The sequence below is a fragment of the Mus musculus genome, chromosome 6, assembly GCF_000001635.26.
Source record: "Mus musculus strain C57BL/6J chromosome 6, GRCm38.p6 C57BL/6J".
NCBI classification, from domain to species: Eukaryota; Metazoa; Chordata; class Mammalia; order Rodentia; family Muridae; genus Mus; species Mus musculus.
The window spans coordinates 100,213,811-100,357,989 of record NC_000072.6 but is presented as its reverse complement, the minus strand read 5'-3'; the positions used below and the strand labels follow the sequence as shown (position 1 = coordinate 100,357,989).

The window sequence follows — 144,179 nt, the reverse complement described above, 5'->3', positions numbered from 1 at the left end:
CTGACTGTCCTGGAACTCATCAGGCTGGCCTCAAACTCAGAGATCTGCCTCCCAAGTGCTGGGATTAAAGGCATTTGTCACCACTGCCTGGTGGAACTCATGTCTTAATGATTAGCTTCTGTAATGTTTGTGTTTAAAAGCAAGTACTGGCATTGCAAGATCGCTCAATATGCTTGCCACCAGTGCTAATATTCAATCCTCAGGACCCATGTAATGGAAAGAGAGAACTGACTCTTGCAAGTTGTCCTCTGACTTCCACTTGTATGATATGACATGCACTCATGCACACACACACACACACACACACACACACACACACGAATCCCTTTAAATGTTAATAAAGTTACGATTGTGATAGAGTGTGGATACAGACCTGGACATGATGTTTGACAACATTTCCATGGCACCCAGAGTCAAACACATGATGCTGAAGGCCCACTATTCAAAGTTGTTCCCAGCTACTGAGTTCCTTCACTGACTCCCTGTCTTAGCTAGGGTTTCTCTTGCTGTTATAAAACACCGTGACCAAAAACAACTTGCAAAGGAAAGGGTTTATTTCATTTACAACTTCAGTTCATCATCCAGAGAAGTCAGGTCAGGATTTCAAGGCAGGAACCTGGAGGCAGGAACTGGTGCAGAGGCCATGGAGGAGTGCTGCTTACTGGGTTGTCCCTCATGGCTTGCTCAGTTTACTTTCTTATAGCACCCAGGGGGTGGCACTGTGCACTGTGTGCTGGGCCCTCCCACATCAATCATCAATCAATCAAAAAAAAAAAAAAAAATCCACCACAGGCTTGCCCACAAGGCGTTCCGGTAGGAACATTTTTTTTTCTCTCAATTGAGGTTCCTCTTTCAAAATGACTCTAGCTTGTGTCAAGTTGACATAAAACCAGCACAGCTTCCAAAGCCAAAGCAAATCCTCTTCAAAGCTCCGAAACCCATGCTGCATTCCCGAAGGTTTAAATTTAGATTTAAGGATCCATGGGACTTACGGTTCTGCTTCTGTGACCTTGTCTGGCTTGCATCTTTCATTTGGAGGACTTTCCGGTTTACAGGTCAGCCTTGGCAATTAGCTTGGCAGCCCTTTCCTCTGTACTGACCCTAGGAGCTCTCTGATCATTCCTGAGCCTAATCCTAGGTAAAGGTTGTTTGCTGAGGACAAAGTCCACGTGGTTCAACTTTGTTTAAAGAGGAGCAGGGCTGGGGATGTGGCTCAGGTAGAGTGCCTACCTAGCACGCACGAGGGCCTGTGCTCCACCTCGGCACTGCAGAAAGCTACAGTGAGGTGGTACATGCCTGGGCTCCGAGCTCTTGGGAGGTGAAGTCAGGAGGATCAGAAGTTGAAGTTTCTGTAATAGAATATTGGTCTTCATCTTGGCCCTTTTCAAATTAAGGGGGGGGGGGTAAGAACCAATTACTTCTATGTAGCAGATTCCATTGGACCCTAATGGAGTGTTATGACAAAGGCCCCTAAGCTGTAACTACTGAAATATTCCTCTTGCAGTCTGGATTCTGTATTTAATCACTTTACCACCCCTCCCAAAATAAAAGCAAAATCCCACCTTTAACATGGGAGAGTTAGCTAACAGTCACAGGTTCCAGTTATATGGAACCTTAGTTGGAAAGAATTCATTGATATTTTCAGCCAGCAAGAACAGCCCCCACCTCAACCCCACCCCACCCACCTGCTCCACCCCTCCCACCAAAAGATTGGGAAACGTTCAACTTTACTCACAAAAGCCTTCCCTAGAGGAGTCATTCTCGTTAGATTTTAATTAGAAAATTTCTAGGCGGCATGTCATTCATTATTTACAAACACTCGGAGCTAAAGGAAGAGAGCACACAGGAGATTACGGTGTCTGTAGAGCAAAGGTTTGCCCCGAGTCAAGTTCTCTGGAATCTTACAAGGCACGTTCCCCTGAAAGTCCGTAGTGTGAACTGGGTGTGGCACAAGCCTGCAGTCCCAGCACTGAGGAGGCTGAGGCAAGGAGACCTTGAGGACAGCTGGGCTACACAGTGAGTCCCGGTCTGGAAAAATGAAGGGTTAAGAGCATCCCTGAGGGAAAGAGTGCTTGCCTCCTGTGCGTAAGGCCCTAGGTTCAATCCTAGCCCTGCAGAAGATAAAATAAAATTCTAAATTCCCCAAATGTAAAAGTAGGTGTACAGCCTAGAAAATAAAGCTGAGTGATAGACTTTTTTTTTTTTTTAAATCACCTATACTTTCCTCTGTGCTTTGGAAAGAGAGATGGTATTGAGAGAAATTTGACTTTAAAGTAAAATGTTGCTATGACATTTGACTATGAAAATAAAGAGACCAGTGGAGCCTGGTCAGGCTATTTGGTGCAACTAGTACATATTTCTTATCCTTGTAAAATTTCCCATCAGTCTTCTTTAAAGTAATTGATTTTATGAGCGAGAGCAACAGAGAGAACGAGAGAGCTAGAGACAGAGAGACAGAGACAGACAGAGACAGAGCATGCCATAGTGAGCATGTGGAGGTCAGAGGTCAACTTCAAGAGCCAGCTCTCTTTCTACTTTGTTTTGAGTCAGAATCTCTCTTGTTGTTTCTGTCATGCTGTATACTTCAGGCTAACTAGCTCTCAGACTTCTAGAAGATTCTCCCGAATCTATCTCCCAACTCATAAGAGTGCCAGGATTACAGATATCCACCACCACACCCAGCTTCTCATGTGGGTCCTAGAGATGAAACTCCTATTGTCAGTTTTGGCCACAAGCACCTGTCCTTGCTGAGCCATCTTCCCAGCCCCATCATTGTACGCATCCGAGTGTGTGTGTTTGTGTGGATAAGTGTGATTGTGTATGCTTATATGTGTGTGTATGTATGTATGTGTGTATGTATGTATGTATGTATGTATTTGATCTGTGTGTGTTTGTGTATGTGTGTTGTATGTTGCTAGCGGATAAATTTAAATTTAAGGCCTTATGCAGGAGGTTTGGCAAGCACTATACCACTGAAGTATATTCTCAGTCACTTAGTTTTACTTTGAAATGGGGTCTCACCAGGTTGTTGAGGCTGGCTTTGAACTTGCAGTTCTCCTGCATCAGTCCCAGAATAGCTAGATGGCAAGGCCTGTGCCACCCTCTAGGCACAGCTCCATGTCAAAGGCAGCCTGATAGCAGGTTTTCCTCTTGCTTCTTAGGAACCAGTCTTTGTGCTGTTAGAGCTTTCGACTGATTAGATGAGACCTGCTCACATTTGGGAGGGCACTCCCTTATAGTCAACTGTTCCTCTCATCCAAATACACCCATATGGAAACCTCAGAATAACAGTTGATCAAATATCTGAGCATCATGGACCAGCCAACTTGATGCATAAAATGAGCCATCGTACAAGGGTATGGAACTGTGAGCCTAGGACCTAATCTTTACACAAGAATAGTGATAGACATATCCACTCTAAAGAGACAAATATGGCTGCAATGCTGGTGGCAGCCCCCGTCACTCAGGTCCACGCCTAGCAATGGGATCGAAGAATCACCAGCTGCCTTCTCCTGCCTTGTAGCTGCAAGCCTCATTCTTAAGTCTTCCAGGGACTTCAATGCTCCACTCAGCTCTTTCCGCACATCACTTGTCTGCTTCAAAAGAGCAGAAGCAGAGTCTGTTATCTGCAACTTAGATCACTTGGAGGCTGAGACAGGAGGGCTCCAAGGTCCAGGCAGCCTGGGCTGCAGAGTGAGACCATATCTCATTTGAGAACCAGAGATGAAGTTCAGATAGGAAAACCTGCCTTTGCATGTGCAAGGCCCTAGGTCTCAACCCAGTTCAGTGGGTCCCTGGGTTCCAATCCAGTAACGCAGGTCTCTGGGTTCTAGCCTAGTAGTGTTGGGCGGAAGTGGGAAGAGAGTAGGACCCTACTTTTCTAGTTTTCCTCCTTGACATAGGAGCCAGGCTTATGTCTAATGGGAACTTCAACTGGGATGGCAGCAATGATGTGCGACCTCACACAGACAGAAATCACAGTACTCTAATATCCACTTTTGTCTATCAGGTCACTGCTGAAAGAAAGCCTTTGTATTTGTGAGGAAGCAAACAGCCCTGTGGAAAGGCTCCTGCCAACAGCCAGCCCTAACAGAAACACACTTTCTTAGGGTGGCCCTCTTGCCCAGGCTAACTTCTTCTTGAGTGTCACCCTATGAAAAACCTCAGCCAGACCCTGGCTGAACTGATCCTAAATTCTTTACTAACGGAAAACAAACAAACAATACTCACACACACACACACACACACACACACACACAGAGAGAGAGAGAGAGAGAGAGAGAGAGAGAGAGAGATGCTGACCAGGCAACACTCTGAAAACAGAGCAGCACCCCAGGGAAATCTACTAACCTTGCCCACACTCATGTGACTGTTGCATAAAACCGGGAGGTGAGGGTATTCGCTGCCAGTGAGAACTGTAATTATGCCAGGGACCAGCTCCGGTATTCATGGACTGTCCCTGCCTTCCATTTTCCCTGGCCCCTCTCTGCCCTAATTCTTCATGACCCTCTGAAGCTTCCAGTCATGAAGAACAGAGTTTCCCAGACTTGCCCTGGCTCCTGGGGTGCTTCTCCAGGCCCCAGCTCTAAGCCACTTTTTTCAAAAGCATCACAAGTCAATAGACAGCAGACCCAGGCTCCCCCAAGACCCTCAGCATCCACTCTCTACTGTCTCCGAGGCAGGAGGAGGCAAGGATTCCCCTGAAAGAATCAAGCAGTAAAATATTTTATGTCACTTTGCAACTTCTGTACTCAATATGAAAAGCCTCGTAGATGAAACATGAAGGAGTGTGGCCATATGCCAGGAAGGTCTTGTATATGAAAACACATGGGTTAGCTGGACTTGGACCATGGGTATGAATATGAGCCCCCATACTGGGTGTTGCCTGGTCATAGAAGTGGGGTCTGTAAGAGACTGGGGATTCATAAGAATATTCCCTCCAGAAATGACTAAGGCTCTAACAGAGTCTGAGCCTGATTTTGCTCTTCAGCCTTCTGCTGTCTTAGTCCGGATTTCTATTGCCTCGACAAAACACCATGACCAAAAGACAAGTTGGGTAGGAAAGGGTTCATTCACTTTCTTGCCCACATTGCTGTTCATTATTGAAGGAAGTCAGGACAGGAACTTTAACAGGTCAGGACCCTGAATGCTGGAGCTGATGAAGAGGCTCTAAACGGGTGCTGCTTGCTTGCTGGCTAGATCACCATAGCTTGCTCAGCCTGTTTTCTTACAGAACCCAGGACCACCAGCCCACAATGGGCTGGGCCCTCCCCGGTCAATCACTAATGAAGAAAACGCCTTACAGCTGGATCTTATGGAGGCATGTTCTCAACTGAGGTTCTCTCATCTCAGATAATTCTAACTTATATCAAGTTGACACAAGACTAGCCAGCACAGGCTCTGTGAGGAAATAGAAATTCAGCCATTTCCAGACACATCTTAATCTTGAACTTCCCAGTTCTCAGAACCATGAAAGAATGAACTTCTGTTCAGTATAAAATCACCCAATCTCTCAGGCAGCCTGTGATAGCACACACGTGAATTAGGTAGCTGGTAGATGAGGTGCTGGGCTAGAGTTTGCTAAATTCTAACCTGGAAGATTTCCTCACCCCTGTTTTGTTCTTTACAGTACAGAGAGAGACAGAGACAGAGACAGACAGAGACAGACAGAGAGAGACACAGAGACAGAGAAAGAAAGACAGACAGAGAGAGACAGAGAGAGAGAGAGAGAGAGAGAGAGAGAGAAACAGCAAATGGCAGATGGCTATCGGCTAGAACGTTCCCATGTCGTAAGTGCTAAACCTTCTCTCATGTTTTCAGAGAGTGAAAACGTGAGTAGGAGAACAACATCTCCTGAAACAGGGGAAGCAATAAGAATGCTTAACCCAGGTACAGAAAGTTCTGACAAGGTATGAAGACAGCCCAAAATAGCCTTGAACTCTCTATACAGCAGAGAATGGCTTGAATCGCAGGGACCCCTGTTTCTAGCTCCTAAGTGTCAGATTGCAGATGGGCCTCACTGTGTGGTGCTGGGGATGGAGTCCACACTCATTCTAGGCAAGCACTCTACCAGTGAGCCTACCCCAGCTCTAAAAGTCAGACACTACTAACCACAGCACACTGCCCACTGCAGCAGGTCTAACATTCTTCACCATCTCCACACTGAGGTGCCTGTTCACCTTGGTCATGGCAAGACGAGAAGAAGAGTCTGAAGAGGAGTCAGACTCGCTTCTTTTATAACTCTACACTCTCAAGAAAACTTACACCAAGACCAGCTTTAGTCTTTTCTTCTGTGATGTGGGAAGCCACATGTGCCGTTGCAGAGTGGCGCTGACTACTGCTGGCCACCACACATAAGTTTGGACAAACAACCAATGTGTACATATGCAGTAAAGTTTTTTGCAAAGACACTGCCTGGCCCAGGCATGATAATGAGGCTTTGGGAGTATAACCAATCAGATGTGAGACATGCAAATGAGGTATGATAATAAGGCTCTGTGAGGTACAGAGAGAGAGAGTAGCCAATCAGATAAGGAACATGCAAATGAGGCTTAGTGCATAACCAATCCGGGTGTGAGACACGCCTCTCCTAGGCCTATATAAGCAGCACCAGTTCTGGGCTCGGGGTCTCTTCACCTCTGCAATCAAGCTCTCCCAATAAACGTGTGCAGAAGGATCCTGTTGCAACATCGTTCTTGCTGGTCGAGTCTGAAGCGCGCAAGACTGTGAGGCACCCTCCATGACCTAGCCACCATCCGTCAATGCCACTCCGACAATCACATTTCCTCACGTGGGATATGGTGTCAAGCTACACATAACCCACAGCATGAAGGCTCTTCTTTATCTCCGGGTTCTAGAAACAACAGCAGTGGAGAGAACCTTCAGGAAGAGTGATTTCAAATCCAAGGAAAATGTCCTGACTCAGTCTTGCCACACAATGCAAGGCAGTGGCAGTTCTTGAAGCATTCTGTAATGACCTACACCTGGGAATTCTCAGCTAAGCAGTGCAGAACAAGGTTCTCAATGGCTGGATTTATGAGTTCAAAATACGCTACCGGGATATAGATCTCTAAGATACTATCACTGGTAGCTTTTACCAAATGTACTTACTTATTCCCTACCCCCACCCCAATCCTCCAGAGCATCCTTGGGAACTAACCTCCCACGAAGGGCCCCTAGGAACACATAGAGGTTAAAACACTCGCCATGCAGGCGTGAGGATCTGAGTTCAGCTGCCAGGTCTGGCAGGATGCAGCTATAATCCCAGTGCCAGAGAAGCAAAGACAGGAAGACCCCAGAGGCTTGTCAGCCAACCAGTCTCGATGATTTGACAAGCATCGAGTTTAGTAAGAGACCTTGCTTCAAGACATGATGGGAAGAGTGATAGGAGCCACGTGACATGGGCCTCTGACTTCCTTGTATGCAGACACAGTTGGGTGCACCTGTATATACATGCCTGCACACACACACACATACAGTACACATGCATGTATGCACACACAGACATGGAAAACAGAATCGTTAGGAAATGGAATGAGGACCCTAGCTTCTAATTTTATGTGTGGATTTATGTGGGTGTGGGTATAGGTCATGAAACTAGAAAGGCCATAGAAGGGGAAATTAGGTTTTAAAGAAGGGAGAGAGGGAGAAAAGGAAGAAAGGAAAGAAAGAGGGAAGAAAGGGAAGGAGGGAGGGAGGGAGAAAGGGAGGCAAAGAAAGAAGGAAGAAGAGAGGGAGGGAAGAGAAAAGGAGGGAGGGAGGGAGGGAAGGAATGATGATCAGCCCCTTTCTAGGGATTCCCTCTAGGTGTGAACCAACAGTTCAAGGTGTGTCCTGTGTGAATTCAACCTGAGCATCTCATACAAATGCCAAGAGGAACAGACAGCCTCCCCCCATCCCACCCCATCCCACCCTGGAATTGTTTTCTGTCTGCAAAACTTGGCAAGGATGTCTAAGACATCCTTGTGTCTCTGATACCTTTTCTTCGTTGTTATCTTTTTCTTTGTGAGGTAGGGTCTCATGTAGCCCAAGTTGGCTTAAATTTTGTTGGTAGCCAAGGATGACCTTGAACTCCTGATCCTCCTCCTCTTAGCTCCCAAAAGCTGGGATTACCGATGTGGATCTGTACCTGGCTTATGCCGTGCTGGGACTGTACCCAGGGCTTTGTGCAAGCCAGACAGGCATCCTTCCAACTGAGCCACATGCCAGCCCTCCTTTCTTTCTTTTCTTTTTTTTTTTTTTAAGATTTATTTATTATTGTAAATAAGTAAGAAGACTGTAGCTGTCTTCAGATGCACCAGAAGAGGGCGTCAGATCTCATTATGGATGGTTGAGAGCCACCATGTGGTTGCTGGGATTTGAACTCAGGACCTTCGGAAGAGTAGTCTGTGCTCTTAACCACTGAGCCATGTCTCCAGCCCCCTCCTTTCTTCTTTACTTTGTTGTTGTTGTTGTTTTTTTCCTACTCCTAATCTGTTTATTGAGGACATAAAGATAGATAGGTAGGTAGATAGGTAGGTAGGTAGGTAGGTAGGTAGATAGATGGATAGATAGATAGATAGATAGATAGATAGATAGATAGAGTCAGAGATAGAGATCGAGTTTTATACAACATATTTTGATCATATATAACACTATCCCACCTCCAACTCCACCTAGACCCCTCACCATGTTTCCCTCCCCCTTTAAAATAATAATCCATTAAGTCTAGTTAGTGTTCTCCGATTGTGGGTGTAGGGCCATCCACTGGAACTTGGACACCCTGCCAGTGACCATATCCCCAGAGAAAAAGCTCTCCTCCTCCCCCATCAATTGCCAATAACTCCTCAGCTAACGGGCCTCCGGGAGCATCTCCCATCCATTCTAGTACGCTGACTGGCTTGATCTTGTGTAAGTCATATGCAGGTAACCACGGCTGCTGCGAGTTACTCGAGAGCACGACAGCCTCCTCAGAAGACAGCCCCTCCCGGTGCTCCTTCCCAGAGTCTGGTTCTGACATTCTTCTGTCCCTCTTCCTCGGTGCTCTCAGAGCCTTGCAGGAAGGTCAACGGAGACGTCCCCACTTAGGACTGAATGGCTTGGTTCTGCTTTTGTTATTAGTTTGTTTTTGCTTTGAGACCGTCTCACTGTACAACACAGGCCAGCCTCTGAGTCCTGATGCTTCTGCCCCTGCCTAAGAGCTGAGCTAAGGTTCTAGGAATGCTCCGCCACAGCTGGCTCTCTTTTTCTTTTTCCCTTCCTCTTTCTTCCCATCCTCCTCTTCCCCTTCCCCTGTGTGTGTGTGTGTGTGTGTGTGTGTGTGTGTGTGTGATACAGACACACACACATGCATGTACACACTCAGGTACCCACGCACACACATGCGTTTTTCAAGATGTGTCTTATGTGAATTCAACCCGGAGCATTTCAGACAAGTGTCATTGGTCAAGAGCAGACAGCCCACATCCTTGTATAAGTGTATATCCTACACGTGTGTGTGCTTGTGTGTGTGCCCACGCTCATATTGTGTTTTATCACCACGTATTCTGTTTTATCACCCTCCACCTTATCTTATTCCTTTGAGATAGTCTTTCGCTGATCCTGGAGCAATAACAAGCCCTAATGACCCTCCTGTCTCCATCCCACACAGTGTTGGGTTTACAGGCAGACAAAGCTATGTCTGGCTTTTTATGTGGGTGCTGTGATCCAAATCCAGGTCTTCCTTTACCCAACAAGCACTCTCCAACCTCACCACCTTGCCAGCCTCCTCCCCCCATTTCTAATAGAAAAAAAAACGCCTCTCCCTCCCACGGAAGCAAGTGTGGCTTGAGTTCTCAGACTGTCTATGCTATAGTTAAGTACACAAACTCGGGACAGTACTCAAAAGGTCAGTGCTCTGAGCCTTGGATTCCAAGTGTCCAGCTCCCCTAGTCCTTGAGACAGACACTTTGGAGGCATTCTGATTGTGAACCGGGGCAAGAGCTCCTAACCACACTGGGGACCATGAACACAGGAAGACTGATGTCCAACAGTGGGGGCCAATGCAGTGTTTAGCAGGAACGGGGGTGGCTGATGGTTGATGCTCGCTTGCTGAGCAGCTGTTGGGAGGAGCCGCCAATAACACTCTTTATGCCTGGTGCCTTCTGCCGTGGTGACAGATCTGTCTCCTGCACAATTAGTCAAGATTTTCTACTGGCTTCAGTTATTAAATGCCCCCTGCCCTGCACTTGGAATTACACAGCAGGTTGGGGGCATCTTGTTAGCTATCCACGATACACTTTAGTCACCTTGGGACCTTTCCAGAAACCAGAGCCCATGGTGAGTTTCCCTCTCCATTCTTCCTCTTGCCTATGAAGAACTGAGTGAAGTGATGCTGGCGGGGACCCGGGCTCACAGCTGACCTGCCCCTCTCTGTTTGGCTACGTACTTGGCTGGTAAATTCGAATGAACTTTCCAGTAATAGAAGATGGCCTACAAATTCTCTCCTGATCTAGTTCAGAAAATAATGACGACAGAATTGTCATCTAAAATAAAGCCAAGAGAGGCGAGAGATGGCTCGGTGGTTAAGAACACTGGGTTGCTCTTCCAGAGAACCCATGATTCCGTTCCTAGCACTCAAATGGTGGCTCAAAACCATCCAACTTTATCCTGTTCCAGGGGATTTCATTCTGTCTTTTGTCGTTTACTGGCACTCGGCACAGAAGTGATACACAGACATGCATGCAGACAAACAAAACACTCATCCACATACGATAAAAAAGTAAAGCTAAGGAAATGGTCCTGGGTCTATACCACTGAGGTACTATGGAAGAGGTGAGACTCAGAGGTAGGAAGAACTGAGGTTGACTTCTGAAGTAGTTACTTGCTATGTGTTGTGAGTGAATGATTGAACTGTCCTGGGTCTCCGTTTTTTTTATTATTGTGAATAAAGCAATTTGTCATGTGTGGGGTTTTTTTTGTTGTTCGGTCAGTTGGTTTTTACCCAGATTGATTCCATCTTTAGGTAACGGTATGCCTCCAGTCATAGCAATGTTCATGGTCACACACACACACACACCCAACACACACACACACACACAGTCCCTTCTACAAGCTTGGGCCTGGCCAATCAAGCTGGATTTGGGAACCTGCCTGGTCCTCCCTTGAGAAGGTACACACTCATCTAGAATAGCACTCCTGTTTTTCTTCTGCTGAACTGAAATGACAGCAGCCTGAAGTTCAGAACGGCCGGGGCCTTCCCATCCTGTTCAATGCCTTTCCCTGAGTAAAGCTAGCACCCAGAGGAGCCTGGCTCTGACAAGTGGCAGGAGAACCTGCAGCAGCAGCCTTTGTCTCAAAAGTGAGGATCTCCTCTCACTTCCTTATATTATCTTTTATTTCTGGAAGTTCTCTCTGTGTATGGGTATAGTGCTGTGTGTGTATGCATATATGGATGTTGGATGTATATGTTTGCGGGTGTTCATTTGCATCTGAGACCAGAGATTGGTGTCAGGCATCTTCCTCTCTTACTCTTCACCTTAATTTTCAAAATATTAATTGGGGGTGGAGGTGGGGAGTCAGGTTGAGATAAGGCTTTTCTGTGTAGTCCTTGCTGTCCTGGGACTCACTATGTAGAGCAGGCTGACCTTAAACTTATGGATATCCACCTGCCTCTCCCTCTCCCACCCAAGTGCTGGGACTAAAGGTGTGAGCTTTCTGGCCTGGATGTTTTATTTGTTTTATTATCATTAACTGTGTGTCTGTGTGCCTGTGTGGGGGTTGTGCACGTGAACGCAAGTGCTCATGGAGACTAGCGACATCGGATCCCCTGGAGTCGCAGTTAGAGATGGATATAAAACACTTGACCGACATGCTAGGAACTGAGCTCAGGTCCTCTGCAAGAACTCAGATCTTCAAGAGCAGTGCATGCTCTTATCCACGGAGCCAACGCATCAGCCCATCGGACTTAGAGCTCACTAATTCCACAACACTGGCTATCCAGCAACCCCAAGGATTCAGACTCTCTGTCTCCCCAGTTCTAGGATTAAAGCCATGTGCCCCATGCCCAGCTCTTTACACGGGTGCTCTGATTCAAACTCGGGGTCTTTATACTTACACAGCAAGCACTTTACGAGGTGAGTCATCTCTTTGGCCTTGTCTCTGGCTGTCCTACTTGATTCTTCAGCCTTAGGGTGGCTTTTGATCATGTCCTGTTCTGCATAGCTATTTGTGTCCTTGTCTGGTCTTTCTAAGGACACATGAAGTCGAGTTGTCTTATGATCTATGTCTGAGAATTGCGATATGAAGTCTGAGCAGGACTGTTTCCGTTGGGGCTGGTCTTTGCATGTTCTTATTAATGATACCTTTGTATCCCTTGTTACCTTCAGTTGTATGCCGCTGAACCATTTGAAGTCTAGGGTTGATGGTCATTTCTCCAAAGAGGGCAAATGCCTGCTTTCTCCTGGTGCCTTGGAGCCACTTAAGCCAAGTCAAGGCTGCGGTGGGCTGTACCACCTGATCCCAAAGCCTGGCTTTAAATCAAGTATGCAAAAGCTCCCTTCACTCTTGGTCCAGTGTTTCTCTAAGAGCTTTGGGATCCTGTTATCAGAGGAGGGTAGAATGAGACAGCCCCTTTGATGTTCACCTCCCTTCTCCCCCAGAGCCATCAAAACACATTCACGCTGCAGAATTCAGCCAATGTCCTTAGTTCCAATGTAACCGTACACTATTTGTTTGCAACATAGTCCCTCCCTCCTCTCTTGAAGCTTTCTGGGTACCCATCTGGCTTTTCTATTTCACAAGATTCTCCTTCCTCTTCCAGAGTCTTGGCTTTATCTCCAGGTTCTCAGCACCACCGTGGGCTGCCTGATGAAGGGTTTTTGTTGTTGTTCTTTTTATTTATTTATTTTTTCATAAATGGCATTGAGAGTCATTCAGTTCTGACATCTTTGTTGAATGTAGCAACTCATTGCAGGACCCCATGTGTGTTTACGGACAAAGCCTTTGTAAATTTTAATAACATAATCCACCACAGAAGACCAAAGTTTGAGGGAAGGAAAAAGAAAAAGCAAGAAAGCAAGCAAACAGACAAAAGCAGGGAGCTGGAGTTATAGTTCAGTTGGTAAAGTGTTTGCTTATAAGCACGATGACCCCAATTTGGTCTTCAGCACCCACATAAAAAGCTGGGTATGGTATCACAAGGCTTATAGTCCCAGTAATGAAGAAAAGACACTGGGGTTCCATGACCAGCTAGCTTAGCCTAAGGCAAGCCCCAGTTCCCAGTGATAGAGCCTTATAGAACAAATTGGGTGTGTCCTGAGGAAGGAGACACACATGCATGCATGCACATACACACACACACAGAGAGAGAGAAGTATAAAAGAGGGAACAGTGTTAGATATGCAGGGAACGGGGTCAGCAAACAGTTTCTGCCCTTAAAGAGCTCCTTAGCTTGAGTAACCCACCCTAGTCATTCTAACCTCATGCATGAAACGACGCTGGACCCACCTTCCTCTGGAAGATGGTATGGGATGAAAGAGGCCCAGTTACCTCTGGGTCTGAATCATCATGTCATTATCATGATTAACAATTTTAAGGTCCCACCTTCTCTCCAAGGGTTTCACCAGCTTTTGCTATCGTGTGGTGGCTCGTCCTCAAACCCATCCTGAAGTCTCCATCCCTGGAAGCTTAGCTTCATGAAGCAACCATGTGGGTTCATTATCCCTAAATGCCCTAGTGAAAACATACCTGAGCCCCGGACTCCTGGGTAGTGAGGACTGTTTAATGAGGTGGCTGCTGGAATCCAGGCCTGCTGAATATGGCTGTGCAGCTACCCAAGACAGGCTGCGATACAGTTTTACAGCCTCTGTCTGTATGAATCATCTTCTCTGTAGACAGGAAAGGCAAAAGCAATGAGCCTCCCGCACAGTACCCACGGGGCTTCCGTGCCTTTGGCTCAGTGGGTCAAGTTTTACCTCTTCGTTTGGTAAATGAGGAAACAAAGATTCAGAGATGCGGCATGAAACCTTGAGGACCATATAACTCTTGATAGCAAGCCAGGGAAGTGTCCATACCCTTTGTCCCTTGTAACCTGCTGTGTGTGTGACATACTGAGGCTGGGGGGTGGGGGTGGGGGTTGTAAAAATGTGTATTAAAATGCCTCATATTTTCCATGGGTTCTTTAAAATGCCTACTCCTGTGGCGGTTAACCTCACCAGTCAACTTGATTGGCTGTGAAATCAACGAAGAGACACACACAGAGCCAAGAGGTAGTGGCTCACGCCTTTAACCCAGCACCTGGGAGGCAGAGGAGGGGGATCCCTAAGTTTGAGGATAGCTTGGTCTATAGAGTAAGTCCCAGGAATGCCAGGGCTACACAGTAAAACCCTGTGTTGAGGGGATGGGGGGTGGGAGGGAGAGAGAGACAGAGACAGAGGGTGGATCTGTGAACTGTTTCCAGGGAGGAGGAACTAAATGGGGGAGATCCTCCTATGGAGTGGGCAGCTCCTTGCAGTGGCCACCCCAATAGAAAGAAGTTCACAAAAAGGTAGCACGGCATGCCTGCCCACCTCTGCTCCTTGCTGATAAGCGCATCTGTCCCGTTGCTGCTACCGCCATCCTTTGCTAACGTGGTTACCCAGCTTCTTCTGGTTCCAACACTGTCTGAAGACCAGAGGCTTTTCCCAGAGGCTTAGATTGGTATTTGGGTATCCAACCTTGAAGACTAAGCATCCGCAAGAGTTCTCTCGGTCTTTCCAGTAGGCAGAGAGCCACTGTTGGACTATGGAAGGCCAAGCTAATAAATCTCTTTCTATAATACAAATTATATTCATCCTATTGGTTGTACCCTCAAGTGAGTCCTAACACAACCTCCAAAAGGTGGAGGGGAGCCAAGCATGGGAGTGCATGCTTATAGTGCTGCCTTTTGGGGAAGCTGAGGCAGGAGGTGCTCGAGTTTGAGACTAGCCTAAGTGACTTAGTAAGCCCTCTTAATCTCAACAAACAAAGCAATAAGAAAAGCCCAAACAGCAAATGGTAATTCCCCTTTACTTGGATGTGGGCTATACTTAATAACTTGTTTAAAGTAAATGGCATGTGAAGAAATGGCTTATTTTTAATTACAAATATATCTGTCTGTGAGTCTTTGCTTGTGTTTGTCAGTTCCCATGGAGGACAGAAGTATTCAATCCCCCTGGAAATGGAGTTACAGGAAGTTGTGAGCTGCCTAGTGTGGGTGTTGGGAACAGAACTCAGGTCCCCTGTCAAAGCAGTATGTGCTCTTACACACTGAGCCAGCTCCCAGCCCTTCAGCCTAGGCCACACAGTGGTGTGTTGCCCTGTGAAGTCTCTCAACCAATACTGGGTAATTTTATACAAGGAATAAAAGCTCTGGGCTTCTAAACCCAAGACATAAAAACTCAAAGCTAGCTGGAGCCCGGCAAATGACACAAGTGACAGAGCCAGGCTGAGATGTCTTCCCCTCCTTAGTGCACATCCAACACATGTGATGATAAATAGAAGGTGACCTCCACCTCAGGGTCAAGGAGACAAAAGAACAGATGGAGACCCTGGGAATAAGGTGCACACGATCCATCTGAAGGCCTCCCTCCAGCTGGGGTGTCCCCTGGATGTGTCCCCTGGCAGGGCTCATGCCTGGAATCTGCTCTAATGGGGCTGCTCCAGGACTCCCCGTGTTAAAGAATTTCAACCCTATGCTGTCAGATCTGACTTTCCAAAAAGCCAGAGAGCTGAACTTGTATGGGAAAGCCTTGGCTTTTAAATTTTTAGCAAAAAGAAAAAGAAAAACAGACAATTAGGTAGACAGACAGACAGACAGGTAAAAGGGTGGGGATAGGATCTCTCTTTGTAGCTCTGATCACTTGGAGTTCACTATGCAGATCAGACTGGCCTTGAACTCACAAAGATCTGCCTGCCTCAGCCTCTCAAGTGCTGGGATTAAAGGCATGCGTGCACGTGTTTTAAGGGTAGAGACTAGGCAGTAATTATATATGTCCTGAACTGGGAGGGAGACCCTGGCAGCTCACTGGCTTTTTTTACTCTGTTGTTAGCTAAAATAGGACAAAACCAAACAGGAAAAGAAAAGAGGAAGGAAGGGGGAGGAGGAGGCTCCTTGACTGCTTGCATCTCCATAGTCACCAAGGTAGAAGACAGACAGATGGTTTCAACAGGAGGAGGAAAAAAGGGGTTCTCGGTGGCTAAATGGCCCAAGGTGCGGAACCACCAACTGGGAGCCTCTCAGAACTCCCATTTCGCCATGGGCCACTCAGCCAGTCAACTTTTTTATTTTATTTTTTCTAAGCACCTTGGAGACCTTCTCCATCTTTGTTCAGCTGTAATCTTTCTTAATTAGATAATTGAAATAATCACCCAATTAAGCTGGTTCCCCTCACCCTCCTCCTTACCAAGTCCTTGCTGGCTCCAGCTGGCTCCCTCCTTTCCGCTGACTCCTTCTTTGCTTCATGCGGGGCCTGAAACGGGTCTCAAGCTGTTCGCTTTCCTCCTTTGCATTTGCCATTTCAGTTCAGAGGCACTACAACTGAATCGCAGTTCTGGTCATGTCAAAACAGACTCCACAGGCAACAGAGAGCCAGAGCTGCAGCTGGCACAGCCACCGTGCTGCTGAGGAGGTTCCAATCTCGGGGATTCCAATCCCAGGTCTGGTATTTACCAGCTGGCGGATCCAGCTTAGGCCATTTGATCTGTCAGCAAGCATCTGAACTTTTGGGGGGCTACAGTTTCCTCATCTGAGAAACAGGGATCAAACCAGGACCTGCCTCCAGACTGCTGAGATAATGCAAGTAAGGCTTTTTGCTTGTGTGTGTTATAGTACAATAAGGAGTTAGAAAGATGGGAGGGGGAGATGGCTCAGCAGTTAAGAGCACTGACTGCTCTTCTGAAGGTCCTGAGTTCAAATCCCAGCAACCACATAGTGGTTCACAACCATCCATAATGGGATCCAATGCCCTCTTCTGGTGTGTCTGAAGACAGCTACAGTGTACTTAGATATAATAATAAATCTTTGGGCCGGAGCGAGGGAGGCTGACCAGAGTGAGCAGAGGTCCTGAATTCAATTCCCAGCAACCACATGATGGCTCACCCACCTGTACAGCTACAGTGTACTCTTTTTTTGCTTGTTTTTGTTTTTTGTTTTCGAGACAAGGTTTCTCTTGTAGCCCTGGCTGTCCTGGAACTCACTTTGTAGACCAGGCTGGCCTAGAACTCAGAAATTTGCCTGCCTCTGCCTCCCAAGTGCTGGGATTAAAGGCATGCGCCACCATGCCCGGCTTACAGTGTACTCATATACAATAAATAAATAAATCTTTAAAAAAAAAAAAGGAGTTAGAAAGAGAACAAGGAGGGAAAGGAGGAAGAAGGAAGGGAGGGAGAAGAGAGGAAGGAGGTTGTGGGGAGGGGAGAGGGAGAGAGAGAGAGAGAGAGAGAGAGAGGGAGGGAGGGAGGGAGGAAGGAAGGAAGGAAGGAAGGAAGGAAGGAAGGAAGGAAGGAACGAACGAAGGAACGAAGGAACGAAGGAAGGAAGGGCCTTGAATTTGTAATCTCCTTGCCTCCTCCACCTTCTGAGGGCTGAGATTGTAGGTATACACTACCACATCTGGTGCTGGGGATCCACCCAGAACTTAGTTCATATAGAGCAAGCACTCAACAGACTGAGCTACATACCCAGCACTAGCTTAGATATAGATGGAAAGATTAGATAGATAGATAGATAGATAGATAGATAGATAGATAGATAGATAATAGATGAATAGATAGATAGATGGATAGATAGATAGCTAATAGATGAATAGGTAAATAGATAGATAGATAGATAGATAGATAGATAGATAGAAAGATAGATGGATAGATAGATAGATAGATAGATAGATAGATAGATAGATAGATAGATAATAGATGAATAGATAGATCTTACTAGGCTTACCTGGAACTTGTGATCCTCCTACCTCATTTTCCCAAGCCCCGGGATCACAGATCTATGCCACCTGGCCCAAAATGACATATTTATTTGTTGTGCCAGTGAAAGAAAATAAAGGAGAGAGAGAAGTTACAGAGATATACGAGATGTGAGTGGTTCCGGCCATTCATCAGCCAGTCACAGTGCATGTGTGGAGTCTCTCTGCTACTTTAGTGTCTCAATCCCACCCTCCAGGTTTACTCTAAACAGGTGTAAGACTAAACCCACATCAGAGACTTAAAGGTAACGAGCTTTCCTTTGGATGGATTCTTGTCAATGAAATTTTAAGTCAGTATTGATTCCATGCTGGCCAGAATGCAAGGTCCACGTAGAAGCCCTGAGTGGGTCCCGGTGTCTGGGGATTTACTGGGGGTATGTGGTTACAGGTGCAGAACTGTTCTCTAAAAGGTGCATCAAAACCACTCTCAAGAGATGAGACTAAAACATTTGAGCCAATTGTGCTGGTGTGAACCTGTAATCCCCCTATTTGAGATGTGGAAGCAGGAGGATCAGAAATTCAAACTCACCCTTGGCTATGTAGCCAGTAGGAGGCCAGCCTGGGCTGTAAGGAGACCCTATTTCAGATAGAAACAAACCATTGAAAACAGGAGTGTAAGTGAGGTATTATGGGCATATTACCTATGGAGACAAACGAGAAAAGTCTAGCATCCCCAGGATTACAGAACAAAAAGCAGCTGTAGACAGAGAGGTGGTAACACACGACACGGTTTGCAACTCTCCCTATCCAGATGGTCTGACTCTAGCTGGAGTCTAAAAAGAACACAGAGAACATTCCAGACAAACTGGTTTCCTACACACGTCATACTCCCTAGTTCTGCCTCTGGGCCTTAGGACACTCAAGCCAACATCCATTGTTCTCCCTTGGGATCCCCATCTTTCGGTATCCATGTATGCAGGTGTAGGGCTGATTGTTGAAATCAGTAGGGGATGCTGGGTGGTGGTGGTACACTACTTTTGTTCCAGCACTCAGGAAGCAAAGGCAGGCAGATGTCTGTGAGTGTGAGGCCAGCTTGGACTACAGAGTGAGTACCAGGACAGACAGGGCTACACCGAGAAACCCTGACTCAAACAAACAAACAAATAAAAAACAAAAAAGAAAGGAAGGAAGAAAAAACCCAGCAGGGTGATGGCATGTGACTTCAAACCTAGGCCATCGAGTGACCTTCAGCTTTGTTCATACTGCACTTGCTTGGATTGCTCAGACAGATGACAGGTGCCTCGTTTGAAGACCCTTGGCTACCCTGTAACAGCAGTCTAAGTCATCTAAGAAACAGCCTCCTCTGGTCTTCAGACCAACACAGCTCAGCCCACAACCTGAGCCCCAAGCTCCTGAGATGCCCAGAGCCACAACCTGACCAGGCCAACTGCAGATTCCTGCCCCCACGCAATGGAAGCAAGTCATGTTTACCTTTGTTTGAAATGACTGAGTATTGAAGTGGTTTGGTGGACTGCAATAGTTAATACACAGGCCCTCCTGGCTACAAGGCTGACTCTCTTCTTCTGGAATTCTGGAACCCTCCAGGCTCAAGTTATTTCCCTTCTTCTCCAGTACTCCCCAGCCCACAGGGATCCTTTTCCGCTCAGATACATTCCTCAGTCTCTCTGTCATTGGTATGGACCAAAGGTAAGACAAACAGATCAGGAAGGAATGGATGTCTGTGTGTCTTTACGCACAGGTGACCAAGCATGAGACTATATGAAGGTGCTTCGGATAATGGGGCTTGGAACTGGGCAAGCCCAAAACAGTTCTAGAACAAATGGTAATGTTACCAGAGTCACTGGAGTTTGTGCCCGGACTCTGGCAGCCCTAAAAAGCTAGGTTAGGCCACCCAGCCTCGATTAAACAAAGTTTTAATGAAAAGCAGAGAAAGGAGGATTTAGTCAATGTTGTCACATTGGGAAGGACAAATAAATCAAATGATATACAGACCCACTCCCTCCCCCACTCCCATCATTAGGGTCTTCATATGAGGCTTCGTCCTAAATAGAAGGCAGGAGTTACACATAGCTAAGCAGACCTGGTCAGGGTGTGGTCTTGCCCATCAGTGACCCATCCTACAAGGTGGTCTAAGAAGCTGTTAGAACCATATGAAATCTCTTCCCATAGACTGACATCAGTATTTCCCTTCTCCCAGCAGGATGTTCCTGGGGAAAGTGTCAATAAATTGATGCTCATTGCTTCAACAGTCAACGGAAAGGACGCTCTCTTGGAGCGTTTTCCTTCCTGGTAGGATGCTCTGCTAGGATGCTCTTCCTGCTAGGATGGCTAAAGTGGTAGTTATCTGCCTCTAAGAGGAGCTGATACCTCCCTAGAGAGGTAGCAAGAGGGAAGAGACTCGTAGCATTATTTATCTGGCGTTTGGATATGTAAAGAAATAAAACTTAGCTGAGCAGTGGTGGTGCACCCTTTTAATCCCAGCACTTGGGAGGCAGAGACAGGCAGATTTGTGAGTTTGAGGCCAGCCTGGTCTACAGAGTGAGTTCCAGGACAGCCAGGGCTATACAGAGAACTTCTCTCTTAGAAAAAAACCAAAAAAAAAAAAAAAAAAAAAAAAGAAGGAGGAAGAGGAGGAGGAGGGGAGAAAGAAATAAGAAAAAGAAAGGAAGGAAGGAAGGAAGGAGAGAGCTTCTCTGCTCTGTAGAGGAGAGGGGAATACATTTTCCTGCCAGCCTAACCTCAAGTCTCTGAGATCGTAGTTCAGTCACTATATGGTTGAGAAAAGAGAGAAACACAGTTCTGAGTCCTACCTCCCCATCCTGACTCCCCAACATGTCTCCACCCCTCAAGATAGCCTTGAATGGGCTTGTAGGGATGGTGCTCATACGGGGTGGGGTTGGGGGGAGGAGACTAGGAAGTAGAAGAAGAATCCGGACCCTTCAGGTCTCTCCTCTAACAATGCGGGTGTGAGCCTCTTCCTACAGGGGGGACCCCTAAGGGCTACTTGGCTGGCATTTCTTTCTGCAGCTCTGTTGGGAGCTGAAGCTTATGTGTAACAGGTGTGGGGTTATGCTCTGCACACAGGCTTCCAATTAGAGGCTGAGCTCTGGCCAATCCTTTCCAGCCAAGATGAGCGAGCCCCTGGGACTGAGCGCATGAGTCAGAGGACGACAGAGCCTTCATCTAAGTCGCTTACAGGCATTCGTGGGGCTGCTGCACACCCTGGCCAACAACCAGATTCCAAGTTCCTTGCCCCTGGCCTCGCATTCCTTGCCTGAGGCCGCCTGCTGGTTCTCACCACTGGCCAGAGCTCCTTGGCACCTGCCTGGCCCCACCCCCCAGTCCAGGAGAAATTCTGGGTATCCCGTGTGCCGCGTGAGGCCGTACAGCACCAGCAAACTTCACAGACTCCTTTACTCACAATCGCTCCACTGCCTGTGCACCAAGGCACAGGGCCCAAGGGGTCAGGGCGCCTACTTCAGAGGCCAGGTCTCCCAGAAGCGTCAGCTTCCTCACACTTTCGGAGGTGGGGCGATCCACTTCCCCTGATCCTTCTCCCATAGTTTTCTGGATGATTCTAGAGCTCCGTTCTCTAGAATTTGAACTTGGCCTTGGTATTTTTTTTTCTTTTTACCATCCTCGCAGTATAGTGTGAGCCTGTTTAGTGGATCTCAGCCATCGACATGCACACGTGAAGATGAGGACATTCTGTGTACATACGTGTGCAGCCATACATCATAACTAACACACACATATTTGCAAATGACAAAAAAAAAAAACCCTCAGTAATAAAATCTAGCCTCTTTCACCCTCATAGGGTAGCCTGGAGGGATTTGGAACCCCAGAAAAGGCTGTGTTTGAAGACTAATAGGGCCCGGAAACTCCCAGCCCAGGCGGCTCTGAGGACAGAGGGAAGGATGTTCCCCGGGGCTTGAGTGGCTGATTAGGAACACCTCCTGAGAGCTTTCCTTCTGACTCGGCGAGAGGGAAATGAGCAGTTGAGAAATACCTTTCCCCCTCCCATAAAGCCTGGCTTTCAAGGGCCTTGTCCCTGGCAGAGGTCAAGAAAGGCAGCTTGGCGACTTTCACGCCAATCAATGGCCTCTTTATTCTCAGCTCTTTCTCTTTCACTGGGACAAAGAGCCTCCTGGCTCAGCCCTCCAGCTAGGAAGTGAGAAGGAAGCACAATTGAAAGTGGACTGCCAAAGCACCCCGACAAAGCTCGGGTGACAGGGGATCCTCTAGAAGTCGGAAGATGAAACCCCCTCGGGTGCGGAGCAGGGGTGGGTAGGGATGAGCAGCGAGACCCCACGGTTGCAGCGACACGTTTCAACACCCGTAAACTCTACCTAAACGGCCTCGCACCAAGCCAGGTTCAAGTTACCTACAGGGCTTTTGTTTTGCTGAGTGGCTTATGCAAATGTGGTACTAGTCTGGCTGCCCAGAGGCGAGCAGAGACAGCTACTGGCTTCACCCACCCCCATCCCAGCCTCCTAGGAAGCTCCTGGGTTCCTTCTGCTTCCTGCAGCCCTGTGTGCAACATTACCTCGGATAGGCTCAGCTAGGTTGCTGGGTAGCAACAGGGTATTCATTGCCACATAGCTGTTTTCTTTAAACAAAACACTGTCAATTTATTTCCTCCCTCCCACACTTTATTTGTAGCATATCCTTCTGAGCTATCACATTCAAAGCCAGCCACAGGTTCATGGTCTTGCCTTTGGGGGTGGGGAGGGGGTTGTCATCCATTTTTTTGGTCACATGGGTTTTTCCATTTTTTTTCTTTAACATTTTGGCTAAAAGTAATGCATTTTTCACTCTGAAAATAGACATTGGAAAGTGCAAAGTTTTTAGAAAGTTGCCACCAATATTTTCCCACTAACACTCCTTGGTCTTTCTCCCACTGAGAACATGATGAGTGCACTGGAAATGTAGCTCAGCTGGGAGAGTGCTTGTCTAACATACACAGGGCCCTCGGTTCCAGCTCCAGCACAGCTCTTTGAGTTGTGCTTTGAATAGGAATGACCCTCATAGACTCAGGAGTCTGACTGCTTGGTCCATAGGGAGTGGTACTATTAGGAGATGTGGCCTTGTTGGAGCAAGTGTGTCACTGTAAAGGCAGGCTTTGCTGTCTCCTATGCTCAAGCATCACCCATTGTGGTACATGATCTCCTGCTGCCTGCAGACCAAGACGTAGAACTCTCAGCTCCTCCAGCACCACATCTGCCTGCACGCTGCCATGCTTCCCACCATGATGACGGACTGAACCTCTGAACCGGTAAGCCAGTCCCAATGAAATGTTTTCCTTTATAAGAGTTGCAGTGGTCATGGTGCCTTTTCGCAACAATAAAACAGCTTACTTGTTGTTTCAGAGGTCTAGCTCCTTATCATCTTGGCAGGGAGCATGTCAGGACCGCGGCAGCAGGTAAACATAGTGCTGGAGAAGTAGCTAAGAGCTACATCCTGGTCTATAGGCCTAGAGCGAGGCTAAGCCCGGCTTGGGCTTTTGACACCTTAAAGCCCACCTCCAGTGACATACTTCTTCCAACAAGGACGAACCTCCTAATTCTTCTGGAGCCTGTGGGGGCCATTCATACTCAAATCACCACAATACACGAGACTTTGTCTCAAACACACACACAAACCATCACCACTACCACCACAAACATTTCTCAACATCATCTATGTGAAAGGGCCCGTGCTTATATTTGCTCCTTTTGTTCTTCTCTTCCGTGCATAAACGTCGGTAAGAGTTGAGTCTGGTTCTAGAGTTTGTCCAGAAAAGCCCTGGAGACAACTAGCCACACACCACATACACCACAACTCTAGAATAGGACAGATGCCAGCTGTCTGAGAAAGTACTGGGAGAAGGCAGAGGCCTCCTTCTGCCAAGGCTGAACTGTCCCACGTGACCTGACAAGGCAGAGGTATGGTGCAAACTGAAGAGCACAGGAAAACAGGTCGTGAAGAGGATCATCTCAGAGCCCTTAGAAAATTCCACCAGACCCCTCCCCTCCTGGAAGAGACAAATCAGAAAGCAGTAGGCCAGAAGGGAGAGGCTGAGTAAGCCCCTACTACCTCATTCCCTAAAGACCAATCAGTTTAAAGGGCGCACTGTTCCACCAATCACATTGTGCCTAGTTGCTGGCGCTCTATTCCACCCTTGGAAACCATATAAAAACTTGCCTATCGAGCAGCCAGGGGTCGCTGCTTCTCCCTCGGGTCTGGGACAACCCCAGTGCACTGGAACAATAAATTCATCTTGCTTTTTGCATCAATTTCCACCTCCTTGTAGTTCACTCAGGGAGTCCCCGGTAAGCTAAGGCTCACAAGAGACTTACAGTAGGAAAGGGAAGTGCATTGTGAGTTTAGAAAGCAAGGTCACTACAGCTACTGCGAGTGACTGGGACAGGGCACCCTGCACTCAAACTGCTGTCCTGCATGGATTCAATGTGAGCTACCATCCACCAGTTAATGAGATTTTAAAGCAGGAAATTATAGGGAACAGAGAACTCCCAGCTCTCCATGCCTTCGCTCCCCACACTTTCGCTCCTCTCTTCAGTTCAAATGCGAATGTCTGTTTATCTCTTCTGTGTGTTCATTTTTTGCTCATTATCTTTGATCATAAACCTAAGTATCTCAAGTGCACGCATTTGTGTGTGCACTTGCACATATATGTGCTACCAGGCATTGACTCTAGAGTCTCTCAAAAGCTAGGCAAGCACTCTACCACTAAGCTCTATGCCAGTCCCAAATCTACATGTCTTAAAATGACCTCTCTGTACTCCATTTTCTAGTCAACTAAGTGGGGTCAATAATCAAGTCTACCTCTCATCCACAGGCACTCAGAACTGATCGCTTCTTGTCCAGCTTGAGCACTGCAGAATGTTTAGTCACGCCACCCTTGGCCTCCTCCACCTGCTGGACGCCAGAGCATCTCCAGCCTGCTTCCCTCCCCGTTGCCCCTTTTCCCTGGTCCTGGGACCCCCCACCCCCACCCCTCCCCGCCTCCAGCTACCAAGATCCTGTGCCTAAGAATTTCAAATGTACACCCCTCCCAAGCAAAAGGTTTTCACCCTAAACTCCTTAACTTTATCTTCTACCCCTAATATCCAGGTGTTTCCTCAGAACCTGCATCCAGAAAAGCTCCAAAACCATCACCATCAGGTGCCCCAGCCTAGCCTCACAGACTGCTTCAACTGGGCCTACACACTCCTACCCTGATGGTCCTACAACCTGGACAGCGGCGGCGAAACAACCAGTTCTTCCCTGACTTGGCTACCACTCCAGCTCTTTGCCCACACCCAGTCATGGCTGCCCTAATGTCAGCAGGAGGTAGTCATAGCCGGTTACATTGCTACTTAGTCATTTATTATCAACAAAAGGCTGCAGACCTCAAACTAGGGCCTGAGGTGTGTATTTTACATATTAAAGCAGAGGTGGCCTCCAGGTTCTCCCAGCACCCCTCTGTCCCTACCTGGCATACCCTGCCCCCAACCCTGAACTTTCCAGCCTAGGGACTGGGCTGCCCTTCCCCACAGAAGTTCTTTCCTATATAATTTAGACACTCTGCTATCTCCACACCCTTCTTCCCTTTCTCATTCTCTTCTCTCTCTCCTCCTTCCCCTCCTCTCCCCTCCTCTCCCCTCCCCCTCCCTTTCCCTCTCCCTCTCCCAGAAAGCTCTTTCTTGCTTTCTCTCTTCCTCTCCCCTCTTTCTCTCTTCCCATGATGACTTCCCTGGACCCTCAGTCCTTTGGGGACCCACCCGAGAGCAGCTTCCCACTAAACCTGCACACACACACACACACACACATACACACACACACACACACACACACACACACACACACACACACAAAATCTGGCTTGAATTGGCTCATTTCACCAATGGAGAAATAACTTAGGAATACCTCCACTGCCCACAGTTATAAAGAAATTCCTGACGCTGTGGGACTGGGCTCAGGCTGGGCTCATGCCTCCATTTGTTTAGTTATTTCATTATTCCTTTTAATCACCTGGGTCCTGCCTGCTTAAAGTGCCCTGATTTAAAAGGCCTTTTTAAAAATTATTTATTTATTTTAGGAGAGGTGCCTTTCTCCGAAGGTACAAATGTCAGAAATAAAACTTAACAGGTACTGGCATTTACGAGTAGCTTTTGAAATGGAGAATGCTGCAGAAATGTAAATCCCTCCCCTCTTCCAAGAGCACAAGATTGTGTCTTTTCCTGGAGGTTTTCACAATCATTAACTCCTTGGCCACCAACCAAGTGTCTGGCTGCACTGAAACCGAATTCTGACCGGTCTGCTCCGTGTTCTGCTGCCGGATAGAAGGGAAGAGACCACTGTGAACAGGAAGCCTGGGGAGGCAGATAAACAGGGTGCTACACTACCTAGTTGCTAGACGGATTTGGACAGTGGGAAAAGGTGTGGGGGCTGGGAGTGTGTTGTTGGAAGCTACTGTTACCAGACCACGGTGGGTGGGGAAGGGCTTCGACACTCACCTGAGTCCCGGTCTCCTCTAGACAGAAAGGTACCGGTAGCTACAGGTCACCCTTGTGCTGGGTCTTCCTACCACCAGCAGCATCAGAAAACACCCAGGTCGGCAGGTGTATACTGAGATCTCTTCCCTGATCTTTTCCCAGGGTTCTCAGGGGTCGGGACTGAAGTTGGTTCTTCCCATTACTTTTGCTGTGTTTCCCTCCCCCTCCCCCCCAGCCCCCTGGCTTTGCCTAAAGCTGTATGTGTGCTTGACCACTAGAAACCCAATCCCTCGTGGTCACTGAGGTGAGGCCAGCTAGTGGTGCTTCATGTTCCCTCTGTAAGGCTGAAGGCCATGCCTCGAGCCTCTAGCTACAACTCTTTGTAATCCCATGGCCGGGGCCTTTTGCTGTCATAAGGAGACAAGCAGCTCTCTGGTGCTGGCAGTTCTGGGCTCGTTTGGGACGGAAGGGCTGGACTGGCAGACCCCGAAGCTCACATCTCCGAGCCCTGAGAGCTAGAGGTCTATCGTTCTGAGCCTCAGCTGCCAAAGGCTTATATCTCTAGGTACTAAGATTGGAGGCTTATTGGTCTTGGCTTAAACCACCAGTATCTCTAGAACTGGTAGTGATTATAATCCTTGCCTTTCAGAAGTGGCAGCAAGGGCCTGAGGTGTCATGGCTTTCAAATGGGCCTTGGGTGTTGGGACCTTCATCTCCTACAGTGTCTAGACCATTGGTCCTTGGTAACAATAGGATCCCTGGTATCAGGTTTATGGTCTATGAGATGTTGGCCTGTACGGCTTAGCATGACCCTGGGACTCATAGAGTACCATGGGTTCTCATCTCTGACTTCACAGAAGCCTGCCTTTCCCCAGCCTTAGCTCTCTGCTCTCTTTTGCCTCTACCTCCATTACCCCTCACTCCCTCTGTCTCCTCTGCTTCTTGTTTGTACCCTAGATGTTCTCTAGACCCCTCCCCTTGTCCCCTGCTGTAGCCAGGGCCCCTGTGGCCACTCCACCAGCTTTTACCATCTTATGTTAGCACTTCAGTCCAGTATCAAAACTGGGCCCAAAAGGCCAATCAGGAGAAGCCTTTTGTTAAACTAATACTGCCACATGGGAGGAGTCTCTCCCACCAAAATGTGGAAGCGGAGAAGGAGGGTGGGGATGGCAAGAGTGTTTGCTTTGGTTAGGGCAGTACTTCATACAGATGTACTGTATTGGTGTTCATACCAATCATGGACCTTCCTCTGGGCTACTAGGGGAAAAATCTCCTCTCTAGCCTGGATGAAAACAGTTCCCAGACTTCACCAACACTTAAGATGATAAAAAGAGGGGCTGGAGAGATGGCTTAGTGGTTAAGAGCACTGCTCTTCCTGAGGACCTGGGTTCAATCTGCAGCATCCACATCGTTAGCTTAATGCCTGTAACTCCAACTCCAGGGGTGTCTCACACCTCTGGCCTCTGTGACCACTTATATTCATGTGCACATACCCCTCCCCTTATATGCAGAATTAAATAATTAAACTAAATAAGAGCAGTACACGCTATTCAACGCCAAGCATCTATGGTTTCAGTATAGCTTCCTCAAGGTGTTTATGGGGTATGCAGAGTGGGGTGGGGGTGGGGAGGCTGCCAAGAAGACAAACCAGTTGACTAACAAGCTCAAGACTGTGGGCATCAGGGAAGAGTCTAGCGACTGTCAGGGAGTCAGATCCTGGCCTCATCATCTTAGCTTACTTAAGGGAAAAATAAACATTAGAAAGGAGTGTTTACAATGAAGGCTCATCTTTAATGGAGCAGCCTGCAGCAGAGCTTTAACAATGTTTAAGGCCTACCCCAGGGAAAGGCCGAGTCCCGCCCATCTGTCTCAGTCTCACCCAGTGCAGCTAAAGCCACAATCTGTCACAGGCTACAGTCAGTCCCAAACAGCCACACTCCTGTCCACCAGCATGGGCATTCCTTCTCACAGCCACCTTCAGCCAAATGACTGCCACCAAGTCCCTGAGAGACTGTTGACTCGGGGGAGAGCTGCTTATGTTATGATGAGAGGATTGGTACCTGGACTCAAGAGTTCTCAAAAGTCTATATTCAGGTGCTGGGGATAGAATTCCGTCGTTAAAGGGTTTGCCTAGCGTGCACAAGGACCAAGTGCAGCAAATACCTGGGTATGGTTGTATATCGAAGACAGGAGGGTCAAGGCTTCCAGACCATCCTCAGCTTCATAGAAACTGAGACCAGAAGTCATTACATTTCCAATGATTCCAAGCTCCTTCTGTATTGATGCATTTATAAAAAGGTAAAGAGATATAAGAATATGTTCTATGGGTGTGTGTGGTGAGGTATGGGGGGAAGGGGATGTCTCAGCGGTCCCATGCCAAGGCATCCCTTCCCCCTGAGAGACCAGCCACAGGACAGTATAGTATAGAATAGAGTTTATTCAAGGCATGAGGAGGGGAGTTAAGAGGGTAGTAGAGGCGGAGAAAGGCAGAGAGAGGGAGAAGTAGAGGCTGGCCATGAACACGTGGAGAGAGGGGGAAGGGAAATGGGAAGTGGGGGCGGCGAAGAGCCCAAGAGGGAAGCAAGAGAGCCTGAGAACAAGAGAGAGAGGAGGGGGCAAGCAGCCCCTTTTATAGTGGGTCAGACCTACCTGGCATTCACCAGGTAACTGTGGGGAGCATTCCTCGCTGTTGCCAGGTAACTGTGGGGTGGCGCATAGACAGAATGCTAGCATGTATGATTCTCCCTGTGGGTTTTCAGTGGGCAGAGTGGCTCTGAAGACCCTGGCACTGTTGCAAACTTCAGCAGGGATTTTTGGTTGACACTGGAAAACGTTTATTTTCTTGTCCCTCTACCATGGATGTCTTGTCAGAATAAACTGCAGTAGAGCCAAGGGAGCCCCGAGAAGCATGCTGTGACCTTCAGAAGCCCTCAGTATCCATTCGGGTGTCACCATAGCCAACTCGTGCAACACAGGCTTTCCAAGGATCCAGCCTGCGTCTGCTTCATTCTTGTTTACAGCTCAGAAATCATTAGTCTGGAAGTTTTCCTTTGAGTTTCTCTCCCGCCCCATCCCAGACAGCCTGGAATCACAGCTCACGCCTCCCTCTGGCTGTAGAGGAGTCCTTGAGAGCTGGTTGAACTGTACGATAAAGAGATGGAGGGTCTGGCAAAAATGGTTTCATGGATCGAGATGCCTACAGGCCTAATGATCTGAGTTCCATCCCCAGAGCCCATGTTAAAGTAGAAAGAACCAATTTTGAAAAAGTGGGCTGGCAAGAGGACTTAGTAGTTCAAAGCATGTATTTCTCTGCAAGACTAGAATTCAGTTCCCAGCATTCATATCAGACAGTAACTTCAGCTCTTGGGATGTTGGGGTAGATGCCTCTGGCCTACAGTTAAAAAGTTAAAAGCATATATCATGGGACTAGAAAGATGGCCCAACAGTTAAGAGCACGTGTGGTTCTTCCAGAGTACCCGAGTTTAATTCCGAGTAGCTTACAACAGTCTATAACTCCAGTTCTCTCTTCTGACCTCCACGAGTGCCAAGCAGGCCTGGAGTGGACAAGCACACATGCAGGTAAACCACGTATACACATCAAATAAATGCATGGAAACTTTTTCAGTTTGTTACCTGATGATGCTAAAGCACACGTACCTGCTCCCATGCATCATGTGCTCACAGACTGTAACAGCTTCTTATTTATTTTTCTAAGAGAAGGGGTGGAGTTAAGAGTCTTCAACTTCGCTGGACGTGGTGGCGCATGCCTTTAATCCCAGCACTTGGGGGGGCAGAGGCGGGCGGATTTCTGAGTTCGAGGCCAGCCTGGTCTACAAAGTGAGTTCCAGGACAGCCACTTCAAGTCCATTAGAATCACCTGGTATCTTGCTGCAATGTGATTGGCTCCTCTGTCCATGGTACAACCCACAGTTCTAGCAAGCTCCCAGGTAAAAGCTACTGGTTCTTTCGCTAACCTTTGCAAAGAGAAGGTGTACAGGACTTGAGTGCTAAGAAGTTTGCAATCTGGGGAGCTGCTTCAGCATTAAAAAAAAAAAAAGGATTGGAAGTGGGTGTTAGGGTTGTCTGAGCCTTAGTATTTAGCTCTTTCTTCTTCAAAAGTATGAGAATCTGGGCTGGACATCTGGCTCAGTGGTGAGTGCTTGCCTAGATTGTGTACGGGCCTGGCTTCTATCACCAGCCCAGTCTCAAGTTCATCTCTGTCTGCCAATTGCCCTCTAGTATTGTCTGGTGAACCAGGTGAGGTCTCTTCTCTCCCCAGCATGTGATACTCACAGGCCCATGGGAGCTACTTCCCTGACTGACGTATGACTCATGAGTCCTGGACTCCTCCCAAGCGGAGAGCAGTGAGTGTTCTCATTCTAGCCCAGCCGAGAAAGGCTGCTGAGCACATTCTGCTGCCAAGAATGTTCTGGAACTGCTGGGTGCCTCGTGGCTCTGGGCCTGACCCTTTAGCTTTACTCTTGCTCTAGTGCATGATCCAACATCTTTCCATGAATTTCCTTTTGCCTAGATTGGCTAAAGTTCTTTTCTGTTGCTTACGATGTCAAATGTCCCTACCAAACACACTACTTTTTTGTTTTGTTTTGTTTTGTTTTCGAGACAGGGTTTCTCTGTGACGCCCTGGCTGTCCTGGAACTCACTCTGTAGATCAGGCTGGCCTCGAACTCAGAAATCTGCCTGCCTCTGCCTCCCAACTGCTGGGATTAAAGGCATGAGCCACCCCCACCCAGCACACTATCTTTTTTTTTTCACTATTGTTGAGACAAGGTCTCACTAAATAGCCCCTGGCTGGCCTAGAAGTTGCTAAGTAGACTAGGCTGGCCTTGAACTCACAGAGATCTGCCATCCTTTGCCTCCAAAGTGCTGAGATTAAATGTGTGTGTCACTCTGCCCAGCTTAAAGGTTTATTTAATTGTTTATTTATATTTATGTGTCTCTCTGTGTGAGTGTAGTGCCCATGGATGCCAGAAGAAGGCATCATATCCCCTACAACTGAAGTTAGTTGTAGCCATCTAACATGGGTGCTGGAAACAGAACTCCAGGAAAAGCAGCAAGCACTCTTAACAACTGACCCATCTCTCTAGCCTTAATTTGGAGTTATTTAAAATAATGTTCTCTCTCCCTCTCTGCCTCCCTCTCTCCCTTCCTGTCTTTTTGTCTGTTACATGGATGGCAAGGGAGGCTCTACCCACCACTGTGCCTAAGAGCCAAAGTATAGGTGTACAATTAATGAGGTATACCTAGGCTGGGCATGGTGGTGCATACCTTATTCCTATGAGAGAGGCAGGAGGATCTTGGATTCAGAGTCAGCCTGGGATACAGAGCAAGACTCATCTCTAACACATAAAAAGCAAACCAAAATAAGAAAACATGAACCAACCGGGTGTGGTGGGTGGCACACACCTTTAATCCCAGTACTAGGGAGGCAGAGGCTATCCAGTTTCTGAGTTCAAGGCCATCCTGGTCTACAGAGTTCCAGGACAGCCAGGGGCTACACAGAGAGACCATGTCTTGAAGAAAGTAACAAAGAAAGAAAAAAAAAGAGGAAAGAAAGAAAGAAAGTTAGATAGATAGATAGATAGATAGGAAGAAGAAGAAGAAGAAGAAGAAGAAGAAGAAGAAGAAGAAGAAGAAGAAGAAGAAGTAGAAGAAGAGAGAGAGAGCAAACTAGACCAGCTGTAGCTGTAGCTGCCCCTCTGCACAAGCACACCTCAGATGACTTTAAGCTCTGGAACAGTAGCAGTTCCCAGGCGAGCCTGCGGCAGTGCTTGCTAAAAAGTACATTTCTGACTTCTTCCTTCTACTTCCTTTCTCTCTGTATTTTTTTAAAAGCAAAATATTGCAGGGGGTCAGAAGGGAGTGTGATCCCATCTTCCATGAGTCTATTCTGGTTTGATTAAAATATTCCTACCTAGCCAGGCACGGTGGTTCACACCTTTAGTCCCAGCCACCCTGGAGGCTGCAGCAAAATCATCTCTCACAGGGTCAGGGCCAGCCTGGACATCCTAACAAAAACCACCACACAACCCAACCCCAACCCCAAGAAAAAGAATAAAAAAAAGAAAGACAGAGAAAAGTTCCCACTAAGGAGCTCATATCTAAGGGAAAATAGACTCCATCCATGACAGCACAAGCTGTTCAGACACACCCTGGCTGCTCCGTGAGCCAACTCGCCTTGGTGGCATGTTATTTAACTTCTCAGAGCCTAAGTTTCCCCTTTGTAAAATGACAAGCTACTAATAGCTCCCGCAATGGGTTATTTGGGTGGTTTAGAGGATTCGCTGAGCCAGGGTCAAGGAGTCACAACATTCCACCAATGGGCATTGAGGTAAGCACCCGGAGAGCTAGATAGAACTGTCTTCCACTAGGGCTGGAGATACAAGCCGGGTTCATCGAAACCAGACTTCATTGTTCCTTCTATCTGTCCCCCTCTCTTTCTCTCTGTCTCTCTCTCTCCTCTCTCCTCCTCTCTCCCTCTTTCTCTTAGTCAGTCGCCCTGGCTAGCCTAGAACTCACAATGTAGATCAGACATAGTCTCAAACTCCTTCTGCCTCTGTGTTACTAATGCGGAGATTACATTCGTGGGAGCCACCATGCCCTTCATACTCTTTTTTGTTTGTTTGTTTTGCTTTGTTTTGTTTTGTTTTGTTTTGTTTTCGAGACAGGGTTTCTCTGTGTAGCCCTGGCTGTCCTGGAACTCACTTTATAGAACAGGCTGGCCTTGAACTCAGAAATCCGTCTGCCTCTGCCTCCAAGGGCTGGGATTAAAGATGTGAACATGCCTGGCATGCATGCTGATTTTATGATAGTAAAATAAGCCCTGAGAAATGTCACCTTTGTTTTTATTGTTTAAACTTTACTCTATGTATATAGGTGTTTTGTCTGCATGTATCTATGTATACCACTTGCATGCCTGGTGCCCCTGGAGTCCAGAAGAGTGTGTTTGGGGTCCCCTAAGTCTGGAGTTCCAAACAGCTGTGAGCTGCTAGATGCTAGGAATAGAACCTGGGTCCTGTAGAAGAGCAGCCTGTGCTCTTACCTGCTGAACCATCTCTCCAGCACTCAAATGTTACCTTTAGAAGAGATGAAAACTTTGATGTGACCCATGACCTGGTTTTTGTTTATGGAACTAGATGGAAAATTTTTTTTCCAGTAAAATGAAGAAACATTTTCTGGTCAAGAGTTTACTGAAAGAGGGATTGTATCAGTTTGAGTTCCCATTGGCTCTCTCGCCAAATCATAAAGAAAAATGAAAGTCCGCTTGGGTAGGGTTGAAGCTGAGCCCATGCTGGAACTATGCCCGGTGAATCATATACCTAGAAATGACCTCAAGAGAGGGCTCGTGGCCCTGCCCGCTTCCCTTGCACCTTGGGAAGGTTGCCCTGCAGCTTTTCAGGGCAATGAGCCAGGATCCTATTTATACGTCCTCTAGGAACTAACTCTACATGCATTTCCTTCCTTCTCAGCCTTAGAGAGGCTTGGTTTATCGTTTGTGTGTGTCCTCATCAAGTTAGCAATCCCCAGCCTAGTTGTATGTGGAAGAGGCCTGGGTGACACCCCAGATCTTTCCACTGGCCCTACAGTTTTTGGACAAAACCCAATGCCCTTGAATGTTGCTTTTGTTGACCACGCAGCAGGGGTAGGAGGAATTGGAAGAGTGGAGAAGGGGCTGGAATTCAGCTTCCGATGCTGCCTGTGTGTGTAGCTGTTCCCTGGTTGAAAAGGCAAGCCAACTGTGAGCTAGATTACATGCAGAGAGAATAACAGGAGTGGTGAGATCTGTGAGGAGGAAGCAGCCAGTACGGGAATGGGACTGAGCACCCAGAGAGAGGGGGAAATAGCTTGGGAGAATGGGAACCAGTGATGGTGACAAGATCTTAGGTGAGCCTTACTGTCACCCTGTCAACTTTACCTGGAGCTGTGTCCAGTTGTAACATGTCTGGTTTTCTATCTTCCAGAAACACTCCCCAAACAAGCCTCCTGTTCATTGATGTTTTGTAACATGGAGGATGTGAGGAGATGCAGGATGGACAGTCATCTTAAGGGCTGCAGATATTGACCAAGAGCCAGGTGATTGGTATCTGTGGTCTGACTGGAAGAAAGGACAGCTTTCTGGAAATCTGTAGAATCTTTGAAGGAGGCAGGTCAACGTGTTCTGGGGATCAGGGGTAGGGATACTTAAACGTGAAGAGGTTGTTTATTAGAAGAAAGGATGATGACTAAATTCTAGAGGAAACTGGGGTTCTCCGGGAGAGAGTTGAGGTGAGTTAGCAGAATTAATATGAGTAGCAGGGGGGACTGCGGTGTTAGTACTGATATTGGTAGTATATCTGTCTTAATCTGTATGTATTATAGTAATAAACATACCACAAACCAAGTCATTTGTATACATAGGAACTTATCTCTCAGACATCTCATGTCAGCAAAGTTCAACATCAAGCGGCTGATGGATTTAAAAGCTAGTGAAGACCCACAAGTGGCTACAGCTAAAGGCAAGATGGAAGCCCTCCTATACTGTTGTTAATTCACCCATAAGGGTAGAGCTTTCATGCCCCCCTCCCAAAACACCTTCCAAAAAACACCACTTCCCAAACTTCTTACATCGAGATTCCATTTCTAGAACACGAACTTGAGGTGCCACATTCTGGCTACAGCAGCAACCCCTTGTTCTGACTCCCTTGACTCCGGAATCAGCTCCAGAATCCAGTCTCCCAGGGCCAAATCAATGAATGGCTGCTCAGCCCCTACCTCCCTGCATGTTGATGAGAGTGCCATGTGGTATCAAATTAAAAGCCCTCCGGAGGCGGGAGATACACTTATGACTCCCTTATCCACGAGCCAGGCCACTTCATCATGAAAGGAAATTAAATTGGCTCAGAGTAAATTGCTCCTCCCAAAGCCAGGCTGGTCCCCAAGCCTTCCTAGACGGCTGCAGAGCTGAAGGGTGGATTATCACTGCATAACAGATCGTCCCCGAATCTAATAGCTTCACAGTTTCTCTGGGTCAGGAAATGGAGAGCGGCTTGAGTGGACAGATGTGGCTTGGAGTTGCTCCTGAGGTAGGAGTCACCATGTCACCTGGGGCTGCAGCCATCTGAAGCTTCATCCTGAAAGATCTGCTTCCAAGCCTCATCCACACGGCTGGCAAGTTGGCAGGCAGTATCTGTTCCTGGCTCTGAGGACTTCTCCATAAGGCCACTCGAGTGTCCTCGTGACATGGCCGCTGGCTTCCTCTGGAATGATCCAAGAATGAATAAGCACAGCCTTGTATATGACAGTTGCAGAAGTCACCTCTGTCCTCTGACCAGTGTTCTACTGATAGCCTAGGCTATCTGTGTTCATGGTGGGAGGGGACTACCCAAGGGCATGCATACCCTGGGAAGTAAGAATCCTTTGGAGTCATTTCCTTTTCGTGCTAAACTGGAACTGACCATGCATAATTATCAGAGCTGTTGGATTTCTCCTTTCTATGAAACTGGCCCGTTTTCAAGTGCTTTAATCTCACCTGGCATTCACATACCAATTTCATCTACTAGAGCTGTTACTGCCCCATGCTACAGATGAAAAAGTAAAGGCTCCGAGAGGGTAAGTGACTTACCCAATATCCTAAGGTTAGAAAGTGCTGCAGGCCTGGGAAGTGCTCCATCAATTTGGCTTGTCACCAAGCCTCATACCGCCTTCCCTTCCTGGACAATGTGGATTAGAAAGGATCTGTAAAGTATATGCCTCCCACCCCGAGTGAGAGACAGGGCTTCCTGGAGCCCAGGTTAGTCTCAATATATAATGGGGATGAATTTGAACTCCTAATTCTCCCACCTCTACCTCCCAAGTGCTAAGATATAAGTGGGCCTCACCCATTTTAGATGGTGTTGGGTCTGAAGCAAGGGCTTTGGAAATGCCAAGCTGTAGCCCTAACCCATCTTTTTCCCTACACGGCTTTGACCCAGAGTCATGGAAAAACTACAAAATAGAAGAATTAGGAAGGGGGGGGGAGAAAAAGAAAAAGAAAGAGAGAAGGGAAGAAGAAAGGAAAAAAAAAATTCCCTTACAATTCTGCCACCCAGATCTTCCACTGTTAATATCTCAGTGTATTCCCCTAAGAACAAAGGAAATGGATTTAAAATGCATTACGTTAACAGCATCTCCCGGGCACACTCTGAAGGAAACCCCATCCACTCAGCTTCCCCCACAGGGAGGAAGGCTGTGAAATTGGACCTTGTGCGTGCAGCCAGCCGCGCGCGCACGTGTACGCCTGCGTGTGCATGCACATGTGCCTCTGTGCATGCCCAGAGCTTCACCCATAGGGAGAGAGACTTGGCACAACAGTAGTTAGCCAAGTTGGAAAGAGATTTCTTACCTGAGCGCAGTGTGTGTGTGTGTGTGTGTGTGTGTGTGTGTGTTGTGTTGTGTTGTGTTTTCTTTTTTTTAATGACAGGCAGGGAAGCAATGGCTCTAGGTGGCAGGAGTAGCCTGCCCTTCTGGTTCAGTTCAAGCACCTCCAGGCAGAGGAAGGTTGATTGAGTTTAATTCAATCCATTTGGCCTTTCAAAGTTGCCTAGTGAGCTTAGGTTTCTGTGTTCTTCCAGGATACTCTGAGGCCCCTTTTCGTCCTACTCTTTACCCACTGAGATGACTGACCAGCTCCTCTCCTCCAAGAATATCATCTCCAGAGAGGGGGACTCACCTGTCCTCCCTGCACCTGCACTCCCTGCATCTGCCCTCCCTGCACCTGCCCTCCCTGCACCTGCACTCCCTGCACCTGCCCTCCCTGCACCTGCCCTCCCTGCACCTGCCCTCCCTGCACCTGCCCTCCCTGCACCTGCACTCCCTGCACCTGCCCTCCCTGCACCTGCCCTCCCTGCACCTGCCCTCTCAGCACCTGTTATAATCTCTGGCCAGCTGCAGTTGTTAAAATGTGTTTGAAAAGAGCTGCAGAGCTGGGCAGTGGTGGCGCACACCTTTAATCCCAGCACTTGGGAGGCAGAGGCAGGCAGATTTCTGAGTTTGAGGCTAGCCTGGTCTACAGAGTGAGTTCCAGGACAGCTAGGGCTACACAGAGAAACCCTGTCTCAAAAAAACAAACAAACAAAAAAATTGGGGGGCTGTCCACAAGGGTGGTACTAAGGACAACCACAATTTTTATCTGAAAAGTGCCAAACCCCATTTTAGTGATAGTAAGAGTTCAAGTAGCTTTTATCACTTTTCTTCTTCCTCCCCCCACTCCTCTTCCTCCCCCTTCTCCTCCTCATCCCTTTCCTCCCCCTCCCCCTATTCTTATTATTTGAGGTTGGCTCTTACACTATAGCCCAGGCTGGCCCACAACTTCTGTTTCTGCTTCAGCCTCCCAAGTGTTGGAATTACAGGTAGGAGCTACTTACTAGGCTGTGCTCCCAAGGTACCTTTCCTGTTATCTGTCTGTGGCTCAGGACTCCCAAGGTCAGGCCATCACCACCAGATCACACTTCTTCGAAGAACTGCAAGAATTGTTAGGAATGACTGTGGATCTTGCAATCCCAACACTCGGAAATGGAAACAAGAGGATCATGATTTCTAGGCCAACTTGTGCTATGGGAGGGAAGGAGGGAAGGAGGGAAGGAGGGAAGGAGGGAAGGAGGGAAGGAGGGAAGGAAGGAGGGAAGGAGGGAAGGAAGGAAGAAGGAACAAGCTATTTCTAGGTTATATCTCCTGAACTTGGAGACACTGAAGTAGTGTTATGAATTTCAGTGTCAAAGGGCTAAAAACCAAGGGCAAAGGTCACAGTGTGAGCTGTATGATGTCTCCAAACCTCAGTTTGCTTATCTGTCAAATGAGATCAAGTCAGGCAACATGGAGCCTTATACATAAGCCCCTAATGAGTATGTTCTCCCCTTGGGGACTCTCCCTTCAACTTGAAGCACCCAGAGCACATGTGGCCTCAGGTGTTGGGATGCAGGAGTTTTGATAGATTCTGCCTAGGAACAGCTCCTGCCTAGCGATGACTCTGTTGAATAACATGGACCCATGTGATACATGGATATGCTGGAGCATAGTTTTAGCTCATGGCACCTGGTAACCAATCAGGACAAGTCGGGGGGGGGGGGGTTACAGAGGAGTGGTGAGGTGAGATGTGGCCAGTGCCACACTCTGCTCTGTGGGCCTCCTTTCGTTGTTGGCTTGGATTGGGGCAGGGGCTACTCTCGTAGGAACCCACTTGTTGGGGTCGAAGCTATAGTCATAGGAAGGCCAAAGTTTCAGATGACATCCAAGGACTAGCAATAAAAAAGCAAATTTGGGGTGCTTTTGGAAGATACCATTTGCATTTTGTGGGTTGCTAGATGAGACATTGTTCCCATACTACCTTCAGGATCTTGTATCTTACTCAAAGTCCTTATACAGGGTTACATAAGACCACATCAGCTCTAGACCAAGTCTCCACTCCCCACCCCATGCTATAGAGAATTCATGACCCTAGGGGTGAAAAGACCTTTTCCAGGGTCTCATGATGACCTGATGTGTTACCTGAGGACTGAGGGTAAACATATCTGCCCCCCTTTATCTACTGCATGCCTCTAATTCCAAATCCTTCCAGTTCACAAGATTATCAGGAGACAAGCAGCATAGCTGTCTCCTGGGAGCTATTAGTTAAAAATGCAGACCTGGGCCAGCAAGTGACATCACCTGCCACCAAGCCAGATAGCTCCAGTTTGGTCTCCAAAACATAGGTTATGGAAGAAAAACATTGACTCTCACACATGGCCCTCTGACCCCACACACACTTGCACATCTGCACTCGCATAAATAGAAATAAACAAAAATAATCGTGCTAATGGTTTTTAAGAATGCAGACCCTCAGATCCAATCCAAGCCCTATGCAGAAATGATCTATGCTTTAAGAAAGCTTTCTGTGAATTCACATGCGATTCAGAATCTGAGAAACACTGGTTTGGAACAGAACTTCATTCATCTCTTGTCATTACTCCAATCCCAAGAGTCTCTGCATTTCTCAGGCTGTATTTAGCCCCGATCCCAGCACAGGATGTTCAAGGCATCCTGATGACATTAGTACAGTGAAAGAAAGGGTTTCTCTTCTATGTTCTGACAGTTTTTAGGTTATCTTATTTAAAATGCTAAAAAGAATGTGAGTGTGGATAGAGTCATCTTCTAGCAGAAGAGCTAACTTAAGAGACTCCTTACCCATTCATAACCAGGTAAGGAAGTGTAGGGGAAGGAACTTTGTAAATTATAAAGCTAGCACACATGTTTCTTACAGTTCCTAGGCTGTGGGGTGACAGAGCGATGTCCTCTGTGTGCCCATTCCAGTAAAATGTTTCTTGGGAATAGAATGTGACATTCAAAGTTTTCCAATTATTCACAGGAGAACAAACATCTAAGGCACTGGAAGTGTGGCTGTGGCTGTTAACCTTGTCTCTGCATGAATCGGGGGTGGGGCTGAGTTTAAATGCAGGGGCCTGAGCTCCGGCCCTGGATACTATGTCTTGAGGTACTGGAGGGTCATGGTGGGACATTTTTTTTTTAATATTTTTAAACTCCCCTGGGTGATTCTAAACCAGAGTGAGTCTGAGGAGCCACTAAACTGGAAAGTTAATATTTTCTAGGTTTACTTAAAATATCTGGTTAAAAGTTTATATTTATCATAGGTGTGAATTTCACACCTCTCTCTCTCTCTCTCTCTCTCTCTCTGTGTGTGTGTGTGTGTGTGTGTGTGTGTGTCCCTTTCCTCTATTTTTCTCTTTTCTTTCTCAGCACATCTTAGTCTTAATAATATCCTATACTGCCAGGAGGTATCATTCAAGCTGAAATATTAATTTGATTCAAAATGGTATGAACTTAGCAATGACATTTCTGTTAATTGTCCATTCTTTCAGAATTTAACATTGCCCAGGTAGCTCTCATGATATCTGAGACTGCCCTCTCCCCTGACGGGATGTTACGTGCTGTGTGACGTCTGCTTCACCTGGGAGAGCTTTTCTAGCAAAGAGTCTTGAATTCTCAGGAGTGTTCGTTCCTCAAGTTGTTTGGCATTAGTCCGATTTTAAAAACTGAAAACTGGAGCTGGTTGTTTGGAGGCGCATGCCTTTAAGCCTAGCACTCAGGAGGTAGAAGCAGGCAGATGAATCTCTGTGAGTTTGAGGCAAGCCTGGTTTACAAGGTAAACCAAAACAGCAGGAACTACATAGTGAGACCCTGTCTCAAACAAAACAAAACAAAACAAAACAAAACAAAACAAAACAAAACAAAACAAAACACCTGAGAGAGACAGAAAGAGAGAGACACAGAGAGAGGCACAGAGACAGACAGACAGACAGACACAGAAACAGAGGCACACCAGGTCCAATGATATAAATCTACATAAGTCTAACTACTAAGGAGTCAGGAGCAGGAAAATCCTGAGGTATTGAGGTTAGCTTGGAATACAGAGAGAGATTCTGACTCAAAAACAGTGAATAAATACACATTTAAAATGATCTCACATCTGAAGAAACTGAAAGAAAAGAGCCAAGGAGGAACGGGGCAGGCATTGTCACCTTTGGTGGCCTCCCATGTGGACCTTGAGGTTTGATGTCATACAGCCACTCTCCAGGTCTTTCCATCATTGTCCTGTCCCTAAGTCCTCAGTGCCCTTTCAGCACATTGCCCTTGGAACCTGTTGGCATGCTAGCCACCCTTCGGAACAGCATCCTTAGGGGGGATTAGTTCTTGTCTTGTGCTCCTCCTTCTGCCTCAAGTCCAAGGTTCACTGTGAAGAAGAATCTCATTGGCGCTCTGTTGAAAATGCAGAGCGCTGGGCCTTCAACTGTCTCCAGGTCCAGGGTCCTTCCGGAGATCTGCAGTTTTTTTTAAAACAAGCTTTCCAAGTATTTAAGTGGCTTTTACTCTTGTATAATTTAGCTGGCAGCCTTTCCCAAACTATGGGGAAAACTCTCTAGATCCATCAATAAGTGGGCAAAAAAGTGAGACATGATAGAGCCACAGGATGGAATATTATTCACCCACCAAAAATGAAATGCTGATTCACACTACAAAGTTGAAAGCATTGAACCTTGAAAATAGTGTATGAAGGTCAAAGAAACCATGCATAAAGGACCATGTATTGATACTCTCTAGTTCCTATTTTAATTTTTTTAATTAAAAACTAATTTTTATGACATTCACTTATGGTGACATGTGCCTTAATCTCAGCATTCAGGAGCAGAGGCAGGTAGATCTCTATGAGTTTGAGGCCACCCTGGTCTACATAGTGACTTCCAGGTCATCCAGAGTTACATGGTTAAGACCCAATCTCAAAAAAACACATCTATTCATTTGGGTGGGGCCTTATATACTATGATGCTCATGTGGAGGTCAAAAGACCACTTGCAGGAGTCTGTTCTCTCCTCCTACCGTGTGAGTCCTGGAAATAGAGAGAGCTCGAGTCATAAGGCTTGGTGGCAAGTGCCTTAGTCCATGGAACCATCTTACTGGCTCTAACGGGGTACATTTTACAGAATGTGACTTACACCTTAATTCCTTTTCACGAGAGAGGGTAAATCCTCTGGTTGGTTGTCTTGAAAGTGTTCTAGGTTTACGCTCCGGTGGAGGAAGCTAGGTATCTATTTTAAATAAACTCCCCCAAGTGATCGCTTTATTTTGTAATTGTTGTTTGTCCATTTGGCAGGTTGATTTGATTTTTTTTTTTTAGGCAGGGTTTCATATAGCCTAGGCTGGCCTTGGGAACTCACTAAATAGCTGAAGAATCCCTGAACCTCCTGCCTCCTCCTCTTCACAAGGGATCACAGACATCAGGCCTGGTAGGTATAGGGGTGAATGTGTGTGTGTGTGTGTGTGTGTGTGTGTGTGTGTGTGTGTGTGTGTCCGGCCAGCAGATCACAGGTCTGGGTTCGAGCCTGGAAAGGCATTTTGGAAACCTGGAAGAGAAGAGAAACTAGGCGACGAGAGAAAGAAATGTAGCTAAGTCAAAACAGATTCTGATCAAAGCTCAATTTTTTATTTCCGACACTCAGTTATGAAGGAGGGGGAGGGACCCGATTCCCGCCAAATAATCTTGGAGTAAGGTTGCAGGTGAACACGTGATGGCTTCGGACCAGCAAAGCGGAGGGGCTCCGGCAGAACGATTGAGCCGCAACCGCAAGCTCCATCCAGGTGTAAACAGTGGAACCATTAAGGGGAGGCTGTGTGTGTGTGTGTGTGTGTGTGTGTGTGTGTGTGTGTGTGTGTGTGTGTGTGTGTGTGTGTGTGTGTGTGTGTGTGTGTGTGTGTGTGTAGGGGAGGCTACGTGTGTGTGTGTGTGTGTGTGTGTGTAGAGAGAAAGAGAGAGAGAGAGACAGAGAAAGAGAGAGAGAGAGAAAAAAGAGAGAGAAAGAACACAGGGGTCAGAAAGACAATATTGAACGGCGGCGTCCTTACCTCGCCCCTTGTTTGAGTCCTTTGTTGTTTGCTGCTAGGGGCCCACAAGCTTTTTCCTGGAACGAACCTGGCTCCTGCTACCATCTCCCTTTGAGATCACCAGGTTTAACAACCACCTGGCAGTGTCAGGCTTTTCCCGCGGCTTCTAGGAACTCAAAATCAAGTCCTCACACTTTTACTCAAAGAGCCCTCTACTCAGACCTGGCTGTTTCTTTCTTGAGATGGGGTCTCACTGAGCATCTCAGGATGACCCCCAGCGGACTCCCACCCTGCTACTTCAACCTCGACAGCGTTAGGATTACAGGCATGCGCATAGGCGATAGGCGCGCATCCTGATGCCTGCCTTCCCAAGGCTCTTTATTGTTGTCAAACAGGGTTGTTCGAAACAGGGTTTCTCCATGTAGCCCCAGCTGTCCTGGAACTTGTTCTGTAAATAAAGCTGTCCTTAAACTCACAAATCCAGCCTACCTTTACCTCTGACTACTGGGACTAAAGGTGTGCGCCATCATGCCAGGGGATAGTTGTGTTTCTAATTAATCGCTGTGATTTTTAATAACAGGAGAGACTGGGGAAGGCTCCTGGCTCAGTGAGGGCTTCTGCAGGGGGGTTCCCTCCAGCCCTCCCATCCTTGGCCAGTGGCCTGGAGGGAACCCCCTGCGATCCCTGACTTCTAGCACTGGCCTGCTTGACTCAGTCCTGATTACTGTCATCATTTACAACATTAGGATTTTGAAAAATTGCAGTCTCCACCCTGAGAACATACACAAATGACTCACGTGTGAGAAGACTGACTCTCAGCACCCGCATCGCTGCAGAGATTCAGATCAAAACCACAGTGATTCATCACATCAACCCCCGGAAAGAGCGCATCAAAAACTTTTTTTGGCAGCACTGGGAATTGAGTCTAAGACCTCAAGCACCTTAGGCAAGTGCTCTCTACCCCCGAGCTACAGCCCCAGCCCGAACTTTTTTTTTTTTTTTTTTTTTAAGTACAATGAAAACCAAAAGCAAAATATAAAACAAGGGAAACACAAGAGGCTCATCCTGGTAATTGCAGCCCCACAGAGGCAAAGGCAGGAAAGGACATACATAAATTACAGACTAGCTGGGGTTAGAATGAGACCCTGCCTCAAAGAGAGGAGAGAAAGAGAAAGGGAAGGAGGGATGAATGGGCAAAGACACGGAGAAAACAATACCTTTATGCACCATTGTCAAGGCAGAATAGTGCAACCATTGTGGAGAACAGTGTGCGGTAAAGCTGGAAAGATGAATCCGTGAGCAGAAGTGCCTGCCACCAAGCCAGGGTCGACCTGAGTTCTCCTCCCAATGCGTACAGAGTGGAAGGCAAGAATAGACTCAAGTTGTTCTCTGACTCCCAAGTGCATGCTCTGATACACGCAGCCTTTCTTCCCCAATAAATAAATTTAATAAAGGACAAGAAAAGAATATGGTTGTTCTTCAGAAAACTAAACACAGTGTGTAGCTCAGTGGCAGGGCACTTGCCCAGCAGGCCCGAGGCCCTTTCTGTCTTTAATACTCCACAGTAAGTAAATATGCAAACAAGTACATGATCCAACTAATCACTAAATTGCCCATAATCCTTTTCCTTGGTATATACCTCAAAGAGTTGACAGGCAACCTCATTAGACTCAAACTGCCTTTAAGCCCTGGGTGGTAATCCTCAATGCAGTGACTGCTGTGATACCCAGGGAAGACAGGGCAACCTTGAAGTCCAACTACTTCCTTAAGATCATCCATCCAACTTCTGGATGACTACCCAAAATGCTTCACTGTGGATGCCCATCAGCAGATCCACACATCCCTTTGAGGTAAGACCATGGAGCTGATGGGCGAGAACACCAAAATAACCGACAAGAGCTATTGAAGGCCAGGAGGGCCTGTTTTGATTGGCAGTTCCAGGTACAGTCCATCATGGTGGGGAAGGCAAGGCAGCAGGAGCATGAGGTGACTGGTCGTGTTGTGTGCACCATCAGGAACCGAAAACAGTGAGTGCTCGCGCTCTGCTCTCTTGCTCCTTCTTTCTTTTTCATTCAATTTGGGACCCCAAACCATGAGATGATGTCACTCAGATGCAGGGTAGGTCTTCTCTCTTTTGTTGAGCTTCTCTACAAAAACCCTCACAGACACACACAGACACACACACACAGAGCGGTGTGCCTCCCAGGGGATTCCAAATCCAATCCAGTTGACTATTTAGTTTATTAAGTTTAACCATCATAGCAGGTGAACCTAGGGTTGCTATCTTTAAATAGATTGCTTTGGGTGGTCTGAGTGTGCCCAGGCTAAATGCAAGAGTGGTTGATAAAAGAACTCCAGCTGGCAGCTGAGAGATTCACTGGCAGTGCACATGGGCAAGATTTGGATGGGGAGAGGCTTCTGCCTGCGGCTAAAGGGAGCAGGGAGCTGGGAGCTGTGCGTGAAGGTCAACACTGGAAGATCTTGACATGATGTCCACTGACCATTGGTCTTGGGGCCCCTGGATGACTACCATCAAAGAAATGGGGACCTGGGGCTGGTGAGATGGCTCAGTGGGTAAGAGCACCCGACTGCTCTTCCGAAGGTCCGGAGTTCAAATCCCAGCAACCACATACATGGTGGCTCACAACCATCCGTAACGAGATCTGACTCCCTCTTCTGGAGTGTCTGAAGACAGCTACAGTGTACTTACATAGAATAAATAAATCAAAAAAAAAAAATTATGAAAAAAAAAAAAAAAAAAAGAAATGGGGACCTGTAACTGAAAGGATTTGAGTACGGCCAATGAGCCAGAAGAACTTGAGCATAAGTCAGCCTCAGAGGGAGATTCCCAGCCCCTGCTGACCCCTTGATGTTGACCTTATAAAGTCCAAGACATAGTAAATGGACTTCAACTGATAGAGGTGCAAGATGAATAAGCCTTCCTCATTTGTCAGTTGCTGAGTCTGGGGGTGATCTGTTACAGCAGCAACAGAAAACTAATATAAATATATATGTATGTATGTGATCTTTATTGGTTTTTCAGTACTTTCCTAGCAAGAATCATTGCTATGCAGATATTGCATGATGCTATTTATCACTTTCCACTTACCCTGCTGAAGCAATCTGTCACTCTCTGAGAGTTCAGGCTTGAGTGTCACAGGCATTGTTTCTGAGGCTCTCCAGGAAGCACACTCCTTCTATACTGGAGCCTGGCGTCTGGCTGGGGAAAGACTGAGTGCCTGCGGGTTCCTTCAGAGTCACCAATCAATACTCACCATTAGGACAACAACTCTGAGAATCACTAAACTTTGACCTCCATGCCCCAGAAAGGTCCTGAGATGCCAAATGGTGCATGGGCCACATGCATGAGTCCATGAATGCAGTGCCTTCATAGACTCCCAAGAATTAAATCATAGAGACTTTGGCAATGGCAAAATAATGATGCTAATGTACTAGCAAGCCTAGAACATGTAGAGAGGATGTCTGGATTAAAGTAGTTGTGCTTGTGCCTTTAAGAAAGTTCTTGAGAACGGATTCTGCCTTCAGAATGTTGACTAAATGTCACTGTCCTCTGCATGACTGGGTGGTGCTGGCATAAAGTGTCTTGTAAACCAGTCATGGAATAAGCATATGTATACAACCCAACAACAAGTGTGTACAACACACTCTTCCTAGAAACCAAAAGACAGGCTGAGAAGACCTTTAAGTGTGATTCTCTCTGCTGTGAAACTTTGGGGATTTTATTTCCCCAGAAGCATGTGTTTGGGGGGATTTCTTCATAATGGTCTCTCATCACTTACACTGTGGTATTCAGAGGGAAAAGGTGACGAAACCCTGTTCCTGGACCAGCTTGAGTGGGGTCCATTGCCCAACAGCTTCCTGGCCTAAAGCTAAATGGCTTATTCAATCAGGCTTTCAAGATTAGTCATTTTGATGAAAGGAATCATATCTGAATGTATCTGCCTGTTGCAGTTTCTTATATCCAACCAGAGAGGCCTACATACTGGTGCCTCCTATAAGAAGGGGCTAGCAGGAAAGAAGACCATTGAAAAGGCTAGACTTCAGAAGCACTGAAAACCATTGAGAGCCAAATCAAAGCTCTGTCCCACCCCCTTCTACCTCGGTTGGTCCTTTGCTTCTCTTGCTGCTTTCTCCTGGAATAATAATTCTTCTTCTTCTTCTTCTTCTTCTTCTTCTTCTTCTTCTTCTTCTTCTTCTTCTTCTTCTTCTTCTTCTTCTTCTTCTTCTTCTCCTTCTCCTTCTCCTTCTCCTTCTCCTTCTCCTTCTCCTTCTCCTTCTCCTTCTCCTTCTCCTTCTCCTTCTCCTTCTTCTTTTGTTTTGTCTCTTGATAATTGTCATGCCCAGGGTTACAAGCTCTATTTGCCTTGGGTCCATTTTACATGCGGCTTTGAAAAATAGAAAAGGCTCTACCGACTCATTCCATCTTGCTCCTGAACCTGAATCCATGCAAGTTTGAAATCCCAGGGAACTTTTTATGGCTAGATGTGGGGCATAGTGGTGTCCCAGTTGACTGGCTCTTCCAGCTGGCAGAGGAAGGGGATGGTCATAGCTTCCAGAACAGGGCAGGGATGTAGTCCTGTGGTAGAGCACTGGGCTGGGCCCTCAGTACCACCAAAGACACCACCAACAGGAACTTAGACAGTTTCTAACCTTATACTAGTAGCAGAAGGACCTTTGCTTTGGGTTTGTATTTACTTATTTATTATTGCTCAGTGTTTTTGGTGTGGTTTGGTTTTAAACAAGATCTTGCCTAAATGGGCAAGATTGCTGCCTCGGGCTCCTGAGTGTTGAAATTATTGGCATGTGCCATTTTGTAGATTCTTTCCCTACCAAGGTGCAAATTTTGATAGTAGATCTTTTTTTCTTTTCTCATCTTTACTGTCATAGTTAACTAAATACCATATACACAGATGTTTAATGTAAAATATCTAAAAAGAAAAATGGCCACAGCTACCTGCTTTCAAACCTATATATATGCATTGTTTATTTGTTTGTTTATTTTTCTTTGCTCCAGGTCTCAGGAGCTCACTAGTTGAGGATGATCTTCAACTTCTAATTATTATTTTTCCTTTTCTTTTTCTTTCTTGGTTTTTCAAGATAGAGTTTCTCTGTGTGTCCGTGTTGCCCTGGCAGCCCTGGAATTCACACGGTAGACTAGGCTAGCCTTGAGCTCAGAGATCTGCCTACAGGGCTTCAACCTCTAATTGTGCTACTTTCATCTCCACTGCGTTGGGATCATGCCACTTCACTGAGGATGGGACCCAGGGCCTCATGCATGCTAGGTGAGCATTGCCCCAGGGGAGCATACATGCAATGATGTTCACCAGAAGTTATCAGGGTGCAAAGAACAAAACTGGGGCTGGGGACCAGGCCTGCTCCTGGATTCTTTCTTCCTGCAGTACATGGGCTAATGATAATGATTGTTAATTGCTTGCTTTTCATAGGTGGAGCATAAAGTGCTTTATACATTATCTCCTTTCTCCCTTGCGATAATCCTGTGGAGAAAGTGGTGCTCATCAAAGCAAAGCAGCCTGCCTAAGGATACCTGGTCCTGCCTTCTAAGCCTCAGTCACAGCTCAGACATTAAAGCCCCAGCTTGTCCCTCCTCCTGGGCCACGAGGACTATGAGACTGGCAGATGCGGCTAAAAGGACAGGGGCTGCCTGGGTCAATGCCAATTTTGTGGAACTAAACAAAATTGTTCCATGCTAACAGCTCTTGAGAGCTTTCTGAACGTGGCCTTGGGCCTTTCATGGTTGTGAGGTTTTCCTACAAATGCCTCTTAATTGAATCTTTCCAGCCCAAGTTGCAGGAGTTAAGCAGTTCAACAAGGAAGGAGTTCTCCGAGTTTCCCCCACACCCCTCAAAACCTTCCTTTTTGGTAGGTGAGAATGTGCCCCCCTTCCCCCCCAAACCATTGAGGCATACCCTGGGGTGAAAGACCAGTGGTAGGCCACAGCTGCCATTTCTCACTGAGCCTTCACAGTGAGGACCGAAGTGGGTGGTTGGCCTTGACCCTGCCACAGGCTGAGATAATCGGGGAAAGAGATGTAGAGTGTTTATCTTCACTTCCTGGGTCCTGTGGTACCCTATAGGCCAGGGACGGCCTTTTACTCTGCATTTCTATTATTTAGGACTCTCTATTTCTCTCTCTGTTCTATTTCTTTTTTTTTTTCTTTTGTTTTGTTTGTACCCCCACCCCCACCCCTCCAGGGTATCTCTATTGACCAGGCTGTTCTTGAAGTCCGAGATCCTCCTGCCTCTGTCTCAGGACTGCTGGGATTAAAGGAGAGGCCCACTGCTGCCCAGCCATGACCTACATTTTCATTTCTAGATAATGGCTCCCACCTCTGCTCACCCAGAAGAAGCCCTGCTCTGGAAGTCGTCCCCACGGGAGAAGAGTTCCCACTGGTCTCTAGAGCTGAGCTTCCAAGCGTTAGAGAAATTTCCCCTTGTCACACCGGAAATCCTAGTTCTGCCCAAAAGTGGTTAACTCCAAGAACAATGGTGGAAAATAACCTGGGGTTTAGTTTTAAAAACAGAAACAAAAAGACAACTCCTAGCCAGGGGTGGTGGCACACACCTTTAATCTCAGCACTCAGGAGGCACAGGCAGGCAGATCTCTTAGTTTGAAGCCAGCCTGGTCTACAGAGTGAGTTCTAGGACAGCCAAGGCTACACTGTCTCGAAAACCCAAACCAAAACAACAAAACCCAAAAACCCAAAACAAACCCCAAAACTCATGAACACATCTAAGGATGATCAGTATTAATCCCAGAAAGGATGTCATATCTTGAAATTTTCTCTCCTTAAAACACACACAGCCTTCTAGGTAGAGTTAGAAAGGATGGTGGAGTAATTATGATCTCTTTATTTTTGCTTCCCTCTAATAAAATACCCACCACCCAACATGCTATGATGATTTTAATTATGTTTAGAGTATTTTCTTTAAAGCATACTTGGAACAGAATTAAAATTTGAATGATGTGTGCCTGTATGATTTTATGTGTACCATATGCATACATACCCCTATACAGTCCAGAAGAGAGCGTTGGATCCCTGTGCAACAGGAAGCTGTGAGCCACTGGTGTGGGCTGTCAGGAACTGAACCTGGGTCCTCTTCTAAAACAAGCAATCACCCTTCACCATCTAGCTGCCAGTCCATAATTAGCCTTTTAATGACATAGAAAAATGTTGAATTTCTAAAGCTTTTCCTATCTCCCAGTGTAGAGTGAACACATCAAAGCCCAGGCCAGGCCTGGAGTTATTTAAGTAGCCAGAGCAGGCATAGGCAGTCATGTGCGTAGTTAAAGTGAGTGTAGAGAGGCAAGTGGGGTAGGCTCTAGTCTCATATCTGTCTATTAACACTCATCGTAAGCAAACTGCTTAGGCACTCCAAGCCTCCGTTTCTTCCTCATTCCACCTAATGTTGTCCTGAGCTTCTAGGAGCTGATGCTTGCAGAACGGTCAGCATGGAGCCAGGAGTACGGTAGTGGCTCAGGGATGTTAGCTCCTCTTTCCAAGCTGGACATGTGAGCCCAGCTGCCTGCCAGAAACTTACTGAACACCCAAGGTGTTCTTTTGCCGCATTTTATTGGAGGCTTGCTGTCCCCTGAGAGATGTTGACTGTCTACCCGATCCTGTCCATGTGGCGTGTATGTATCCAGTGAGCACGTGGGAGGACCCCACTCTTGAGGTCCCAGGGGCTGCGATGGATGACAGCGGGCTTGTTAACAGAGACGCAGAGCTGAGAAGGATGAGCTGTTCCGTGCATTTGATTCAGCTGAACGTTAATGTGAGAAAACAACATAGGGGAAATTGCAGCAGTTGATACAGGGAACCAAGGACAGCACATTTTCTGTTCTTTCACACAGTTCCTTCTACCTCCAGGTCAAGACTAGACACTACACATGTGTTTTTAATGTGCACAGGTAAAAGAATATAGTCAGTGGGTGACAGATGTTGGCTTGCGATGGCCCTGAGCAGTGGGATGCTAATAGTGGAGATAGTTGGACGCACACCTCAGTTTCCTCATCTGCTAAATGCCAACACTAACGGCATCTACCTCCTTGGATTGGCAGGATTTACTGAGATTATGAATCTAAAGCACTGGGCGCAAAGGCAGCACTTGAACACAGGTCATCACCCGTATCCATGTCATGATTGCAGTCCACTTTTGGGTGTTCCTGAGTGTACAGCATCTGCCACTCAAGGAGTCATTGCCCAACCCCTCCTCCCCTTCCTCCTTTTCCTCCTCCTCTTTTTCTTTCTCCTCCCATGCTAGAGACTGACCCAGGGGCTTAATGAGGTATATTGAGCTATATCTCAGCTCCTCCATTTTTTAAATGTTCACTTTATTATTTTAATTTAACTATTTATTTACTGATTTGTCTATGTGTCACATGCTGCAGGACATGTGCAATAGCAACTTCCAGAGGACAGCTTCCAGGAGTCAGTTCTGCCCTCTACACTGTGTGTTCTGGGGACTGAGCTCAGGTTGGCAGACTTGGCAGCAAGCATCTTCTAAGCCATCTCAAGAGCCCTAAATTATGTACGTATTTATTGAAACAGGGTCTCATTTATCTCAGTATTGGCCTCCAATACATCACGTCACAGAAAATGACCTTCTTCTCCTGATCCTCCTTCCCCCACCTCCCAAGTGCCAAGAGTACAGGCAAACACCCAGTTTTGTTTGTTTGTTTGTTTGTTTTTTCCTTTGTGTTTTTCCTTGTCTTCTTTGTAGCTCTGCTAGTCCTGGAACTGGCTCTGTAGACCAAACTGGCCTTGAACTTGGAGATCTGCCTGACTCTGCCTCCCTGAGTACGGATTAAAGGCATGTGCCACCACACCTGACTTTGTTTTAATATCTAAAACAAAATTTTGATGAAATTACCCAGGATGGATTGGAACTTGCCTTTCTCCTGTCTCAGCCTCAGTGGCTGTAATTACAGGCCTGAGGCAATAAGCTTCCTTCTTCCTGAACTGGAGTCATGCGCTTAGCCCTAGGGAAGGAATTAGCTCTGCAAGCTACTCCAGTCCTTCCTATCCACCCTTTCCCCGAGTTGATCTAGGAGAAGACTTGGTAAAGAGGTCTGGCTAATGAGGCAAAGTGTCACAAAGGAAGAGGAGAGGTGAGCACAGTGGAGCCTCCTCTGAACTCCTGACCTCTCTTCCTTCCGGCTTGAGGCGCTGTCAGGAGAGCATGTGATGCTCAGTGATGGAGCTGCTATTTTGTGACCATGAGGATGAGTACAAGGACAAAAGCCACATAGTTAGGATTGTGTAACAGAGAAAGAAAAGCCCAGATACCTAAAGCTCTCGCTGAGCTGTCAGACCGGCTCTGAGGCCTCCCGCCCATCTTCAGAAATGGTTTAGCCTGCTCATACTGTCCCTCCGCTGGGCGCCATTTTCATCTCCATTCCTTGTCTACTTGCCAAGCCTAGAGAAGGATTACTATTCAAACTCTGCCTAGTAATAAAGATATCCCATCCCCATTTCTTCCCGTACTTTTGAGTAATTGAGTGCCTTTAAATAAATTCCACTCTTACCATAGTGAGTCTGCCCTCAGAAAGGTCAACCACGAACTCTTGATTGACATGTCCAACATCCTCATTGATTTTTGTATCCAAACTGTTCTACTGGACAACTTGATCATGCTCTTCCCCCCCCACCCGCACCCCCCGCACCCCCTCCCCCCGGGCTGGGGATCGAACCCAGGGCCTCATGCATACCAGGCAAGCGCTATACTGCTGAGCTTAGTATTAAACTTTAGAGATCAGAGTCTCTCCATTCTCTAGGCTGGCCTCACACTTACTCTTCTGCCTCCCTCAGCTTTCTGAGTACCCATGTGTGGCAACACGCTCAGCCTGGTTATTGTTCCTGGTTTTTAGTTATAGTTTTCTCTCTCTCTCTCTCTCTGTGTGTGTGTGTGTGTGTGTGTGTGTGTGTGTGTGTGTACACGTACGTACGTGTGTACTTGTATGCATGTGTCATGGTTGTCAATTGTCTTCTGTCATCCTTCAGGCACTGTCCCCCTTTTCTCTTATGTCTTTTTATTTTTAGACAGCGTCTCTCACTGACCTAGAAATCACCTCTGGCTGGTCAGCGAGCCCCAGGGACCATCCTGTTTCCGTCTCTCCACGCTGGGATTACAAATACAAGCCGCCACATCTGGTTTTTGTTTGTTCGTTTTTGGTTGGCTGGTTTTCTCAGTGTAGCCCTGGCTGTTCTGGGACTTACACTATAGACCAGGCTGCCTTAAACTCAGAGATTTACCTGCCTCTGCCTCCCGAGTGCTGGAACTAAAGGTGTGCATCACCACACCCAGATTGTTTTTTATATTCCTTCCTTCCTTCATTTTTGGATTTTTCAAGACAGGGTTTTTCTGTGTAGTCCCAGCTCTCCTGTAACTTACTCTGTAGAACAGGTTGGTCTCCAACTCAGACATCCACCTTCCTCTACCTTTGAAGTGTTGAGATTAAAGGTATGTACCACCACACCCTGCCTTCGTTTTTAACCATGGATTCCAGGAACCAACTTAGGTCCTTGCTCTTACCAGGCAAGGGTCGTGTTTTTGTTTCTTTGGAATGCCACGACACTCCATTTGCCTCAGCTTTCCGAGTTTGAGGACTGCAGATATGAGCTCGGATACGAGCTACCACATCAGGGTTCCCATCATGGTCTCAGTCATTTTTTTACACTGCTTTATTCATGTTTGTATGTGTGCACACGCGTGCAAGCACGTGCACACAGCTCTGCACGTGCACATGTGTGGAGGTCCCAGAGCTTTTTGTGGAAATCAGTTCCCTTCTTGCTTCACAAGGGTTCTGATGTGGAGCCTCAGTCATCAGACTTGGTAGCAACACCTTTACCCACTGACCCATCCTCCCCAGCCCCGTTGTTCTCTTTCGTGCAGTGAACTCCCCATCAAGTGAACAATATCATTCTTTCTTTCCAGCTCACTGGTTCCTCTTCTGTGTCCCTTCGTTTCCTGCCTCCTAGCCACACACAAACCCTGACAATCTGCCTTCGACCCTTGCCCCTCATTAAATGCTTTCTTTGCAATGCTGCCTTCCAGTCTAAGACTTTGGTGACAATCTGTGGATGTTGGTGCCCTTCGTCCTTATTTTTTTCTCCATTTTTTCATGTGTTTGCATGATTTACATGTTTATGTGTGCATACTTGTTTGCATGCATCTTTACAAGTGTGTGGACATGCATGTGGAGGCCCAAAGGTCATGTCAGGAATCAGCCTCAATCACTCTTCCACCTTAGTCAGTGTCTCTCAATTAAACTGAAAGCTTACCAGTTCGGTTGTCTCCCCCTTTGGAGGCTGGAATGGCAGGCCTACCACCATGCACACATGACATTTACATGTGTTCTGGGGAATCTGACCGCTGGTCTTCATGCTTGCTGGGCAAGCCATAACCTAGCTGAGCCATTCCCCTGCCTCTCCTACTCCAGACATATTTTCGAGGGAGGTCTTCTTTCAGCACCAGATCCACAGCCAGTTGGATGCCCACCCCCACAAGCCCAACACCACATTTCCTAACCTGTAGACAAAACACCTATACACATTTCTTGTCCTCCTTCTCTCTGTCCCCTACACATTCCTTGTCTACCTGACCGCTGTCCCCTACACATTCCTTGTCTACCTGACCGCTGTCCCCTACACATTCCTTGTCTACCTGACCGCTGTCCCCTACACATTCCTTGTCTACCTGACTGCTGTCCCCTACACATTCCTTGTCTACCTTCTCTTGGTTGTTCCTCACCACAACCAGAAGCTCGGGTCTTAAACTCTCCACAACCAGAAGCTCGGGTCTTAAACTCTCCACATAATCCAGTTAATGACAGAAATGATAAAACCTGCTGTCTTTGTTAGGGTTTTATTGCTCTGAAGAGGCACCAGGACCAAGGCAACTCGTATATAAGGGACAGCATTTAACTGGGGCTGGCTTACAGTTTCAGAGGTTCAGTCCATTATCATTATGGCAGTAAGCATGGCAGCATCTGGGCAAACAAGGTCCTGGAGAAGGAGCTGAGAGTTCTACATCTTGATCTGAAGGCAGCTGGGCGGGGCTTAAGCATAGGACCCCAAAGCCCACTCCCACAGTAACACATTTCCTCCAATAACGCTTTACCTATTCTAATGAGACCACACCTCCTAATAGTGTCACTTCCTGTGGGCCAAGTATTCAGTATTCAGACCCATGAGTCTAAGGAGACCAACCCTATCCAAACCACTACACTCGCTCTTTGCTTGCAAGTTTTTTTTTACAGTTTCCCCTTTATCACAATCACAGCCCTGGTTGGTCCGTTCTCAACTATGAAAGTTTTCATCTTTTTCATTTCCCAACCCCAGCTACTGTGTAGCCAAAGATAACCTCAAACTTCAGATTTCCCTGCCTCTATTTCCTCAGTTCTGGGATTGTAGGTTTGCAGTCCCCATCCAGTTTATGAAGAACTAGAGATCAAACTCAGGGCTTCACGCATGCTAGGGAGACACTCCACCAACTGAGCTACATCTCTGTTCTTTCTATAAAACTTTTATCAAGTATCCTAGTCAAATCTTCTTTTTCATCCCATAATAGTCACCACAGGACTCTGCCCACCAGCGAGCGCTCAGCACGTTGTGTATCAGTGCCATTCAAGACACTACCTTAATGAACACCTCTTGGATAAAATCATGCTCATTCTATCTTGAAGCCTCTTCTAGGATCAGAAGGCTCAGGCCCAGATCTGTGCCCAGGAGTCTGGTGACTTCCTTCACCCCAATGTAGGCACAGTAGCCCAGCTCTGTCATACCCACCCATCCAAGAAGAAGCTGTTACTCAGCATTAGTGAGTGACAGCTGCGGACTCCTCTTCTAGTATGTCACATTGTCCCGCACTCCCAGTCTTGGGCACAGAATCCTGAGATGGGCTAAGGAAATGCTATCATCTCCCTCAGCCTCTCCCAATATAAGAAATCACCTCAGTCGCATGTTTCTCACTATAAACTGGGATGCAAGAGCTAGCCAGATTCTATAAGGGGCAAAGATACTATTGAATCCAGAAAAAGTGTGCATGCTCTGGCAAAGGACCCAGTGTTCGAGGAGCTGGGTTGCTAGTGGTTAGTATATATCCCTTAGTCCCATCAGCCTGGGGAGAGGATGCTAAATCCATATTCATATTTAATGTCCAACACTCTGCCTGAATCTAAGAGTAAGGCCCCAGTGCTTGGCTTTAAGGTCAGCGCCATTTGAATAACCAAGCTAGGTGCAGACACGTACAGGATAGACCTTTGTACTGTGCATGCTGCAATCCTGCTGCTCTGCAAAGGTCACTCACTGATGGGGAAAGAGAATGTGTTGCTGTCTTCTAGCATCTTCCATGGGGAGCCTTGGACAGTAGACCTGGCCCCAAGCCCACTCTTCCCACCAGAGTCAGGAAACAGTAGCAGCTGCAGTTGTTGCTGGGGATGAAGGATCAGTGGCCAGGGAGCTGAGAGAGTCTGAGGGGGTGGGGTGTCAGGAAGGAGGTCATGAAATCGACCTCTCTGCCCACGTTTGGATTGCCCAGAGACATTCTGCAAAGGGTGAGCTATCAGGCTTTTCATGACAGCCCTGATCAATGTGATTCCTAGGACCAAAGGAGCCTGAAAAGCAACTGTTGTCATGTATTAAAGGGGGATATGCCAGATTCGGTGGTTTCCTTCAACAGTATACAAGGTGGGGGGGCGGGGGCGGCAGAGAGCTTGAACTTTTTTATTTAATGCCAAACACATAGGTTGTTCTGAATTTCTTTTTCGTTTGTTTGTTTGCTTTTCTGTTTTTGAAAACTTTGTCAGACCAAAACAAAAGCCAAACCAAAACAATAAAACACTAGTGCAAACAGAAACTCTCCAGAATGTTACAGCACACAGCCTGGAAAGATGACTCCCCCATTAATCTCTGAAAGGCAAAAAGGAAAGAAAGTAGCTGCCTTTTCTTTATCCACACACAAAAAAGTTAAAGAATATGTTGAAGAGAGGGCCATTTCATTCATGAACAGAAATTCTGCTGTTCACCTTTCTGAACTCCTTCCCCTCTCCTCCCTTCCCTTCCCCTCCCCTGTCCTCTCTGTCTCCTCTCCTCTCCCCTCCCTTCTCATTTCCTCTGTACGCATGCATCCAGACTAACTTCAGACTCTCTGTGTAATAGGAAACATCCGTGAACTTTGGGTCCTCTGTCTAAACGCCCCTTGTGCCAGGGTTACAAGCATTCACCACCACACACAGTGGGGGCTGGTGCTCAGTATGAGCCCAGGGCTTTATCCAACTAATTATCAATTGAGCAACATATTCAGCCCCCAAATGGGTGCTGCTGAGGCATGATATAGAGGGGAATCTTCAAAACAGAGTCCTTGCAGCCAGCCAAGCACCTTGGATTTGGGGCTTGCTGGATGGGCTTTCTTCTAAGCACCCCCTCGCCCCGCCCAGTCCAGACTTCTGTCCAAAGTCAAGGGAAGCAGTGGCCTTCCAGTTGTTCATCCCAGAAAACATTTTTCCCCCCAGTCCTCTTCTGACCCATCCATCCCTCTTTAGCAATGAGGGGTTCTCTTGTGTCTTGGCCTCAGTGTCCCTCTGTCCTGGTCATCTGCAGCTTCTTCTCTACTTTCTAGAGCTTTCTGGGTGGCACCCTATTGCTTCACTGCCTTGGCCAAGACTGTGTGGCTGTGTGGGAGCGTTGTGTCCCTGCCCTTTCCCAGTTGTCCTCTGTCACCTCTGGAGGGTAGGCTTACTGACCTATCCATTCCACCAAGGCCGTGAGTATCTAAGCAGCCTCCGCTGATGCTCATAGAGAGAGAGACGTGAGGCTGCAATCCCAATGCAGGCCCCTGCATCCAAATCCAACCTTCAGCTATTGAGCTAGACTTCAGGAGAGCCTCCCTGGCAGGGAATGTTCTGAGGGTCTGTGCGCTTGGCTCCTTTTCTTTCTTTGTGCTTGGATCCCTGTTGTAGTTTAGCTTCAGTGCTTCCCCTCAGTTAACGCTTGTATATCATCAACCAGGTGTCTCCTGGGGTCCTTACTTACTTAGGCTCCATTTTTATGTGCTGTTATGTGCCTGCATGTGCACAGCACCTTGCAGAAATGTGCAAGCCATGGGCTCCGGGACTGCTGTGACATTCTTAATGACTGGCATCTGACAGAGGGGGAATTTTTCTGAAACTGACTAGAGAACTCTCCCTCCTAAAAGGACACATGGAAGATAGTCAGTCCCTGTTTCTTAAGGTGTGTTCCTTGTCGCAGAAGACTGGTGACATTGTTTGCATCCTTAAGTTGCCACGAATAAGAGAAGGGTTGGGGTTTGGGTCCTTCCCAGCCAGCCTGTTAAGTAATGCACTCTCTCATGGTTCACAGAGGGTGTGTGTGTGTGTGTGTGTGTGTGTGTGTGTGTGTGTGTCTGTTGGGGGCTGTCTTTGTCATGGCATAATCATGTTGCTTCCACTTGTGTTCATAGTAACACACCAGAACTGCGTGGTGTGGTGTGCTTTCCATTTGAACCCCGGGCTTTATTATGCTAGACAAATGCTCACCTGCAGCCCCAAGGCCCTAATCATATCTGTCATCTAGCAATTCACCTCAAAGTTTCCCTGTCTCAACACCTTCTCCTGATGCTATCTCTGTTAACACACCCCCAGTCGCCCTCTCCTTCCCTTGCATTATCCCTAAAACCCAATCTTCAACCAATCCAAGAGATTTTCAGTATGAACCTTTCATTTTCCTTTTCAGTTCACACACACACACACACACACTCACACATATCATATAATGATATATTTTTTTTCCTGTTGTTTCTTTTCACTTTTACACGCTAGCCCTCAAACCACTAGCATCTATCCACATTGCTGTCAAAAAGACTTTAAACACCTCGGTGTGAATCCTGCCTCTTCACTAATTATAACCGAAAGCTCTGCCATTGTCTTCAGAGTGGAATCAACCTGGTGCTGTGGTTCATAAGATGTCCCGAGGCTGGGCTGACTGCCAAGTATCCAGCACAGGATTGCCCTGCAATGCCAAGCCACTGCTCAGTGTTACCACACGGCATGTGCTGCTGACCTGGCCTGCCCCAGCCTGTCAGTCACTGTCACTTCCCCTGGTCCTGAGTTCTAACTCACATTTGTTTCCTCTGATACAACCTAGCAGTTATGAAATTCTATTTGCTAGAAAACTCTTTCCTTTTTGCCCTCTTGGTTTTTACTGTGACCTCCATTCTGACTCTGTCCCCCATGCGGAGTGATGTGTCTATCTGGTCTCAGGGCATTTGTTCACCACACACTGCCATAGAGATATTACTGGTGTGTTTCTTGGCGCCTAAGAACCTGAGCGTGATCTTGGCGGAGTCCACCCAGGGCAGCACGTCGGCAAGCTCTCAGGGTCTGGCTCCAGGGTCTTGACGTTTGCTGGCTGCTTCCCCACCTCACCCCCACCCCTGCCCTTTGCACCCCTTGCCTCCCCTCCCTCCTCCGCACCTGAGAGTTGCTTCCTTTCTGATTGAAGCCCTATCCTTCTTCTAGGCACTTGTTGATCCCAGTCCCTTCTGTTCTGAGACTGGGAAGAGGGCAGACTGCTGGGTAAGGGAGGAAGGCCAGGGAGAGCAGCAACCACCTTCACCTGGTTCTTCACCACCCAGCTGTTTCTGTCTGTTCACAGGCCAGTTTACCTCTCAGTGGTGGATCGAGATACCCCAGCCCATGGGTGTCATCTGCAGCACATTGTATCCCAGTATTGCCAATCCCTGGCATGGGGCACACAGTAGGGACTTCAGGCATGCCTGTGAATACTCTAATTCAAAGAGCTAGCAGAGTCAGCCTGAATGAGTCTCTTGTTTGTGTGATCTCGGCTTGATTGTCTGTTTCCTGGCGTAAAGTGTGGATCCTAGGACTCCATGCTTAGCAGGGAGAGGGCTGCCGAGGTGGCAGGCAGCAAAGCGCTCTTCAAAGTCCTACGCTTGGTGCCTTCTCCCCCTTTAAGCCTTCCTGGATTCAGGCTCAGGTGTGCCAGCTCCTCTCCTAGCTTAGGAGCCTCTTCCCGGGGTAAACCTATCACATGGAGTCACAGGTAGGTGTGTGTATGCGCGAGCCCGCGCGCACGCACGCACACACACACACACACACACACACACACACACACACACACCAGCATGTATGCCGTAGCGATTTTGTGGCTTCTGTTTCTTCCTTCTTTTTACAGTGGCCCTGGGGTTCAAGCTCAGGCCATTAGGCCTGCATGACAAGTGCCTTTACCCACTGAGCCATCGCACCATCCTCAGATTCATAGAATTTCTGCCCTTGTTCCTCCAGTTTGGGGCTCTCTCCTACTTCTAGCTAACCATATTCAGCATTCTTCAGTTCCAGGGCTCCGGTGTGTGGTGACTTGAGAGAACTTGAAATTCTGGTTTCACCACACCCTGACTGGCTGTATGGATGTGGGACACCGGAGTGTTAGCCCTCCAGTTCCTCGTTTGAGCTACGATCAAGGACCGACCACAATTAACTCACTAGAACCTCAGAGCCCAGACAGCAGGATTCAGCTCCCGGCCTACTTACTTGCAGCATATGTGACTCAGACACGTGATCCTTCCTCCTTTCTCCTTCCCTTCTCCTCTCCCATTTGTTTTGGCCTTGGTTTCCTTATTTATAACAAGGGCATCATAATAGAAGCTGCCTCACAGGGTTATTGTTAGTATCCACTGTGTTAAAACACCCTAAGTAAGCCTGATTCCAGCACTAGAGAGCCCGAGTTGGGAAGGTCAAGTCTTCTCTTCTCTTCTCTTCTCTTCTCTTCTCTTCTCTCTCTCTCTCTCTCTCTCTCTTTCTTTCTCTCTTTCTCTCTTTTTCTTTTCTTTCTTTTTTCTTTTCCTTGTTTTGTTTTGTTTTTAAGACGGGGTTTCCTCCTTATAACCCTAACATCCCTGGAAATCAGAGATTCTCCTGCCTCTGCCTTCCAAGGGCTGGAATTAAAGGTATGCCACCCCTGCCTCTGCCACCATCACTGTCGCCAGCTAGGAGGATCACGTTTAAACCAGGGGTTGGAGAGTTGACCTAACAGTAAATGCTCAATCATAAGGACTAAGGTTTGAATGCTAGGACACAAATCAGGCGGCTCACAAGTCCTGTTAGCTCCAGTGCCAAGGGGTAGGAAGCTGTCTTCTATCCCCTGAGCATACACACACACACACACACACACACACACACACACACACACACGTATGTATGTATATATATATATATATGTATATAGACACATGTATCCATATACAAAAATCAAGTATAAAAAAGATTTTAAATCCAGGAACCAGCAAGATAACTCAGTGAGTGAAGATACTTGTTAACAAACCTGAAAACATGAAATCCTTCCCTAGAACCCATAAGGTAGACAGCGAGAACACATTCCTGCAAGTTGCACCGTGACCTCCACACACAAACCCTAGCACACACCTTTACCCATATACATCTAACACAGACAGATAGAGTTAATTTTTAAAAGAGAGTTGAAGCCCAACTTCCACTACACAAAAAGAATCTGCTACAATAGAACAAAACCTCCTGTGCTTAGCACCTACCTGAGCAAACCTTTATCTATGGGGGATTATTAACCCCTAGGGCATCTCCACCCACAAACTCAGAACATCTATGTTGATTTGCTAGAATTACTCTAACAAAACACCACAGACCAAACACTTAAGGAACAAACATGGATTTTCTCACAGTATTGGAGTAGGAAGTCGAGATTGAAAGTGTTTGGGAGATCTGGTTCCTCGTGTGCCTCTTCATGACCTCACAAGGCCATCCCTTCACAGGTAGGCTTTGGAGATCTCTGAATGTGGCCAGATGTTTTCTCCTCTTCCTCCTCTGCTTCTTCTTCTGAATAGTCCTCATCTCCCTCTCCCATCCTTCTCTTCCTTTTAACCTCCTCCTCCTTCACCTCTTCTTTCCTTCTTATATTCTTCTTCATTATCTCTCTCCTCAATCTCTTCTCTCCCCTCCCCTCTTTTTCTTTTTTGGTTTAGTTTTTGTAAAATAGGCTCTTGTCAACTTACCCAGACTGGAACTCAATATGTGCTGGGATATTAGGCATGTGCTAGCATGCCTGACTTTGAATTTTTTTTCTTAAGGAGACATCACGTGTGTGTATGTGTGTTTGTGTGTGTGTGTGTGTGTGTGTCTTTAATCTCAGCACTCAGCTACAGCACACATGTGGAAGCCAGGACAACTTGGAGTCAGTCCCTATTTTATACCTTAGGTTGTCTTCGGGGATTGAACTCCTGGTCACCAGGCTTGCATAGAAAGACATTTACGTGTTGAGGGGGGTCTCACCAGCTCACTGGCTCAACATCAGATGTTTTCATGATCACACTGATCGAGTGAATGGCAGGATATTTGATTTATAGGGTTTCTGTTCTGGTAGAAAGAATCAACAACCAGAAAGCAGGATTGTTATCAGCCTGGCTATAAACTCACATGCCGTGCTGGAGCCAGCCGGTTCAGCCTAAGGAGGGTCATGTTGGGGATTTGCATAGGATGGTAAATGTGAGGATCACGGTGATGCATGTGTGTAACGGGCTCTGAACTAACTGAAATGTCTTAACTCTTCATTCTGTCTTACTCTGATTCTAAGATCAGGGAAATCCAGTATCCAGTGGAAGGTAATTGCTGGGGTTTGGGTCTTGTGTGTATGCACCCCTTCTGCACATTACAGGTCCAAACCAAGGAGCCCAAGGTGCTCTGTTCATTGTGGCTGCTCTGCACAAGCAAAAGCTAGCAAATAGGCAGGCTCACAGCACAGGTCTACCAGGGTCAGAAAAGACTTATGTATATACGATTTATTTTAAGTTACATGGTACGTGTGTGTCTGTGTGGAGGTATTGGTCCTCTGTAAGAGCAATGCTTGTTCTCTACACACACACCCCTTCTTTCTAAATTTGGCTTTTTGAGACAGGGTGTCTTTGTGTAGCCTTGGCTATCCTGGAACTAGCTCTATAGATCAGGCTGGCCTCAAACTTTAAGACATCCACCTGTCTTTGCCTCCCAAGTGCTGGAATTAAAGAAATGTGCCACCATTCCTGGCTTTTTGTTGTTGTTGTTGTTGTTGGCTGTTTGTTTTCTTTTTTTTTTAATATTTATTTATTTATTTATTTATTTATTTATTTAATGTGTGTGAGTACACTAAAGCTGTCTTCAGACACACCAGAAGAGGGCATCAGATCCCATTACAGATGGTTGTGAGCCACCATGTGGTTGCTGGGACTTGAACTCAGGACCTCTGGAAGAACAGTCAGTGCTCTTAACCACTGAGCCATCTCCCCAGCCCAGCTGTTTGTTTTCTAAGCCAGTGTTTCTTTGTGTGGTCCTCCTTGTCCTGGAATTCACACTGTAGACCAGGCTGGGCTTGAAGTCAGAGATCCGCTTACCTCTGCCTCCGAAGCCCTGGGATTAAAGGTGTCCACCAAACACTGCCCACCTTTGATACTTACTCTGAATGTCTGAGCCATCTCTTCCAGTGCCAATATTTGTTGTTTCACTCTGAAGAGGACTACTGAGACGGTGCATGGATTAGGGATCCATCTAACTGGGGCAACAGACAGTGGAGAAATGACAGACACACAGACACACAGACTCCTCTGTCAGAAAGGATTCACTGAGCCGGGTGTGGTGGCTCATGCCTTTAATCCCAGCACTCGGGAGGCAGAGGCAGGCAGATTTCTGAGTTCGAGGCCAGTCTGGTCTACAGAGTGAGTTCCAGGACAGCCAGGGCTACACAGAGAAACCCAGTCTCAAAAAACCAAAAAGAAAGAAAGAAAGAAAGGAAGGAAGGAAGGAAGGAAGGAAGGAAGGAAGGAAGGAAGGAAGGAAGGATCCACAGGACTTGGGCATGTGTCTGCTCCCCTCAGGGATTCTTTGTGATGCTCCAGAAGAGGCGCAGAAGAGACCACAGAGCTAGGGGGCGGGGCTGCATGGGACTCAGACTCTGTCTGACTTCAACCGAGTCAGAGTGCTCAACTATCTAGTGAAGAGACTGCAGTTCTTTCTTTCAAATTTGTATTGTGTACGAGAAAAGGAGAGGCAGAGGGACAGATGGCAGGAGAAAGACAGAGAGAGAACACAGAGAAGGAGAGTACAGAGAACACTCACTACAAACAAGTATGGGTCAGAGGATTCTCTTTAAGGGATCCATTCTTCTGCCCACATCGCTTCTGAGGCAGGACCTCTCGTTATTTCTGCTGCTTCCCAGCATATGAGAGAACTTCAGCTCATTCGTTTATCTTTTCCTCCTATCTCCATATACGAGGTCTGTAGTTACTGTTGGGAGCCACAATGTCTGGTTTTTATGTGGGTCCTGGGAATCTACCTCAGATCCACAGACTTGCCAGGCAAGCGGTTCTGCCTGCCGAGCCTTCTCTATGGCTCAGGAATTCTTAACTCATTGGGTCATTTGAGGCTTTAAGAGGGGAATAGATGTAAACATGTTTTTGTCCTACCTTCAGTTTTTACTGAGTATCTACTGGGCAGGGGGACATTTTCTACTCCAGTCTAGACACTGCAGATATAGATTGAAGAAAGAAGACCTGTTGTTCCTGAGAAATTAAGTTCTAGTCAATCCCCAGCAGGCAGGCAGCCGGACATTCATGGTGGAAGTTGTTGGGTGCAGGTTCAGGCTTAATCATCCAAGGGGAAAAATGTAGCAGCTTGAAGGGCGTTGGTGACTTGAGCTCACGGCATGTAAGATATTTAAGGATTTTTGAAGAGGGATTTAGCAGGCCCCAGGATACTGGGTAGCTTGGAACTATGGAGAGATCTAAGAGTGAACAGGCAGAAAGGCCTTAGGAGGGCTGTGCATGGCAGAGAAGGGCAAGGCCCTTGGGTGCCCAGAGTCAAGCTGGAGACTGAAGAAGCCATGTGAGCAGGAAGATGAGGAGCCTGGAGCACAGGCAAGACTCTGGGTCTTAATCTAAATATCACGAGAAGTCCTAAGAACATCCTTAGCAAGGCAGTGCCTGTCATAGACACAGATAGGGATCCCCTTAATGCTGTTTAAGCAGCCTGGGGAACCAGAAAGTGGACAGCCAAATGTTTCCTGCCAATCGTCTCTGAGGCACATGGGGATGGTCTTCCCATTGATGACTGTGGCCACGCCTCTTTAAGGTCCTCTAGGACTTCTTTTTCAGTGACCACCAGTACTCAAGGACAAGATACCTCATATAGCAGATTAATCAGCAATCTGATCACTAAGTTGTAAGAAATTGCTTAGTTCCACCTTTTTCCAGAAAAATCTTAAGTGGAACTACACAGCAACTTATCTTCAGAGACTGGCGCCTCTCATTTAGAATAAAACATTTGTTATCTATCCCGTTGCCTGGGAGGCAGTTTGTCCTTTTAACTGCTGAGTATTATTCCACGCTGTAGATGTACCACAATGTGTTAATGATCCGCCAGCTCAGGGCATCTGGATGGCTGCCAGACCTCAGTGCCAATAAAAAGGCAGCTTTAAGTATCTAAGTATAATGTTTTGTATGAACATATGCCTCCCCGTCTCTTGGTAAATCCTTAGGAGTGGGATTGCTGGCTCGCACGGCAAGTGTATGTTTAACTTGGTAAGAAACCGCCAATCTGTTTTTTCCAGAGGAAATGTACCATATTGCACTCCCACTGGGAATGAAGGAGGGCTGTGCCACATCCTCCCCTGCACTTGGCATTGTCAGGCTTTTTGACTTAAGCCACTCTGAGGCTCAGGAGGTATACTGCTGTGGCTTTAATGTCTCTCCTGAATACTGATGTGGGACACGTTTCCTCTGACATCTCTGTATCTCCTGGTGAAATGTCTGCCTGCATCTTCTGCTCATGTTTTCATTAGGATACAAATCTTCTATCATCTACGTATTCTGTGAATATTTGCCCATAGACCTTGGCTTATTTCAGATCTGTCCCTTTTCTTTCTTTTGTGTGTGTGTGTGGGTGTGTGTGTGTGTGTGTGCACACTTCCTCTTCAGTGCTGGGCTTATAGGTCAGAGTCACCTATAAACTGTCAGATCTATATAGTACAGGAGATGGAATCCAGGGCCTTCTAAGTGCTAGGCAAGCACGCTACCAACTGAACTACACTTTCTGCTTCTCTTCGTTTTCTTAACAGTGATTTTTCAAAGAGAAGACTACTTAATTTTGTTTAGAGACAGGGTCTCGTGTAGCACGGGCCAGCTTGGAACTCTTTATGTCCCTGAGGAGGACCTCCAGCTTCTAATTACTCTCCTCCACCTCTTGAGGGTTGGGGTTACAGATGTGTGCTGCTGTGCCTGATTTATGCAGTGTTGGGGATGGAAAGGGGCTTCCTGCATGCGGTTGGACCACTCTACCAATCCAGTTACAACCTCCGCCCCGAACCTTCTCTTTTCTGTGTCATTTTCTAAAAGCTCTTTATCTACAGCTATGAGACTCTCCTATTCCTATCTTCTTCCTTATACTTTAGATTTTTATTCCTTGTTTTGTTTTGAGACAGAATCTCTTTACATAGCTCTGGCTTTCCTGGAACTCACTATGTAGACCAGGTTGGCCTCAAACTCACAGATCCACCTGCCTCTGCTTCCTGAGTTCTGGGATTAAAGTTGTATGCCATCATACTAAGACTGATTTCGTTTTAGTAAATTGTGTGCCATGTAGCTCAGCAGAGTTTTTGGTTTGTTGTTGTTTTGCTTTTTTTTTTTTTTTTTTAAAAAAACGGGCATGTGAACGTGTGCGCGCCACAGGCTTGCAGTTCTCAGCACCAGCTCCATTGTGACTTGTGGCTTCTCCTGCTGTTCGATGCACAGGTTAATGTCAGGCCCTGTCTGGTAGCACTCACACAGGTGACACTGCAAAGCCTGGGTAAGCTTCAGCACAGATGGTCAGGGACACCCCACCTGCCTCTGGCTTGGGCTCCTGCTCTAAAAGCTGGTCCTGCCTCCAGCATGCTGCTTTAGATGTTCAATGTTCAATGATAGCCACACATGCCCTGGGCCAAGGGAATCCCGTTGGGTTCTTCTCAGTTCCTGAGACACTCCAGGTGGTTCACTGGTCCCTCCAAGAAACAATTTCCTCTAACCCCTTAAAGGAACACTCTGTACAGAGTAGGGCATTAATCGTTAGTCACTACAATTGAAATCTCTACCTTCCGAAGTTGCTGCCCTTCTGACTCTTCCAGTCACCTGTTGATACTGTTTGGTTTTTTCCCCCCTCCTCTTCCCTTCAATCACACTGTCCCTGGAAGGGGTCATTAAAGCCATTGAGACCTCAGTGCCCTAACACTTTCAAGGATGAGATTATGGGGAGAGCTAGGAAAGTAAGCTAACATTAGAACTGGTGGCCACCTGAATGCATTTTAAGAAAATCTACTACCAAACACTATTGCCATTTAGTCCATTAAAGTCAGGATAAGCAGGACTGGGGCACGCATCTGTGATCCTGCAGTTGGGAGGCGGTGTTAGGAGGTCCATGAGTTCTAGGCCAACCTCAGCTACATGAGACCCTATCTGAAAAAGAGACGCTCCCCCCACCCCCAAAGACAAAACAACAAAGAAGGGATACTGAAACTAGTTAATCATCTAAGAGAAGAAAAAAAAAGTCAAGAAAATAATGTCAAATAAAAAATAGTTCCCCATGGAGAGATGGCTCGGTGGCTAGGAGCGCTGGCTGCTCTCTTCCAGAGGACCTGGGTTCAGATCCCAGCACCCACATGGTGGCTCATGGCCGTGTTTCACTCCAGTCCCAGAAGATCAGTGCCTCTGTGGGCACCAGGCTATCATGTGGTACACATACATACATGCAGGTAAGGTACCCATCCACATAAAATAAATACTTTAAAAAACAAATAGTTCTTCTAAGAACCATCTGTTGGTGGTACTTTCCTTGGGATTAGGGAAGCATTCACACGTTCAGCCTTTGCCGTCCTCAGTTCACTGTAAACCTCAGCCTAGACTGCCACTGGAGACTCCAACCATTAGGGTGATATGGGAGGGCCTGGGGAGAGCCTTGAGGTACTTGGAGACTGGCTTTGCCTCTCCCATTTGTTCATCACGTCTTTATTTGGTATTTTCAGGTTCAGAATTTCAGCCTCTGAGTATTCAGGCTAGCCCAGCTTGAGGGTAGCAGTAGCAAATTATCTATCTGGATATCTATCTATCTATCTATCTATCTATCTATCTATCTATCTATCTATCTATCTACCTATCTATCTGAGTCAGGGTCTATTCAGCCCTGGCTGGCTTCAATCTCACTACATAGGCCAGACTAGCTTCTAATTCAGAGATCCTCGTGCTTCTGCTGCTGGGTGCTGGGGTTGAAGTGGAGCTGCACCATGCTTGCCCTCCTTTCTTTCTTGAGCAAAAAGTTCAAGATAGGAGCCAGAGGACCAGGGAGGGCTGTCACCTCTCACTTGCAGGCTATGCAGCTCAAGCCACGGAGTGTGAACTCCAAAATCTGGGGGTAGGGTGTCCCTGGAACTAGAAAGACACTTCTGATGTAATCTCCTTTGCCACAACCGAATGAAATGAGAATTCCTGAAACAACAGTCGAATAAGAATCTGCTATCTCTTAGTAAGTTCCTATCGATGAGATCTTTTGAAAAGGTAATACCAGACAAACGGACACACACAAAACGACATCCTGGAAAAGGTGTCCTATAGAGAAAGGATGGTGTATTTGCAGTGGGATGCTACAAGATTAGGCAAAGACAGGGGTGTGAACTTGGATGCAAGCAACAGAATGGAAGAATATCAGATACTCTCTGCCTCACAGAAGTGTTAGCTAGGGGCTCAGAGTGTAACTCAGTCAGCGGCAGTGTTTACCTACCACAAGGCTGTGATTCCACCTCCACCACAGGGAGGAGAAAGTTCCACCCAGGCATACCACATGACCGGAGGGATAGTTCGGGAAGAGACAAAACTGAACTTGACTGACCAAAGTTGAAGTGGAGTGATTGCCTTGGGTGGGGGCTGGGCTGCACAGGGACGGTAAAAAGGACACCCTTACCTAATGGTGTATCCAAGGCCATGACTATCTTGCACTGAGGTGCAAGACTTCGGTTTGTGTTTTACTTGTACATAACAGTCAGTCTCCTTCCTATGACCTGTGAATCCCATCCTTCTCTTGATGGAGTTTCCACGGAGATTCTTTATTCTTTTTACTTATTTCGTATTTATCCAGTGCTTGGGAATCAAACCCAGGACCACCTGCTTGCTAGGCAGGAGCTGAGCTGCAGTCATTCAGTGGTTCCCTGCCTCTCCCTCCAAAGAGATTTTTTTTTTTTTTTTTTTAATGCACCAGGGGCAGAATGCTGGAAGTACGCCAGGCCGACCCTAGGGGCCAAGGTTGCTGGCCAAGGGCCATGCCTTGACATGCACATTCCTTGGCTATCTCTGGCCCCTTTGCCCTGGGACTCCATCCTCCCTCTTCTTCCTCCTTCACTCCTACGGAGTCAGGTCTGGGAGGGTGCTGACCCTTGCTGAACAGTGTAGCTGGCCCTTCTGGGTGTGCCTGTCTGGAGGACATCTAGTGCAGATCAAGCTTATCTCAGTCACATTGCCTCCCTCTTTTATTCTCTCCCTTCAGATCCCAGGACTTCCTGCTTCCCGCTCTCCAGTAGCTTCAGCAGGTCTAGCTTTGCTCTTCTCCCAAGAGCCAGTCCTGATAAGAACCTACTTTGAGTTTGCACGGCAGAGCCGGCTCTTATCTGTCCCCCACACCCAATCCCTGCCCCCACCTTTTAGCATCACCTACTGGTCCTGTTCCAACCCCTCAGAGGGGGGGCCTTCCTATAATCTTTAGACATTTCCCCCCAACCCCGGGGCTCCTTGCCAGTGCAATGGGGTAGAGGGCCCTGAGTCAGTCACAGAACCCAGTGGCAAGAGCACGCTTGGAGCAGGGCAGAAAGTGAGGGGTATCGATCTTCTCCCAATTCCAGACGCCGGAGGGAACGGAGTCGGGCCCTGGCACTTCCTAAGTGCGGGGTACAGGTTAGCGTGCGTTTCATCCAGAGTGCCCTCCCTGGAAAGAGCGTTAGGAGCCTTATTTCGCAGAGGCAGGAGCCGCGACTAGAGGTTGGAAAACAGGCATGTGGTCGCCTGGATCTGAACAGCAACTTCCCCGGGGAAACGCCCTATTTCGGCTGCGGGGGCCCGAGGCTGCGCCACACCCTCTCCAGAGTTCCCTCCGGCGCCCCGGCCCAGGAGGCTGCAGGTCTGGCTGTCGCCGGGGAGGGCCGCTTGGGAAAGGCGGCCACAAAGCCCCTCGTGGCAGAAGCGGCAGTGCGGGAGACGCGGGCCTCGAGGCACAGCCCCCCGCGGCGCGCGCAAACTGCGCGGAACTACTTCAGCGGAGCGGCTGCGGGGCCAGAGTCCCAGCAGCGGCCGCACAGGGCTCGGCGGCGAGTGGGAGCCGCCACAGAGCCACGGGGGCCCGCGGGCACGGCCACGTGCTCCCCGCCGGGCTCGCACGCTCAGACGCGCCGGGGCCGCGGGGGCCACCGGCAGGCACGCGCGCCCCCCGCGCGCACACACACTCCCGGGCACGCACGCCGGCCGCCCCGCCCCCCCGCGGCGCCCCGCCCTCCCGCGCGCTACGCCCCGCCCCCGCGGCGCCGGTCGTCGTCCTCTTATTGGTTGCCCGGCGCGTGACGCGCGGCGCCCGGCCCCGCCCCTCGTCAGTCACTCGGCGGAGGCGGCGCTGGCGGGGACTAGTCTCGTCCGGAGACTGGCGGCGGCAGCGGCGGCGGCGGCGGCGGCTGGAGCTCGAGCCCAGCAGCGGAGGGCGGGCGGGCGGCGCGGGAGGGCGGGGGCCGCTCCGCGACGCTGCGGACCGCGCTTCTCCTCTGAGCGGCGGCGCGCGCAGCTGTGGGGCGCCGGGGGCCAGCCCGTCCATGACCATGGGCGACAAGAAGAGCCCGACCAGGTACCTGCCGGGCGCCGAAGGGGCGGAAGGGGAGGGCGGCCGCGGCGGGCGGGGACACCGGCGACTAGGCCGGAGCGGCCGCGCGGGGGAGGCGCGCTAAGATGGAGACCCGGGGGCGGAGGGAGGCGGTGTCGCTCCGCTCGGGCCGGCGGCCGTGCGCGCCGCAGCCATGGCGGCTCCTCCTCAGCCGCCCTCCGCCGTCGCCGCTCCGCCCAGACAAAGGGAGATTTAACCAGGTGGGGCGGGCGGGAGGGCGCGAGCAGGGGCGGGCAGCGCGCGGCGCCGGCCCCCTCCGCGCCGCCGCCCGGCCGTCCCGGCTGCCCGCCGCCTTCGGGATCCGGCCCGCGGCCCGCGCCGCGCCCCCGCCGCCCCGCGCTCGCGCCCACGAGTCGGCCCGCTTCCTGCGCTCGGCGCGGCCCCGCGTGAGCCGCCGCCGCCGCTAGGCGCTCGGTGCCCGGGGCCGGAGGGGGCGCCCGGCTCCGCGCTGTCCGTCGGCCTCTCGCCTCGGTGCCCGCCAGTGGGGTGGATGGGTGGTCGCCGCGAGAAGTTTCCAGCGTCGGATTCCTGGGAATTGACGAGGGCTTACCAGCGTGTTTTCTCTCCTCTATTCTCCCCTCGGTTCTCCACTCCTGGGAAGGCCAAAAAGACAAGCGAAACCTGCCGCAGACGAAGGCTTTTGGGATTGTAGCGTCTGCACCTTTAGGAACAGCGCCGAAGCCTTTAAATGCAGCATCTGCGATGTGCGGAAAGGCACCTCCACCAGGTACTGGAAGACGTGTGTTAGCTTTTGTTGAAAGACTTGTTTTGGCCTTATTTATTTATTGCGCGGAGGAGAGGGGAGTGAGTCGTACTTTCATTATTATTGATCGCCCTCTTGCCAACTTGTTGATTACGACCCTTTTTTTTTTTTTTTTTTTTTAAAGCATTTGGTGATGGGCGATGTGGTTCAGGTTGTGTGCCATTTCAAGTTGCGTCCAGTGCCTCGTGCTAAAATACAGGATTTATGGGAGGGATTTTCCTCAGGTTTTCGTCTTGTTTCAGACAGACACTGGATTTATTTGACATTTGCATCCTTTGGCTTGTTGCTGTTGGCTCCCACAGGGGAGAAAGGAGAAGGGGATAGTGATATGGATTGAAGAACGTTAGACATTTTGGTATTTGCCGCGTGCAGAGTGGTTTTAATTTGTTCAGAATTAGTTTTTTCCTGAGTTTAATGGTAATATGGTAGTACAATAAGACTGAGTTGTGCCTTTTGTCTGTCTTGGGTTGCAAATATCCTTTTTTTTTTTTTGGCAATTGGAGATATGTTCTGGAGGGTTCAAAAAAGTGCATTTGTCAGGCGGGGGGCCTGGTGATGTGTCTTTTGTTACTGGCTTGTGCAGAATGGTGAAGTGTGTGAATTGTTGAGGTGAATAGACTTGAAGTTTGTGTTAATGGCTTTATGTTAAAACATTGTAAGGGATTCTTTTATATTGAGATGAGAGTGGTTAACTGCAAATGAGTTGAAACTATTTGTAGAGGTAACATTAAAATTGATTTTATAGTCTTGCAGGTGTCTTAACTTTTACTTGGAATTTCTCTTGCTAAGGCTTACATTCTTACTGCTCCCATTTAAAGGAACTGTCTTTAGAACACATAAGAAAGGGAGAGTTAGCTTAAGACTCATCAGCAGGCCTTCAGGTTGATGACTAAATGTTTCATTTCAGCAGGTGCTTGCTTTTGAATTGGCAGCATCCATTGTCACTAGTTCCACCTGGATGTTCTGAGTGAGGAGTCCTATCAGTTTAGTTGCTTACTTACATCTGGGATTAAGGAGGCTCAGCTGCAAGTATAAGTGGAATGAATTGCTCCAGTTACTGGGGAATTTTGTGAATTTTACTAACTCTTAAGAAATGAGACCTTTGAATCAAAACTCAAGAACTGAAATTTATTTCCCTGTAAGTAGTCTTTCACTACTAAGATAGCATCTCACTATATTTAGAGCTAATCTGGAACTGCAATCCTGTTACTTCAGTCTCCTGGGTGCTGGGATGTAGATCAGCTTCCTGGTATCCAGCTAGTAGGATCTTTTTTTTTTTTTTTTAATTAAAGTAAATTAACGTCAGTTTTTTGTGTCATAATAGATTAGTTAAACGGAAAACCCATTTCTTAGGATTTGTTCTGCTGTCTAAAATCGGAGATTCCATCACAGCATGAAAGTTTAGAAATGTATTTGTTAACTTTAAATCAATAGTAACTGTATACTATTTATGAGTAATGTTTTTTACATGTAGAATCCCGCTGAGGCCAAAGCTCTTTATTGTGGTTTTGCCTTGAGTGTTATGTGTAGTTGATGTTCAAGGAAATGACCAGGAAACTAGTAAGAACTTGAGAACCTTGCTGGTAAAGAGAAACTTCAGCCAGATTCAAAAGTTTACATCTGATGTATTGCTGGGAATAATTATCTCATATTGAAATGCTTTTCAACTTTTACTTTTATTGAAAAGCCTGATCACTAACTTTTTGGAAGCATGTGAAAGGTGTTGATTTAAGATTTTGTTTACCGTTTTCAGAACCACAGATGACCATAGTGAAATTTTAAATGGGTATATTGGCATGCAAGGATATTTGAGTCTGTCCATACAGAAAAAAATGAAGTATCGTCTTTCAGGGCTTTATGCAGTTGAAGTCATTCAGTAGGCTTTGAACAAAGTATGCAGGTGGGAAACCTTCACCAGTTCATGATAGTCTTTTTGAACCAATCTTATTTGGATTTGGTTGTTATCAATACTTTAGAAGTCCTCATTAAGTGGAATGCAAGTGGCATTTTGTGTTCTGTATAGCTCACTGGGTTTCATATGAAGAAGTGAGTATGTCCAGTGTTCATGCTCTCCAAGCCAGTGCATTCCTTCACTTAATTTTTCTTGGATATTGGCTGTACAGTATTTTTTTCTTGAACCTTTTTCTAAGTAAATTTACATTTGAGTTTTAAAAAATGATTTTATTTTCTTTCCATAATTTACTTTTTTGTTCCCATTACATCCCAATCTCACCCTTCCTCTCCTCTCATTCCTGCCCTTACAAATCCCCCTTTCTCTTCTCTTCAGAGATAAGGAAGCACTCCCCCTTCTCCCCCCAGTCTAGTCAGGACTAAACACCTCCTTCACTCAAGTCCAACCATGCAGTCCAGGTAGGGGAAGGGATCCCATGGCAGGCAACAGTTAGAGACAGCCCCCACCCCAAATTGTTGTTAAGGGACCACATGAAGACCAAACTGCACTTCTGCTGAAAATATGGGGTGAGTTGGGGGAGGCTTCAATAGTTTTATACCTCCAAAATTTCTTAGGAATTTGCCTATGTTTTCTCTCTTGTGGCAGTGGAAAACTTAATTTGGTTTTTGGTTTGTTTTTGCAGCAGTGGGCATTAATGTCAGGTCTGTAGGAACTTCAGGCCAACCTGATGGTTAGGATTGGGTGGTGGGTAATAGCTGAAAATTGGCAATTTTGAAATAGTGTGTTTGCTGATACACATAGTTTTGTTGCTTTAAGCTAGTGTTTAAACAGTCTTAACTGGTTGGCTGGCCAGCAGTTATTGTGGAGTTGTTGATTACCCTTGCCTTTATTTATTGGCATCAACCAGTCAATCCAGGAAAACAGTTTGAAATTAGTCCAATAGGACACAGCTATTTGCCCTTTGTGGATAGCGTTGATGTTCCTCAATTGAAGTAGAAAAATACTGCCCATCATCTAAAGAGCATTTATAAAAATTCCTAGGATATGAAAGATGTTGCTGAAAGTGGGTGGGAGTGTTAGTTAAGGATGTAGAACATGTCCTCAAGTAACTAATCAAAGCTCTAAAGACTACCAAAGGTTGTATAAAGTGAGATTAGAATAGTCTTGGCTTGGAAATCAAGCCAAGGAGAAGAAATGGGAGAAAGAACCCTTCCATTTCTTTTGGAAAAGAAAAACTGATTTCTACAAAATCAGTTGCTAGCTTCTTACTAATATTAGGACGTGCAGTAGTAGGGTTTTTTGTTTGTTTTTTAGATGTATTAATTATATATAAGTATACTGTAGCTGTCTTCAGACACACCAGAAGAGGGCATCAGATCCCATTACAGATGGTTGTGAGCCACCATGTGGTTGCTAAGATTTGAACTCATGACCTCTGGAAGAACAGTCAGTGCTGTTAACCGCTGAGCCATCTCACCAGCCTGTGCAGTAGAAGTTTAAATCTGCACTTAGAACTGAATTATTTTAGAATAGGGACTTTGTACCAGTAGCACGGAGCAGAGTGAAAAGGACAGCCTGAAAAGTCCCAAGGGAATAGGAATAGACTTTTATCTAGAGGGATTGTCTGAGGGTAGAAGAGAGCTTTATATATTTGTTCCTTCCTTATTTATGAATGATCCTGCTGGGCTAAGGTCTGTATTTTAGAGATAATTACTACATATATGTTTGATCTGAAATTTTTTTTTGAGATAGGGTCCTGAATTGCCTGTAACTGGCTACATAGCTTAGGCTGGCTTTGAACTCCTGGCTTCATCCCTTGGTAATCTCAATAGTTCTGGTATTATAGGTTATGTGCCATTAACTCTGGCCTTCTCTAGTCTGTAATTCCTTTCCTAACCATATTTTCCCATTCTCTAATCTCTAGCTGATTTTTTAAAAGATTTATTTATTATTATAAATAACTACACTATAACTATCTTCAGATGAACCAGAAGGGGGCATCAAATCTCATTACGGGTGCTTGTGAGCCACTGTGTGGTTGCTGGAATTTGAACTCAGGACCTTTGGAAGAGCAGCCAGTGCTCTTAACCGCCGAGCCATCTTTCCAGCCCCTTTAGCTGATTTTTTAAAAAATGTTATTTATGTGTTAGGTGTATAGGTATGTATGTGCAGGTGAACAATGGCATCAGATTCCCTGAACCAGCTGGAGCTATAGGTGGTTGTTAGCTGCCTGATGTAGATCCTGGGAATCCAACGCTGGTACCCTGATAGAGCTTCAAGTGTTCTTAACCACCGAGTCATCTCTTCAGCCTGTTTATTACTATTATTATTATTAGTTTTTAAAGAGCTTTATTAGGGACTGGGGTCGTACTTTACATATCATACCATTTAGTCATCATGAGTATAACTAAGTGATTTTTCTTAGCCATTTGAAAGAGTACAGCTGTCAACACATTCCAAGTTTTAGAACATTGCCATAATGTGATTTCCTTTTTCAAAGTCAATGATACATAGTAAAGTTAACCCTAATGTAATAATAGACTCTGGAGGGTTGCCTCTCATATCATGGTGTTAACACCTAGCTTTGCAAGATGGAGAGATACAGGAGCTTTTTTGTATGTGCAAGATGGCAGGTGGCTGGAAGAGAAGCATGACCCCTTTCCTAGGTGTAGCTTTAAGTAGTATTTCTTATCCTTTTAATGAAAGAGGGAAGGAAAAGTAAAGCATTATAAATGCATGAACTAATGCAAGTTTCTGCTACTGAGGTTTTCAAATTGTTGGACAGAATAACTTCCTATACATGGTGGTAAAGCTGATTTTGTGACCTTGGTTTTTTTCTCTGAGTGAAATATTATTTTTTAAAATAGACTTACCGGAACACTGTTTGTTGCATATTCTTGTCAGTGAATGTTACGTTGCTAGCAGTGGTTTCCCTCCAGCTGCTACTTAAATTGCCCTCCCTTGAGAAAGTAGAGATGCTTTGGATCAGTCAATATAGGTTTAGAACTTGGTTGGTTTTGTTTCCAGATATTACTTTTTTTTTAAAACATTCTTTTTATGTGTGCACATTCACTACATGGCAAATGTGGAAGGCAGAGAACACTTTTCAGAAGTTGGGTTCTCCTCCCATTGCTTCTTTCTGTCTTGGCCATTCCTTGTATCTGCAGAGTTTATGCATGCCCCTGTCATCCTGATCTGCATATTTTATCTCAATGTTGAGTTGAAGGTCTTTTTTAATTCCTGGTTTTTTGTTTGTTTGTTTGTTTTTTGGTTTTCCAGGACAGGGTTTCTCTGTGTAGCCCTGGCTGTCCTGGAACTCACGCTGTGTAGACCAGGCTGGCCTCAAATTCAGAAATCTGTCTACCTCCGCCTCCCAAGTGCTGGGATTAGAGGCGTGCGCCACCACACCTGGCATTCCTGGTTATTTAAACACTGCCACGGCGAAAAGTTTATATTGTTTTTAGAACCTTGTGGACAGTAGAAAGAGGGGAAAAAATTTAAGCTGACTACTACAGTTGTAGAGAAATAACTAGTTTTATAGAAAGATATTCAGGCTGTTGAGTTAGAAGTCAGAGAAGTGACTGTTAGTATAAACCTGTGTTTGAGAGCTTCGGAGTTTTCACTTTGTAACTTTGGACTTCCCTTATAAAGATATCTTGACAATTCAGTCTTTTGAAAAATCACTGATTACTACAGAAGTTTTGTGGAATAGCCATAATATAGTTATGATCTTTGCTGAAACCCTTTAAAGGGCATCTTTCTGGCAGTACATTTCAGACAGCAAGATTTCCCAAGAATCCACAACTGTGGTTTTGCACCTTGAGTCATATTGGCTTCTTTGTGTTTTTTCTTTAGTAAAAACACTCCTGTGTTCCAGATCATCAAACCTTACCCAGTCTCTGAAGCTGATGTGCCATTCAGAGCTGGAGGTTTTCAAAATCACTCTTAATGCAAATTGAGTAATCACTTTGTCATTGCAGTGAACGTACTGTGTTGTTGGTACTTATGTGCACTTGGTGTCCTTTAAATAAATTACCTTGGTAGTTGTCATTTGACCAAGTTTTTATTGTGCAGATAGCTGTGTGAACTCTGTGTACATGCACAGTGATGCAAAGATAGGTGAAGTTCCCATTCTCATTGAGTTTGAACTCCTATGGAGAGGAAAGGGAAAATATATAAACAGAAAACTGAGATCATTTCAACAGTGACAACATGTCCTGAAGACTGTGGTAGTGAGGAACATAGAGGAATGAGGGCTGGACTGGTAGAGGCTGCTCTTCATATAGGCAATTCCCCTGTTTAGGTGTGGGTGGTGATGCTGTTTGCTTTTGGAGTCAGGAGAGTTGAGTTCTTCTGGTTTATGTGTGCTGTTTAGCTTTTTTAAAGTTCAGATGTTTATATTGCTGGCGTTGGGGTCATAGGGTACCCAACTTTTCTTGGTTGTATGTTATATACTAAACACAGGTCAGTTACAATACCTTGTGATGTTTTTTAATCACCAGGATAGGAAATTATAACACCACTGTATTACTTACTGGACTGTATGGCAGACATTAATTATGCACTTAAGTATGTGAACTTCCAAGGTTTAGAAACCTTCCAATTGCAGTAGCTTACCAAAAGAACTACCAGAACCAGATCCTTTCCTAAGTGCTCAGAGTAGTGGAGTTCTGGACTTGAGCTGGAGCTGATGGCATTCTGATGTCTTTCTGGCCGGCTTTTGTTGTTGTTTTGTTTTGTTTTTCTCCTTGGTGGTATTGTCTTTGCTCCCTTGAAGTAGTGACTGCTTTACCTGTTGGTAGTCTACACGTTTAAAGACTTTAATTTCTACAAAGTGAACTCTTGTTTGCAACTTGATGTTCCAGATTCTTCATGAAATTGTTTGGAGAACTTTCTCAGGAACTCCCTGTTTACTGCCTCATATTCTGTCCTTGGTGATTCGTTTCCCTTGATGTTTTAAGTTCTGTGAGAGGAGTCCTTCATCTTTACTCATTGTCATGCTGCTGTGAGCAGTTCTTGTTTATTTTACCAGTGCTGTTTTACTCTCAGGCCATCTGAGTGCTCTGAGCAGCTGCCCTCAGACTATCTCATCCCTTCCCTTTTCCTTTTCTTTTCTTTTTTTTTTTTTGAAGATTTATTCATTATATATAAGTACACTGTAGCTGTCTTCAGACACCCCAGAAGAGGGTGTCAGATCTCATTACCGATGGTTGTGAGCCACCATGTGGTTGCTGGAATGAGCTCGGAAGAACAGTTGTTGCTCTTAACCGCTAAGCCATCTTTCCAGCCCTCTTTTTTAACCCCTTCTAAAGATAGAATCTATTATGTAGACCAGGATCTAGGTCTGGGAGGTAGCTGGGTTGGTCAGACCATTAGCTCACCTGCTCCCACCAAGGTAAGCTCTCCAGCACTGCCCCAGCTAGCTCACCAAATGTTGCTATCAGCAAGAGGTAGGGACAGCTCTCCCCATTCTCTGTCTTCAGTGGCTCACCAGCACCCCCACCACCAGAGTCAGCTCTTAAGTACTGCCTAGGTGAGGGGCAGGGCTAGCTCTCTTGCTTTCTCATGACCTTAGTTAGGGTCAGCTCTGCTGCATGCATCGAAGGACAAGAGGGGAAGAGTCTCTAACATTATGTGACTAGGATTAAAGGTGTGAAACTTCTAGAGGTCATAATAGGGAGTTTATTCTCATCTCTCATTGTTTATTTTGTTTAGCAGTTTTTCTTTTTGTTTGTAATTTTGAGTTGGAGTCTTAGCTAGCCAGAGTTGACCAAGGTATATAGCCTTGAATAGTTAGTTCTCTTGCCTCAGCCTCCCAAAGCTTTAGTTTCTGGCATGTCCTACTATACCTGGCCTGGCTCACCAGCCACTTCTATTTCAAGACATTGGTCAGTAAGTGAATGGAGAACTCCCTCTTAAGAACTTGGATTGAAAAAGATCAGAGCATCACGTAGTATCCAGTGAAGGAAAAGGCTGAGTGAGGTGACTGATGATGGCATGGTGTGAGGCAGCTCATCGGAGTTGATGATTGTTTAAAGTGGAAACCATCTTCTTCCTTGAAGACAAGGACTCATCATTGTATTTGAAGTAAGATTGGTTGTTTAGACTGGTTCATGCTGGGCTTGAACTCAAGCTTGTCAGCCTCCTTCCCTGGATTAATGAACCACAACTGGACTGTGCCACTATACATAATGGTTTTTTTGACCTCGTTTTAAATCCCCAGGTTCTTAGGATAGGGCTTCAAGCATGTTAGGCAAGTGCTCTATAATTGACAAACATCCCAGCTCATCATCTCCATACTTTTAGTTTGCTCCCAATGCTATGAATTCCCGTAGAGTATTTATTATTAGTCTTCCTGTTACTACTATCTATTACCACTATTACTGACTACCTCATTGTCTCTGTGCTTGTGTATATATGACAAATATACCTGCTTCTTCACTTGAACAGCTTAAAGGCAGTTCAACCCATAGGTTAAAAAGCTGAGTTCTGAGAGAGTTTTCCAAAGGTGTCACACAGATCACTCTGCTTCAGATTCTGCTTCAAATTGTCTCCTGGTTTGCATTGCTTTTAGGAAGAAATCTAAATCCTGAATATGTCAAGTTTTTTGTGGTTTAGTCTTTTTCCTATGTCTGTCTTAATTTGTGCAAGCATCATGCAAGTACTCCATCTGCCCTCTTTACAGAGTATGTTTGTTCAATGCAAAACCGTTTGGTGTTGGGTGTGTGTGTGTGTGTGTGTGTGTGTGTGTGTGTGTGTTTCTAGACAGGGTTTCTTTGTGTAGCCTGGGCTGTCCTGGAACTCACTATGTAGACCAGGCTGGCCTGGAACTCATAAATCTGCTTGCCACTGCCTGGCTGTTTGGTGTTTTCTGAGTGGACTGTGATGTCTCACTTCATACATCCAGTATTTTTTCTTCCCTTACTTCTTTCTTTTCCTTCCCTTCCTTTTTAAAGAGTTATTTTTATTTTATATGCATTGGCATTTTTGCATGTATGTGGATCTGTGTGAGGGTGTCGGATCCCCTGGAACTAGAGTTAGACACTTTTAAGCTGCCAAGTGGGTGCTGGAATTGAACTTGGGTCCTCTGGAAGAGCAGCCTGAGCTCTTAACAGCCAAGCCATCTTTCCAACCTTTTCACCTCCTCCCTTTTTCTTGTTTTTGTGTAGCCCTGGTTGTCCAGTCTGGCTTCAAACACAGTTTTGCCTGCCTCTGACTCCCAGGTGCTGAGATTAAAGATGCATGCCATCTCTGCTCCCTTCTGTTTTCTTTTTAAGGGGTTTTCCTTCCTGTGTGTTCTAGCTGATGTGTTTGTCCTTCCAGATGACCTTTCATGGTGCCTTTTTGCATGCATTCTGTCATGCATATATTATATCAGCTGTGTTTTTATTTGATTGCCAGTGTGCCTCTTTTTCATCTTGTTGGAGGACAGAGTGGGGGAGGGTGTTTTGTTTTTTATATTTTTGTTTTCCTGTGTTTATTATAATACACCCTGGCACTTCTAGGGGTTCACAGATGTCTGTTGTATAGAGTAAATAAAAACTTGGAGAAATATATAGTTCTTTTGGCTGTTAGGGTTCAAAAGCCATTGCTTAATTTGTGCTAGAGCAACACCCCCATCCAACCCCAGTTTTGAGTTCTTGTAAATGTTCTTTCATATGTGAGGGCCTTTCCTTTTGTGTTTAATGTTAATGAGTTAGGTGAGCATTGTCTTCCTAAAGTGTGCCCCTAAGAGTAATAGTGCTGTTTTTCTGGTATTATTTTCTAGACAAATACTGGGACTTAAAATGTAAGATTAAAAATCTTGGAGGCAGGAAGTAGTGCATTTAAAATATTCCTGGGGTGCCTTATGAGTTGTGGTGTTTTGTGGCACACTTGAATATCAACTGTCATAAGTATTATCTTAATAGCCCAGGTGGTGGTTTTAGCGGCCAGAAGTCTTTGGGAAGTCTAGAAATGAAGCAAGGGGTTGATTTTTATGGGCTATACCAATTTTAAAGAGGCAGATTGCTTGTTTGTAAACTGATACCCAAGGCAGCTTACAGATGGTTAGCACTGACTAATGATGGAAGCCCTCTGTCCCTTCTGCATTGTAACGTGTTTATAACCTGATGCTATACCTCCTACATAGAGGAGTTAGTCTCATCTTGGTACCCGTTGTTTACTATTGTGATGAGTAAAATGGAGTAATTGTGTTCTGTTGAATTCTTGACACATTCACTTCATTTCTTTAGCTATATTTTCATTTCACGCAGTGATTGACACTATGGTGGCAAAAATGAGCCCAGTAAATTATGGCAGTTGTGGATATGTTATAGTGTTACCCAGAGATTGAGAGTTGGAATCCTAAGGTAAACAGGTGAAATTTCTAAGCTGGGTTAGATACTGCTTTCTCTTTTCCTCTTAGCCAGCTTACAGTATCTGTTTTATCTTGTGGTTGAACAAAAAGAGAAAAAAGAAAAACAGTGGAAGGTATACAGGGATATGTAAAAAAGCACCTGAGTTAAGACTTAATGTAGTTTTCTATACAATTAAAGAGCATGAAGCATATAGTTAAAAAATTTAGTGGCCTTTGGAAAGACAGAGATTAAGGGAATGCTAGTTTCCTCAGCATGATGACTCTTAAATTGTGGTTAGTCATAGAGAGAACAAACTGATGACTGCTTTCTAAGAACAGCTCAGATGTTGCATGTAGAGTGTGAGGTTTGCTAGCTCTTCTCTTTTATGAGAACTCTGTTTGCTACCACAGGTACTGAAAGAATAGAATATGGCAAGAAGTCAGACTCTTGACTCAAACTACTTTAAGCCCCCAAATCCAGAACCCTTTAGTGGTCTATATAGCCTGTAAGGAGAAGGGTGCCATGACTGACTGACTGCAGGATTCAGATGTTTTGACCAATTCCTGAGTCACTACTGTCTAATACATGTGGTAATATGATTGGCCAATCATTAGGTGAATCAAACTTAGGGCCTTAGGATGAGCATCTAGTGTTGATCACAGTTGAGCCACTTCCACAGCCCATTAGTTTCTGCTATATGAATAAAGAAAATGTCAGTAAAGGTTGATAAACTAATCAGGCAGTGGTGCCAGCGATGGTGCATGTCTTTAAACCCAGCACTTGGGAGGCAGAGGCAGGCTGATCTCTGAGTTCAAGGACAGTCAAGTGCTACACAGAGAAACCCTGTCTTGGGTGGGGGGGAGCTCTAGAACCTATTTAGAGACTAAACAAGAGTAGAAACACCATCAGCTGAAATGTTTTTGAGGAATTTAGTTACTGGACCACAAATACTTGTATACATTTCTCCTGGTGCTATGTGGTCATATGAGGTGTTGTTTTAAGAGTGACAAAATGGGATAGGTGGTAGCAGCATATGGGATGGTAAGCTGTATGAAAGATTTCAAAGCTTTGATATAGCTTACTTTGGATGCATTTAAGAAGAAGTTGTGAACATTTTATATTTACAAATTCTTTATTTGTAAGAGTAAAGTGAAAATCTGTTGTAAATTGTATTCTAGAAGAACTAAGATTCTGAATTTTTTTATCAACATCTTAGATCTTCCGCCGAAGAATTGATTTGTGCGAAGGAAAGTGTGCTTATTCTGAATTTGTGTAGGTTCATGGTTCTCAGACAGCCAGTGGAAACACCTATAAGATTTGTTTAAACACATTGCTGGATCTTAATCCAAAGAGTCTTCGTTAAGCCGTTATGAAGTAGGACCCAGAACTTCTCAGTGTCATACTGCTGGTCAGCTTTTCCTACTGAGGACCTCAGAGCAGAGAGGCATCTAAACTAGGCACAGAAATCAAATACTTGGATAATATCATAAGTTTACCTTAACATTTTTTGATGTACACTGATATTTACCATTTATAGAGACAAAAGCTAATTTGGTCTAACCAGGTGGATGTACTTAGTTTTATATATCTTAGCTTAATATTGGATATGTGAAGCATAAAGCATTTTTGGTGTTTTTCAGAATTGTTAGTTTGATTTTATAATCAAAATTCTGAGAATGCTGCCTCACAAGTGCACAGTGCAGAGTGGCAGAAAGATGTTTAGGAACATTGAAATTGTCAGGTCTTTCTTAATCCAAAGCCAAAATTTATCATCGGGCCTTTTTTAAAAATGAAATTCAAATTAAGTCAGTTGATATTTGTTTGCTTTTCCAGAACAGAGTTTCTGTTTCCTGGAGCTCTAGCTCTGTATGTAGACCAGGCTGGCCCTTGAGATCTTCATCTGCCTTTGCCTCCTGAGTGCTGGGAATAAAGGTGTATTCCACCACTATCGGCTTCTTACCTTTTTATTTTATTTTGGGTCACAACTAAATTTTAAACATTTTAAATTAGAAAGAAAAAAAATTATTTTGTATGTTCGTGTGAGTGCAGGTACTCACAGAAGCCAGAAGAGAGGGCATTGGATCCTCTGGTACCTTGTCAGGTGCTGCTCGTTTTGTGGGTGCTATGAGTCAAACTCTGGTCCCCTCTACAAAAGCAGTATGAGCTCCTAACAATTGAGAAACCCAACTTTTAAATCAAGCATTAGACACATTACAGATTTCTGCCTCAAGAGCTGGAATTCAAGAAAGACAGGAACCACTGCCTGACTGAAAACACTGATTTTTTTTTTTTTTTTTTCCCCTTCGAGACAGGGATTCTGTGTAGCCCTGGCTGTCCTGGAACTCACTCTGTAGATCAGACTGACCTTGAACTCAGAAATCTGAGTTCACAGCACTGCATCTGCTTCCCAAGTGCTGTGATTAAAGGTGTGCACCACCACTGCCTGCTAAAAACACTGATCTTAAAAGACTTCCTACTGTGGAAGATCTTTTGATGTCTTGGGTTGTATTGTGTGAGTGTGAACCTGTATTAAGTGACATGGTAACTGGGATTCAGAGGTGTGATAACATCCCCAAATAAAGCTTGGGGTGTGTATGCACAGTTATTAGTTATTCAAAACATAAAAAGGGAAGGATTTATTTCTCAGCACAAAGAATTGTTATTTTAAAAGTTTAAGTTGGGGCTGGTGAGATGGCTCAGTGGGTAAGAGCACCCGACTGCTCTTCCGAAGGTCCGGAGTTCAAATCCCAGCAACCACATGGTGGCTCACAACCATCCGTAACGAGATCTGACGCCCTCTTCTGGAGTGTCTGAAGACAGCTACAGTGTACTTACATATAATAAATAAAAATCTTTAAAAAAAAAAAAAGTTTAAGTTGTTAGAGTGATTTGGTCATTTACACATTATATACCTGTATAACATCATTATGTTTCATGATTATTCCAAGAGTCAAAAGTATTTTTTAAAAAATCAAAATCATTTTGAAAATCATAAAGCATAAAAATTGGCATTGAACTCCTTAAGTATGCCTATGCTAATGATGTTTTATTGGTTCTGACACTATTATAATTAAGGTGTATTACATAGAAGCTGAAAGGTAATAATTAACATTAGTATACTTAAATTTTTTGTGAGTCTGTAAATGCGTCTGTAAGTCCAGTTCCAGTGGGTCAGAAACCCTCTTCTGACTTCCATGGATACCATGGAATGCATGGATGTGGTACATAGTCATACATACAGGTGGAATATGCACTTAAAAAAAAAGGAAAGATATGTAAATTGTGATTTGACTGACTGTATAGCTACTATTGCAGGTCCCTGAATATTATAGCCTATTAATTAATTAGTCATAATATTCTAGATCAGCTATTCAAATAGTGCTCTATACTTTGCACATCAGTTTTTTGTCCTTTTCCCTAATGTTAATACTCAAAGCAGTTTTGGGAGGTAGCTGTTAATGGATTTCACATTCAGTAGGATAGGAAAGGTGATGAAACTGAATGGCCCAATTACTGTGTACAAGGTGTAAACTTCTTTACCCTGCACCTTCACAACATTCCATCCTTTTCTAGGACTATTTCAGTTTGAAGAGAGCAATATTATAATGCTTATTCAGAATTCTGGAAAAAAGCCTAGTCACAGAGCCAGTAATGGTTAGTTAACACTGTATAGATTAAGAGATTCATTTTACTTATTCCTTTTTCATTTTCCTTGTGTTTCTTATCCTTCTCATCCTGACTCCTCAGGAAATAATCACCTTTAAATCTAGACAGAGTGTATATTCTTTTCTGCCTTGAAATCAAAAGTTATTCGCTGCTTGACTTAGAAAATTATACAATTCCTCAAAAGAACTTTTCATGATATTATTAAAACCACCAGCAAGAAGCAGCGAGTGAGTTGTGAGCTCTGTAGGTAAGTGTCACAGTGGGAAGTACTTGTTGCCTGGGTAGAATCTGGTGGATAGAAGTTGGGGACCCTGTTAGTTCTGCTTTCACTCTGTGCACTGACCCTGTGTCCAGTTCTCTTCAGTTACTGAGGAAGTCAGGTGACATTCAGCTTGTCGTTAGTTATTCTAGGATGTGGTGTATATATGTCAGTAAATAATCAGCTCATGGGTTGGCAAATGCCTCCTTTCCTGCCTGCCTCTCTTATTCCAGATACAGATTACTGTGAGCCTCCCTCAGACATGGCACCCATCACATCATCATACATGCAAAGAGCTCACAGCTGCTGATTTCCCTGATTCCTGACTAGGACAGTTTGGCCATTGTTTTGCTCCTCCCTGTCCCTTTTGGAAAACCTTGAGCATACCCTTCCTGGTGGGCACACTACCCTTCCTGGTGGGCACACTACCCTTCCTGGTGAGCACACTACCCTTCCTGGTGGGCACACTACCCTTCCTGGTGAGCACACTACCCTTCCTGGTGAGCACACTACCCTTCCTGGTGGGTTTGGGGGTTTGTTTTTAGAGTTTCCCTCTTTGAAGGGTTCCTGAGTCTGCACACATAGGATCTTGAGTGACTCTTTTCTGATTTATTGTTGTTTTCTGAGATAGGACTTAAACTTTCTCTTAAAATACTTCAATGCCAAATTATTTGTCTAAAAATTTATAGGGAAAATGGATTTGTAGTGTGCTACATCCAATGATGTATGAATAAGTACTAAAAATAATTTGGTATCTCTGCTCGAAGGAGTTTTATCTGATATGATGTTGGAGCGTTCAGTTAATATGTAACTGAACAGTTTTTCTTAAAGCTAAACTCTTCATTTACATACCCTAATTTTTTCTAAGCTCAATGAAAACTGAGGAAAGTGAGGGTGGAGACAATGGTATTCGGAATATCTGACCTTGAAGGTAGGTGGTACATGCCTTTAATCCCAGCTCTTGGGAGGCAGAGGTTGGGGAATTATGTAAGTTCCAAGACCAAGCCTGATTTACATAGTACCAGAATGCCCAGGGCTACATAGAGACCTTGTTTCAAACAACAAAACAGAGGACCCAAAAAGAAGAAATTTGGAAAACTTGAAATCGCTACAGAGCACTCAGTGCAGAATCAGTGTGTTTTAAAGTATTTGATGTATTGCAGCCCTGGGGTGGTGCATACTTACACCTTTGTTTTATTGTGCTAATTAAGGAAACCCCCGTAGCTTACTTCTTCTGACAGATGCCTTCTACATTGGGAGGTCTCTGTGACTAGCATGCATTGAACATCAGATGTATATTGACTGTACTTAGTGCTATGTATGGAGGCACAGCTTGTCCTTATCAGCATAACAAGCCATCCCAGGGCTGGGTAGCTTGGTGTGACCTTGTTTTTATTTTTAAAGCTTCATTAATGACCTTGTAGTCCACCCAGTGCTGATATGGTCCAATTTTTCATGGGGATTTAACAGAGTAGAAGTTTGCATTTTTCTCCTTTAATCCTCACAAGGCATTGGTATATATCAGAGAGGTATATGGCTCTTTAACAGGTAAGGAAGTGAGGCTTAGAGTTTTAACACTCGTAATCCCAAGGAGGTTTGGTTGTTGTTGTTGTTTTAGTAGAAGTGCACTTGATCTTTCTTGCTCCGTAGAAATAGCATATTTATTTAAAACCTCAGTTTAGAAACATTAGATGCCCATCTACCATGATAGTCAACAAACTAAACTCATTTTATTCTTCTAATATTTTACTGCCTTAATGCTATTCTTCACTGCATTTTTTCTTTTAAATTTCAGTGTATTTTGCAAGAATCTCTATCAATTTTAGTCCCTTGGAGTTAATATCAGAAATGCAGAGAGCATGTAATTTTTCTATCCAACAATTGGTTGGTTGGTTGATTGATTGATTGATTGATTTTTAATCTGCAAGGCTTTCTTGCCCTTGGTATATATTTCCTGGCCACACTAATCAGTGTTCATTGAACTCTTTATGCCACTATGTTGCTTATCCAGCCACATACTTTGTGGTTCAGGGCAGCCTCCATCACTGAGAGACATATCTAGCCCAGTTGGATAATTGTCTAAAAACTTTACCCTTTATCCCTATCTGCTAAACTTCAGCTTCTGGTACAAGGTCCAGCTAATAATAACCCTTCAGGGAAACCATTCTTGATTCTTGTCTGACCATTAAAGCAATGTTATATTAGGTCTCCAGCAGAACATGGAATTATTTTGTACTGTTTTTTGTTGTTGTTGTTGTTTTTGTTTTGTTTTTTTTTTTTTTCATATTTGTTCATCTGTATTTGGGCTTGAACCCCTCAGGGTAGATAAATTGTTACATTTTCCAGTACAGGCTTTTGTATTCTTCACTGTACATTTCAGAGCATAATCCACTATGCTCATTTCTTGTTTAAATGCCTTTCACCCTTAGGGAATAATTATGTCTATTGTTGGTAAAATTTTTATGCAAACATATTTCCAGTTTAAAAAACTGAGTTTAGGTATGGTGGCACACTCCTGTGGTCCCAGCACTCAGGAAGTTGAGACAGGAAGATGAAGAGTTGGAGGCCTGTCTGGGCTATCTAAGTAGCAAATTAAAAGCCAGCTCACACTGAAAGCTGGTGTGACACCAAAACCAAAGGCTGAGAATGTAGCCCAGTGCTTGCCTATATATTGTGTAGTCTGAGTTTAATCTCATTCTGCAACACAAACAAGAAACTAGGTGGATGGCTTGGAAGTATTGCCATACCCAGGCTTTTGGTTTCTTGAGAGAGTTTCTCTGTGTTGCCTTGGCTATCTTGAAAACTCCCTCTGTAGACCAATCTTTGAACTCAGATCCTCCTCGTTTGTCTGTGTTGGAATTGAAGGTGTGGCCGTGAGGCTGGGCTGCTGTTGTCTTACTCCTTACTTCGGTTTCTGGTTTTACTTTTCACATAGACTATATTAATTTTAGGATGGGTTCCTGTGATTATAGTTCCGAGTGAATATCTGCTTTTCTGCTCACAGCTGACATATAGTAGATGCAAGGTGGGCTTCTCAAATTCTCTATTCAAGCTTCTGGATAAAAACTGTACAAATAGGGACAGGGTAGGTGGTCTGGATCCTGAAAATGGCTTAGGGTGATGGTAAAATAAAGGTAGATTAAATTCAACAAAAAACTTGTAATCTGTACTTTCCTTCAGAGATTTTGCAGTTTGAGTAGCACTCGGAATGTTTGTAGTTCTTTTCTTTTCTAAGGGGTTTTTCAAGAGATGAACTAGAGCTCTTGAAGGAGGTACAGTCATTTTTGGCCAACTGGGGAAATTCTAGGTCTTTCTTTTCAGCTCTTTGGCACTGTTTTTTATAAATGAAGTCTCTAAATTGTTTATTAATACTTTCAGAACTATTGTGTTTCATGAGTAGAAATGACATTCTCCCAATGCATTGTGTTTTGGTAAAAAGATTTGCTGCATTTAAGAAATATACATCAGTTACTGTCTTAGTCAGGGTTTTTATTCCTGCACAAACATGACCAAGAAGCAAGTTGGGGAGGAAAGGGTTTATTTGGCTTACACTTCCATACTGCTTGTTCATCACCAAAGGAAGTCAGGACTGGAACTCAAGCAGGTCAGGAAACAGGAGCTGATGATGCAGAGGCCATGGAGGGATGTTCTTTACTGGCTTGCCTCACCTGGCTTGCTCAGCCTGCTCTCTTATAGAACCCAAGACTACCAGCCCAGAGATGGTCCCACCCACAAGGGGCCTTTCCCCCTTGATCACTAATTGAGAAAATGCCTTACAGTTGGATCTCATGGAGGCATTTCCCCAACTGAAGATCCTTTCTCTGTGATAACTCCAGCTGTGTCAAGTTGACACAAAACTAGCCAGTACAGTTACCAATTGTCAAACTTCACAGGCTGGTCCTCAACTCTGTGTCCCTGCCTCATACTTTTCCCTAGTGCTGGGATTACAGACATGTACTTCATATTGTTTGAATAAACTTCAGGCTGGTTGTATTTGTTTGCTTTTCATTTTCTTGTGCTTTGAAAATCACTTGAATATGGTAGGTTGCATAGTGACTCCCAAAAACATGAAGCTTGCTTATTTATTTATTTAGGCTTTAAATATTTATTTGTTGTTGTTGTTGTTTTGAGACAGGGCTTCTCTGTGTAGCTCTGGCTGTCCTGGAACTCACTCTGTAGACCAGGCTGGCCTCGAACTCAGAGAAATCCACCTGCCTCTGCCTCCCAAGTGCTGGGATTAAGTGTGCCACCACTGCCCGGCTACATGAAACTTTAGTGTTGCTAGACAGGAATGACCTCTTCAGGCATCACTGAGTTTATGCTTCCACAAAAGCTTTGCAGTGTAGATCATTCTAAAAAAGATGGGTGCTATAGTCTATGGAGTGTGTTGAGTGTGGGGTGTGTGTAATGGTGGTTTTGACACTAAATTGACAGCTCAAAAAATGTTAGAATCTGTTGCCAACCAAATTAATCAAGAATGAAAATACATCTAAAAACATTTAGCAAGCTAGTGAGAATTTTTTTTAAAGATTTATTTATTTATTTTATGTATGTGAGCACACTGTAGCTGTACAGATGGTTATGAGCCTTCTTGTGATTGTTGGGTATTGAATTTAGACCTCTGGTCAACCCTGCTGGCTCCAGTTGGCCCACTCAATCTGTTTGGCCACTTGTTCAGGCCCAAAGATTTATTTATTACAAATAAGTACACGGTAGCTGTCTTCAGACACCAAAAGAGGGCGTCAGATCTCATTACAGGTGGTTATGAGCCACCATGTGGTTGCTGGGATTTAAACTCAGGACCTTAGGAAGAGAAGAGCAGTCAGTGCTCCTACGTGCTGAGCCATTTCGCCAGTCAGTGAGAAAATATTTTGCTGTGCAAAAATACATTTTATTTGTAGTGTTTTTAGTATGCATTCTCAAATGGTGATTTTATTATAATTTGTTCATTAATTTCTAGTTTGCTAGTGTCTCACACAATAGTCTAAGCTGATGTACAACTCACTGTGTAGCCCAGTCTGGCCTCCTGAATGCTAGGATCACAATGTGAGTCATCATGCCTAATTTAATTAAACTTCATTTTAAGAATGATAAATAGTAAAAATACCTATGTATATAGTAATTCCTTTTGAATGATTTTTGTGGTTTCATTGATTGGTCTACCTTTATTGATCATGTAGTTTCATAACATCTTGAAATCAAGAAATGTGACCCATCTATCTTGGTTCATTTTCACTTAATTTGGTGTATTCTCAGTTTATTTGACTGTTTTTACCCTTTGTAATTCCATTATAAATTTTAGAATCAGCCCACCAAATCCTGTTAAAGGACATACTAGGACTTTGAATATATATGCACAGAATGGAAGAAAGCAGCGGGCAGTTCACTGTTCTAATCCATGGACATAGTTTATCTCTTTTCATTTATTTAGGTTGGTCTTGAACTCCTTCTGCCTTTGCCCTCCTGGTGTTGGGATTACAGGCATGGTCTGCCATACCCAGTTGTCAATGCTGGGGGGGGGGGGGGCATGTGTCTTCCCCACCCCACTTTTCTAGCTGTGACTTTTATGTGTTTTTCTCAGTCTTCAGGTAATACTGTACTTGTTACGTGTACTTGAAGATTTAATTGTGCAGTGCTCCTCCATTCTCCTGGCCTCGTGCTCTGTGTCATGCGTTTCCTTGTATGTCTCTCTAGTCACCAAGAACAGGCTTTTAAACTTGCAGAGACTAGTCAGTTATTTTAGAAAAAATCTCCAGTAGTTAACAAAATAAGTCATTTTCCCACATTTATTGTGTCCAGTTTTCTCTATTTCTTTGCTCAGCTTTATCTGGTAATATCTTCATTCTGCTGAGAGGTTTCCTTATACTAAGCCTTACCAGATAGATCTGGTGGTGACTAATTTAATTTTTTTAAGTTTTATTTATGTGTGCATGCTTGTAAGAGTTTATGTGTACAGCATGTGTGCAGTCTTCTGAGGCTACCACATCCCTTGGAACTGGAGATGACAGGCAGTTGTGAACTGCCAGGGGCTACTGGAAGCAGAACTCTTTATACAAGTGTTCTTTTTTATACGAAATTTTTTTTAATGTGTTTATTTTATGTATATGAGTAAGGTGTCACACCAGAAGAGGGCATCAGATCCCATTACAGATGTTTGTGAGCCATCATGTGATGTGGTTCCTGGGAATTGAACTCAGGATGTTTTTGCCTTTTCAAGATGGGGTTTCTGTGTAGTTCTGGCTGTCCTGGAACTTGCTCTACAGACCAGGCTGCCCTTGAACTCAGAGACATGCCTGCCTCTGCATCCTGGGATTAAGGGCCTTTACTACCACCACCCAGCACAGTAACGTAACTGCTGGCTTTGTCTCCAGGCTTATTTCCCTTTTTTTTAGACTTGTAAACTTTATATGCCCCAGTACAGGGGAACGCCAGGGCCAAAAAGTGGGAGTGGGTGGGTAGGGGAGTGGGGGGGAGGGTATGGGGGACTTTTGGGATAGCATTGGAAATGTAAATGAGGAAAATACCTAATAAAATATTAAAAAATAAGAAAAAGAAAAACTTGTGGCAGTAGCATTTGTTAGGATACAGTTCACATCTCATACATGTCCCTTAGTGCTTCATTTCTGTACCTGACTAAATGATACTGTATATAGTAAGACTATTTTATTTGTCCATTCATTAGGTAATACCCTTTTGTAAGTTAACCTTTGTAACTTTTGACTTAGGAATGATGTTACAGTTAACATTTATATACATAGTTTTTTGTGGAGGTATGCTTTCACGTTTCTAGGGCACATAACCAGAACTTTAATTGCTTAAACTCTGAAGAAACTACCCCAATTCATTCATCTCTTTCTAAGTTTCTGTGCTGTCTTTTTAATTTATTTATTTATTAAATGTAAGTACACTGTAGCTGTCTTTAGACACACCAGAAGAGGGAGTCAGATCTCATTACAGATGGTTGTGAGCCACCGTGTGCTTGCTGGGATTTGAACTCAGGAAGAGCAGTGGCGTGCTCTTACCTGCTGAGCCATCTCACCAGCCCTTCTGTGCTGTCTTATGTCCTTACTAGTCTGTGGAGCTTCTAATTTCCTGTCCTTAAGTATTTTCAGTTGCTCCATTGTCCTTCCTCACTCCTGTTATGGAAGGTTGGCCTTAGCAATTTATTCCTGCTCTTCCTTCTATCCCCCATCACCTTTCTGTTTTTGAGACCAGGTCTCACTATGTAGCTCTAGCTGTCCTAGTCCTCACTATGTAGACCAGCTTGACTTTGAACTTCTTGCCTCTTTCTCCCTAGTGCTGAGATTAAATTCATACACCACCAAGCTCAGCTCTGGATTTTTAAAATTACATTTCAGCAGTTGATTATGATGGGGCTGTCCTGGAACTCACTTTGTAGACCAGGCTGGCCTCGGAACTCAGAAATCTGCTTGTGTCTGCCTCCCAAGTGCTGGGATTAAAAGCGTGCGCCACCACCGTCTGGCGGTATAGTTTTCTTGATCTCAGTGTTTATCTAGCATTTTTTTTTACCTGAAACTTAAGTGTCAGTCAAGTCCTCATACACTCTAAGCAAAGGAATGCCAAATAGGCTCGCATATTTGAGTGTTCCCAAATGTGGACTGTTCAGGAAGGATTAGGAGGTATGGCCTTGTTGGGGGAAGGTGTGTCACAATGGGCTTTAAACTTTTAAAAACATAATGCCACCACCACCCTCTACCCCCAGCTTGGAGATCATGATGCAAGCCATTAGCTCCTGCTCATGCTACCATACTCCTTAACATGATGGCCATGGACTATTTGTAGTCCTCTGTACCTTAAGCGAGCCTCCAATTAAATGCTTTCTTTTATAAGGTGCAATGCAACAGTAACTAAGACAGTTAACCTTTGACTGCTGCTGCTTCTTGAAAAATCTTTTTTAAAACAAGCCATAGGGATTGTTTACCCAACTGTTATATACAAGGAGCTAAAATCCAGTTAGATAAAGGGCTGTCTCACTTAAGGTGATGGAGGAACTGAGTAGGATTGCATCTAGATCGGACCACTCTGCCTCCCTGTGAAGTGACCCTACAAGGCAAACCAATCGTTAGGAGCACGACTGGAAGAATTGCTCTGGACTCTTAAGTGCAGCTGCTTCCATGCTCTTTCTCTGCTTGGGAATGTTTTACCCTTTGGACAGGCAGAAATGATGTGCCTTATTCTCTCATTTTCTGTTTTCCCTGCCTTTTGGAATCATGGAAGAAGGCATGTATTTCAAAACAACTAAGGACAGTCTCTTGGTTTCCACTTCTCACACTTCTCCAGATGATCACTCCTGAGAGATATTCCTAATTATCAGTGTATAAACAATAGCAACTCTCAAATTTCTAGTGGTTCCATATTATTTCAGCAGGCCTATGATTGGTTTTGCTTGCTTATCTTGAACAGCACTTAGCTTGACAGGTATTTGATATGAGGGACTTCCAGGTGTGAACTGTTTGTCTTGACATCTGTTTCTCTTCTCTGCCTTCTAATTTCCTCCAGTGGCAAGTATGTATGTACAATTTTTTTTTTTAATTACCATCTGAAACCCATCCAGTAGCAGTTCCTTTCCCTTTGTAAGGATTTGTTTGTAGTCTACTTTCATTTTGGTCATGTTACTTAATGACTTTCTTTGTAGATAATTGTGGACCACCTGAGCATTTTGACAGACTAGAAATGCTCAACATGTCTTCATCTCTTTGAAGCTTATCTGTTTGTTTATGTATTTTCATATATCAGAAAACCGTGGGGACAGCCATTCCTTACCTTGCAGACATCATGTGTGATGTAACTGGTTTACACAAGGCTCTCAGAAGGTCACATAGAAGTGCAAGACAAGAGGAGTTTATTTAATTTTAGGTTTTTTTATTTGTATGTGTGTATGCATACGTGTACACGCTTGTCATTGTGCAAATGAGGGTCAGAGCATAAGCTGATGTTCTTTGGATCCAAGTGGGTCCTCGGATTCAAGCTCATCATCAAGCTTAGCAGCAAACACCTTAATCCACTGAGCATTTGCTGTCTTAAAAGGAGTTGGTTTTTGTTTTTTAATAGAAAACTGAGATGTGGGCTGGTGAGATGGCTCAGTGGGTAAGAGCACCCGACTGCTCTTCCGAAGGTCCAGAGTTCAAATCCCAGCAACCACATGGTGGCTCACAACCATCTGTAACAAGATCTGACTCCCTCTTCTGGTGTGTCTGAAGACAGCTACAGTGTACTTATATATAATAATAAATAAATCTTTAAAAAAAAAAGAAAAAAAAAGAAAAATGAGATGTTAGAATTTTACATACGAGTTTTTTTTTAATATTGATATTCCTACATAATAAAACCTTTTTGGTATTGGGTCTGAATTTTGATTGTTTAAATCTTAAGAAAGTATTCCCATCGTCTCAGAAACTCTCCTTTCCCCTCACCAATAATATGAATTCCTGTTCTTGTTTCTTCAGTATTTTATTTTCAGGTTATTAGATTTATGAAAAAATTAATAGTGACTTTAGCATATTTATTATAGTTTTATATTCTGTTGAATGAGCTTTTTTATGTGGATATACATCATCAATTTCTTTGGTAAAGTGAGCTTATTATTTTTTTATTTTAGGATCGTAATACCTTAGTAAGTTATTAGTTTTTCACATGTGTGCTGATATGCTGGATAGCAATAGTTTGCTTACTGGAGAGAATAGAAGACGCTTAATATAGCCCAGATTGGTCTTGAACTTGTGACCTTTCTCCTGCTTCAGTCTCCCAAATACTGGGAGTGTAAATGTGCGCCATCACAATTCATTTGATAGGCAGGTTTGTTTTGTTTTGTTTTTTAAGGAGGTCATAGTTAAAATGCTTTTGAAAGTGTTCTGGCTGACAACAGAATTTCCTTTTTTCTACTGACATTTGAGGCAGACAGAGTTCTGCCTGAGGTGGGAGAGCTAAAAAACAGGACGCATTTCATTGTTGTTGGTTAAGAGATAGATTACATACTTTTGGTTATTTAGTAGTAACCCACATGAGATCATCTCCCTTATTAACTACATTACTGAGAACTTGAGCCTAGAAGGATTTGGTCTTGTAGAATATACTTTACTAACTGACTTTTTTTTTTTTTTTTTTTGGTTTAAAAAGTTTTAGCATTTTAAAGTCTTCCATAGTCTTTCCCTGAGCTCTTAGCCCTGTGTTCAACACCCTGTACTTGAGAGCAAAAGACTATACTGTGCTGTGTCAGGTACTGCTCTTTTATAGCTGGCTACTCCTTTCTTAGAGGAAGGAGGGTTTCCTACCCTTGGTTTTCCTTTTCCTAGTTGCCTAGTCACCAGGCTCAAGGGGACTGAATTTTAAACAACCATGCGATAAAGTGGATGTTCAGATTATTTTATAGTCATAATCTCTTTGGTAGATGTCAGGCAAGGTTTTAAGTTCAGTTAATCACCAGAACTTCGTAAACCTAGAATTGGAAAGGAAGAGTGTTTCTGACTTGAAAGTTTCTATATGGACAGTAAGTTCCTGCTTGAGATAGTTTTTGTCCCGTGTCAATTGTAAATTACCTACAGATTTTAGGCTGCTTATGAGAACTGTTTGGTGCTGAATCCATCACCACCCCCCTCCCATCCTTGATTAGGAATCTAATAATTAATGGTTGATTTTCACCATTTTTGGTCTACTTGTATTCAGGAACAATTTTTCTGTTCATAAGATTAATTAGTGCAGCACTTAAAACAGTTCAGCCTCAAACTATACTACCTGTTGGTATTCCATAGATATATAGGTGCAGTGTACCTATATCTGTCTTCATAATGGGGGAAAAATCTTTTATCTTGAAAATTGTAATTCCATACTGCATTTATGAGAACCACTGCAGAAAAGTCTCATACTGTTTTTCTTAGTGTCAGTTTTGCACAATGGGCATGATTCTGTTTCCTGATTTTGTGTATAGTCCTCATATGGTGTGTGCTTCTATGTTACAGTGTATAGGTTGTCTTGCTACAAAGTCTAGTCATAAGAATCTTTTAGCAGCAACTTACTAGACTCACTGTGTGTGTGTGTGTGTGTGTGTGTGTGTGCGTGCGCCTGCGAGGTTTAGATGGCCACATAGCAAAAACTTGTTGCTTCCACTACACTGGTGTTGATGTCATCAGAGTGATGACCATCCACATTGTAGCTCACAAGACTTTATTATCCAGGATCTCCTTAATTTCAGAAATTCTTTAGCTAAAGACCTGTGCAGTGTTGGCAGTCTCATGGTCAGTTTCACTGTAATCCTCAGACCTTTTCCAGTCATTGGTTGCCTTGGTGATAACATCACCAACCTTTTTGGAGACAGATTTTTGGCCAAGGCAAATGTGGTGCCAATCTTGCTTGCCTCTGATACACCTCTGGTACATGACTTTGTTCTCGTTGGGGTTGAACTTGGGCAGCATGCTAAAGAAAGTTGCAGCGCAGCTTCTTTGAGCAGAAAGCAGAAAGGCTTGATCTTTTTTATTATCATAAAGGGGGTACGTGTGCATGCCATGGCTCTCCTGTGGAGGTCACAGATAACTCTGGAGTTAATTGTCTCTTTATACCACTATATGGGTTCTGGGAATCAAACTCAGGTCATCAGGTTTTTGAAACAAGTTATCTGCTGAGCTATCTTAACTGGTCAACCAGAGCATGAGTTTTTAAATAACATTTTCTTGGACCTTACTAAAAGACTGAAATATGCATGATATGTGAAAATGTTCTAAACATTATGGCTTACACAAGAAACAGCTATTCTGTGAAATGTCCTTTAATCCTAGCTATAATTTGTGTGATGAAAATGTAACTTGTATACAAGTTACGAATGGGATACAAGAATATTTGAAAATTAAGGGTTTTTTTTATGTTAAAATCTTTAGAAGATTGAGTTGGTACAATTTCCATTTAAGATTTTTTAAGTAAATTGTGTGTTAACCAGCTCCATTTTTAGTGATTTTACTTAGCTGTGTAGTCTTCACCCTCAGAAGTTCCCTTGTGCCTGATGGCAGCCCATCTTCTTGCCTTAGGGCAGCTGTTGATTTAAATGCCCATTGGAATGAAACATGCAATTTTTGCTCAGCATATTGCTGAGAGTTGTTTCTTTTGTTATGTCATATCAATAGTATATTTCATTTCTTTTACTGCTTTGTAATTTGTTACCTGGATAAACTACATTTTCTGCATTCATAGTAGTAGATTTGAGATTAACTCTGATTTTTATGGCTTATATGAATAATGCTGGAAGCAGTAGGGCCATGAGTATATGTTTTTAGATTTCTTTAATAGTAGATACCTATGGGTAGGTAGCAGACTTTAAAGACGCTTCTTAATTGCTTACAAACTCTTTTCTGAAGTAGTGCTATTTTTACATTACTGCTACCAACATATAGTCCTACCAACAGTAGGACTTAGTGTATTGTCTTTGATATTGTAGTCCTTTGAGTGGGTGTATTGTGAAACCTCCTTGTGGTTTGAATTTTATTTCTTGAATGACTAATGACTAGCATCTTGAGCTTGCTGCCCCTTTGTAGCCCTTGGTCAAGTTTCTATTCTGATTTTTAGCTCAATTAAGGATTAGGATTGTTTCTATTGAGCTGTAAAATGTTCCTTCTGTATTTTGGACATATGTCTGTTACTTTGAGGTTTTTTCAAGGTCTTCTTGGTGTATTTTGAAGAGCAAAAGTTATTACTGTTGCTGGCTGGGCTGTGAGTGTTTATGTATGTGCCTCAATCCAAATGTTGCTGTCTAATCTCCAGTATGTTGGTATTAAGAATGAGGACTTGAGGGTAGGGTACTCTCAATTGGATTTCATATCCTTTTCCTTTATTTCTTTTTCCTTCTTTCCCCATATGATGATTTGTCTTTGAGAAATGGGCTTTCATCGGACAGCAAATCTGCTAATTTTTTTGATATGGGGCTTGAACCTCCAGAAATAACTGAGATAAATTCTGTTTATAAGATACTCAGTCTTTGGTATTTTGTCATGATAGCTCACGTGGACTGAGTCCCACTCACTTTTTCCAAAAGAGAAGTATACATAACTATGCATTAATTAATACTTACTTGATAAATAGTTGTGTTTGGTTTGTGTGTGTGTGTGTGTGTGTTTGTGTTTAAACTTACTTGTGAGGGAGACACGTTTTATCACAGGATACATGAACTTATCATGAATTTAACTCATTACTTTGAGGCTAGAATCCTATGATACAGTCACCACCACCACCATCTGGAGAACAAGTCTACCATGAGTCAAGGGGACACTTCATATTCAAACCATAACAATTACCAGATTGCAAAATAGATCTTGAATAATACTGTTTTAAAAAAAACCCAAAAATCAGTTAAATAGAAAATTTACAGTTACAGTACTAGAGTTGGACTTTTTGCTTTTATTCTGTACATCTGTAGTAGGCAGCATAGTGATAACAAGTGTGTGTCTACCTGTCTTTTCTCTCTGTGATGCCCCACCCTCTCCCTCCCCTATGCATCTGTGAAGATCAGAGGACAACTTTTAGCATTTGATTTTTCCTGAGACCTTGTTTTTCTCTGCATGCATACTCTAGTCTAGGGTCCCGAGTTTCTTTTTTCTTTTCTTTTTTTTCTATTTCTTGTCATATACTATGAGACTACTGGGTTACACATGGGGACTACTACTTCAGGCTTTTTTGTGAATTATGGAAGTCATCTGGTTATCAGGCTTAGGTGGTTTCTGCTTTTATCTGCTGAGTTGTTTCCCCAGCATAATAATGACTTAATGGAAAGTTAACCTAGAGGCAAGTTACAGTCACTTAGATTTCAAATCCTTATCATCCCCAGTCTTCTTTGAATCTCACCTTTGCAGAAATGTTCTCATATCTGGGCACTGTGTGCATGTGTCTGGATTCTGCCATAGGAGTGATAATCATGAAGACCAGAAGCTCTAGGGGCCTCAGGTCACTTGCCCAGGACATGGTAGTATGGACTGCTGAAGTGATTTAGCTTGTATTATGAAATACCCCAAGACAAGGGAATTTGGAAGAGGTTCATTTTCTGAGTTCTGGAGGCTAGACTAGTTTCTTGCACTTGATATTTAGTGAGTACTGTTTGTTCTTTGCTTCAATCCTTGTTGCTGTGTGTTCATTGCAGAAAGTAAAAAGCTGAATGATCTAGGCCCTTCCCTCAAACCCTTGGCAAGCCACTTGTTCATCCATAGAACAGAGCCTGTTCATTGGGAATTCTTAAGATGGACATGAACAGGCCTGGCGGGGGGGAGCAATAAGCTTTTCAATTATACACAAATGTTCTTTTCCTGTTATCTACATATATTTCACTTGGAAAAGCTGCATTTAAAAAAATGGCTGGAGAAATGACTCCATGGTTAAGAGTGCTTACTGCTTTTGCAGAGAACCAGAGAATCACTCCAGTTCCTGGGGCATCAGATACAGAGTACTTCCATTCAAGTGGTGCATGTAGTCACAGTCATATCACACATACACAAATCTTTTAGAAATGAGTTTACAAAATGTTTCTAGCAGAAGCCATAGGTAGAAATTATAATTTATTTAACTTTTTAAGATTCTAAAAAAATTTATGTTTTGGTCCCATACCTAGGAGAAGCCAGCTGGCACAGACAGGGTTGCTCATCTTCATTGAATTTTTTTCTTTTTTTAAGAGAGAGAGAGAAAAAAAAAAGAGAACACAAAATGGAGTATGGAGACCTGGGAGATGTTGGCAGAATGAATGTGTATGAAATTCTCAAACTATACACAATATACTTTCTTGGCATATTGAAGCTGTTAACCAGTTTCCCACCGACTAGAACAAACTATCATGAGAATATGCTCAGACTTTAAAATAACAAACGGATTGGAGAGATGACTCAACAGTTAAGAACACTGTCTGCTTTTTCAGAGATCCTAAGTTCAATTCCCAGCAGCCACATGGTAGCTCACAACCATCTGTAATGGGTTCTGATGACCTCTTCTAGTTTGTCTGGAGACAGTGACTAGCATTGTACTAACATCTATAAAATAAATAAATTTAAAAAATAGGATTACAAACAGGTAAACTATTACATGTGTTCCATATTTAGAAACACACAGTTGGAAAGCATGCAACTATTTTTTTTTTGAGGGGTTGGGGAGTGGGTGCCACCAGAACTACATCCCTAGTCTAGTAAAATCTTTTCTTTCCAGTTATTAATACTTGCTAAATATTTATTGCTCAAGGAAACTTCCATCTTGTCTAAAGCTTGGAAGTAGGTATGAATGGATAGAAGAGTAAGAATGCATGGAAAAGTACTCTTGGAAAATCTTGGTCATTTTGGCCTTGCTCCATCCTCCTATACACCCAGAGCAAGGTACTTAACACTTTCTTTTGCTTTCAAGACAAAAGACCCACAACAAAAAGGCAAAAACCAAAAAACCCAAGCCGGCCAGTGATGGCACACACATTTAATCCCAGCGCTTGGGAGGCAGAGCCAGGTAGATTTCTGCGTTCAGGCCAGCCTGATCTACAGTGAGTTCCAGGACAGCCAGGGCTACACAGAGAAACCCTGTCTTGAAAAAAACCAACCAAACAAAAAACAAAAACAAAAAACACAAAAGGCCCAAGCTTACCTGGTTACACAAGGGCTTTTCAGCTCCAAACCTACTTTATGTGTTGAGATGTAAAGAAAACTTTGTGGTGTGTGTAGCTGTTGGTCTTTTTCAGCCATGGGATTTGTTTGCATTTTTGGATTCAATTAAAAGTATAGATTAAGAAAATCCAGCAAAATCACACCTGTAGGGAACATATATTTGATTCCAATTGGTGCGTGTAAGTGGACACAGCACACGAAGCAGTTTTCCATCACTAGGTAATACGACTCTTTTTGGTGTGTTTCTTAACAGCATGTAAGGTGGTGTGGCACTTCGTCAACATCCAGTTTTTCTCATTCCCTAAACAATGCAATATAACAATTAAATAATTTGGAGATGATTTTGAAAGAGGGGAGAGTATATGGATTATATAGAATTCTGTGTCCTCTATAAAAAGGATTTAGACATGATTTTTGTATGAGGGAGTCTTGATCTAGATTACATCACATATAATTAAGGATGATACCTAAGTATGATTGCATCAACCAGTGTATTTGTAATAAATGATGTGCAATCTATATATCATATAGATTGTGGAAAATAGCACATTTGTTTCTTCTCCTAACATCTAAGAAGAAAGTGACAAAAGCTCTTCACTAACTCCTAGCTTTGTGTAAAAGCACTAATCCATAAGTTGATACCTAAACAATAGGCCTACTATTCAGGTAACTAGCTTATTCCCCCAGAAACATTTTTTAACCCATTCCAATACTTAAATGTGGGTGGTCAATCCATATGGGGACAAAACCCATACCAAATGAGTCTTCCAGAGAGCTGATAAATGGACTCACATCAGGTAGGGAATGTGAATGTTTGTGGGTGGTTGAGAGACAGAGAGAGAGAAGTCACAGTGTTCTGGGAGGATGTTTATGGGTGGATGAGTATTCCTGTCTGTATAGGTATGTATTTCCTTGTGTGGTCATGTGTGTGGGAGATCAGAGACCAAAGCCTGGAGTGGCTTTCTTCCTTAGGAACCATTTGTTTTGAGCAGCCTCCATTGGCTTGGAACTTTGCCAGGTGTGCTAGGGCACTAGTGGGCCAGTGAGCTTTCTCTCTTTTTCATCTTGTCATCATTTGCCAGATACATACCACCGTACCCAGCTTTTTATGTGGTTTGTGGGAAATTTAAACTCCTGCTTGTGAGGCAGGTGCATTTAGAGCAATTAAAACTGCCATTACAGTAGTTTCAAGAGTGCTCTAAAAATATTTACTGATGATATACATGGATGTTTTGTTTGCATATATATATATCTGTAAGCCCTGTGTGTATGCCTGGTGCCTGAAGAGAGAGGCCAAGAGGTCTTCAGATTCCCCTGGAGCTGGAGTTTTGGACATTGTGAGCAACCTTGTAGGTGCTGAGAATCTGGAAAAGCATCCAGTGTGTTTACCCACTGACCCCATATCTTGCTCACTTTTGAATGAATACCCTTCTGCCTCTTAACTTCTTGTGACTTCATACTTTTCTAATACATCTCAAGAGTGTTTTGTTTTGCCTAGGTCACAGCAAGCAAATATAGGTTCAGTAATCTCCTTTTTCTCTTCATTTTGACTATGAGGGAAATGGCAAGAGCTTCTGTATCAGAAGTATTCTTGGCTGGCCTGCCACCTTGCTAGGTTTTTGCGCCCCTATCAACTGAATAGGCATGTTCTTGGCTGCTTACTTTTTTGGTAGCTTTTCCTAACCCAACAGGGCAAGTTTGAAGAAAGTTAAGTGTGGTTTCTCAGCAGTGAAGAATGTGAGAATGTGTAGTATTTCAGGAAGGGTGTGAGAAACAGCAGGCTGTTTCTGAGACTTGGTTCCCCCCTACCAGGCTTTGCTACAGAACTTCCTGGCTCCCTGTTAGGTTCTTCTGAGTGAGCTACTTACAAAAAACTTTCAAGAGTCTTCAAATTCATGCACCTTAAATCAGTATCTGTTGCTGAGGGCAGATGATTGTTCTTGTAAGGACTGCCTATTTCTTAAAAAAACTGAGGAAAAAATACAGTGTTTAGTACTGCATCCATCCCACAGATCTGGAAGGGAAAGCATGATTGAGAATCACTCATGACCTAGTGGGGTTGCCCTACCAAGCCACCTTTTGGGGGGAGGGGGCGGTAAGGAACTTGTGGATGTGCTGGTTAATCATGGCTATTAAGCATTCATTTACCCAGAAAGAAAAATTTTAGTTTCCAACTACAGCTTGGCAGTGGTGGTTACACACCTTTAATCCCAGCACTTGGGAGGCAGAGCCAGGCAGATTTCTGAGTTTGAGGACAGCCAGGGCTACACAGAGAACCCCTGTCTTGAAAATTCAAAAAAAAAAAAAAAAGTTTCCAACTATAGTGTTAGTATAGGGGGCTCAGAGTAGATGAGTGCATAATCCTTAAATGTCAGCGAAAACGTGTCTCTGCCTGTCATCCCTCATCCTGCATCTAGACTCTGCATTCAGCTACCCTGGCCTTACTGTTGAGCAGTATGGATGATTATCGTCCCATGTTTTCTTCCTCAGCTATTTTCTTTGAATATTTTCTTGCATTGGTGTCTATTGAAATGCTAAGCTTCCATTGTATTTTCCACTTAAATACCCTATGTGCCTGTTTTTATCTGCCATTGTATTTCCAGCATCTGCATGATGGTTGAATAACGCTGAACATTGAATGAATGAATGAATCATAGAAAGAAGAACACTAACAGGACAGAAATGTTCTACAAAAGCATGTGTAGAACCACATAAGTCTGACAACTAAGATTCTGAGAACCTTTGATCAGGAGCCGTAAGGGGCTGTGTGGAGTTGGAGGTGGAAAGGAGACATGGCTACCATGTTTGGGGTTGGCCTGGACACAAAAGAGACAGTAGTCACATCTGTGCTAAAACTCCCCCCAACCAACCGTGTCTTTCCTGCTTGTAGAAAGAATGGCATTAGATGACATATGACACTGGCATTTAGGCTTAGTTGAAAGTCCTACTGTCTAAATGGCAGACTAAATGGAAAACCTGGTGGAGAGGAAATAACCAATGTTTATGAAAAGTGTTTATTTAGAGCAGTTGTTAGCAAATGATCACTAATGCTTACTGCAACCATTTTATTGATTTGAGTAGGATAGCTAAGCTTTTCCTCAGTTACTTGTTTTTAAGGGGCAGAGATCATCTAAACCTTTAAAATTTTAAATTGCTTGGCAGATCACTGTTTTTGTCTGGTGTTGCTTATTAATAGCAGATGAGTCTCACGCTTGTCTCTAGGCTTTTGTACTATGTTTTTGCTTATCTGAGCACTACTAAGAAAGTCAAATAAGTGAACATTAAAGGAAGTTAATCATAAGAATTTAGAGCAAGGCCACTATATCTAAAGATTAAAGTCACTAGAATTAAGGAAGTTATCTGGGCATGGTATTACACTTTCCTGTAAAGCCAGTATCCTGGAGTTTGAGACAAGCAGATTGCGAATTCAAGACCATCCTGGAGTCCAGAGCAAGATTTTGCTTGCACTCCTCCCAAAAAGGCAGGGCCTTAGAAACTTCATTTTGTTGTCATATAATGTGGAAGTGGGATGAATATTTTTCAGCAGAAAGGGAAAACCAAAACATGGTTAATCTCACAGCATAAAGCATTCTAGTAAACATGAGAGAAGATAGTTGGGTCTTGCCCATTAATTGTCTGTTTCTAACTGTTGTAGGGAATTAAACACTGTTTGTTTGTTTGTTTGTTTGCTGAGTGCCTTGCAGGAAGCCTAAGCATGTTTAGAGGGTAAGTTCCAGAAAGCATTGTCTAAGCTGGGATCTCTATAGTGGTGTTGCCTGGTCGTGCTGTGCAGTATTAAGTGACATGTGATTGGGAATTTTGAGCACAAGATTTAGTTATATGTGTTAATGGTAGCTGTCCAAACCATAAAAGTGGGAGTTTCTCCTGCAGCTCTCTGCTCTTCACCCTCTGTGGGAACATTATATAGTTGGACATACCTACCACATGTTATCTAGGTCTTCTATTCTGTCTTTTACTCAGTGGGTTCCCCAAATTGGCTAAAAATGGCTCCTTAAAAAGTACACTTCTTCCATCACTTGCATCAAAGTGGCTTTATGATATTTTATTCGTTGGTGTATGGGTTTTGAGATCAGGGAAGAAGAACTTACAGAATTGGTTTTCCTTTATACCATGTAGACCCCGGGGATCAAACTCAGATCAGGCTTAGTGGCAAATACCTTACTGAGCCATCTCTCCACCCTGGTTATGATTTTTTTCGGGGGGGGGGGAGATGGGGGGTCGAGACAGGGTTTCTCTGCGTAGAAATCTGCCTGCCTCTGCCTCCCAAGTGCTTGGGATTAAAAGCGTGAGCCACCACTGCCGGGCATGATTTTTAAATATTGAATCCTGCCCGCTTCTATGTGTGTGCACACATATGTGCCATTTTACCCTGTGCAGAAAAGGTAAAATGTAGTTTAATTATGAAATAAATTCGGCTAGTTTCCTTTCTTCAACTGTTTCCAACCTTTAGTCTTTATTTTGTCCCTTTGCACCATGTTTTAAAGTACTACAAAGGAAAGTTTCATCAGATGTTGTAATAACTACAGTTATTTGAACATAAAAAGTTTCTGATTACATCGACTTTCCTTAAGGTGTACTACATTTCATTCCGTTTTTAGTTTTGTGTCAGCAGGTCCCCTGGTGTACATGCAGATTGGTTGTAAGTATGGCTGAAATACTTAAGACTTTGAATAATGTCTCTATGTATTTTTACTACAAGGCTCTTTAGCTTAATACCTTACCTCCAGCAGATGACTGACTCAGTAGAGGGAAATCAGGTTTTTCCCTAAATGTCCTCAGCCACTGAGCAGGATACCTTGTAGAGATCTTGGCAATCTGGTTTCACAGTGATCGACTGCCTCTCCATTTGTGGCTGATGTAGCTTGATCCTGTTATTTTTCCTGTGGGGGTATTCAGGGTCATTGATTGGCCCACCAGACTGATTTCAAGTGCCTGCAGTGATACTTTGACTTGAGAAAAAACATTTAATGGGGAGCTTTTTTATTGGGGGAAAGAATTCTACTGAGATTAATGGATCTATAATTTTAAAGACAGACAAAATACTGTCTTAAGGCAAATTAAATAAGACTGAAGTTTCCTTTAGAAAATATTTCACTGGCATTTTAGAATTGTCATAAGATGGAGACTTCACCTTCTTCATGAGGGCTTCTGCCCCTTTTAATAGTTACCTTAGGGATTAAGCTTTTAAATTAAGAGTTGAGTGTTCGAGTGTGTGTGTAAGTGTAAAAACATTCAGACCTCCCTGCCTCTAATACAGTGATTGAAACAGATTGGCACTTTTTTTTTTCTCTTTGACAGAATTGTGCCTTTGTTCTACATGGCTCTGTAGGGTGTATAGCAAATTTAACTTTGGAATGAATGGCAAACTTTTTCTCTGAAAAAGTAGTGATTCTGCTTAGTTTTACTGCTGCTGGGGTTTGCTTTGTTTTTAAATAAAGATTTGCTTGTAGGACAACTTTTGAGTTAGTCTTTTGAAATGCAAGCATGGGAAAGTTTGGGGGTTGCCCTAGTAGGAGTGATTCTCTAGATTCTAGTAGACAAACCACAGCCTACAGCTTTTGTAGCACCTAAGAACTCATCCATGGCTTTTACATTTAGTAGCAGTTGTTTCTTAAGTCTTGATTTTTGTGTCATTGCTATATTTGCAAATTTGCCTGGTTCACTACAGAAAAGGTTTCTTGATCCCTGATCTAAAGAAGTAACGAATACTGATACATTTTAATTGAATATTTGTGCAGAGACCATGAACTGGAGTTAGCTAGGTTACTAAGTCAGGTGTCATATGACATTTTGGTCAGTTTAGTGGTGATCCCATGATATTATCAAGGAGCTGAAACAGTCTTTTACCTGGCAACATCCTAGCCACCACACTGGAAATACAAAGTACTGTGTATGGTAAAACTAGTGTAAGCAATCCTATTGTATTTCCGGTGATGTAAAAGTATGGTGTTCATACCTGAATACAACATTCTTGATGACTGAGGTGTGTGTTGCCAGGTGGTCTCCGGCTGGTCTCCACCTTCTCATTCTCCTGTCTGAAGCATTGGTATTATGGTTATGTGCCAACACATCTTACTTGCTTTACATACTTTTTGTTTTCATATAAGCTTATACATATTCACTGAAAAGCAACGTACTGTGTTATGCCAACAGCAGCCTCACATATCTGTTTAGTACACCTCGATTGTGTATTTTCTTTCTGCTGAGTTTAATACTGAGTCATTTTGTTCCTCATGAGCCTGTGAGGATTAGGCTATATATAACAGCACCACCACTGTACAGTATAGGTTTGTAGTAGTACTCAGATCATTCAGGTTTGTGTAAATGCAATGTGATACTCTTATAGTAATGAATTGCTGAACACATTTCTTAGAACATAGAGACATTATTAGTTCACCTGGGTTTTCTCAAATATACCGTTATTCTCTCTAGAGTAGATTTAATCATGATGTATAAGTTAGATATTCTCTCTCCACAGCATCCATCACAAAGTTATTGTACGTTTGGGAGATGATAGATGTGTTTTTGTTTATTAATTGTGTGTTTGTATTCTATTAATTAATGTATTGCCCCCAGATCAGTAATTGCAAGATACTTTTTTGGTAAGGAATCTGGGAGTGGCTTACTCCTTATGAAGTTCTTTCCTTTGAAGGCTTGGTAGGGGCTGGACAAAGTATTGCTCTGCTGAAGATCTTAAGTGCAGGTACAGATTTCAGTTGCTCACCACGAAAGCCTGCCCATAATAAGGCTTTTTGTGGTACGGCTGCCTCACTCCAACACACAGTCAGTCATCCTGTTCTTGATTGTTTTATGAAAATGGGTGACTGCTGGACCCAGCCTGAACAACACGGGATCCACAAATCACACCTTGTGTTTAGTTCTTGTCTCAGTTAATAGTTGTTATACTATATGTTTAGGTTTCCAAGAGAGACCTCTCTCTCTCAGCCAAGTTAAGAATAGCAGATTTGATTTGTGATACAGCATTCCTCTTTCTCTGTTTGCTTAACATAGAGCTCAGTGAATAGAGGTGTTCCAAGGATGAGAAAATTCACTGTAGATTTCTGTTTTTTCTCCAGTAATTAGTGTTTACCCCCTGTTTCCACATGAGTGGGTCCAGCCCAGCAGAAGCAACTGCATCACATTTGGAAGTGTTTTTCGAAGATGACTGAGGTGTTTAATAACAGCCTTTTGATAGTTGATAAACTTCATAACTTCATGCACATTTCTGGAGTCTTTGGATCAGCAGTAACAATGTTACCTGTTTTAATTCAGGGGCTAACAAAGTCAAGTTTAAAATTTAATACCCTCTTTAAGGGATATGTTCAACCCCCACCCCACTCAGTCCTGCCCCCCCAAAAACTACCCAAATGGTAACAAACTTCCCATTTCGTTATAAATATACATGGTTAGGATGAAGTTTAATTTTTAAGTTAGGCATAATAAAATAAGTAATACAAATCAAAACAGTATACCATAGTAAATGTTACTTAAAATTTGTGCAGTGATTATTTCTGTAACTTCCTATTAATATTTTTGGATTGTAGCTAACACATTGGGAAACAAAGCTAAGGCTGAAGGAGACTACAATGTAGCATTGGGGTTTTGTTTGCTTGCTTTGCTTCTGTTTTTGAGACAGGGTCCCACTATGTATATCCTCGGTTAACCTAGAACCCAAATTTATGTGACTCTCTCAAGTGTTGGACAAGATCTCTCACTATGAACCATGCCTGGGACTTCAGATTCTCCTGCCGCAGCCACACAAGCACTTTGATTTCAGTTGTGCACCATCACATCTGTCCTGGACAAGATTTTAAAGTCAGATTTATTTTCAGGGGCAACTATTTTAGCATAGAAGTAAATCGAATTGTACCTGTCCTTCTGAGGTAGGCTTGTTTCCTGTGTTTGACTGGTGAACTTGTGCCGCATGTTAAAGTCATCAGTATCCCAGTTAGAAAACTAGAAGTGTTGATAGAAGTAGGAGAGTGAGTCATGGTGCAGGAAACTGATACTCGAGCGTCGGGGGCAGACTTTTAGCTTAGAAATGTTTCATCTGTGTGTTGGGGCCAGGAGAGGAGGCAGACTTAGTACCAAGTGACAGTGACTTTAAAACCACTGATAGGAAAGCATATCACTGTGCCCAGCCACAGACAATTTCTTACCTCTGTCTGGCATTGTTCCTTAATGATGCTATACGATAATACCCTAGAGCTGTGATGTAAAATGGTAGTTACTACAAACTAGACAAGAAGACTACGTTTAAAAACCAAAAATAAAAAAATCCCAACAGCCATTGAGGCTGACGCAGATTTCATTGCTTAGTTTGCAGTTCATGTAAGGATCATGGAGGTGACTTTAGCTCTAAAATTTGTTCTAGCAGATCCAAGACCCTGGATTATCTAATTTGTAAAAAACATGCCTTTTAAAAAATCACCTGTCCACCAAAATAACTGCCATTCTGGCCAACAACAGCTTTAATTGCTGTTTCAACTCTGAAATTGTAAAAAATACCTATCCTGACATGATGATCAAGGGTACCAGGAATCTCCGATATCACACATTTCCCAACTTTTGCCTTATTTTTACATTCTTTTACGTTTCAATATCCAAACTGAAAGACACAAATATTTCAGATAATGGGTTTCAATCTTTTCCTGGGACTAACCCTTCTCAACAGTCTTGCTACACATCCACTTGTTGGTCTGTGGTCTTCTCCACTGACAGTGCAGTATTTGATCTCACCTTCCTAGCCCTGGCCTTTATGGAAGCCTTGTCTCCCTGCTACCCTGCTGCCCATATTAGGAAGGAAGGGGGTTGGTTTCTGGGGCTCGATGCGGATTTTGGTCTAGACTATGACTGAAGTCTTGATTCCTCTTCATAAGGAAAACCTTGGGGCAACTCCTTGTCTTTCTCCACAAGGGAAGTAGGTAGGAAGATCCTAGCTCCTTCTATACTTTGTTCCCTCTCCCTCTTCATCAGTATCTAGGTCTGGTTGCCTGGAAACTCACTGTCTTTAAGCCTGTCTTTATACCCTTCTTTCCTTCTATTTCCTTCTGTATTTCTACCTCCCATGTTACCTTCTCATAAACATTAGAAAACATAGGCTCATTCATCAGCTAAGGGGATCAGAATTTTCCTTGTAGAAAACCCACCAGGAACAGGCTCCTTCCATCTAGGGTAGCTGTTATACGAAGTGGTGTGTCTACAATCTGTTGGTCTATCAGCATCCACTCATTTGGGCAAGGGCTTACTTTGTTGTTGGGTTTGTTTGTGTGTACACTCATTCCATTGGTTGTTTGCTTGAGTGTGAGCTGCGACTGCTAACACTTAAAGTTTTTGAACCAGTCTTCAGTTTTAAAGTCACTGGTCTTCACTCTTAAGTCATCATAAAGGCACATCCATTTGGAAGTTTTTGAAACAAGAGGCTCACTAGGAACCCAAGTATACATAACTGAGGTTAGCTTTAAACTCATCACCCTCTTGCCTCAGTTTCCAGAATGCTCGGGGTATACCAGCAGGCTCTACTCTACTATCTTGGCACCTTTTGATGGTATCTCATGGCTAGTAAAAGAGAGAACCAAAGTTCTTTAGGTCAGTACTGCCCTTCCTTACTGCCTTCTCCCCCAGTTCGACACGTACAGAAATAAAAAGCAAGCCGGGCGTGGTGGCGCACGCCTTTAATCCCAGCACTTGGGGGGTGGGGTTGGGGACCCGTGGCAGGTGGATTTCTGAGTTCAATTGAGGCCAGCCTGGTCTACAAAGTGAGTTCCAGGACAGCTAGGGCTACACAGAGAAACCCCATCTCGAAAAAACAAAATAAAAAAGCAATATGAAAGAATTTTGATATTGTTTGAGAAAACAAGTAAAGCAAGAAGGTTCTGGGGTCAAATAAGTGGGAGTTATTGGTTGCAACCAAAGCTGTGGGACTCTAAAAGTGGTTCAGAGGCCAGACTAGAGTTTGGCTCCCAGCATCCACATCTGGTGGATCACAAATGTCTATAACTCCTACTCCCCGGCATTGCAAGTCTCTTCTGGCCTCTGCAGGGATCTGCATTCACACATGCGTACTTCCCTCATACATAATTTATTCACTTTGATAAAATTACCACAACATTCTTCAAAGCACATGTCTCACCCAAACACCACTAGGAATGGCTAGTAGATCAGGTTATAATTACCAACCCTAAGCTAAGCCTTGGAAAATTTGTAAATTGTGAATATTTCTTAGAATTCCATGGGATTAACCTGAATTTAAAGCTATTTTCACAATACGAACTGGATTCATTTTTACCTCTGCATGAAGCTTTGTTTATGCTTTTAGGTGCTTGTCCTTATGTGCATCATCGGAACTCCAGACAGGATCTAGTAATTGACCTAGAGACTGGAAGGTTGGATTTCCCATCCAGTCAAGTTATTACAGTTTGTGTGTTGCAACTCAAAAAAATCTGATTGGGTCAGTATTTGTTCCTTTCTTTGCAGGTCAGACCACTGGCTGTCCTTATTGCTTCTCTTGTAAACGTACACATTCATATTTTCCAAAGTCTTTGAGAGTTTGCTTAGTTTCACCAAAACCTTATTGGTTGGGGTGGCAGTAGGGTTGTCATTCGATAGGAGCTGAGGAAGGTGAGTTCTTTTGCAAAAGAAAGTTTGGTTGAAGCCGAGAGTAGTGGCACACACTTTTAATTCTAGCATTTGTGAGGCAGAGACAGGCAGATCTCTGTGAGTAGTTTGAGGCCAACCTCATTTAAAGCACTTGTGTGTGTTGGGGAGTGGTGTAATTTTTATCAGAAAGCTTACTTTGCATTTTGGACATTATCATTGAGTCCTACTCAGAGCTCACTGATCTCTTGTAACCTACCTACTCTGTTTTCATGATCCTTCTAAATAAAACCCCTCAGTGCCTTAAAAGTTAGGGACTTCAATTTGTTGGGAGGACAATGCATACTTACAAGTTAAGATTTTAAAGATTAGTCTTAATAACCCCACCCATATTCCTGCCGATCAAAATATATTACCCAGCTATTTGAAGGTAAGGGTTTTTTTTCTTAAAGATTTATTTTATATATTTATATATATATATATACACATACACTGTAGCTGCCTTCAGACACACCAGAAGAAGGCGTCATATCACACTGCAGATGGTTGTGAGCTACCATGTGGTTGCTGGGAATTGAACTCAGGACCTCTGGAAGAGCAGTCAGTGCTCTTAACCGCTGAGCCATCTCTCCAGCCCAAGGGTTTTATTATGTTGTGGTTTCCACAACATAAGACTTCATATTTATAGAGGAAAAAGACTGAGCGGGCATACATCTTTAATTTTTTGATACTATTTTAAATTTTGAGCATGGATACATGTTGAAGTAAGGTGACTTTGACTTGCTTATTAATATAAATAGTTAATTTTTTAAAAAATTACTGAAAGACCTAACAAAGTAACTTTAAAAGGGTAGGGTTTGATCCCCAGCAGGCAAGGGAAGGGGAAAGGGCCTGAGAAGATGGCTGAACAGTGAAATTCACAATTGTGATCTGCTTCTGAAAGAATTGTACTCAAATCCTATTGTTTTAAAGATAGTTGAATACACTGTCTTCAAGAAAGAAAGAGGGCTGAATGCCAGTGCATATGACTTAAATTAACAACAATGATCATGTCAGCTGCTGGTATAACAAGTGACACACTTTAGGGCAGGGTTATTTTCTGTCCTTTGTGGACAGTGTTGGGCTCCACTGGGCAGGGCAGCTATGCAGACTCCTTTAATAACATTACTGATCATCCTGAAATAGTCAAAAAGGGATAAATTATTTTCCATGTAACATTTCATGGTTTGTTTTGTTGGAAAAGTAGGTCTTGGTTTGTATTCTTAGCTAGCTAGCTACTAGCCTGGATCTTCCCATATAGACCAGACCTTAACGGCTTTATGCCTGTGGCAGTCTTGCTTGAGCTTCCTCAGTGGTAGAATGACAGGTGTGCAGTAAATGTTGCGGCAGTTAAGGCTTGTCTTTTGCATAATTGGAATATCTTTTCTACGATGTCAACCTTCTCAGACATTTGTCTGGTACTTGGAAGAAAATGGTTGGTTTTTATTAAACTAAAGTTTTAAAACTTAATAATGCTTTATGAATGAATAAACATGTAAAACATTGGGTAGTTAGTTCTTTGCTTACTTTATTCCTTTCAGCATTATATTCATTGTATTCTCTGCTGTTGGAAGAGTAATGTAAGACAAGTATGTTTTCCTTTTAACAGCTAGAGAAACTGAGACTGAGGGACTGTTGTTTCTTGTTATAATTCATATGCAAACTGATAGGCTAGGGCCACACTTTTTTTCTAGTAACTATTATTGTTCCCACTAGAACGCTTACAGCCAAAGCTGCCTGCTAGCAGAAGAGGTAGAATTGTGAGATGCAGTCTCCAGAAAAAGTAAAATCTACATCAAGCAGATTGCTGTCCTTTTTTTTTTTTTTTTTTTTTTTTTTTTCTCCCTTCATCTTAATGTCAGGTCTAATCCATTGTTAAGGTCACTGAACCTCTTTGGATTTTGTCTGTCATCTGAAATGCTATCTATCTCTTGTCATCTTGTTTTGTCAGCTGTCACCAGTTTTGCAAAACCTCTGTATAAAATACAAACTTCTTTATTGTAGACTGCTGCCTAATTTTCAAAAGTTGGTCGCCTTTTTTTCCCTGGCTCTCTTAGCCTCAAATGCAATAGAGATCCCTGCCTGCCTCTGCCTCCCAAGTGCTGGGATTAAGTGTGCTCACCATGCCTAGCAAGTGTCTTTTTTTTTTTTTCCTCTATAGGCTTTCTGAATACCTGTATTTTCGATTAAATTTTATAAGCTTGCAATTCAGTAGGCTTCTGGCTTACTTAACTTTCAAAAAGCCTGATTTAGCATGCATGCCTGTAACCTTAGTCCTAGGAAGCAGAGACAAGATCCTTGGGGAGTGTTGGCCAACCAGTTTAGCCAAATCAGTAAGAGAGCCTGCCTGTGTTAGAAAATAAGGTGGAGAGCAGTAGGTGGCATTGCACATGGCCTGCTTCCACATACACATGCACACAATTGTGTTTCCATCTATTGTACATGGTTATTGAAACAAAAAGTAGAAGTAACATTGTAGTTGGTCATCATTCAGCTTTAAATGTTAAATTGGTAATCATCTTGATCTTCACAAGTGCCATGCTGCTCCTGTGGAGCTGTATAGTACTCAAACTCGAGCTATCAGAGGATTGCATGTTAGCCAGTTTGAAGCTGCCGATGAAGACACGATTAGGACAACATGAGACCATGTCTCCAAAATTAAAACCCTACTTGGAAAACAAACACTACTGTACATCCATATGTGAATATGGCTCACATGAAAAAGATTGCTAGTGCCCACCGTTGGGATGGAGAACTATCACAGTGTTCAGGCTGTGCTGGTGAGTGTGAAATGGCACAATCATGTTGGAAAAAAAAATTGGCAGTTTCTCAAAAAACTGGATGTAGACTTGCTCTACATGTAGCTAGGAGAAATGAAAACATATGTCCACAAAGATTTGTACTTTGCTCATTTCAGCTTTCTTCCGTTTTTAGCTGATATACGGTAAACAACAGGCACACGACCTGGATGGACCTCAGAGACCAAGCTCAGTGCAAGTAGATAATGTACTTGAAAAGTCTGTGCTGTGTCATTCGTGTACATCAAACTGGAGGACAGGTAGATCTGATCTGTATACCAGATCTGTGGTCTCCTTGAGCTGGGAGAGAGGCACAGAAGATAGGAGATAGGCTTAGGGATTTAGCTCAGTGATAGAGCTGGGTTTGGTCCCCAGAGCACCCCCCACCCCATGATTGATAGTAGATGGTAATCACTCTGCTGTGTACCCGTGATGTGATACAACTTCTCAAACTGTACCTTTGAGATGTAAAGTTGGCATGATGAGGCACAGCTGTACGCCTAGGTACTAGCAGAAGGAGCCAAATATAGCCAAAGCTCCTGGCCCTTTCCTGAGGGAAAAGCTTCAGTTTCTGAAAGGTGTGCCCCCCCCCCCTTTCTATTCACAGGATTCTAGAAGGCATTTTATATTTAGAGAGCAGTTCATATAACTAAAATCTGTCCTTAATTCTTTTGACATTTCTACCTTTGGCTACATATTGTTTGATGATCAAGTATGGCTTTGGAACACAGTATTCTTGGGTGTTAGAGGCATTGGTCAGTGCTATAGATCAGTGCCTGTGATGTGATATTCAGGGTTCTTGTTGCACAAACATCAGTCTCTTTCTGGTCGTGCTCATGCTACCAGGGTGGAAGGCTCATTTATCACTTTGTACCCCCAGATTAGCTAGGATGGTCTTACTTCTCCTCTAGATAATGCATTGCTTAAAAATGTTAGCTGATCTAATGACCATTTGGTATTCATTAACTTTAGACTTTGGAACACACTCCGAAGCACACAAGGCAAAAACTAGAAGAGTTACAAGGAAGAAACTTGTAATAATAACATGAGGGGTTTTTTTTGTTCGTTGTTGTTGTTGTTGTTTTGGGTGTTTTTTTTTTGTTTGTTTGTTTGTTTTGTTTTGTTTTGAGACTGTGTAGCCCTAGCTGTCCTGGAACTCACTTTGTAGACCAGGCTAGCTTCGAACTCAGAAATCCGCCTGCCTCTGCCTCTGCCTCCCAAGAGCTGGGATTAAAGGCGTGCACCACCACTGCCCGGCTATAACATGAGATTTAAAAAAAAAAAAAAAAAAATGGGGCTGGAGAGATAGCTCAGTGGTTAAGAGCACTGACTACTCTTCCAGAGGTCCTGAGTTCAGTTTCCAGCAACCACATGGTGGCTCACAACCATCTGTAATGGGATCCAATGCCCTCTTCCGGTGTGTGTCTGAAGACAGCTAAAGTGTGCTCCTATAAATAAAATAAATGAATCTTTAAAACGAAAATATTTAGTTAACTGGGTCATTGCAGCAATTAATTCAAGGGGAACCCATATGTGGATACTCAATCAGTGACTGAAACTTGGTAAAGTCCAGAATTTCTCTACTGAACAAGCAGCAAGTGCTTTTAACCACCGAGCCCTCTTTCTAGTCCCCACCGAAAGGTATTTCTAGAAAGCAACTCCTTTCATTTTTCCTGGTCATGAAAGACTAGAAGCTACCACTGGCAGGCAAGACAGTAAGAAGTGAAAACAGTAAAATGTGATGAGAGGGCTTCATTTGAACCCCAAACAGAAAAAAGCTTGAGCACGGGGAACAGAGAGGTTTTCGGGTTATGGTTTGGTGAACAGTTATCATTTAGATGTTATAGTTTTCCTAATTTAGATAATTGCCCCATGCCTACACAAGATGATAACATTAGGTGAGGGATTATATGGGAACCATAGTGTCATTGCAACTTTTCTGTAAGTCAAACTAATAGCCTTTTGAAAATTGGTGAGTTATTTTAGCAGTTTTTGTAAAAAGTTTGCTGGCAGTTATTTAAGAGGGTGGGGGGGATTCTCTGCATAAACACTTTGCAGTTATTTGTGGAGTATAGAGATTCCAACGCCTGTTAAGACACTTGATCAAGAATGAAAGTGGACGCTTTGAGGAAGGCACTGGATTTTAAGTACATACTGAGTTTAAATATATCTGGGTGATTACAGCTATGTATGCAATATAAGATCATTCCATTTATCCAAATATCCCTTTATGCGAGTGAAGGGTTTAGCTATCCAATCTCGTGCAATTGGAGATCTTGCTGGTCATGTAGGAATCCCACTTGTAAAAAAGAGTAACCAGAGTACTTGTGATGGTGTGGGTTCTCTAAGCAGACTTACTCATTGTACTATGCTTTAGGGGATTTTCTTTATTTCTTTATTAAATCTGTAGATCCTTTCTTACTTTGCCAGAGAACCAGAGAATCAACATTTCTGAAGGGCTTCAGCTTCCTACAGTTTTTGCCCCTTGGCCATAGTATTTAAAAAGTATGATGCAGATTGCCCAAGTCTGTCTGGTTCTGTGAGCAAAAGTAGAAATATGCTTGAGTAGTTGGTTATTTGGGGTGGATGGGGACGTGGGGGATTAGAGCTTGTATCTCGTCCAGTACAAAACTGGATTAGAAACACTTGAGGATGCTGCTGGGATTCCAAACTTTTTGCTTCCCTTTAAACATGGTGTGTAGTTCTTTGCGTCGCTCCCGTCACTTCATTTTCCTTCTCAAACTGGTGTGTTAGAGCACACTATGGCACACAGACTATCCTCATGGAAAGCACTTTGCATTGAGAACCAACAGTGTCTCACACTTTCTGCTAGGGGATAGCACTATAGAAGATAATAAAGAGGTATGCTCTGAGACCCAAACAGTTAAGTATAGTATTATAATGCAGAGATAAGCTGTGCTAATGTAGCATCTACTGCCCCACTTTAGAAGAAATACATTCTTGTCGTAAGCACCAAGTTCCTTCAAAGCAGATTTGGGGGGTATAATGCAAAATTGAAGAGGTATCTGTACTGTTTTACAGTTATTCATACTCTAGTAGAGAAAGAGTAAAGTAATAAGTTATAAGTTAAGCAGCAGATAACGCACCAGAGAAACCGGGAAACAAGTGTCCTTGAGCTTGGGTGTAAGTAAGCTTGAAGAAGCTATCTCAGAAGCTAAGGGATAGGAAGGAGGTAGGCAGACAGATGGTGAAAGACAGCATCGGAAAATGCAAAGTCCAGTGTAGTTTAGGCTTGTGTGGATGGACAGTGTGGAGAGAGTTTTAGCTAAGTTGTGAGAGTGTTAAGTCCAGGAGTTAAGATTCCCTTCTGTAAGCATCCAAGTGGAGCAGAGGGTGTGTTTATTACCAGTGATTTAGAAACCATTGTAGCATGAGCATTAAATCATAAATTACCTTCTTACAGCTGTTATTTGCTTGTACTTAAGTTTGGGGGTAATTTTAAGAGTTAGGTTTGAGGGAAACATTTGAAAAGATAGATACCTTAATCTTAATTTCACCATTACCTGCAGAAGATAGTTGGATGAGTACTAGACCTTAAATTGCCTAATAGCTTTTATATTTGTTTAGAGAATTACAGATCCTTTGTATTTTATAAGTATTTATTTTAGTGAAATGAGCTATAATTTCAAAACGGTTACATGGATTTTTAAATAGGGTTTTTGACAGCAATGAAGTAATTTGCACAGCAGATTGGATTGCTTTAATGTCTTGTTTCTTGGAGGGAGACCTGATTTATCAAGGTTATTTGCATCTGAAACTGTATTTGCCTAGAGAGTTGTTGTCCTTGTAGTTTATAAGGTAGTTTTGCATGCCTTTTGGAAGAAAAAGATTCGGTTCACATCCAACTCACTGTATAGTATTTGTAACGTGTTATAGTTGACTGTAAAAACAGGCTAAATAGGCTGCTGACAGTGTAGAGCTGCAACCTGCCTGCATCTCAAGAGCAGGCACTTCACTGTGTTTATTAAATATTGAATGCCAGTGTCTAAGCTAGAGAAACTTGAGGGATCACTTACTCTCGGTCAATGTCTTCATCATCAAGGGCATATATATATATGTCAGGCCAGCTGATGTGACGTAACCCAGAACCACAGAGTACACTGAGCCAAGGCTTTGATGCTGCTGTAGACCTTCCTCCCTCTGTTAGGTTGGGCAGATGGGAGCCTGTCCTGCCAATTTAGGCTGTTAGGGTACTTGGGCTAACATACTCAAGAGCAGAATCCTGACACCACTAAGACCAGATGAAATGCCAAAGAAACCCATTGATCTTCAGAGAAAGGTCTAGGAAGCTAGTAGGGTGGCTCAGTGAATAAGGGCACTTGCTACCAAACCTGGCAACTCGAAGTCAATTCTCAAAACCCACATGATGGGAGGAGAGAACCAATTCCCTCAAGTTGTCCTGACAACTACCATACTTGTACCATTCATACCATGGTACAAACCAGACACACACACCCTTTTAATGTATTTTGTTCATGGACTTTAGAAGACATGCTATGGTGACCTAGAGAGTATACTTATGGGACATTTGCTAAAAATCATTGGTGTGGCCACAGTTTTTCCTGGTACTTCAGGTACCACAGGGAAGAGACAAGTGGAAAGAAGCTGTTCTTATATATGACTGAAATCACTGTTGGTAAGTTGTGCTAGTGTTTAGTAAGTTCAGGGTCTTTATTCTTAGACCAATAATTATTATGTTGCCTGTTTCTTTTTTGGAGTTTGAGTTCATCTGAATGATTCTGCAGGTTGCCTTTTTGGCAGTGGGACTTGCCTGTGGCGCACCATGCTTACATATAAAAATACTTGGCCAGAGCAGCCCCGTACTATTCAAAACTAGAGACTCCAAGGAGCTTTTGCCTGTCTTGGTTATATCAATAGAAAAAATTTACATCAGAATTTACTTTTGGTGTGGTTTTGTTTGTTGTTTGAGAAAGGGTTTCCCTGTGTAGCCCTAGCTTCCTTGGTACTCGCTATTTCTAAACTTAAAGATCTGCCTGCTTCTGCCTCCTGAGCGCTGAGATCTACCCAACTTCGGATCAGAATTTAAAGTTGAAGAAATGTTTATAGCACCAGAATAGAATAACACACAGGCTGTCAATAATAATGCTACACACCATACAGCCTTTGAAAATGCTCCATTGTAAACTCAGGACACAACAGAAAGGCTGTGAAAAGACAGCTTATTTTAGAGTTATAGGGACAAAAGTTCTTCTAGACCCTCCGGAGAAGGTCTTCGTCCTTTAGAACCCCTGTATCAATGAATCAATTGGCTAAGACTTTAGGCTGTGTTTGTCAGGCTGGTTTATAGATTGTTCCCAGGGTTTGAAGTACTTCTAGCATTCCTAAAATTTTAATTCTTTGGTTATAGAAAAGTTACAGTTCTGCTTTTCTGGTATTCAAAATAATGTGTTTAGGGCCTAGAACACATTTCTGTATTGTTCAGAATGACAGCTTTGAATTGACCATTTATCTACTGTTTATTAATTAGCTAAGGAAATTTGTGTGGGAGCTTGTAGTGGCTGACCACCTGTACCCGAAGAGTATGTAATAATGTGTATGTAATATAGATGAAGTTTGCAGCCTCCCTTGAAGCCACTGAATGTCTGCCAACCCCAGATCCTCAAGTGAAAGTTCACTAGAGGCTCTTTGGAGATAGCCTAATGAAGCTGGGTGTGTCTTTATTTCCTGGGGCAGGGTGGGTACTGGTTTCTTTTCAGGTAATTTTCCCTTGGCTCCTAGTATTTGAGCTACATCTGTAGCTGTGATGGTGGTGGTGCTTTGGCTGTATGTAGCATTTTCAGTAGCAATCATTTTTATTTTGCTGCATATGTATATGTTATGACTAGAGCTAAATGAGCATTTCTTCTTATTTTATTATGACTGTAGCCAGATTAACTTAAATGTGACTCTACTGTGCTCTAAAGTTATTTATTGAGGCTCTGTAACAGAGCCTGAGGAGCCCAAAAGCTGTCCAACTCCAATCTGTACTCTGGGTTTTTGGACAGGGTTGTCTTTATATAGTCCTGTCTGTCCTTGGAACTTAACTGGCCTCATTCACTAAGATCCTTCTGCCTCTGCTTCCCTAGTGCTGAGACACCCAGTTGTACTCTTTTACACTACATGGCTCATATTACCTGACGACAACACAAGAAATATCTGGTAGAAAAGGGCTTTGTGTATGGTTTGGTTGTGTTTCTTGGCTTTTTGAGACAGGATTTCTCTGCGTAGCCTTGACTGTTCTGAAACTTACTCTGTAGACCAGGCTGGCCTCACTCAGAGATCTGCCTGCCTCCCAAGTGCTGGGATTAAAGGTCTGCATCACCACTGCCTGTTGAGAAAAGAGTTGATTTAGTAGTGGGAGACAAATTTAACAGAGCCCAGTGGCTTTCTTGATTCTTATATATACTGGTGGGAAAGAATAGCCTAGAATTGGGAAAGGGGGAAAGCAGAGAAATTAATGATACCCTACAAGGTATGGCCAAATATGGTGAAGTTTTTAAATTACCTTTGTGTGAAGATAGCTGGTTTTAATTTGAAGTCATGGGTTCCTTGGTATTCAAGATACTGTGGGTCAGGGATCAGGATTAAATCAACAGAAAAGTTGTACTTAGTAAGAGCCAAGACCATTCATGTGTGGTGTATGCTGCTGCAGGGGTGGACAGCTAGCTTATCACATTGCCTCAGATAAATGCAAGAATCACTCTGAAATGTCTTTAACTGTTCACAACTTAGAATTTAAATTCTTTTACAGACACTAGTTCAAATAAAGATCAGTTATTTAGTTCAGTATAACCAGGCACTTTGCAAAGAATATTTTTTATATAACAAAAATTATATTTATGTAGATATATAAATAAAATATTGGTAAAATATTTTCTAATAATTGTCCTGTTTACAAACGCATATTTGATCTGTCCTGATATTGAATGTATCACCATTCCCATCTGCTGTTACACCTTTTTGTCTACAGGAAAATTAGCTGCATATAAGTGCTTTGGTGTCTTCAGGCTGGGCATATACATGTTTTTGGAAGGGTGGTGGGATTTAGTGCTTCCCATAGGGATACCTTAATATGAGATAACATTCTGGGTTTTCACTTTCCCTAGGTCATGAAATTGTTCCTTAACACTTGAAGTGCCTGGGGCAGGGGTGGGGAGGTGGAGTAAGTATTATAGCAAGTTTGTAGCAAGTATTTCAACTATTGAAAGCAATAAATTGTCACTGTAGGGTTTGAGTGGGATAGAGAAAGTTGTGAGTTGCTTATAAAGGTACCTGTCAATTAGATTATAGAGCCATGCATACATTTAAAACACAGGAATTCTAATTTTCAAATTTTCACTATTTTCAAATAACAGTGCTTTTAGAATCTGGGTCAATTTTCATAGTTAATGATCGATCAAATGTGATGTTACCTAATCTTAATTCCTTTTGATTTGTATAAAATAGCACATCACTCCCTGCCCACACACTGTTGTACCCATTATGCTAGAATGAATGGACCATCATTTATTCTCTGTATATATGGGGTTTTGTCCTGCCCATAATGAATCTTGTTGCCTGTGCTGAAAAATTAGAGTATATTTGCTGATGTGTTGCCCAACATTGGCTCAAGTATTTAGACATCTTACCTGTTGACCAAAGCATGTGAGTAGTGCAGCAAGCTAGCCTTGTTTGGAGCCATGTATCCTGGAGAAGCCAGGGAGCTACAGTAGAAAGGAGCTGGAGGTTGTGCTGTTGGTGCAGTACCTGGCCTTCACAGGTTGCTTGAAGGTTCAGGAACTCCCTTTTTCTGTCTCTCTTCATCTCCTTCTGTAAGGCTACATCCATCACCCCACATGGCTTGCACCAAAACAGATACCATTTCTGATCTCCATGATACTAACATCTGTTATTCTGTGCACAACCTCACTCAGGCTCTTATCACCACTGCCATTACTGACAGCCTGTAATACCTTCATCTTTGCTACAGCCTTGATCTGTAGGAGAGTGGCTGGGTGTACACAACACCCTTTGCCCCCACCTGCAGTAGTTATTTATATGTATTTTACTTGGCATTGAGGTGTTAAGTGTGGCCTGGTAAAGGACACCACAAAACTTGACTGAAGTTCCAGCATGAGGCCACTTGGGTGCCCTTGGTTCTGTCTCTGTATGGGTTGCTCTGCAGGTGACTCTCCTTTCAGTTTGTAGTCAAATCTAGGTGCTTTTCCATACAGAACAAGGCCTTATCTAGCCTAGGCTGGTAGGCTGGCCTCAAATTCATTAGGTTTAACAGCAGTGCTAGGGATCAAACCCCCAGGGCTTTGTGTATGTAGGGAAAGCACACCTAACCTCACACCACCACCACCACTGAAATTTCCTTTTGATACCTGAGTGTCAAAGTTTCAAATAGGTTAAAGTATAGGGCAGCTTGTTTCAAGCCTGTTCTATACTGCCTGATAACAATCCCTGAAAAGGGCTAGGTTTTGTTCCTTTGTTTATGCAGTGCACTTCCATATTGTCTTCGTATGTGTAGCTATATTTCTCTTTGACGGGACATGTTAGGTAGGGCTGCTTTGTTAAACCTAAAGGGGAAACTCTGGACCCTTGGAGGCAAGGGTTTAATCATCTAGAGCAGTGTGGTTCTCAGCCTGTGGCTCATGCACCACCACCTCCTCCCTTTGGGGTGGGGGTGGGGATCCAACAAACCCTATCTCGGGTTGCATATCAATTTTTTTACATTACGATTCATAATAGCAAAATTACAGTTATGAAGTAACAACAAAAATAATTTTATGTTGGGGTTCACCACATCAGACGGAGTATTAGGTCTAGAGAGATCTTGAGATTTTTTTCCTTTTCTTAGAGAACTGTACTCTCAGGTAACTGGCCTCATGTTCCAGGCTTGCACTGCTGATAGCAGACATTCTTTGAAATTATACCTTTACTGGAATTAAAAGCATCTGTCCCCTTTCACCTGTATCCCTTGTCTTCTACATCATGTCTTTTCAAGGGATGCTCCAGTAGCTTGTTTGCCTAACAGTCACATGCCTTGGCTGTGCTGTTCTAGGTTCCTCTTATCAGTGGTCAGTAATAGTAACATTTCATCCCAGCCATCTCTACCTGAACACAAACTGTCCTCGCATTGTACCCCCTCCCCTCCTCTCCTCTCCCTTCCCCTCCCCTTACTAGATGAACTACTGCCTTGTAATATTTGGGGGAAAAAAAAATATATATATATATATATCACTTTTCTGTTATATGGCTACACGATATGGGCTGCGGTGTGCAGAAATATTGGCTAGCATTCCTTCCCCTGAGTTTGGGTCTGTGAATGGACCTGCATTGTGAAAGTGTTTGGCACCACTTAGAAGCTATGTACAATAGCAGTGAGAGAGCCCGTGTCAGCTGGGGATTGGTGCAGACATAACTGTTACAGCACAGTCAATGTACTGCTTGTCTGTGAGAGTTGTTTTTTTTTTTTTTTTTAAACCAGTGACTTCATCCTCTTGGGAGTTTGTATGAACCACAGTTACCTTTTATTGCCTTGTATGGGTTGTCCATGCCAATCACAGCTGCAGGGGAGCAGGCCCAGTTAGAATAATTAGATTGAGGAGTGAATGTCACACTTCTAATTTCATTCTCTTTTCAAGGGATTACCAGTGTCCGTTTAATAAAACGAGATTAGCCCTCTGCAGCGGATGTATTTGAAAGCTGTCAATATAATTGTGACAGCTCAAAAGAAGCATTTTTTAGCACTCCTATAAACTTGTTATAATAGGTGGTTGCATATGGGTGTGTGCATGTGTATTGTAAGTGCATATGATAGAGATCTCCTTTTGAAGGTATACACACAACATTGAAACTGTGGATTATTATTGGACAGTTGCCATAATAAAATCGTTAAAGTACTCACACAGTAGTTAATGTTCTATCTTGTGTTGACTGTTGTAGGAAACCTCGCATCAATTCTCAGCTGGTGGCACAGCAGGTGGCACAGCAGTACGCCACTCCACCTCCCCCTAAGAAGGAGAAGAAGGAGAAGGTCGAAAAGCCTGACAAAGAAAAGCCAGAGAAAGACAAGGACATTAGCCCCAGTGTCACCAAGAAAAACACCAACAAGAAAACAAAGTAAGTTTCTGGGTACTACAAACAATTTTGCACTTGAATCAGACATTTTAAATGATGATTTATTTTTATTTTTCTGGGTCTTTGCTTTGTCCCTTAGACCAAAGTCTGATATTCTGAAAGATCCTCCTAGTGAAGCTAACAGCATACAGTCTGCTAACGCTACAACAAAGACCAGCGAAACAAACCACACCTCAAGGTACAGTGAAATTGAACGGAAGTACTAAGTCAGAAGGCCAGAGTTACTGAATACTTAAGAAATTTTAGACTGAGGGATCTGAGGGAAATGGAAGGAGGAGCTAGAGGGAAGGCTGCTGACCTTTTAAGATCATCTTTTAATGATTTGCCATCCAATCAGAAGTTCTGCTTGCTGACGATGGTTTCTCTTACCGCTCTTTTTTTTTAAAGATTTATTTATTATTTATTATATGTAAGTACACTGTAGCTGTCTTCAGACACTCCAGAAGGAGTCAGATCTTGTTACGGATGGTTGTGAGCCACCATGTGGTTGCTGGGATTTGAACTCCGGACCTTCGGAAGAGCAGTCAGGTTAGTGGGCAGCTTAAGTCTGCGAGCATAGGACTAGGAAGGCTTGTGTTGATATTGCCACTTCTTAAATGGTTCCCTTGACGGATTTCAGGCCCCGGCTGAAGAATGTGGACAGGAGCACCGCACAGCAGTTGGCAGTAACTGTGGGCAACGTCACCGTCATTATCACAGACTTTAAGGAAAAGACTCGCTCCTCCTCCACATCCTCTTCCACAGTGACCTCCAGTGCAGGGTCAGAACAGCAGAACCAGAGCAGCTCGGGCTCAGAGAGCACAGACAAAGGCTCCTCCCGCTCCTCCACGCCAAAGGGCGACATGTCAGCAGTGAATGATGAATCTTTCTGAGATTGCACATGGAATTGTGAAACTATGAATCAGGGTATGAGATTCAAACCCTCCACCTGCCCATGCTGCTTGCACCCTGGAGAGTCTTCTGTGGACGACCTTGTAGTGACGCTACCAGGAGAGGTTCCGCTTGCCGTGGGCATCTGGCTACCAAGGAATTTCGTACCCTGACAGTTACTCTTGACACTTTTATGTATTCCATTGTTTTATATGATTTTCCTAACAATCATTTATAATTGGATGTGCTCCTGAATCTACTTTTTATATATATATATAAAAAAAATCTGCTGTGCACAATTTTCCATGTACATTACAACTGGTTTTGTTTCTGTTTTGTTGAAGAGGGTTGGGAGGGGGGAGGGAACTTTTATTTATTGTGTTCACAGACTCCATCCTGTCAGCATATCCTCTTAAATTTAGTTCTTTCTTCCAGCTATACTCTGTACTATCAGTTTTGATATAACTATATATATAAATATAAAATTATATATAAAGGGTTATTTGAAACCAATCCATGGCAACGCTGGTGCTTGATACACTGTGAAGTGAATACAACATTGAACAGTTGACACAGATCTGGGACAGTCCCTTCTATGAAAGTGCTGAAATATCATTAAAATCAGTCTTACATGAAGTATGTTCCAACCTGCGTGGGAACTTGACTCTCTCATCTGTCTTTAGAGTACTGGATAATATAAAAAATATATTTTTTAAACAATGTGATCTCAAATTTAAAGACTGCTCCAGATAGCCTGCATTTGCAATGGGCTAATTGACAAATGACAAGTGGTTCAGTTGGAGGGCTTTGACCATTCGGAAGTAACAAGACTAGCTCCAGAATGCCAAGTATTCGTGTAAATTATGGTTACATGTTAACATTGCTGTTTTTATTAAGCACTCATGAGAATATGGTGTTCTGTATCTCGAATTCCGGCCTTTTTCCAGACCTCTGCTCACGCCTGAGGTATATCTAGCAGCTGTCTTAGTTCTAGGGTTGCGGTAGTGCATCTTTGAATCCACACCACCCAGGGAAGCAGTCTACATCCTCTGTGGTGTTGCAGTGGTGGATTTTGTGATCATGGCCTGTTTTACTCCTCCTCCCGTACCCCGTCCTCCAAATCCTCACCCTACCAATGCAGTTGTTAGTCTTTCTTCTTAAAACCTACTATGGCTCATTTTATTAAACAAGGGTTGTCAACCTCACATCCAGACCTGACACAGAGATCTTCCAGTCTCTGGAGTCAGTTCTTAGTTCCTTGTGTGGGAAAGGATCGCAGGGGTGCATGGGCGAGTTGCGGGGAAAGCTCACTTCCCAGGAGAGTGAATGAATAGTAGGTGTTCTTTGTTGACTGAACTCTTGAAAGCTTTTCATTTTCACCATTTTAGGGGTAGGAGATAATGAAAGACCACTGATAATAGTTTATCATCCCATCCCAAGTCTCAGTGACTCTGCTTTGCTCTTAGATTCAGGGTATCTCTCCTATCTGACTTAGCTTCATGTCCACCGAGTTTGTAGTGCTTAAGTCACATTAAGCATGTGGTGTTAACCTTCCTTTAGTTTATCACACTCAAGGACTCATAGGAGAGCGTGTAAGGGAACACCGACTCTTGGTGGTAAAAGAACCGGGTTTGCTTAATAAAAGAATTTCTATGTGTGGAGGCAACAAGTTAAGAACATATTAACAGCTTGAATTGAGTAGCCAACAGGAATGGTTCCATTCACATTTACATTAAAACCAGTCATTCGATGCGCCGGAGTCTGTCCACAAAGGCAGTGCTATTTGTCAATGGGCTCCTGTTCTCGACGCATGGACAATGCTCCCCTCTTTTTAAAACAGTGCTTGTGTCTGGGATGCAAGCTGTACTTACCTTTTTAAATACCTTTTTAAAGTATTTATTAATGAACCAAAGGAAACCAGGTGCTTTCTGTAAGCATCAGAATATATAATACATAGTGATTTGACTATGAATTTTAAATCCACATTTTAATATTAGTGGGGTATTGCAAAGACATTCCTTCTAAAGTTTTAATATTCCTTTTATTAAGGGTCTCAGGGAGGGTTAATTAGTCAGCCATATTTATTTTCCAGAGGTGTAAGGAATTGCTAAGTTTTTTAATTAACTTTTTAAAAAAAAAATTAAATGCCACCAAATTCATGTGGATTGCACTGCTCTTTGAACCAATAAGTGTTGGTATGCACTTTGTTCAGAAACACTGTGTACTTTTTCAAAACGAGTTTCATGTAAAGTGATTGGACCCCCTAGATTAGTGGAAAAGGCTGATTTACCAGCTCCTCATAGGCTACTAATTCATTCATCGCTGGTGTCTTGGGTTTTCAGTTTTGCCTCCATGATAAATTAAAGAATGAGGAGAGGTGAAGGGAGGGAAGGACCACTTCAGAACTAGTGAACTTGCCTTGAGGTAGAAACTGCAGTGGTGGAGTCTAAGCAGTCAGATGTTCCTGGCCGCCCTGTCTCGGCTGTCGTGGGCTGCGTTGGGATAGAGAGGTGATAGGTGCCACACAATGCCATCCTCAGGCATGCATTCTGGAAATGGAATTCCTATTAGCTTCCTGCATTTACAGTTTGCCCTGCTATAGTACTCCGTAGGTAAAAACACTAGTGTAGCTTACAAAGAGACATTAAGAGGACCAGAAATACTTGGTATTCAGTGGCACAGAAAGAAAGCAGATTAAAACAAAAAGCACAGTGTTAAGGCTTGCAAGTTTCCCGTGCGTTTAGTACATGATCTTTCACACTCGTGTGCACACACACAGCTGAGCTGACATGCTCTGCCCGAGTCATGCAGTTGGGAAGGGGGAAAAGACATCTTGACACCCACGAGAATATTTTAATCAAAACCTTTCAGTTTGGATCTGGATACTTCAAAACATTGGCAGACGCTTCTGTGAGTTTAGCTCCACTAAGATGTCTCGCCTGCCTTATTAAGACCATTCTCAGTCTACATTTTTAAGCTGCCGTATCTTAAATTATTGAGAATTTATTAATTGCTGACTATATAATAACCTTTGCTTGTATGTTACGGAAAATGGTTTAAGAGCCAACATTTAGAGTGTGACAATGGAGCTGAACAGTTTCTAACGCGCAAGCAGTTCTGTTCTTGTGTATGACTTGTAACCTTAATTTACTGTGTAAAGATGGTTACATTATTTCCTTAGCTTTGTTTGTTGGAGACAGATAGCGAATGCTTGTTAAGTATGTCAACATAATCTCCCCTTGTGAACTTTTGTTAATGTCTTATACGAGCTCTCTTTTCCATTTGCCCAGAAAGGTGGCTTGTATAACGCTTTGGAAGTTTCTGCTCCGTCCGTCTTAGAGCTGACAGTCTGTTAGGTTTGTTTTCTCTTCATGCTAAAGTGTCGGTGGTTTTGTGAACTGGTCAGAAATTCACAGGTCTTAAATGTTTGGGGGAAATTTATATTGGACACTGCTCTTTGTCTAGCAAATAAAAGATGTTAATATATTCCTGTTATTGGCATGTGCACGACTGTTATTAGAAGCCACTTTATCATTTTCCTGCTTTAAATAGAAATGTCTATTTATGAATTCTGCTTGTAGTTTTTTCACAAATAAAATAGTAAAATTTACATTGGAGATGATTATTTTTGTTCCATAGGTTTTCGCCCTTAGAAAAGTCATTTTTCATGCCCTCTCCCACACACACTTGTGGGATGTTTGGGGGTGGGTGTGGGGGTAGAAAGTATATTTCCTTCAGTATTCGAGTTACCACAGCTGAAGTTATTTTGAGTGTCTTAGTGTGCAGATCATCGCATAGTAAAAGAAAGATCAGAGCTACAGAATCATTGAGACTTGGAAGAAAGCAATTGTGTCTGTGCTCCCTTAAGATAGGCTGTAGATGATCTGAAGGAGGAACTGGAGAGGTCTTCAAGCATTTGAAAGCCCTCAGTCAGCCCTTGCTCTCCACAGAGCTCACTAAGCCTGTGGTACCCAGATGGAGTGAAACAGGGTGTCTAGTCCCCAAACCCCAACCTAAGACTGGCTCTTCAACCTGCTGCTGCTTGTGGCCTGCCTTGAGGATTCAGCCTGAGGGACTCCTTGTCCGGTTCTGTGCTTGAGCTCACACTGAAGGGAAGAGTGCATATGGAGTCTTGCCTTGTTGAAGAAACGCTTACCCAATGGTTCCTGTCTGCATTTCCATCATCGTTCAGGTCTTCTGAAATAATTAGCATGGGGTAAATGGTGATGGTGCTGATGTTTGCCCCAAGACGACCTAGGTGTAGAAAAGTTTCCTGTTGTCTTCCTCCGATGCTTTTTGTGGTACTTGCAGGCGGTGGGGCTCCCCACTGATAGTGGTACTGGGGACACTTGGGTGAATGGAATCTCTCATGTAACTTGTCTGAGCACTAGGCATCAGGAAGAGTGTATTGACCTCATGACCTGAGAGGCTGAAGCTGCTGCTCAGCTAAGTTGTCATGGACACCAACTATCCTGACCTTAGAATTGCTTGCCAGTTGAGCACAGTGTGGTAAGTCACTTGCTGAGGGAATTGTACAAGGCCAGAATGGTGTTAAAAGTCACAAGCAGTGCCCGGAACAGGACAGAAAGAAGTGTCTTGTTCCTTGCAAATAAAAGCAGGACAAAAGTAGAGCCTTTCTGGAGGTAGGCTGGTAACTTCAGCCAAGTACTGTTTGCTAGTCACTGAGGGAAATTACTGCCTAATCTAATTGCCCAGTGGAAGGAGAAAGGCTCTCATTTTCCCAAAAAGACTGTACTCCGTACCTGGGAATACAAGCCATTGTGGGGCCCAGGCAAATGGTGGAGTGAAAGGTATGCAGGCTGTGTGGGGTTGGGGAGTTGGGCATCTTTCCACCATCAGGGCCCTTGGGCTTTAGTTTTGATCTCACATTCACAGGTTGCTGGGGATTAACTCGGGGAAGTGGGGAGAAGAGGAGACTTAGAACGGTCCTCTGTGCAGCTGCTTTCATTGTCCTGTGTTTGGGGACAGACCTGGCAAAGGCTACTAACGTGAGATGACTTCCCCAAGTTCCCCAGGCAGATTTTGAACTTTTGGTTCTCCTACCTTGGCCTCTAGCATAGCTAGGATTTCAGGCCTGCACTTATCAGAGCCAGCTATACAGATGCCTTTGGCCCAGACCTGCTGGGCTAGCATACAGGGTGCTGCACCTTCTCGCCATGTGCTCATACCAGACATCACTGAGAGTCAATCACTTTTTTTTTTAAAGCTTAATCCAGAACCAGACTTTCCCAACACAAACTGATAACCCACAGAACATTGATAACCCATGCCCATATTGTGGAACCCATTTGTAATTCCTGACCTGGACAGAACTCACTCAAAACTATTGAAACAACATTTGAGTCACTGAAGGAGTCCAAGGAGGCCAGCCAAGAGACTTGGCAAGAAGGAAAAAAACTACCCAGGATGAGAACCCAGTTCCCTGTAGAACAAAGCCAGGTTGGAAGGTTCCTAGTACTGCCAGGATTGGGCAGAGGCGCCACAGGCTCCCGATCCAAGGATCTTGCAATCCTGAGTGCTTAGATGTAGTCTTGACCAGGACCTACACAGGCTAGATCACCCCAGTTCTCTCATCCTCAGCCACAAAGCACAAGCCAGGTCACCAAATGGATGTCACTTCTGAAAGTAAAGGGTACAACTTGTGGAGTAGATGGATCTGAGAGAGACTGGCTTGCAGGGATTCGGTGATCTTGGGCAAGTCAGCCTCCTAGGCATGCTGTCCTTGCTAAGACAGACAGAACATGCTCTCTGGCCTTGGTCATTTGCCAGGTCAGTAGCTGATGCCTTGAGAAGTGGCTCTTAAACCGTTTCTAGTAGCAAGGGGATTTCTCTTCCTGAGTTTGCATTCTCATGTTCACTGATAGCCTCACTGATAGAAGAGTTTGTTTTATGATTGGTTTATTGTGGTTTTTAGTTGGTACTATTTTTCCTGGCCCAGAGGCAGGGGCAGTTGGTTAAAGTCCATGTATAAATAAATGAAATCCAGAGATGGCTTTGACAGCTGCTTTGTATTTCTGTGGCTACAGTGTTGTACCCACTGTTGCTTTCCATTAAAAGTTTTGAGTTTCCAGTGATGTTCATTGTCTTGTTAATATTTTGTTTGGTTGTCAATGTTGCTGAATTTATTTAAGTTTTTTTTTTAACTAGTATATACTTGTCGAACAAAACAATGGGTTTTGTAATGACTTCTTTTGGATACTTTTGAAAAGTTAGTTTTGAAGTTTGGGGAAGTTTCTTGTGGTACCCCCTCCCATTCCTGCTTCTGTCCTATTGGACACCCCATCCCTTGTTCTGTGCAGGTGGTCACCACTGCTGTGCATTTGTGATTGCCACAGCTATATCCGGTATAAAGGACAGCATTTATAGTATTCCTTTCTAATCTTCAGCTCTCATTTTCTGTCTGCCTCAACCTTCATGTCCCCTGGCCTCTGATAGCAGCAGGTTGTATTTCTGTTTCGAAAGATCCTGCACTAACCCTCTTCCCAAACAATCCCTCTTCTATTCTCATGTCATGTATATGTAATATATATATACACACACACACACACACACACACATATACATAACCTACATTCCACACATTTAACATATTTCACTTCACATGTGAGGAAACATGCAGTAAGTCATTCTGGGTCCAGTTTATGTTGCTTACCGTGATTTCCTGTTCTGTCCATTTTCCTGCAGATGATACTCATTTCATTCTTGGGAGTGAACCGAAATCCACTCTGTTACCTCCTCCTTCCCTCCCTCCACCCCCATCTCTCCCCCACCCACCCACACACACATATTTAATTCTGAAGGTGGGGAATTAGCCATCTAAGTACCTGCCAACATGGAACCCTGGACATTTAACCCACAGGACTTGCTGAGGAGTGAGCCTGGGGCTTCATGCAGGCTAGGCAAGCACTATACCAACCAAGCCACCTCCCAGTTAGGTTGTATTAGAACAGTAGCTGCTTGAATCGCAAAAACTCCTAGAGAAGTCCTCCAGAGAAAGGAAACCATTCCCTTTTCTTCACCCTGCTTTAAAAAAAAAAAATCAAAACCACCAAGTAATCAACTAATACGATGCTAGGGAAGGCTTTAGTGAACAGAGCAAGGGCAAACTTGTTGAGCCCGAGTACTAGATACAAACTGCTTCTGTTGTTTGGAGAGAAGCATTGCGCATCCAAGATCCTTGCTTTGATCAGATGTTTCCAAGGCTTTGTGACCTGAGGAATGAATTCCTGCCTCCTGTTCAGAATATGTTGTCTGCTTACCTTAGCTGTCAACAAGGCCCTCCGGATGCTCTCATGGTGGTCATACTGCAGCTGAAGTGAGTCCTAGCTGTACTCCACAAGCCTTTTTTTTTTTTTTTAAGATTTATTTTTATTTATTATATGTAAGTACACTGTAGCTGTCTTCAGACACCAGAGGAGGGAATCAGGTCTTGTTACAGATGGTTGTGAGCCACCATGTGGTTGCTGGGATTTGAACTCAGGACCTCTGGAAGAGCAGTCAGTGCTCTTTACCACTGAGCCATGTCTCCAGCCCTCCACAAGCCTTTCTTCTGATAGCACACGAGACATTGGCAGTAGGCCATGACCATCCACCCACCCTCAGTGCCTGTGAAAATCCCCCCTGCCCCGACCTAACTTCTAAAGACTGCTGCGGGAAGAGGCCTTAGGCTTGGGGAGTCCCACCATCACTGACGCTGCCCAAGCCATGTAGCTCAGCTCAGTAGGACTAACCTTATCTCCAGGGAAAGGTGGGTAATGTTAGCAGGATAGGGGAGATGGTGTGACATACAAATTCAACATGTATTCCAGGATGAAAACCCAAGGTCCCCGAAGGACCCCGCTTTTAGTCTATCTCCCCAAGTGCTGTGCCAGAAAGGTGGCTTGAGAATGGTTGCCGTTTTCGTACCTGCCACAGTACAGTGCCTAGTTGTGGAGGGAGAAATATTTGCTAACCCTGGCTAAGCAGTGGTATGGCATGCTTTGAGTCCCAGCATCGGGAGGCAAAGGCAGATAGATAGATCTCTGTGAGTTCAAGGCCAGCCTGGTTTACAGAGCAAGTTTCAGGACAGCCAAGGCTACAGATAAACGCTGTCTGGGGGAAAAAACAAAACAAAACAATTTTTTTTGCTAACCCAAAATGTCAGGGAGAGAAAAATCTTCCTTTCTTCCCTTCATCAGTGAGTGAGTTCATAAAACATACTCAGTAGCCAGTCTAACAGAAAAAAAAAAATCCATTTTAACTTCATGCTCATGAATGGGAATGTCATAGCAAACTCACATTCAAAGAAGGGCCTCGTGACTGACTCTTATGTAGCCATGATAAACAGGCCCAGGGTCTTGGAGTTACTGAAGACCTCTGTGGACCGAAGAGGGAGAAACAATGAGCAGGGTCCTCAATGCGGATAGAATCAGTCCAGTCATGTAGAAGGCCGTCCCTTAGATCCAGGAGTGCTGGCTTGTGCCAGTTATCCCAGCACTTGGGAGGTGGAAGCGTGAGGGTTGGAAGTTCAAGGTCAGCGTCAGCGGTAGACTAAATTCTAGGCTAGGCTAGGCTCTGTGAAACCCTGCCTACAAAACAAAGCAAGTTGAGGAGTGGGACGCCACGACTTTATCTGTGGTGCTGACCCTGAGACTTTCCCTGGGGTGATACAATTAGTTCCCCTGACCCAGCGGAAGAGTTTCCCACGCAGACCTTTTGCTGGTCTGGGCCTGTTTTACAGGTTTCCCCATCAGTCTGGTAATTCATCTTGATTGTCAACCTGCTAAGATTTAGAATCACCAGGGCTGGAGAGATGGTAGAGAACACTGGCTGCTGTTCCAGAGGTCCTGAGTTCAATTCCCGGAACCCATATGGCAGTTCACAACTGTCTATAACTCCACACAGACATACATGCAAGTCAAAAAACACCAATGCACATGAAATTAAAAAAAAAAAAAAAAGATTCCACATCACCATGGAAACCCTACCCTAGGCTTGTCTATAAGGGAGGAGCTTCTGGAATAGTTTAACTGAGGTGGGAAGGTCCGTCCTGTATTTGGGTGGTGCTACCATCCTGTGTCTGCAGTCTCGGGTGAACACAAAGGCATCCCTCTGCCTCTGCTCCTTAGCTGCTGATGCATGTGACCAGCTGCCTCAAGCTCCCACAGGCATCACGATTCCCCCACCAGGATGGACTTCATAAACCATGAGCCGAAATGAGTCTTTCCTTCCTCAAGTTGCTTTTGTTAGTATTTTATCTCAGGACTTAACAATAGATGAACAAGGCAGGCTTAGAGATGGGCCTCCCTGAGCTAGGATATACTTCCTTGCACCAGCAAGGTTAACTGAGTATTCTGCCCAAGCACCAGAACGTGCTAGTGACCCTGGCTCTCCTCCAGCAAGCCCAGCACACAGGTAGGTGCACCTTACATTGGCATATGGATTTCTAGTTCTGAACAGTGAGTTTCCAAGTCCGGGGGTAGGGGGCGGGGGGTGTGGAGTAGGCACAGACTCAAGATTCAGATCTGAAAATTATCTGTTTGACGGTTTTAATCAATTCTCTCTGGCCTTCTCCTCCCCTTCCAGAATTACAAGATCCACAGATCTACAAATCACTGGCCTTACGGAGATTTTGGTTGCTTTTTGATTTTTGCACCCTGGCTTGGTATTTGGCGTTCTCAAGGCGGTGGGCCATCCATCTATTTTCCATCTTCAAATATTTTCCCCGCTTTCCCCTTTCCTTCTCTCCTGGCCTGTAGTTTTGTTTTGCTGCTGTTCTACTTTAAAAATAAACAAGGTCTGGAGAAATGGCTCAGCAGTTAAGAGCCCTGGCTATTCTTCCGGAGGATCAGGGTTCAATTCCCAGCACCCATGTGGCAGCCCACAACCGTTTTCTGTAACTCCAGTTCCAGGAGATCTGACGCCCTTTTCAGGCCTCCATGGGCACTAAGCATGAAACAAACAGGAACTCCATCTTTACCTGAAACTACTAAAGTCTGTTTAAAAAAAAATATTGTATCTACTTTCCTGATAGTGCCAACAAGCTAGACAAGGTAAGGAACTGTAACAACCTGATAAAGAGTCTCTGTATAAAAATACACAGACATCACTCCAGGGTGAAAGACTCAGGACCCGTGCAACAAGGATGTCTGTTTTTACAACTTCATCTCTACTGGGATTCTTGCCAGGAGTTAGGTAAGAAGCTGCAATAAACAGCATCCAGATTAGAAAGGAAGAAGTAAAATTGTCCGTCCTTAAGCATGACATCATCTTTTACATCCAAAGTCCAAAGCATTCTAAAAAAAAACCCTATCCCTGTTCGACAAATGAACATGGGAACAAGTTCAGAGAAAGTGCACATTAGAGGAACGAAGCACAAATCATTGTTAACATCCATTCACTTGCAGTGAACACATTGGAAATGAAATGCAGAAAGATTAATGAAAAATGCTGCGTGTGGTGGCACACATTTGCAATCCCCATGCTCGAGAGGTAGAGATAAGAGCTTCCCTGTGGGATGAGGAAGGAGTGTTGCTGGCCGGCCATCACAGCCTACTGGGTGAGCTGCTGTGGGGCAGGACAGGGAGACACTGTCAAAAAGGGAGCAGGGGCAGCTCTTGAGGAAAAAGAGTAGAGGCTGTCCTCTCTCTGGTATTCATGCACAGACACACACAGACAGGTCCGCACGGGCACACACACACACCAAGCTCGCGCTGTAGATGCTTGAGTTGGTTTGAAGTGGTGTCTGGGTAGTCTCAGTTGCCTGGCCCATCTGGGAGACGGCTACATCTGGGATCTGTCAGAACCAGAGAGCAATTTCACTAAGCCTACACCCTTAAATGTGGAATTCACGGGATCCTCCTGCAGAAAATGAACCCGAAGCTTGCCACAGAGGACCTTTGGAAGTTGGGGGGCAATTAACCTTTCCGTGTAACATGAGCTTCCTCAGCTAAATGGAGGGGAAAACGAGAGCAGGTTTAATAGTGAACAGATTCATGGTCGCCTCAGTTCCCACGTGCTGTACGGAGCTATGTTTACCACTTGTGGTCTGGCATGAGAGGACCACATAACATACCCTACTGGGTCTCATACTACATAGCCCAAGCTGACTCGGAAATCATGCTGTATTCTCAGCTAGCCTAACACTAGACAGCCTCTGCTGTCTGTGAACTACTCTCTGTAGTTCAGGCTGCCTTCCAACTCACTGCGGAACCCAGGTTTTGCTCCAACTCACTCAGTGGCCTCTGCTATCCTCAAACCAGTGCGACGCTCCTGCCACAGCCTTCCTCGTGCTGTTGTTACAGGCATGAAACGGTGTATCTAGCCCCATCTCTGCTTTCTCCTCTTGACACAAGGCTAGGCCCTGGCCTGCTCTGTGGCTATGGAGACAGCTGTACCCTTTTCCCAGCATGGGCTTCACATAGAGGTCCTAGCATTGTCTCGGTCACCGCTTCACCCACGACCTTCCATGCTCTCTAAGCCATAATTGACTTCACATTTGATCTGCTTGACCCCAGCCACCCTAGAACAGAGTCCCTGGTGGACAGAGCTCTGAGAGCCTATGAGACAGGAAGAACAGCCATTTGCCCTCTGGGGCCCACGAGGCCTCAGGCCAGTCTCATTTGACCTGTCTGAGGTTGAAGAATCTCCGCTGTATTTGGGAACCAGAAATGCTGTGAACCTGGGTGGTTAAAAGAACATGGCTGTCATCAAATGTCCCTCATGCCAGAGCTGACAGGATTGAGTCCCAAGAAGCTACAGGGAAGGTGCTGTGCCAGGCCAGTCTCCTGTGGCACAGATGGATATCTTGTCCCTGTGATTTCACACTGTCTTCTCCCCGTCTAAATGCCCACTCACCCCTATGCCTCTGTTGGATTGGTTTGGTGTCTTGTTTTTCAGACAAGCTCCTGGATCCCAGGCTGGCTTTGAACTTGTGAACTCACTGTGTTGTCAGGGGTGACCTTGACCTGATCTTCTTCTTCCTGCCTTCTGAGTGCTGGAATTACTGGTCTGTGCACCACACAGCAGTCACACTGAGGAATGCATCGTGGCTTCTCAGAGATATCTGCATACAAGATCCTCTTTAACCCTGACGGACCTCCTGAGGGACAAGTCTTAACTAAGTCAGTGTTGTCACTGTGATGGCTTCCTGGGCCAGGCATTGAGCTGAAGCTTTCTCTTGTGTCCATAGTTCATTCTGTCAACATGACTGGGTTTGGAATCACCTCGAAGACACACCACTGGGCATCTCTAGGGAGGTTTAACTGAGGAAGACCCACCCGAATGTGGGTGGTACCGCACCATGGACTGAATAAAAACGGAGAAAGGAGAAAGCAACCTCCACTAACATTTACCTTCCTCCTCTTCCTGACTAGAGACAGAGTAAGGAGCCACTTAACCATCCTACGGCCATGGGCTCCTTCCCTTGAGCCAAAACAACCCATCTCTCTTAAGCTGTTATTCGGTACTCTGCCAGGACAGAGTAAAGTAATGCATCCCGGGTGATTTTCTCTCACCACAGGCTCAGAGAAGCAGCACCGTGACTTCTGTGCGAGAGGAAGCTGGGGCACACATTCAGTAAGAAAGGCCCCTGTGTTCTCCTCTGAGTTTTTCCAGCAGCATCTTAAAAATCAAACCTTTCTAAGATGAGACTGAGGGTTGAGAGGCAGAGCAACTTCCTTGAGGTCTGTGACTGACTCTCCTGGAGGCCCACTGTCTACCTTCGCAGGGGTGAGGAGGGGCTGGAGCTGACCCTTGTCAGGGATCCAGAGGGTCTGCCCAGCCCCAGATGACCTGGGTTTGAGACACTGCCCCAGGTCTTCAAGGGTTAGGAAAAGCCCATTTCCTCAGCTGTAAAATGGCGTAGGTAACAGAGGTGTGGCTGTCAGACACATTGCATCTCCCTAAAGTTTCCCCAGCCCTGCTGTACAAGGCCTGGATTTTCTAGGGCAGTATTTGGCCCTAATCCAAGCCCCATAAATGGCAGCCAGGGGAGGAGGGGGCTGTGCCTACTCCCACCCAACACCCCAAACCCCTATAATTGGAGTCTTGTCAGTGAGTTATTGGCTCCATGTTTTTATAGGCTCCCCCGCATACCCTCCCCACATTACCTCCAAACAGAGGCCTTGTAAGACCCGAGCCAAAAACATAGCTAAGAGAATGCATGCCAGTGACCTGGCCCCTACAAGGGTGATGTAGAGAACTTTCCAGGGCTGGGTCCGTTCCTGTTCTCCCTCTGGCAGCTCCTGCCTCCCTCTTCCTTCCACAGAAGCCGCTCTGTCCCCTCAGACTGGGCCAGCTCTCACTCAGTTCTCTAATGGTTCTGGGAAGGGTAGGGGCTGTGTTTCCAGGCCAACATAGAAGCAGCCAGCCAGGGAAGTCAGTCAGCCTGCCATTGTCTCACAGTCGGACTCTGACACGTCGCCAGGCCCACACAGCAAGGCACGGCCGCTTGCACTGTGAGTCACAACCAGCCAGCCAGTTGCCTGGCCAACATCAACCAGTCTGCTCATTAGCATACCCAGCCGGGCGAGCACTTGGCTGCTGCAGGACAGCCAGGCTTGGCCACATTGTCAGGGACACTCAGTCATGGCTGCTCTCGTCCAGGGTCAGTCAGCAGATGCCCAGCCAATATCAATAGGCCAGACGCCATCTCGGGTTGGATTCTATTATAGCCACTAACACTGTGAGTGAATACTACAGTCACCAGGTCTCCTAGTCAGTCAGCCAGTCAGCCAGTCAGTCAGTCAGCCAGTCAGCCAGTCAGCCAGTCAGTCAGCCAGTCAGTCAGTCAGTCAATCAGCATCCAGCTGTCAGCTACTAGGTATCTGGCCACCCAGTCAGCTAAGAATCAGCCAGCCTTACATTCAGGCCCGTTGGTCCTAGGACAGTATTTCACAGCTGGACTCAGTTTCCCTGTTACAACTATCCACTCAGGCACAACTGCTCACCTATGAGGTACCCACCAGCCAGGCAGACTAGGCGGGACAGCCCCATGATCACTTTCCAGTAATAAAGGCAAGTGGTCAGGCCTTTCTGATGGGCATAGTCACTTTCTGTCTGCTAAACAGCAACACCATCACAAGCAGCCACTGTCATTGGCCTGATGGGTTACAGGCCAATCAGTAACTCTCTGAGGAATAGACATGTCACCAAGGCAGGCAGACAAGACTCAAGGGGGTCACGGGCAAACATGCAGACATACAATCAGTGTGAAAAAGACAGCCACCCCCCCCCCAGCCAGCTAGCCTGTCAGTCACAGCCATCAAGCCGTCAATCAAGTTCCCCAGCGGGCACTCTCAGGAGATCAAATTCAGCCTGTCAGTCATCCATCACCCAGTCAGCCAATTGCCTGGCTATTTAGTCAGTATGAGATTTTAGGCAACCAAACCAACTGACACACTGTCATCAACTAGCTATCCAGGCAGTCATGTAGACACGGAGCTGGCCTCCTGATTGACTCATCCTGTAGTCAAACTGGCTTGCTTCACTGGTCCAGCGGCAGCGGCCAGGATTGTCACAATGCCACTGGCGTTGGCCTGTTTTGCTTGCTAGGCAGTGTGCTTATTACTGGCATAAGAAATAATTTACCTTTAAATTTTATTATGCTCGTGTGTGTGTGTGTGTGTGTGTGTGTGTGTGTGTGTGAATGCCATATCATGCACGTAGAGGTCATAGGATAGCCTGGGTGGTCAGCCCTGGCAGTAGGTGCCCTAACTTACTGAGCCATCTTGAAGCCCATCTTATTCATCTTTGAGTCTGGTGTAAAATGGAACTGTTTTTTTGAGTTCCATTTTGAATTTGTTTATTGCTCTGTATAGACACCTTTACCCTCTGAGCCACCTTGCCAGCCTAAAGCAATCTACTCTTGAGGCTGTCTGGTGTGTGGAAACAGGAGCGTAGGGTTCAAACTGTCTCCCTGGGCTTGCAGAACATAGAAAGGAGGGAGGTCTGAGCTCTTGGGAAGGCCTTAACAGGAAGCAGAGGCGTTCCCGTGCTTGGGAGTAGTAGACTTTCAGCCTTTGATGTCAAAGGTTCATCAGCCACTGGCATAGGCCCAAAGGAAGGCCCCCAGCTGCAGCCCGCTTAAGTTGTCTCCAAGTTCTTGAAAAGGCACTTATGCACCACCACCACCACCCACCCCAGTAACCCTGTGATCTGTGTCAGAGGGCGTCATGCTGACAGGAACAGATTGTTCAGCTACACTACCTCCAATAATACCTGTGGCAAAGCATAACCATTATGCAAAGCAGAGGGTTCATTCAAACGCCCTTCATTTTCAACAAGCGTCCCCTATCAGTGGCCGGGTTAGTCCCACTCCCAGCAAACCAGTCTGTCACCATAACATACCCACCCGATGACCATCAGCCCAGATGTCACCTCACCTACTCACACGGAGACACCTCCTTACAATATTCATATGAGGCAGGAGCAGATCTCTGGCAGAAACATAAAACCGAAAAAGACAACATATCAAGAACCAGTGGTCCCAGGGCAGCCCCCCTGTGTCTGAGTCATCGGGACAGCCAGGGCAGGCAGGCAGGGAGATGCCAGGACGTGCACGCTGGAGTCCAGTGGAGCCTGTTAGGTAGAGGGCCACACAGGCAGATGCCTACAGAAAGAAGCAAGGGAAACTTGGGCAGTTTTCTATCAGACCACCCGAAAGTTCTGTGAGGATTCCGGATGGCCTTGTAGCCAGGAGCTTTCCCTGTCCCACTTCCTGTGCTTCCCACTCCCGCCTCTCCTTCTCTTCTTCCTCAGCCCTTGATGCCTTCTCACAGGGCCACCTTCCCGAACATACTCACACCCCCACACCTCCCAACCGTCACATACCACACATATGCTCACCTCAGACCCACACGCTATGTGTGTATGCAACATACACAGACACACAAACACCTTAGGTATTAGCTGGGCTCCTCCCTGCAAAGTCCTGTTCCTAGAAGCCGCCCAGCCTCCTCTACTCTTCAGTCAGGACTTCCACCTGTGAAGGCCGGCCTTGCTGGCTACTGTGCACTTGAGTTTCCTGGAGGCTCTCCTCCACTCTCTAGTCTCTCAGAAGATGACAGGGAAGGCTGGGAGGAGCCCCGCTCACTCCCTTCCTGTGCTTAAGGCCGGTACTCCTGAGTTCTAGTTCTAGTTCTCCAGACCCTGGCTAACATCCAGTCAGAAGGGCAAGTGCGAGCCAGAACTGCTAAGCCCTGGGGAACAGCTGTCCAACTCTCTGAGGTGGGGGCTGCCTTCCTTCTCCAGGACTAGGGCAGAGAGCCTCACTGTGTCTTCTTCCTGTGTAGGAGGAACCCAGGGCGCATTAAGTCCAGACCTGTAGCTCCATGCTTCCTCTTCAACCTGAATAAGCCGACAGCTACCAGCCCCATGCCCAGCGGGGCATGGGTGGAAGGGGCGGCTGAGGTGAAGAGCCCACCAGCAGAGCCTATGGCAGGAGCTCCCAGAATCCATGACAGCTGACCTGAGGTGAATTTATAACACCTGGGTTCACTGGCGGCTCTGTCCAAAAGGCCCTTCCTTTAACCTTCCTTGTTTGATCTCCCAGGCCACACACTGCCTCAGACACTCTCCTTTCATCTTCTCGGAGTCAGCACCTCCTCTCTCTCTCCACAGCTCTGGGAGTTGAAGTGGTGATGGCCAGCCCAGAACTGACTGGCTCGTGGTCCTAGAGTGGTGTATAGTTCAGCATGCCCAGGTGCCTCTTGCCCCAGTACGGAGCCCGTGCACGGGCTGCCTCACGGTGGCTTGCTTTCTGCCTGGTCCCCTCTCTCCCTTCATGGCTGTCTGGGGAGGCTCTGCTCTGACTTCACACTCAATATTTCTTTTTCCCTTAGAGATGAAATTCCAAATAGCCAGAGGTGGGAGATACCACACCCCCCAGCCTCCCACCGCTGCCCCCCTCTGCTGGGAGAGGGGACCCCTCTCCTCCTTCCTTCCCCTCTGTGGTGGGATGTGAAACTGGAGCCTCACTTCTGTTTGCCTGAACTCTCCTCACAACAACTGCTTCTCCAAGGTCCACATCTGGCCTAGTGCAGTTCAGTGGCAGGTCTGTGTCCCCTGGAAATGGCATTCCAGAAAGAAGGGTGCAGCCCTGTCAGAAGTGAGTGAATGATGGGGCTTTGGGTGTTTATCTTCTTCTTCCCCCTCCCCCCCCCACTCCCCCATCCCCCCTCCCGTCACACACCCCACGACAGAACCAATCTCTGTACTTCAGGCTGCAGGGCCACCCACGGGCTGTCAGCGGCAGCCTGGTGGGAACCTCTGCCTTAGACCACAGGCCCTACTCTGTGCACAGGCCAAGGTCCTTAGCAGATTCCTTCCCTCACCTGCCCCCTACCTACTTCCCTCTGTCCCTGACCTCTCACCTACTTCTCAGTCCTTCCTGCCCCGCCCCTCCCCCTCCCGGTCCCTTCCCAGTCACCACAGGCCGCTCCGCTCTTCCTCTTCTCCCCCCTCTTCCCCCACCGTGGGCCTATGGGCCCTCACCTCTCTCCCTCCTGCAGCCTGTCTCTCCCTCTGTCCCTGGCTTCCTATCATTGGGGTTCCTTCCTATCTTCCTCCTCTTATCAGTGTGCTGGCCTAAATCCAGGTCTGTAAGGGCCAGGCTATTCCACAGGACTGCCAGCCGGCTGACCTGGAGATACAGGGTCTCGAGCTGTCTAGTCTGCACACGTCCAAGGTGGGATGAACTCCAGCCTCTTCAGGAGAGCTCTTCCTCAGGAGAGCTGCCTCAGAGGACACCACCCATCTTTTAAGTCGCCCAGGGGCTCTGTTCTGAGCCAGGTGTGTGAGATCAGGGCCTGGGGCCCCGTCTCCTCAGGGATACTGTGGAGCAGTCTTCTCCTAGGGGAGCCCTGCTTATCTTCAGGCCTGGCTCATTTCTGGAATCTGCCCCTGTCCTCTAGAGGCCCAGCCTCATCTAGATTTCCCAGTATCTGAGGTAGGCTGTCTCAGACTCCCGCAGGAACCCTAACTACCTGGCTATCCGCAAGGGCATACCTCACCCAGCAACCAGAGGCTTCCTGGATCGTTCTTTTCTGAATCAGCTGTCTGAATCCACACTCGCGCGCACACACACACACAAACACACACAGAGAGAGAGAGAGAGACCCACTCCCTGAAACACACAAATGCACACACCCTCCACCTTCCTTTTCTGGTTCCCAAACCTCCATCTTGTACCATGGACCTCTTCTCTTCTGAGCAGTGGTCTGTCAGTCACACCTGCTTCTGTCCCGTCCATCCCCACATGGCGCACTGTAGACTCTCACAAGCCAAGCCTCTTCCTGTCTTGCCGGCCACCTAGGCTTCCAGGCTTCCTGTTTGGGCTCTGCCCACCACAGCCTCCACTTGCAGA

General features: G+C 44.8%; 1 protein-coding gene and 1 pseudogene across 1 annotated transcript; one reads left to right on the top strand and one right to left on the bottom strand.

Moving 5' to 3' along the window:
- Positions 1 to 70,631: 70,631 nt before the first annotated feature.
- Rybp (RING1 and YY1 binding protein) lies at positions 70,632 to 129,425 on the top strand. The gene is made up of 5 exons (NM_019743.3): positions 70,632 to 70,744; positions 71,382 to 71,507; positions 124,751 to 124,927; positions 125,025 to 125,123; positions 125,565 to 129,425. Exons 1-5 carry the CDS (start codon positions 70,713 to 70,715, stop codon positions 125,815 to 125,817), a joined length of 687 nt encoding a protein of 228 aa, NP_062717.2. The 5' UTR covers positions 70,632 to 70,712; the 3' UTR covers positions 125,818 to 129,425.
- On the bottom strand, positions 109,729 to 110,761 carry Gm18422 (predicted gene, 18422; annotated as a pseudogene).
- Positions 129,426 to 144,179: the final 14,754 nt, after the last annotated feature.

Excerpts from the sequence above, each read along its gene's own strand:
- Rybp (NM_019743.3), top strand. The coding sequence starts at position 70,713 with ATGACCATGGGCGACAAGAAGAGCCCGACCAG. Across the intron at positions 124,928-125,024 it reads AACACCAACAAGAAAACAAA|ACCAAAGTCTGATATTCTGA; the intron begins GTAAGTTTCTGG and ends TTTGTCCCTTAG. Across the intron at positions 125,124-125,564 it reads GAAACAAACCACACCTCAAG|GCCCCGGCTGAAGAATGTGG; the intron begins GTACAGTGAAAT and ends GACGGATTTCAG.